The sequence below is a fragment of the Camelina sativa genome, chromosome 12 (genome assembly GCF_030686135.1).
Source record: "Camelina sativa cultivar CO46 ecotype springtype chromosome 12, ASM3068613v1".
Classification (NCBI taxonomy): Eukaryota; Viridiplantae; Streptophyta; class Magnoliopsida; order Brassicales; family Brassicaceae; genus Camelina; species Camelina sativa.
This window is the reverse complement of record NC_141891.1, coordinates 21,866,650-21,981,986: the sequence shown is the minus strand read 5'-3', so window position 1 is coordinate 21,981,986 and position 115,337 is coordinate 21,866,650. Positions and strand designations below refer to the sequence as shown.

The 115,337-nt window shown below is 37.4% G+C and overlaps 8 protein-coding genes, 1 long non-coding RNA gene, 2 other non-coding genes and 3 pseudogenes across 17 annotated transcripts; 6 read left to right on the top strand and 8 right to left on the bottom strand.

Moving 5' to 3' along the window:
- Positions 1-3,016: 3,016 nt before the first annotated feature.
- On the top strand, positions 3,017-5,315 carry LOC104733736 (uncharacterized). Of its 3 annotated transcripts, none has more exons than XR_015574887.1 (6): positions 3,017-3,424; positions 3,543-3,601; positions 4,128-4,207; positions 4,308-4,412; positions 4,537-4,595; positions 5,060-5,315. It is a non-coding gene; the product is annotated as an uncharacterized LOC104733736 (long non-coding RNA). The 3 variants fall into 3 exon arrangements; XR_015574888.1 differs by having other exon boundaries at positions 4,118-4,207; positions 4,343-4,412; XR_015574886.1 differs by having other exon boundaries at positions 4,118-4,207.
- Positions 5,316-34,849: 29,534 nt separating this feature from the next.
- Positions 34,850-36,530, top strand: LOC104732424 (uncharacterized). Its single transcript, XR_015573896.1, has 2 exons — positions 34,850-35,953; positions 36,245-36,530. It is a non-coding gene; the product is annotated as an uncharacterized LOC104732424 (transcript).
- Positions 36,531-44,022: 7,492 nt separating this feature from the next.
- Positions 44,023-46,451, top strand: LOC104732425 (ethylene-responsive transcription factor-like protein At4g13040). 4 transcript variants are annotated; one of them, XM_010451968.3, is made up of 7 exons: positions 44,023-44,416; positions 45,082-45,153; positions 45,240-45,370; positions 45,560-45,668; positions 45,779-45,959; positions 46,025-46,146; positions 46,221-46,451. In XM_010451968.3, the coding sequence occupies exons 2-7, from the start codon at positions 45,111-45,113 to the stop codon at positions 46,313-46,315; spliced, it is 681 nt and encodes a 226-aa protein (XP_010450270.1). In that variant the 5' UTR covers positions 44,023-44,416; positions 45,082-45,110; the 3' UTR covers positions 46,316-46,451. The 4 variants fall into 4 exon arrangements, with proteins under 4 accessions (XP_010450270.1, XP_087335169.1, XP_087335168.1 ...); XM_087479043.1 differs by having other exon boundaries at positions 44,133-44,416; positions 45,779-45,916; XM_087479042.1 differs by having other exon boundaries at positions 44,191-44,416; positions 45,560-45,692; positions 45,779-45,916.
- Positions 46,452-49,202: 2,751 nt separating this feature from the next.
- LOC104789813 (2-phytyl-1,4-beta-naphthoquinone methyltransferase, chloroplastic-like) lies at positions 49,203-50,834 on the top strand (annotated as a pseudogene). Its single transcript, XR_015573694.1, has 9 exons — positions 49,203-49,209; positions 49,277-49,335; positions 49,492-49,593; positions 49,682-49,730; positions 49,836-49,926; positions 50,005-50,093; positions 50,189-50,340; positions 50,433-50,532; positions 50,633-50,834. The product of XR_015573694.1 is annotated as a 2-phytyl-1,4-beta-naphthoquinone methyltransferase, chloroplastic-like (transcript).
- A 5,275-nt stretch (positions 50,835-56,109) lies between these two features.
- LOC147930887 (uncharacterized) lies at positions 56,110-56,765 on the bottom strand. Its single transcript, XM_087479265.1, has 2 exons — positions 56,548-56,765; positions 56,110-56,480 (listed from the first exon to the last, which is right to left on the bottom strand). Exons 1-2 carry the CDS (start codon positions 56,757-56,759, stop codon positions 56,150-56,152), a joined length of 543 nt encoding a protein of 180 aa, XP_087335391.1. The 5' UTR covers positions 56,760-56,765; the 3' UTR covers positions 56,110-56,149.
- A 250-nt stretch (positions 56,766-57,015) lies between these two features.
- LOC109127981 (glutathione S-transferase T3-like) lies at positions 57,016-57,818 on the bottom strand (annotated as a pseudogene).
- Positions 57,819-60,332: 2,514 nt separating this feature from the next.
- LOC104732428 (oleoyl-acyl carrier protein thioesterase 2, chloroplastic) lies at positions 60,333-62,614 on the top strand. Its single transcript, XM_010451971.3, has 6 exons — positions 60,333-60,966; positions 61,167-61,300; positions 61,382-61,495; positions 61,690-61,785; positions 61,854-62,010; positions 62,099-62,614. Exons 1-6 carry the CDS (start codon positions 60,634-60,636, stop codon positions 62,369-62,371), a joined length of 1,107 nt encoding a protein of 368 aa, XP_010450273.1. The 5' UTR covers positions 60,333-60,633; the 3' UTR covers positions 62,372-62,614.
- A 3-nt stretch (positions 62,615-62,617) lies between these two features.
- LOC104732427 (putative CRM domain-containing protein At3g25440, chloroplastic) lies at positions 62,618-64,577 on the bottom strand. Its single transcript, XM_010451970.3, has 4 exons — positions 64,306-64,577; positions 63,783-64,176; positions 63,158-63,562; positions 62,618-63,083 (listed from the first exon to the last, which is right to left on the bottom strand). Exons 1-4 carry the CDS (start codon positions 64,362-64,364, stop codon positions 62,916-62,918), a joined length of 1,026 nt encoding a protein of 341 aa, XP_010450272.1. The 5' UTR covers positions 64,365-64,577; the 3' UTR covers positions 62,618-62,915.
- An 11,101-nt stretch (positions 64,578-75,678) lies between these two features.
- Positions 75,679-76,446, bottom strand: LOC104732429 (putative E3 ubiquitin-protein ligase ARI13). Its single transcript, XM_087478036.1, has one exon. The coding sequence runs from the start codon at positions 76,444-76,446 to the stop codon at positions 75,679-75,681; it is 768 nt and encodes a 255-aa protein (XP_087334162.1).
- Positions 76,447-77,931: 1,485 nt separating this feature from the next.
- LOC109127982 (putative xyloglucan endotransglucosylase/hydrolase protein 1) lies at positions 77,932-81,820 on the bottom strand. Its single transcript, XM_019233633.2, has 5 exons — positions 81,625-81,820; positions 81,448-81,548; positions 81,163-81,356; positions 80,163-80,340; positions 77,932-78,147 (listed from the first exon to the last, which is right to left on the bottom strand). The coding sequence occupies exons 1-5, from the start codon at positions 81,815-81,817 to the stop codon at positions 77,932-77,934; spliced, it is 882 nt and encodes a 293-aa protein (XP_019089178.2). The 5' UTR covers positions 81,818-81,820.
- Positions 81,821-93,990: 12,170 nt separating this feature from the next.
- LOC147930886 (uncharacterized) lies at positions 93,991-97,408 on the top strand (annotated as a pseudogene).
- Positions 97,409-99,869: 2,461 nt separating this feature from the next.
- On the bottom strand, positions 99,870-100,466 carry LOC109127983 (uncharacterized). The gene has a single exon (XM_019233634.1). It carries the CDS (start codon positions 100,464-100,466, stop codon positions 99,870-99,872), a length of 597 nt encoding a protein of 198 aa, XP_019089179.1.
- A 4,897-nt stretch (positions 100,467-105,363) lies between these two features.
- Positions 105,364-108,251, bottom strand: LOC147930885 (uncharacterized). Its single transcript, XM_087477075.1, has 7 exons — positions 107,957-108,251; positions 107,708-107,816; positions 107,559-107,646; positions 106,936-107,054; positions 106,375-106,646; positions 106,082-106,275; positions 105,364-105,678 (listed from the first exon to the last, which is right to left on the bottom strand). The coding sequence occupies exons 1-7, from the start codon at positions 108,249-108,251 to the stop codon at positions 105,364-105,366; spliced, it is 1,392 nt and encodes a 463-aa protein (XP_087333201.1).
- Positions 108,252-114,940: 6,689 nt separating this feature from the next.
- LOC147930884 (small nucleolar RNA R71) lies at positions 114,941-115,047 on the bottom strand. The gene has a single exon (XR_015576711.1). It is a non-coding gene; the product is annotated as a small nucleolar RNA R71 (small nucleolar RNA).
- Positions 115,048-115,337: the final 290 nt, after the last annotated feature.

The window sequence follows — 115,337 nt, the reverse complement described above, 5'->3', positions numbered from 1 at the left end:
ACTGTTCTTTTCTGATGTTTCTGTCCAGTTTTGCTATAAGTCGTTTTTGGTTGTGTGGCTTGTTGTAGGGCGTTTCTGGGCTGTTTCAGACGTTAGGAGGGTCTCAACTGGTTGTATTGGTTGTTATAATCAGTTGATAAGGTAAGTGCATGACCATGGCTTATCTAAGCCTGAGAATCCTTTGTTTGCTTGATTTGTTGTGTTTTGTGGTGTTGTTCTTGCTTTTGGTGGTTGTGTTATGGTTATTATAGGTTCTTGAGGCTTTTGGGAGAGTTTGGGACAGATTGTAGGCGGATTGAAATGGAGGTTCGTTGTTCGGTTTCGTGCAGTTTGCGTCTGCGAAGGGAGTGTCGATCGACACCAGTTAGGTGTCGGTCGACACCATGTTTGGCCAGTGTCGATCGACACCTCTCTGGTGTCGGTCGACACCAAGTTGCTTGTTTCGTGATTTTTCCTTGTTTGTTTGTGTTTGGTTGTCATTTGTTAATCATTGGTTTCTCAGTTGCTTGTGTGTATAGCACAGTAGATGGGAGGATTGACTCACTAAGTATTTGTGATAATACTTACGCATCTCAATTGTTGTTTGTGGTGTGCAGGTTTGTGTTGTGGAATCATGGTGATGAGGAGGAGGATAATGATCAAGGGTCTCGTTTGTGTGTTATTGGATTGTTGGATATGTTGTTGGAACCTTGGATAGAGATATGCTAGGTTGATGGATAGAATGCTTAGGATTGTTATTGTATTGATGTTGTAATGGTTTTGTATGGTTGGTATGTTTCCGCTGTGTGTACTGGTTGTTATTGGTTTAATCAGGAGTTGTGGTTTGAGTTGGTTTAATTTAGTAGTATAGGCTGCATAATTGTTTACATTGTATTTAATTGTTATAAAAAAAAAAGATCGGGTTGTTTCAATCATCTTCATTAGCTGGAAAATATACAATTCTTTTTGTAATCTATCAATAATAATCAAAAACAGCCCGTGTTTGTTGAAAATGTTAAAGTAATGTTGTTACGGGATGTTAAATCTCGTTCTGTCTCATCCCATCTCGTCTCATCCCGATACATCTGGTTAGAAATTTTATGCCCTTTTAACCATTCTCTTTTAAATAATTACCAATATAATAATATTATTAATAAATTTTGGCTAATAAATTTAGACAAAATACATGTATTCTCTATTTGAATGTTTAATTTATATAGTTAGTAGAAGTTATAATTCTCAAAAAACTCTCAAAATATTTTTAAAAATACCCAAAATTCTCAAAATACCCGGCTCAAGTTAGTTCTTTATATGTCATATAGTCAATCTTTTTTTGAAAATCGTTTAAGTAAAATGTTTTCTATTATACGAATAACCCATTTATGTCTCATGTCCACTACTTCTCATCGCAATACCATAAACATATGGACTTTTAATCATAATTTAATTTACATTTTATGATATGAAATTATGTGCATAAACATTAATATAATTCTCATTATATTAAGAGTATATTTAAAAAATCTTATAATTAAAGATTTTCAGTCCGTCTTTTGATTCGATTTTGGTAGAAATTTATGTTTTAATTTTGAATGTTTAGGTACGTCTAAGTAAAGAATATGCCATAGAATAAAACTTAAGTATAGGAAGTGTTGTGATTTTTTTCGATTATTTGCCTTATTTTAAATATTTAGACCATGTAATGAATCAATTATGTATTTTCCAAATTAGTTTCTATGCGATTTTGGTAACTATTTTTAAGGGATTTATTAGTTGATAGTTGTTTTGTTCCTTCTTTTTGTATGCAGAAATTTTGGATTTTGATAACTAATTTTAAGGAATGGTTTCGTTAATATAGTCGCTGATGGTGGTAAAATTTATTATTGAATCAAACACATTTAATTTCTTTTTATGTATTGCTAAACTTGTGGAGAAATATTTGAATATAATAAATTATATTATTAAAGTTAATAATTTGGATTTGCTAAAGATCAGCTTTATATATTAACTAAATAAGGCCTGCGTTATTACACGGGTAAAATTATAAAAAAGTTATTGAAAATAATTAAGTAGTAATATACATGTTTTAGATTTTATCTTGTAACATTTTAATATTGAATATGAACCCTTCATATTTTATTTTAATACCCTCTCAGTTCCATTATATAAGAGTTTTAAGGTTTTTATAATATTTTCTCAAATTTCTATGTACAATATTTATTAATATAAAAATTTATGACTATTTGAACTATGCACTATATTTTCCTATTGGTTGAAGTGTTATAAATGATGTAATATTTATTGTTTATTAATTTTTGTGTTTTTATCCAAAAACTCTTATAGGACAGAGAATACCATTTATATGTTTATACCATCATAATAAACCATATTTAAAGTTTAATTTATATTTAATCTTAATGCATAGAACTAAATATTTTATATCAAACACAATTAATACATCATATCAAATCTATATCTTAGTAAGAATTGAAAATACAAATAAAAATTAACAAAATATAATTCGCAAAAAACTGAATCAACATTATCTAAGATATATTTGTTATGTTGTTATCTCATAAGTACTAATTTTACCTCATGTCATAATCAATTTTAAATGAGTGAAATTTATAAAATAAAAACATATATAAAGTTCTAGAGACATTTTCATCAAATAACTAAAGATTCATTCCTATAAATTATAATTTATTTTGAATTATCTTATGTTTTAATATATGCATTACAAAAATACATATGTTGAAATTATAAAATCAAACATAAAAAATAGTACTAATATTCTTAAATGAATATTTTTAAAATGATACATATTAATATTTGAAATATTTTTAATCTAAAATAAATTTCATCGTTAGACATTCAGTTTAGTAATCACATTTAACTATATATCTATATATACATTTTCAGAAACATTTATGAAAAAAATCCTGGAGTTCCAACTTATTTACAGAGAATGCCACTGGGGTTTCGGGAGAAAAAATGTCGGATCGGGTAAAAAAAACACGCGGACCTTTTACGGGTCGTGTAAACCTAATAATTTTTTTTCCTTCTTCTGCCGTCATCGTTGTCGAAACCATTTGCAGAGATTTTGTTCTTCTTTGTGATTGTTTTCTAGAGATTTACTTCTACCGTCACCATGAGAGCGTATCATTGTCGCAAAAAAATTATTCTACGAGAGCGTCATCAAATGTATTTATACGAAGGAGAGAACTGGATATATCTTCAAGGAGAGAATTGGTTTAGTCGATGAATTGGGGGAGAAAGGTGAGGACGTGATATGCGATTCGAAATCAGAAGAGGAAATTAGGTATTCAGACACGAAGGAAGCTGTAAAGAAACGACCAGTTCTGGAGGCAAGAGGAAATATAAAAAGAGAATAAGAAGAGGAACAAGAAGAGTGATGATTTCGATGAGCTGCCAATTTCTTTTGGTTTCATACTAAATCCAAATAGCTCATCAATCACTTTGGTTTATTTCATTTCATATTTGCTCTGTGATTTGCTAACAATTTGTGTTTGTTCTGTATATGCTGGCTCGGTTTGCAACAGGAACTTATTTTACCCGGATGGCAGATACATCAACGAGAGACGAACAAAATCTTGCAACAGTGAGTTCTTCTTTTTACTTTTTGACCTCTGATATCCATATTATCAAGGGCCAGTATGTTGTATTGTTAGCAAGGGCTCTCATCTATTGCCATGACAAGTATGTGATTCGATATAAAACCAGAAAATTTGTTAATTGGTGCTCATGTTTAAGCTTTACCCACCCTAATGTTTTTTTTTTCATTTACATCTATAATATTCTTGGATTAGAAGCGAGTAATTGGAATGCCGAGAAACCCTTCTCACCTAATTAAGATTACCTTTGATATTTTAATTCTCATATTAGCTTTTTTGGTTTCTGTGTGTTAAAACTAATGACTGCAAGTGTTAGAGTTGCGGACTCAAAATGAGTCTGGCAAGATAATAACAGACTAACAGTGAGTTTTCAGCTTTTAAAAATTCAGTTTTGTGTTTTTTTTTTGTGACCCATTCAATGACTTTTAAATAATAATCTTAGTTAGATCTATTATGTTTATAAGTATATCGATCTACTATTTTCTGATTCTCTATGTCGCTAGCTTTATACAGAAGCTCTTGGTGCAGTAGCTAAAGATGTTCTTAAGAATATTCACATGTCTGCTTCTAATTTCTAAACCTCAGACAAAAAGGTTTATTGTTTACTTGGATATTTCTTTTAAACTATTTTGTTGGAGAGGTCGGCGGTTGGAATGATTTTTTTTTATTGTTTTTTTTTCTGTGTATAAATAGATAGGATTCTGTTTAACCTCTTGGTTTCTGATAAGGTCATGCTCGATGCTTCAAAACAAACAAGATGCTTGCAGATCTTTCATTCTCTTCAAAGTTGGAACCAAGGTTTGTCAATGTCATTAGTATTTATCTCAGACCACTTACATGAGCATTGTGTCCAAGAGAATCGATTTGTGGTATCTATGTAAAGATAATGTCCTGTTGCTAATTTGCTAATCGTTTGTTGCAGGTTCTCACAACGTTTTCCACCATATAACACACTGTAGCCCAGAAAATTCATGCTTTCAGGTTAAGACACAAACCTATTACTCGCCATGTTTCTGTTAAAAGTGGAACCTATGAGGAACTAGATGGCACATAAATTGCTACGTTGTCGAATGTTTCATACTTAATATTGAATATTTCTTTCGTGTCCAGTTATATATTTTCATTATCCTCTGAGAAACTCAAGACGAAGCTAACAAAATTGTTCTGCATACCATAAAATTGTTTTTTCGGTGTAGCTTTTTCTGATTTTTTCCGTGCATATCTTCAGGTTGGAGCATTAATTTTTATGCTTTTCTAATTTACTATTTTCATATTGGTGAGAGAAGCCAACCTTAATTAGCTTGATCCTTCAAGATATTAGGCCAGATTTGTAAAATACGTAGATAAGATATGCTCTCATATGTTTTGATAATGGTGCTTGTGTGATTGTTTCCATTTTCATTGTGTCCTTTCTCTCAGATTCATTTCTACTTATGTGTGTGCAGATTTTATAGGAAGTGATTCAAGAAGAGAGTGAAAAGATTTACGCTATGCTCGATGGAATAATGCAGAGCCTAACCTACAATGTGAAGATTTCTATGTGTCCTGACAAAAGAAGTTGTTTCACTTATAGTAAGTTTTGATGTTATTGGTTACTACTACTAAATAACTTAACCACATGTATCAATAATAGACCCAAGTGTATACCATTCATAGAGACATAATGTTATCATAAGTATATGAAAAGAGATTAACCTATCATTTGTGTTTGTTCAGTTTTTCATATTTGCTTTTCAGTTCATCTTAATAAAATGAGACGAAAGGAAGAAAGATAATATGGAAATCTAAGTTTTGCCTTAACAATACATTAAGTATTATTAAATTAGGGATTCAAAAGTAAAAGTTTGTATTCAGTTTAATTTAGATTTTAGTCGTTTTATACTGGATATATATTATTATATTATTTTACCTTCATTTTTTCTTAATATATAATGAATTATATATATTAATAAAAAATATCACTTATCACTTAATACATAACAAAATGATATGGTTGGAAAAGTTTCTGTCAATATTAATACAAATTTAAATTATCATTAAATTGGTGTTACACACGTAATTCATTATTTTGCTAACATTATAAATATCAAGATATTAGATATATTTAATTAAGTTGATTAAATTACAATCATGTAAAAAACAAATTATTTTGTGGTAAACTCAATAGTTTAAATCCTATAAATAACAATCGAATACAATTATATAATAATATACTCAATAAAACAAGGAAATACAATTTTAAATTTTAAAATTTTTAGTTTAAATAAATAGTCCTGCGGTGTACCGCGGGTCAAAATCTAGTTTCATCTTAAAACCATAATTCACTTCTTCATGGATTACAGTTAAAATTTTAATTCAAAAAAGAATATGAGCATCATTTGAGATAATATGTATATTGGTTAGTATTTTAAATTTAACAATAAAAATAATCAGTAAAACAATCAGTTAACATCCACAAAAATTTTGCAAATCCAAAAATATCCTAAATATTATTCTTCTATATGTCATAATTTCATAAGTAATAATTTTGTCAATTTTCATCAATTAACAAAAATTCATTCGTACAAACTCATTTTTTCAATATTTTTTTCAGGTTTCTCATATTACTACATGCATTAAAATCTTTAAAATAAAACATGTAAAACTATACTAATATACATCATGAATTGGAATTTTTTCTTTTTAAGTTCATTATTATTTCAAAGTTTTGTGTACTTAATTACAATAAAAATTTATATTACAACGATAAATACAATTTATATCCGACTAAAATTATGTTAAATATATTTATTGATTAATATACATGCTTAATAAATTAAGGTTTTACTTACACATGTTAAATTTTATTGAGAATACACTTATAATATAATTAGCATACAATGGTAAATCTATTGATTTTGTTAGTTTTCCTTTTTGATTTAGAAAAATAATTTTTAAAAAATATAACATGAAAAATTCTGTAAATATAATTAGATGTCCTATTACGTTTATAAAAAAAGAAACTTTTTGACACGTGTCAACATCTAATCAATATATTTGACACTTGTCACGATCTTGGTAAATCTATTGATTTTGTTAGTTTTCCTTTTTGATTTAGAAAAATAAAATTTTTTAAAATATTAACATGGAAAATTATGTAAATATAATTAGATGTCCTACTACTTTATAAAAAAGAAATTTTTTGACACTTGTCAACATCTAATCAATGTATTTGACATGTGTCACGATCTTGTTAATTAGTAATTTTGTCATCAAAGTTTATATAATAAGATTATCAGTATATATTCAAAGATTTTTGATTATCAGATTAGTACAAATAAAAAATCAAATTCAAAAATTTAAATTTGATTAAAAAGTAAGATTGATGATAAAAAGGAATATATTAGTATTAATATTAAAATATCCTTGATTTTTAAAAATGTTTGTTACCAAATTTTTAAAAATTAATCCAATATAATTTAAATTTTCGAGAATTATGGAAACCGCAAGATTATGATTTTTGAAATTTAGTAGGGTAAGTAATTAAGAAATAATATATTTTAAATATTAGTAAGTATCAATCTAGTAAGTAAGGGTAAGTATTATTTTAGTATATTTTTAATAGAACAAAATTTAGTAATTTATACTTCCAATAATATAGTAAATTTATTCCTCCTGTAATATATATTTTAAATGAGTCAAAATATCACATTTGTTTTAATACTTGGTAACCAAGTTTGTTTGTTATTTGATAAATCTCATAATTATATGATAGAATTTTATACCAACTAACACCATAATTATAGGACATGCAATCAAATAATTTGCGTTAAAAATCCAGCTTAAAATTTGGTATAATCTAATATAATATAAAGATTTATATTACAGTTTGCATTTTTCGTTGTTTTTCCAAAAAAAAGAGAAATAATAGAAAAACATTAAATTAATGTATAATATCTTTTTTAATATTACCGTAATTTATAGCAGAATAGTAAAAGGGAAAAAAAATTTGACGTCATAGTGGCTTGAACTTGAGACATCACAACATTTTTTATCTTGAAAATCCCTTGAAAAGAAAAGACAAACAGTTCATCTTAAAAGTGTCACAAACAAATCTAACTTAGCTTTTCAAAATTATAGAAAACCGATGAGAATTGTTTTTCCATGTAAAGATAAATTATTAAAAGAAATCAACTTCCATATATTTGGTCGAATGAAACGTTACCTAAAACTGAAAACAGAGTTGGTTGTAAAAAGAAGAAACACATATAACATTTTTTAGTTTTATATTGAACTAAAACAAATCAGAAGAAATTTAGGACTATATGGATTAAGAAAAAGAAGAGAAAACAACCATCAGAATTCAGAACAGAAAAAAAGTATGAAATAATCGGATGTATATAGTATTATATTTATAGGGAATATTGTGTTATCTAAATTCGGTTTTGGGAGTTAAAGAGTTTGTTATTGTTTCCTAAAATTTCTAAAATATTAGAAAATATTAAATTAATTACGGTTTCTGAAAAGGAAAACAGATATATGCACAATATTCACATTAATATAATATGAGGAAAGGTCGTAATATTATTTGGCACAATATATTAGGAAACAATATATAAAGTCGTTTCCTCATATTTGGCATAAAAAAATAATTTTGTCATAACTCCAATGGCATTTGGACGTAATTCTTTACAAAACTAAGGTTAGTTTTATAAAAAACTTTTCTTTTAATAGTAGAGACTAGATTCAGACCCGCACATACGTGCGGGATTGATTTCAAAGACTAAGATTGTTTTCAAAAATTAAGTTTGCTATTAGATTTATAATATATTACATATGTGTGGAGTTATGTTTGTAGACATATTTTTTACTCTAAAGAAAGAAAAAAAAAATTGGTTTAGAGTAAAATGTTTAGAGTAAATAGATATATCGTTTATAATTTGGTTTAGAGTAAAAAAGTTAACAGTTTTGTCTTTGTTATCTGTAAAGATAACTACATTAAAAAAAATAGTAAGAGAAAAACGATATATCTATTTCAAGACAGAAAAATAGTGAAACAAAAGTGGTATGTCCCATCTCAGATATGAATTTTCATCTCATAACCGTGGTTTTAATAATAATAAACACATTTCATATTATACATTTTAGTTGATCAGATAAGGAAATAAGTAAGTGCGGATCCTCACGTATGTGTGGGTTTTATTTGTAGATATATTTAGTTGTATAGGATCTATAACATAAAATAGTTTGCTATGAAAGTGTGAGAATGAAATAATAATCCTTTCACTATAGAATTTATTAGAACGTAGCAGTTATGATATTAATCCATTAAAAATGTTCTTAAATGTAATTTTTTTTTTTCACTTACAAACCAAAATTTCAACATAGTATATATTTTGAATTAATATTTTGGAAACCGATTTATATTTGAATTTTTTGAGATAATGATGAATCTAAAATCCAAAATTTATATACAGAAAATACTACTTTTCGAAATAGTAAATCATGTTTAGATTATATATTACAAACATAATAACTGTTTTCATAATTGGAAAAAATCATTTTTTTGGTTTTAATCTATTTATTATAATCAGAATTATTTATTATTTTTGTTAAAAAAAAATAATGATTTTTTATTGGATATATTCAATTAGATGGTTGTTTTTGGAAATAACAAATAATATACCATCAAATTAAATAAGTTTACATTTATAAAAAATGTGAATTTACAATTTCTTTGTAAAATATATTAATATACACTTTATATTTTATACCACATATATATATATATCTTATACTAAACGTGTGGATGGATGCACAAATATTCTATACAACATGTTGTTTGCCTGTTTAAAAGTCTAAACATAGTAAAAACAATCGCAAGTGAAGTATATTCTTCACGTCATAATTAAAGTCTCTTGATTTTACTAATCCATGTTTCAACCTACATGCTTTCTTCTTCACACTACTACTCACAAAAAATATAGACATCTTTATGTGCGTAATTGGAAATTTTAAAATGGTTTTCATACATAATTTTCAGGTTTATTACTCATTTATTCTCTATATGAACATAAAGATTTATTAACATAAAATTAAAAACAATTTCGTTTTAAACAAAGAAGAAGACAGTTTCATAGGTTTCTCGACTATGTTAACCTTTAACCATGTATAAACACACCCAAATTATTAGCTATTTTTTTTTAAAAAAGCCATTAAATATTAACAACAATAAGAATCTTAATGTTTATGTGTATTACATACCTATGAGTTTGATTCCCATGTCCAAATTATTGAACTAAAGTTTGCCATCTACAAAAACAAAGCACACAAATTAATAATACACAAAAATCACCTTAAAACTCAATACAAACCACAAAATTACATCATTATTTAACAAAAATAATTACAGCTCTATGAGTTACTTTGAGGATACATGTTCTATGAACAGCTCTTCCTGCTCTTCTCAATATCCTGATAACTTTTTTTGATGTTTTAATATATTAGTTTATAAACTCTTTCAATAAGAGAGTGTGTCATGCAAAATAAAGATCAAACTTAACATAATATAAAATCCACCAAATCAACAAACTAAGTAAAATTCAAAAATAAATAGATCAAAGTACCATAGTTTCAAAGAGATACTAACACATAAGGAGGGGAAACGACTATCTCCATGCTCCATTCGAACGCTGAAATCAAGAATTAAAAAAACTCAAAATTAGATTCTACTTCGATTAGCAAATAGAACAAAACAAATATGTGCTATGCAAATTGAAAAACAAAAAAGGATATCTAGGCTTTAAACAAAAATATTTCGTTATATATATAGGAAAATGGTATGACATAAGTTAAATATCTGTTTGTGATTTTTCATTTATTGTTAAGATATTTTTTGCCCAAAACATTGCATAAATTTCCTAATTGTTCATCTACAATTTTGCCACTATAAATTTGTCCACATTTTGTTTTAATAAAAGAGTTTAAACAAATCTTCTTATAGTTTTCAGAATATCGAAAATTCAATATCAGTTACTAATAACTTAAATTATCTTCAATTAATTTCAAACCATAATCGATGAAAATTTATTATAGATTTCAATTTATACTATTCATCATTTATTTTAATTAAACATAATATTTTATTGTAAAATTAGAATTTTCACAAAATTAGGATTTAGTAGATATTTCATAAATTTTAAAATTATAATTTATTTTTATCTATAATTTGAATAGATTTTTGAAATACTTTCTTCTTAATCATTTTGAAATCAATAGAAAAGAACAATATTCCTTTACATACAAAACATGATACGGAGAGGTACGCGCTTGGCGTGCCAGAGAGTCCGCACTTACATTTGCGTTTCTAGAAATAAAAGATAGGGAGAAAGTCGAGAATTCTGTCCTGTCTACCTTGATGTCTTGTTATTCCTTTTATAGATAGTTTTCATTGGTTATTGTGGTCTTGTTTGGAATTGAAACGACTGACCTTCTGTTTTAAAAAAATAAAAATAAATAATAAATATAATATAATATAATAAAATAAACTACAACTAGTGGTCCCATACCCACTAGCCACCTAACCACAAACACATTCAACAGCGGAAATAACCAACCAATATTTAATAATAATCCAATAATAAAATATAACCATATTCCAACATAATCAATATCCAAAATAACAGGAATTATAGAACCAGCAACCTAGCAATGTTCTAATGACCCAACTCTAGCAACCTAGCAATGCCAGACAACATAAAACCGAGTCCCTAGAACATCCTCCTCTTCATTGCCTTGATTCCACGATCACACTTTGCCTTTACCTGCACCACAAACACATATTGCAATGCATGAGTATTTTATAAACACTCAGTAAGGCAATCCTCCCATTTACTGGGCTATACACACAAGCAATAGAGACATCTCTAACCATCAAACAACATTCAACAATCAACAATAACAAACCAGGACTCTGCATCGACCGATACCAACATGCATCGACCGACACCAGGTGGAGGTTGCATCGACCGACGCAAGATCTGCGTCGACCGATGCAAGGTTAACTTGCATCGACCGATGCAATGCCGAGCATCATTTACCTCCGAAGCTTCTCGCCGGATCTTCGTTCCTGCAACCACGAAACACGATCCCAAGCCAAAAGAAAGCTTCCCAACGTCCCAAATAACAATCTAACCAGCCTAACAACACATAACAAGCAAATCAGAGAGATCTCTAGCTTAGATAAGCCATGGTCATGCACTTACCTTTGCCACAGAAAAATTTGAACCTTAAACAAACAAGAACAAGCCTCTAGGAAGCTCCTACAACGATCCCAGCTACAGATCTCTACAGGAACGCCACCAATCTCCCAGAATTCTCAAGAACACTCAGGAACAACTTTTCTCTCTTTCTCTTTTCTAAAAAACGGCCACATAACCACGAATGAGACAAAAACTCGCATCTACGGGTTTTCCTTAACCCAAAACGCAGCGTTTGACTTAAGTCAAAACGCAGCGTTTGACTTAAGTCAAAATGCACAGAATTGAACATGCATCGACCGATGCACCATCTGCATCGACCGATGCAACTCCTAAACCGGGATTCCGGTTCACGGATATTACAATTCTCCCCCACCAAACTAGATTCGTCCTCGAATCTCGAACAACCATCAGCCAAAGACTCCCTTGCAACCGTCTCCACGGCCAGCACTCCTCCAACTGATCCATAGAAGGTCACCTCTAGGCGATAGACTCACGCTCCAGGCGTCATTTGCTCTCGACTTTTGGACTTTCCTTTACTCATAGGCCTAAACCTTGAGTTTTTATTGGCTCCTCATCAGAACTAAGTCTGCATGCCATAATGTTGGCTCCTCATCGGGCCTAGACCCGCATGCCATAATATATAAGGAAAATCCAACTCGTCTCTCGGGTTGCCACCCTACAGCGCGCCCCCGGATCGTCATCCGAAGTCGATATACCAGCCATATTCCCAAGTCACAAAGTCTCTGAATATGGCAGTACTAGGAGAACCTAAGTCCCCCAAGAGTCGCGAGCAAACGATTCTGAACACGTCTGAGTCCTATCCCTATCCAGGTTTCCTTCCCGTGGCTCGCATAAAACATCTCAATGTCCTACCAACCACATATCCCCTTACTGGAATACCACATGACCACACAAGGATCATATACATGCCACAAGAGCCGCCACAAAAGCCAGACAAATGTCCTAAAGAGGACCGCCACCAAGGCCAAACAAATGCCCTAAAGAGGACCGCCACCAAGGCCAAACAAATGTCCTAAAGAGGACCGCCACCAATCAATTGTTGGCCTTTGTGGCGGGCTGTTTTAGCCAGAGTGTCTCTGTGATGGTCCTTCGGGACGGATGGTCTTTGCGACGGTCCTTCGGGACGGATGGTCTTTGTGACGGTCCTTCGAGACATATGGTCTTTGTGACGGTCCTTCGGGACAGATGGTCTTTGTGACGATCCTTCGGGACGAGTGGCCTTGGTGGCAGTCCTCTTTAGGACATTTGTTTGGCCTTGGTGGCGGTCCTCGTTAGGAAATTTTGTTGGCCTTTGTGGCGGCCCTTGTGGCGTGTATATGATGCTTGTGTGGTCATGGGGTATCCCGGAGAGGGGGAGATATGGTTGGTAGGACATTGAGATGTTTTTGCGCGAGCCACGGGAAGGAAACCTGGATAGGGATAGGACTCAGACGTGTTCAGAATCGTTTGCTCGCGACTCTTAGGGGACTTAGGTTCTCCTAGTACTGCCATATTCAGAGACTTTGTGGCTCGGGAGTATGGTTGGTATATCGACCTCGGATGACGATCCGGGGTCGCGCTGTAAGGTGGCAACCCGAGAGACGAGTTTGGACTTTTCCTTATATATTTTGGCATGCAGACTTAGGTCTGATGAAGAGCCAATAGAACTCAAGGTTTAGGCCTATGAGTAAAGGAAAGTCCAAAAAGTCAAGAGCAAATGACGCCTGAAGCATAAGTCTATCGCCTAGAGGTGACCTTCTGTAGATCGGTCGGAGGAGTGCGGGCCGTGGAGATGGTTGCACAGGAGTCCTTGGCTGACGGTTGTTCGAGATTCGAGGACGAATCTAGATTGGTGGGGGAGAATTGTAACATCCGCGAACCAGAATATGCGTTTTTGGTTGGGGTGTCGATCGATACCCTTGTAGCATCGATCGACACCACTAATTCTGGGTTCGTCGGGTTTGTTTTAATCGTCGATTTGGTTCGGTTTGGTTTAAGGAAACCATTGAACCGGGTCTTAAAAGGAAGAAAATGACCTAGGTCGTGTTTGAGTTGTTGTGTGTCGCCGTTGTGAGTTTTTTGAGGAAAAAGAGAGAAAACCTTGTTCTTGAGCTTTTGAGAGAGATTGGTGAGATTCCTTGCTGTTCTTGGGAGATCTAAGGCTGGGAAGGAGCTAGAAGCTTGCTAGGAGTGAGGGAATTCGTTCTTGTTGGTCAGAATCTTCTTGCAGAGAGGTGAGTGCATGACCATGGCTTATCTAAGCTAAGATCTCTAGATTTTATGTGATTTGGTGCTTATGTGGATGTTTCTTTGAGTTCTCTATTGTATTTTGTCGCTGTTTTGGCTAGGTTTGGCTTCTGGGAGTGCAAGGAGCGGATTGGAGAAGATTGGAGGCGAGATTCGGAGTTTTTGATCAAAGGAAATCGCTGCTCGGCAACGGTGTCGGTCGACACCAGTTGGGGTGTCGGTCAACACCAACGCGAGGACGGCTCGAGACTTTGGCGAGTGTCGATCGATGCCATGTGGAGGTGTCGGTCGACACAAACTAGGGTTTTCGGGAGTGTCGGGCAGGATGACGGTCGACACCAGTATGGTGTCGGTCGACACCAGATTGTCAGTGTCGACCGACACCTTCTGGTGTCGGTCGACACCCTTCTTTCAGCTACGACGCATTGTTGTATGCTTGGTATATTGCCTGGTTTGTTTATTTGATTGTTTATTGTGGCTTGTAGAGATCTTATTGCTTGTGTGTATAGCCCAGTAGATGGGAGGATTGCCTCACTAAGTATTTGTGATAATACTTACGCATCTCAATTGTTGTTTGTGGTGTGCAGGTAAAGACAAAGTGTGATCGTGGAATCAAAGGCAATGAAGAGGAGGATGTTCTAGGGACTCGATTGATTGTTTACCTGGCATTGTTAGGTTGCTAGAGTTGAGTCTTAGAGCATTGTTAGGATTGCTGGTTATTTGATTTATGCTGTTGGAAACAATACTGGATATTATTATATTGGTTATTGGTTTATTGAATACTTATTGATATATTGTTCCGCTGTTGGTTGTGAATGTGGTTAGGTGGCTAGTGGGTATGGGACCACTAGTTGTAGTTATTTATTATATTATATTTATTATTTATTATTAAAAAAAAAGGATCGGTTGTTTCAAAAACTCGCATCTAAGGATTTTTCTTTAACCCAAAACGCAGCGTTTGACTTAAGTCAAAACGCACAGAATTGAACATGCATCGACCGATGCACCATCTGCATCGACCGATGCAACTCCCAAACCAGGATTCCGGTTTACGGATGTTACAGTAATTATTGTTTTATTTCACAAAAGTATTATTTTAGTTTTTTTTGAACAAATTTAGAAAACTAACGTTCTCTATTTCCATTTTTGATAATCCAATATTTGTTTCCTTAACCACGTTATTTATGATAACAAATTAATTTGGACTACTTTTTACCCATTTAAATAGTTATCATTATATTATAATTAAATAGTTGTTTTCAGAAATATCTCAAAATTTTTTATGGAAATTAAATATATTTACATATATGTAATTTCGAATTTAAGAGTCTGATTTCTATGGCAACAAACTTAAATAATTTTCATAAATATTAGGTAATCATTATTATTTTTAATTCAATTTTCATAAACATTAGATAATTATTATCTTGTTGATTGCGCTATTATAGTATAATAATTTCAACTAAATATATTTACATATATGTAATTTCGAATTTAAGAGTCCGATTTTTATGGCAACAAACTTAAATAATTTCCATAAATATTAGGTAATTATTATTATTTTAAAATTAATTTCCATAAACATTAGATAATTTTTATCCTGTTGAGTGTGTAATTTCCATAAATATAGGTAATTACGTGGAAAGATTTATTTAGCTTTTAGAAAAATATACACTTTAATATGTGTCACCATGTTTGGCTACAATTTTTATTTGTTTAGCTTAAATGACATATATAATTAAATACTAAATAATATCTGTTTGGCTCCGATTTTTTGCTAATCCTAACTCATTTAGGGTCTGTTTGGCTTGATGATTAAGTCTAATTTGAGTGGCATTTCATGTAATAATTTCTTAATCTATGTCTACTTCTTAAAAATGCTTCCCTTTTAATAGTATAGATTCAGTTTTTTTTTCTAAAACCACCACTTTTAGTTTTTTATCCAAAAATACAACTAAATTGTATTTTTTCCCCCAAAAATACCACAAAATGGAACTAAAAGTTTTAATACTAAAAGTAAAACTAATTCCTAAATCTTAATAACTAAACTCTACCTCCTAAAAACTGTACACTAAATCTATAATTGTCAACCCAAACCTAAAAAAAAATTTATCCTCTTAAAAATCAATTTTTTTGTGTTTGTGGTATTTTTGGAAAATAAAACTTCTGTGGTATTTTTGGAAAAAAAAACTTAAATGTGGTATTTTTTGAAAAAAAATTAAAATCTGGTTGAAACAACCCGACCTTTTTTTTTTCCTTTTTAATAATTAAATACAATATATAATTAAGTATCCCATACTACTTAATTAAACAAACCAACCCACACACAGTAACCAACCAATAATAAACCAACATCCAATTACATGCACAGCGGAAACATATCAATAATACAAAACCAATACAATAACATTTCTATCCATTCTATCTAGCAACCTAACATATCTCTATCCAAGGTTCCATCCTAAACAATATAACAAAGACCAACAACATACAAACGAGACCCTAGTTCATCCTCCTCCTCATCGCCATGATTCCACGTCACATACCTGCACACCACAAACAACAATTGAGATGCGTAAGTATTATCATAAATACTTAGTGAGGCCGTCCTCCCATCTACTGGGTTATACACACAAGCATATGAGACCCTCAAGTTTAAACAAAACAAACAACACACAACAATACATCAAACCAGGAAATCAAGTCTCGACTGAGACCAGTGTCGACCGATGCCTCACGGTGTCGATCGATGCTACAAACAATGGTGTCGACCGATGCTAAACAGTGTCGACCGATGCCACTCCAAATGGTGTCGACCGATGCTTCCTAGTGTCGATCGATGCCTCCTCTGCAGACACGATCTGCGCGAAACCGAACATCGAACTCTCCTTCCCAATCATCTCGAATCCGTCTCAAACTCACCCAATTACCTCAGAAATCACTGGGAATCACAAAAGCAACGAACCCAAGCAACAAAACAACACAAACAGCAAAGAAAACACACAAACAAGAGAGATCTCATGCTTAGATCAACCATGGTCAAGCACTCACCTCAAGAACAGGAAGATTGGATTGAGAAACGTGGAAAACAACACCTCCAGAAGCTCCCCCTTCGTTTCCAGCAACAACTAACCCTCCTACAGCCTCAGATCTCTCCAAAATCTCCAAGAACAAGCCCAGAAAAACTCAAGAACGTTTCTCTCTCTTTTCTCTCTTTCTTTCACTAAGCGGCGACCAAATAACTCCCCCAAAAACCCTTAAACTCGTCCTTAGACGCTTATAACACGATTTAGGGATTTAATTGAACCAAACCGAACCAATTTGGCAATTAATCAAACCGGCCGAACCCAGAAATTAGTGGTGTCGATCGATGCCACTAGGGTGTCGATCGACACTCCTTTCAAAATCACAAAATCCGGTTCGCGGATGTTACAATTCTCCCCCACCAATATGGATTCGTCCTCGAATCCCGCAAAACCGTCCAACTGTCAAGGACCTCCGTGCCACCGTCAACACGGCCCGCACGTCCCTGACCGGACTAAATACCGTCAGCCAAGGTTTCCCGTGCACTGTCGCAACAGCCCGCACACCTCCGACTGAACCACGAGGTCTCCCTCTAGTCAATATACTCACATCAAAGACACTATTTGCTCACAACTCAGTGCTTCCCCCGTCCGTGGTCGCAACCAACGAATCATGCCGGCTCGCTATCAGGCCAACCGCCTTAAGCTACGGCATCCAGGAAGTCACTCACACACACACTCCCCCCGCTCTCAGGTCGCAACCTTCGAGTCATACCGGCTCACTGCCAGGCCACATCCTACAGCTACGGTATCCAGGGAGTCTCACACGCCCACTCCCCCCGCTCTCGGGTCGCAACCCTCGAGACATACCGGCTCACTGCCGAGCCACGGCTCACAGCTACGGTATCCAGGGAGTCTCAAAATCCCGCTCTAAGGTCGTCACCCTAAAGCGCGCTCACGGATCGTCATCCGAAGCAAACATACCACTCCCACTCTCTGGCCACAAAGTCCATTGAGCTATCGGTATCACATGAGTTGGGCCCACACAATCCTGAACAAATAAGTCCGATGTCAACGAGTATCTTCCGACTAGATCTACCTCAACACTTTCCATTTCTGGAAACTTCTATTTTTAGAAACTTTCCATTTATAGCAACCTTCTATTTATGGAAACTTTCCATTTATAGCAACCTTCTATTTATGGAAACTTTCCATTTATAGACTCCCGTGCTATTTCCTTTCCAGTGATTTTTCACAAATCCCAAAACCAAAGAACTCCAACTTTTATTAGAACCTCAAATGCAATAATCGTTTACAACTCCAAATGAAAATACATAATGAAAGAAAGAATACATAAGCTAAAACTAAGCGCCGGAATGGACACCCGGTCCTCCCTTCGGCTGCGCCACAACCTCCATCATCTGCCTCCTCTTAGGATAGAAAGGCCTGATATGCCCTTCCTCCCCGCAATGATAACACACTCGATGGTACTCCTGCGAATCACCTCCCCTGGCCCCGCTTGCCGACACGTGATCCATGCTCCCGCTCCCATAACCTCTCTGGCCACCTTGGTTCGCCACTGTCGTCTCTTCCCGCTTCCTTTTACGCCTTTGCTCCAACTGCCTATCCTTGTTTGGAATGCTTTGCTCCAATGTCTCCTCTGAACGAACCACTGGACTGACCACCACTAACTGTGACCTCAAGTCATCCTCTATCCCAGCTGTAACCTCAACCAGCTCCGCCCTCGTGGCATAGCTTCTCACTCTGCACCGAGTCCTCAGATCATCTCGCAAAGCCAGCAAGAACCTCCGCACCTGAGCCGACTCTGGCTCCCAAGCCCGGCCTGCATACCCCACAAGCCGACTGAACTCTGCATCCAGTTCCCGCACTGTACGGTCCCCCTGAGTCAAACCCAAGAACTGTGCCTCCATACGATCAAGAGCCTCCTGAGGAAAATACTTGGAGTTAAACTCCCCCACAAAATCTCCCCAAGACATACCCCGCTGCACCCTTCGTGCTGTCACCGACCTCCACCACACACGAGCATATCCTGACAAGTAAAACACTGCCAGATCCACCCTGTACCGGTCGGGACACCTAAGCGAAAGGAAAATATCCTCCATCCGCTCTCTCCACTCAACCGCTACACTCGGATCGGTACTTCCTGAGAAATACCCGGCTCCTACATGCCGCAGCTGCTCCATCATCCGCACATACTGTGCATCCACTACCTCGGCCCCTGGCTGCACACCTGCCTGCAAACCCGCCACAGGCTGCACCGCTGGACCCTGCCCACCACCCACTGGCGGCACTACTGGACCCTGCCCACCAACCACTGGCGGCACTACTGGATCCTGCCCACCAGCCACTGGCGGCACAACTGCTGGAAGTCGCTGCAAAACCTGAGCTAGCAAGTCCATCAAGACATCCTCCCTGCCTGGAGCACCTCCCGCTGGAACCCCCACACCCGGGGCAACACCGTGACCGACACCGGGCCCATCCGCCCTGCCATCACCCAAACCAGCCTGGTCTCCAGACACACTAGGATGAACCTGTGACTCCGCCACCTCCTCATTAGCCATGCTCTCGGCTACACTCACACTGGCCTCAGGAACCTGACCTCGTCCCCGACCACGACCACGACCACGCCCACGACCACGACCACGACCACGACCGCGACCAACAACACCCTCTCTAGCCATCTGCACTACCCAGAACAGAAGGCTAAGCACACAATTCAAAAACCGCACATAGAGTACACATCTTACCGTGGAATCTCATTGAAGGCTCGAAGAGGATGATACTAGGACTCCATACCGCAAACAAATTGACTAACTACTCATAATCAATTCCATCACACAACATCATGCATCAAGCAAAAGGAAAATAATTCACCCAATTAAATTCCTAACCGCTCTAACCATCCATTTAACCATCCTAGAACCGTAAAGGCTCTGATACCAAAATGAAACAACCCGACCTTTTTTTTTTTTTCCTTTTTAATAATTAAATACAATATATAATTAAGTATCCCATACTACTTAATTAAACAAACCAACCCACACACAGTAACCAACCAATAATAAACCAACATCCAATTACATGCACAGCGGAAACATATCAATAATACAAAACCAATACAATAACATTTCTATCCATTCTATCCAGCAACCTAACATATCTCTATCCAAGGTTCCATCCTAAACAATATAACAAAGACCAACAACACACAAACGAGACCCTAGTTCATCCTCCTCCTCATCGCCATGATTCCACGTCACATACCTGCACACCACAAACAACAATTGAGATGCGTAAGTATTATCATAAATACTTAGTGAGGCCATCCTCCCATCTACTGGGTTATACACACAAGCATATGAGACCCTCAAGTTTAAGCAAAACAAACAACACACAACAATACATCAAACCAGGATATCAAGTCTCGACTGAGACCAGTGTCGACTGATGCCTCACGGTGTCGATCGATGCTACAAACAATGGTGTCGACCGATGCTAAACAGTGTCGACCGATGCCACTCCAAATAGTGTCTTTGATGTGAGTATATTGACTAGAGGGAGACCTCGTGGTTCAGTCGGAGGTGTACGGGCTGTTGCGACAGTGCACGGGAAACCTTGGCTGACGGTATTTAGTCCGGTCGGGGACGTGCGGGCCGTGTTGACGGTGGCACGGAGGTCCTTGACAGTTGGACGGTTTTGCGGGATTCGAGGACGAATCCATATTGGTGGGGGAGAATTGTAACATCCGCGAACCGGATTTTGTGATTTTGAAAGGAGTGTCGATCGACACCCTAGTGGCATCGATCGACACCACTAATTCTGGGTTCGGCCGGTTTGATTAATTGCCAAATTGATTCGGTTTGGTTCAATTAAATCCCTAAATCGTGTTATAAGCGTCTAAGGATGAGTTTAAGGGTTTTTGGGGGAGTTATTTGGTCGCCGCTTAGTGAAAGAAAGAGAGAAAAGAGAGAGAAACGTTTTTGAGTTTTTCTGGGCTTGTTCTTGGAGATTTTCGGAGAGATCTGAGGCTGTAGGAGGGTTAGTTGTTGCTGGAAACGAAGGGGGAGCTTCTGGAGGTGTTGTTTTCCACGTTTCTCAATCCAATCTTCCTGTTCTTGAGGTGAGTGCTTGACCATGGTTGATCTAAGCATGAGATCTCTCTTGTTTGTGTGTTTTCTTTGCTGTTTGTGTTGTTTTGTTGCTTGGGTTCGTTGCTTTTGTGATTCCCAGTGATTTCTGAGGTAATTGGGTGAGTTTGAGACGGATTCGAGATGATTGGGAAGGAGAGTTCGATGTTCGGTTTCACGCAGATCGTGTCTGCAGAGGAGGCATCGATCGACACTAGGAAGCATCGGTCGACACCATTTGGAGTGGCATCGGTCCACACTGTTTAGCATCGGTCGACACCATTGTTTGTAGCATCGATCGACACCGTGAGGCATCGGTCGACACTGGTCTCAGTCGAGACTTGATTTCCTGGTTTGATGTATTGTTGTGTGTTGTTTGTTTTGCTTAAACTTGAGGGTCTTATATGCTTGTGTGTATAACCCAGTAGATGGGAGGACGGCCTCACTAAGTATTTATGATAATACTTACGCATCTCAATTGTTGTTTGTGGTGTGCAGGTATGTGACGTGGAATCATGGCGATGAGGAGGAGGATGAACTAGGGTCTTGTTTGTGTGTTGTTGGTCTTTGTTATATTGTTTAGGATAGAACCTTGGATAGAGATATGTTAGGTTGCTGGATAGAATGGATAGAAATGTTATTGTATTGGTTTTTTATTATTGATATGTTTCCGCTGTGCATGTAATTGGATGTTGGTTTATTATTGATTGGTTACTGTGTGTGGGTTGGTTTGTATCCTAACCAATTAAGGACCACAGCCTACCACTAGTAAATCGATGCATCCACTAGTAAATTAAGCTGTCAATGGTATTTTGAGGAATTCCTCTAATAATAATTCTACACATAATCAATAATGGATTCTACTAATGTAAAAGGCATAATCAATAAGTTTCTGTTTCTACTATGTCAAAAGCTTAAAGAGTAAGAACAAAGTATGTCCTTCTTATTATTCAGTTAATCAAAATAATGTTTTATTATTTGTTTTTATCATGCTACATGAAAACGTACATCTAACTTAACATTGTTGGAGTACATTTTGTGTCATCCTGTCTTATCTTTGTATCCAAACAAGTATCAAATTATTCTCTACAATACTTACAAACAATGTTTTCAAAACCGGACCGGACCGACGGTCGAACCACGTTAACCCGCGAACCGGCATCATGTCCGGATTGGGTTAATATCAAAACCCAAAAGAAATTGAACCGGTAAAAACTCATATCAACCCGCCAAAAAACCAAAAACCGGTGAACCATTAAACCGGATAAAACTGGGTTCTACTTTTTTTTTTGTAAATTTGAGTACAATTAATTTAATTAATTATCTTTTCTAGTTTTCTTCTTAGCAAATCAGCAATAGTAGGGTTTCTTAGAGAATGAAGATTGCATGTTCTACACTCTTATTATCTTATTGCTTTTAGATTTGAATTTCTAAAATATTTTAGTAATGGTTATACTTTGAGTTTGTTACAGTTTGAGTTTATTACTTTTTAATGTTTTTTAAAAACATTATGATTATTGAATTATTTTATTTGGTATATCCAATTATATCATAGTTATAATCATTGAAAAAAAATAGAAGACATATCCATACCTATTATTTATAAAAATATCATCAAAATCAATTGAACCCGGTTGACCCCAGTCGAACCATATTGACTCATGACCCAGAAACTTTCCCGGTTCAGTTACCGGTCCGGTTTTAAAAACATTGCTTACAAGTAAACATCTATCACTTATTCGGATCCTACTTAATATGCTGAATATTTTGGGACGATTTATTATTAATTACATACCTATAATATAGCAACCAATCAATGCTCATTGTAACTTAGTATCTATATTAACATTTTTACAGTAATTTTGATAAAGTAGGCTTGGAGTTGAAACATATTTACAAGTAATGCCATTATCATTAATTATATTAGATTTATAATTTGCGGTTAATTAATGTAAGGTTTCCGGATTTTGTTAACAATTACTTCCCCTAATCGTGACTTTCCAAAACAATCGGACCAAGTTGTGTTCATTCCAACAATAATTTGTACCAAATCTAGAGAATATGCCTGATGATTTTTATAATTTATTTATGCAATAAATATTGAATATTAACATTTATTTCAAATTGTTATATTTTCTAAATTTAAAGTTTGCTCACATTAGCGTATAATTTGATTAGCTGGTGAAGTGAAGGGATTTCTCAATTTATAATTCGATTGAGGTTAGTTTGATTCATTTCTCTACGCTACCTACTGATGATTTCTCTAGACAACATGAATTATGTATGTATGTGTAATTTTTTGTGCTAAAAATTGTAGGGTATAGACGTATGCGTGTGTATCCACTGTTATTTTGTGAGTTTTTTTTTATTTTTTATGAAGCTCTGTGTTGGTATCGCAACAAATTATAGTTAGAAATTTTTTTTTTATTTTTCTCTCGATATGGTGAATCGAGATAAGGATTTGTGCCAAGATCAACCAAGTTGTTGGGATTTGGGATCGAGAGTGGGTAAACCAAGTGTATGTAAGTTTGAGATTTTTGGCTATATAGAATACTTCTTTTTTTCTTGGCATACAGAGTGGAGTTGGAATCAAGTGCAAAGGGGGGATTGTAATGGTTTGATGCTTCCTCTTTTATCACCTTTAATTGTTTTTTAATTTTTATCTTACTTTGTGAATGATAGATCATCCAACACCCTTTTAAAGGATACCTGGATTCTGGAAAAGAGAATTCATGATCTAATGAGATTGAAGAAATACGGAATCGAACCACCGCTCATAGAAAAGCTCGACTACATCCTGATTCCTGAGAGTGAAGAAAAAAAGAGGTGAAAAGATCATTGAGCATGAAGCTAAGCAAATAAGAAGGTGAGGTATTGGTAGTTTAACTTTTTTTGGATTAACTAACCTGCAAAATCTTTATAAGTTGTATTCACTGTACTTAGCTCCTTTATATTGGAAAAAGGTCCATCATGTGCATAATACAAAATATGATGAACTGCACCCTACTACTCCTCAATGATTAAATAAAAGCTCGACTTAATGTACAGAAGATAGAACAATTTAATCACCTAGACTTAAAACTGGTTTAAGAATTAAAACTTCAAATATGCAAGAAGGTTTGAAAGTAACGTTTACCTCAAAAGTATCTCGCCCAAGATCACGCAAAAGAGTACCAGGATCTTTGATACTAAATGAAAACATGAAATAAGGAAGTCCATCAAATCTGTGCAATTACGAAAATATAATTAAAAAAATTATTACAAGACGATATCATATGGCGGGTATGGATTTTGGGCAGTAGTAATATAAATTTAAAATCTAAATATTTCTGTGTTACAACACGCGCAAATCATCATTTACTGGAGAATCAAAATTAGCACATTACAAGAAGTTTATTAAGTTGATTAAATTACAATTATGTGAAAATATTTTATTTTGTAATATACTGCGGGTTAAATTTTAAAATTAACAATCAAATCCTACTATATTAATTGAGAAGTACAATTATGAAACTAACCTTCAAATGTGTAAAAAATTACATTCAATTGCCATTAGAAAAAATTAATTAAGCTTAATTAATTAATTTAAATAAATATAATTAAATTAAAAAAACACTCACATATCAAATATTAAAAAATTTTAAAAAATCTAAAAAAATATTTTATCTCTCTAATAAATTATAGACGAAATTACTAATTAATTTTTAAAAAAATATATAAACCAATCAAAATTTTAAAAACTAAGATTTTATATCCAAGTAAACAATACTATTATTTTTAATAACTAAATTCAAAGATTTTGTTAAGATTTCAAATTATGATTCTCCTATCATCTTTATTTTATTTACAAATTGTTTAGAACTTTCATATAATACTTATAATTAATAAAATGTATATCTTTTTCTGCATATGTTGTGATTTGATTTTTTTTTAAATGAAGATTTATTACTCAATGTATGATAATGTGTGTTTTAATTTCTACATTGGCGGGTTGGTAAAACTAAATTTATATTGATGATAAATCAATAATTTTTATTTACTCACAATTATAATATTAAAATTATATTTATATTTCACAAAATATGATGCAAATACAACAAATAAACAATATAAAACTGTAATAATACGTCAAAAATAAAATGCTATAATTTTCTAAAATTATTAGTATTCAAATAGACTAATAGATTTACATAACAATTAAAAATAAATATTATCTCAAACAATACAATTTAAAAAAACCAATAATTTTTATTATTATATTATAAATTTTTTTAAAAATATTTACCCGTGCTTTAAGCACGGGATATATCCTAGTACAATTATACATTTTTTAAACAAACATATAAATATAACTTTTTCTTGTGCAAAGGACATAAATATAACTTAAAATTTATTTTTTTAATTAGAAAAATCATCCTGCGGTGTACCGCGGGTTAAAATCTAATTTAGCTGAACAATTGAAGCAAGATCCGATTTATGCAATCGGTTTCTAATTTTGCAATTAAAACCGACCCGACACAAATATAGGATGGCACAAATTTGTACTTCAAAAATGTTAAGATGGATATACTTAAAATTTGATCTATTTGTTATGATATATTTGAATTTATAATGAAATATTTGAATTAATTTCTTCAGAATGTATGGGATTATTGATTTATACAACAAACAAAAAAATAAAAAAATGAACCCATGGTGTACCACGGAGTAAATCTTAGTATAAGTTATAACACATAAAATCAGCAACATTAAAAAAGGAAGATTCTCAAAAATAGCACCAAAATAAGTTTTTTTTCGAACTTAGCACAACATCTCTAAAATTTCAAAAATAGCACAAATTAATCTTTCAAAATTAAATTCTAAACCTTACCTCTCAAAACTATACCTTAAATATGAAATTGAGAACCCAAACAAAATACTTCTAAAAATTAAGTTTAAATAGTTTAATGTGTTAAATAGTGCTATTTTTTGAAATTTATGGAATACATGCTATAGTTGTCCATAAAAAAAATTTTAGTGCTATTTTAGGGTATTATTCTTTAAAAGAAAAACAGAAATACTATGAAATAACATTTAAAACTGACTATTGAAAGAGAAAAAAAGAAAAAGAAAAAAGGGAGCTAATTATTGAAATTAGTCGTCGTAATTGTAATGTCTCAACGAATCTTGAAAATTATGTTAACTAGACAATCATTTATTAGAGGATTGACGACTGCAACTTTCCGTAGCTTTTTTCTTTTTTCTTAATTAAGTTTACCTTTCTCTTATCTTATACACTGCATTGGAAAATTATGTTTTTTTTACCCAAATGTATATATTTCTTCTAAGAACTTCTTGTCGTCTTCCCAATATGACTTCATTGTTAGTGCATATACTAAAATATATAGACAAAGGATAGACAAGATATTAAATTCTACCGACTATTTGAAATGTCTTTAGCTTTTTCTTCCCAGTTTGATTTACTTTCTCCTTGCATGCATTGAAATTTTAAATTATTTGTTTACCAGATGATCTTGGTTTTTTTTTAGGGGTTTCATACATATGGTCATAATTAAGTATTAGAAAAATATCTTGTCCACCTGTAAAGAATGAAAATTAGATTAACATTGATATCTCTCTTGGTCATTTCTCCGTGAAAAAAAAGGAATAACATTGTAAGTGAAGGTTGTAGTGTGAGATTGTTAAGTCGATCTTAAGTGTGAGAGTGACTCTAATTCATTTAGATGGCTCTCTTCGATCAGCTGGTTAAGCTAGAGAGGATTCATTGAGGTCCGGTTTAGGTTAATTGATCCGCTAAGAAGTTGCCACGCGTCTTCTTCCTCTCTTGGTTATTTCACACGCTTCACACGTGAGAAGGGTTGTTGCACCTATACGTATCTGAACTCTTCTTCTTCTCTTTTATTGTCATTCATTGTATATAGTAGAGATAGAGAGAGTTTTGTAGAGAGAGAGAGGAGATCAGTGTGATCTTGTAACAGTCATGGTGAGCTCAAGTTCGAGCTGAGTTAGTGGATTCCGGAGATCAAACTCCAGTGAGACGTAGGTTAACCACATTGGTTAACCAAACTCGTTAAATCGCTTGTGTGTTATTTCTTGCTTTACTTGTTTTCTCATCTCAATCTCAAATCGGATCTAAAAAGATTCTGATCGGCGAATTCGATTACAACAAATTGGTATCAAAGCAAGGTATGGTATCCGATTGTCAGATCTAATAAGGAGGATGACGAATACGAAACTCAAGGTGGCAGTGTTTGATGGATCCGGTGACTTCTCTCTTTGGAAGACACAGATGTTGGCTCAACTGAGGATTCTAGGTCTCAAGGGAGTCTTAACGGAGCAAGAACCTTTTGTTCCTTTGACGGAGGCGGAATAAGCATATCCGGAAAAGAAAAAGAAGTGGATCGAAGATGAAAAGTCAAAAAGATATATGTGTGAGAAGGCATTAGATATTATCTTTCTAAACGTCAGTGACAAGGTTCTATGGAAGATCGATCAATGTACGACGGCGGCTGAAGCGTGGTCAATGCTCGAACATCTGATCTGGTAAAGTGTTTGCCAAATCGAGTGTATCTACAGCTCAAGGTTTACAACTATAGGATGCAGGAGTCAAAGATGCTGGATGATAACGTAGACGAGTTTTTGAAGATGATATCGAACCTGAATAATCTTCAGATTCAAGTTCTAGACGAGGTTCAAGCAATCTTGATCTTGACTTCTCTACCAGAGAAGTATGATATGCTGAAACAAACATTGAAGTATGGACGAGATGGGATCAAGATGGAGGATGTCATCAGTGCTGCGAAGTCCAAAGAGTTGGAGCTTCGTGATGAATCTGGGGTTTCTAATTAGATTGGTAAGGCTTGTACGTTTGAGGGAAAGGATTTACAAGGAGTTCAACATATCAAACAGATCAAGGTACCAGTATGGGTGGATCGAGGTTCGAATCCAGAGAAGGAAAGAAAGTTTGTTGGATCTGCGGAAAAGAGGGGCACTTTAAGAAACAGTGCTACAAATGGATTGAGAGAAACAAGACCAAAGGCCAGCCTAATGATCCTGGTGAAGCAGCAATGGTTAAAGATGATGCTAAGGATCTTGTCGGTCTGGTGGCGTCTGAGGTCAATCTGATTATGGGAGAAATCACTGAAGATGAATGGATTATGGATACTGCCTGTTCTTTCCATATGACATCTAGAAGGAATGTGTTCATCGAGTTAAGAGAAGTTTCCTATGGTAAGATTCGAATGGCCAATAATACTTACTGTGAGGTAAAGGGAATTGGTTCGGTTACGTTTCAAAACTCCGATAGAACTACTTTTCTGCTTCATGAGGTCAAATTACTCAAATATATGCCTGACATTTCAAGGAATTTGATCTCGGTTGGCACACTCGAAGCTAAAGGATGCGAGTTCAGAGGTGGTAATGGAGTCATGAAGGTTGTGAAGGGTGATACTGTTTTTATGAAAGGAGTGAGGCGTCAGTCTCTCTATATTTTTCAAGGCAATGCCAAAGTTTCAGAAGCTTGTGCTGTCGAGTCAAGGAAGGTTGCAGAGAAGGTCAAGGGAGATGACAAGGCCATGTTGTGGCACAGTAGACTCGGACACATCGGTCAGACGGGTCTTCAAGTTCTGGATAAGAAGGGTTGTCTGGATGGTTGTGTGTCTACAGTGATAGGTTTCTGCGAGGACTGTGTTATTGGAAAACACACACAAGGCCAGCTTCGGTTCAGCTCAACATGTTACGAAGGAGAAATTGGACTACATTCATTCAGACCTTTGGGGCTCTCCCAATGTCCCTATGAGCTTAGGGAAGTGTCAATACTTCATATCTTTTACAGATGATTTTTTACGGAAGGTGTGGATATCTTTTCTGCGTTTTAAGGATGAGACTTTCAAGAGTTTTGTCAACTGGAAGAAAATGTTTGAGATTCAATCAGAGAGAAAGGTAAAAAGACTTCGAACAGATAATGATCTGGAATTCTGTAATCATCAGTTCGACAACTTCTGCAAGGATGAGGGTATAGTGAGGCATAGGACATGCACATATACTTCACAGCAAAATGGGGTTGCTGAAAGGCTTAATCGAACAATTATGAATAAAGTGAGAAGTATGTTGAGCGAGAGTGGTCTTGGCCAGAGGTTTTGGACTGAAGCAGCCTCTACAGCGGTTTATCTAATAAATAGGTCTCCTTCATCTGCCATTGACTTCAAGGTTCCTGAGGAAGTGTGGACTTCAGCACTGCCATCCTTAAGTGGTCTGAGGAGGTTTGGTTGTTTGGCATATGTTCATTCCAGTGAGGGAAAACTTGAGCCTCGAGCGAAGAAGGGAATTTTTACTGGTTATCCAGAAGGAGTTAAAGGTTTTAAGGTTTGGCTTCTGGATGACAAGAAGTGTGTCATCAGTAGGAATGTGGTGTTCAGAGAGAATGTCATGTACAAAGAAATCAAATGCGGACAACAGTCAGGTAATGAACAAATTTTCTTAAGTACTGAAGATGTTTCTAGTTTTGATTTTGCAGGTACGGACAAAGATACACAGGTTACTGTTCAAGGTGGAGATATGACAGAGGCTTCCACACAAAACCAATAGTCACCCAGTCCTCAACAGATTCAGGAAACTGGGATTCAAGGGAATCCTTCTGAAGGTCTCCGTAATTATCAACTAGTTATGGATAGATCCAGGAGGCAGATCAATCCTCCGGTCAGGTTTCAGGATTATGATGTAGGAACAGAGGAAAAGGATCTTACTGCCTATGTCTGTTGTATAGCAGAAGATGGAAAAGGCTCAGAACCTTCCAGTTTTAAGGAAGCTATGAATAGTCCGGACAGCGACAAATGGTTGGGAGCTGCGAATGAGAAAATGGATTCACAGATGAAAAATAGCACCTGGGATCTGGTTGACAAACCTGCAGGGCAGAGTTTCATCAATTGTAAATGAATTTTCAAAAGTAAAGTTGGGATTCCTGGTGTTGAGAATCCACGTTTTAAGGCCAGGCTAGTGGCAAGAGGCTTTTCCAAGAAGGAGGGCATAGACTATCAGGAGATTTTTGCCCCAGTTGTGAAACATCTATCGATAAGATACATTCTTTCTGCAGTAGTCCGCTTCAACATGGAGTTACATCAGTTGGACGTGAAGACTGCTTTTCTTCACGGTTATCTGGATGAACATATTCTGATGGACCAGCCTGAAGGTTTTATTGATCAGAAGCATACAGAAAAGGTTTGTCTACTCAAAAAATCGTTATATGGTTTGAAGCAGGCTCCAAGGCAGTGGAACAGGAGATTTGATGAGTTTATGGTTCAAAAGGGCTTCATCAGGAGCGAGTATGACTACTGCGTGTATTTTAAAAGGTTTCCAGGTGATATTTTTGTGTATCTCTTGCTGTATGTGGATGACATATTGGTAGCTTCTACTGACTTGAGTCAGATCGTTGCTCTTAAGGCGGTATTGAGTTCAAAATTTGAGATGAAAGACCTTGGAGAAGCAAAGAAGATTTTGGGTATGGAGATAATCAGAGATATATCTAGTGGAAGCTTAAAAGTTTCTCAAGAGGGCTATTTTATGAAGGTTATGAGCAATATTCGAATGGATCAAGCTAAGCCTGTGGATACACCCATGGGAGCTCATTTCAATCTGAAGTCGGCTACAGAAGACGAGTTAAAGAAGGAGGCCGATTTCATGAAGAAGATGCTGTATCAAAGTGCAGTGGGAAGTGTCATGTATGCTATGCTCGGTACCAGGTCAAACTTGGCATATTCGGTAGGTTTGATTAGCAGATTTATGAGCAATCCAATCAAGGATCACTGGCTGGCAGTTAAATGGGTTCTTCGATATATACGTGGTTCAGTTAAGAAATGTTTGGATTTTAGAAGAAGAGGAGACTTTGTCGTCACTGGTTACTGCGATTTGGACTATGCAGCAGACCTTGATCATAGGAGATCGACTTCTGGGATGGTCTTTACTGTAGGACGCAATGCTGTAAGTTGGAGGTCCTCGCTGCAAAAGGTTGTGGCTCAGTCTTCAATGGAGGCAGAGTATGTTGCTTTGTCAAGAGCGGTAAAGGAAGTCGTTTGGTTGAAAGGTTTAGCAGAGGAACTTGGTTTCCCGCAGAAGACGGTGGAGGTTCACTGTGATTCTCAGAGTGCAATAGCACTTGCTAAAAATGCTGTGTTCCATGAGCGAACTATACACATTTCGGTGAAGTATCATTTTATCAGGGATTTTACCAATAAAGGAGAGATCACAGTTGTGAAGATTCCCACCAAATACAATCCTGCAGACATTCTTAACAAGGTATTGCCTATTGCCAAGTTTCAGGAAGCATTACAGATGCTTCGGGTTACCAGGAACTAAAGTCGTCCTGCTGGACGTTAAACAGGTATCCGAGTCTTGGATACAAGGGAGTTTCACCAAGTGAGTGATCTCAGACTAAGGTGGAGATTTGAAGGTTGTAGTCTGAGATTGTTAAGTCGATTCTGACTTAAGTGTGAGAGTGACTCTAATTCATTTAGATGGTTCTCTTCGATCAGCTGGTTAAGCTGGATAACCGAGGATCCATTGAGGTCCGGTTTAGGTTATTTGATCCGCTAAGAAGTTGCCACGCGTCCTCTTCCTCTCTTGGTTATTTCATACGCTTCACACGTGAGAAGGGTTGTTGCACCTATACGTATCTGAACTCTTCTTCTTCTCTTCTGTTGTCATTCATTGTATATAGTAGAGATAGAGAGAGTTTTGTAGAGAGAGAGAGAGAGAGAGAGAGAGAGGAGATCAGTGTGATCTTGTAATAGTCGTGGTGAGCTCAAATTCGAGCTGAGATAGTAGATTCCAGAGATCAAACTCCGGCGAGACGTAGGTTAACCATATCGGTTAACCGAACTCGTTAAATCACGTATGTGTTCTTTCTTGCTTTACTTTTTTTTTCATCTCAATCTCAAATCAGATCTAGAAAGATTCTGATCGGCAAATTCGATTGCAACAATAAGAGACCATGGAAGAATAATAACAAAGAAATATATATAATAGACCCATCAAGTTGCTAAACAAAGTCCAATAGATATCGCACATCCCTTATATATTAAAAGAGAAGCATTCTTGAAGAAAAGCTGATGTGTCATCGCCAAAGAACTTTGTGCCCAATTTATTATTTGCCCTTAATATTCTATAATATTACATAAAACTGTCATTGCTATTCAATTTATTTATATACACAATATTTTGTTCCTATAAATTCTAAAATTGGTAAATATTATTCAAATATTAAGAAATATTATCCTCTACATGTTTTCAAAATTATTTTCAAAACCTATGTATTATAATATAATAAAAATTATAACATGAGATGTAAAAATATATATTTAAATCATATTTTCAAAAATATAAATAATACTATTATTTCTAATTGTTTAAAATTTTTTGACCAAAAAAAACTTGAAATTAATTTTGAATAATAGATATTGGAAAATCTTTAAAAACAATTTGATGGCATCTTAAATTTATTTTAAATTATAAAATATTTAAACTTATGCAAATCCTAATTTTCATTTTTCCATATAGAAAATTTCTGATATATAAGACTAACGTAAACTAAAGATTCCTTAATTTCAAAATTAACATATTAAAAATATAAAATCTTATATATATATATATTAATATTATTTTTTAAAGATTTCGAGGGACGGATTTTTATAGATAAACAAATATTATATCCCTTATGGAGTAAGGCTACCAGGACGGGTTTGACCCGCGTAAGGATTTAGGTCATTCGTTTCGAGAAGTTTTAATCTTTTTGATGGTTTTTATTCGTTTCATAATTTACAAGTTTTATACAATTCCGATTAATCACTAATTCGGTAAACGTTAGATTCAAGTATGTTGTTTTGTCAATCATAATTTTATGCTGAAACCTTTATTATTTCAAAAGTCACAAACTGGATGAAACAAAACTAATATAAATTTGAACGGTAAATAATTTAACAAATAATTATATCTATAAATGTTATTCTATGTGTACATAATACATTACAAACCTTATAGTAAACATAGTTTTTGAAATCAATCACGTACGTACGTGCGGGTACGTACCTAGTGGCTTATTAGTTACCCACAGCAATAGTGGACTATATATATATATTAATTGTCCTTTTTGTTAGAACTTAGAAGGTGAAAACTTTCATCGCCATTTCATTTAATTTGTCTTAAGTTCAATTAATTAAATTCACTTATAAATAGACTGTGATTAATTATTTTCTTTTGCTGAATTTATTTAAATGAAAATTAGATTAACATTGGGGTAAAGCTAGAGAATACCCCATCTATTTTTTCTTTTTTTATAATACCCCATCTTTGTTTTTTGTCAGCCGAAACTCATTATTTTAAGGATTTTAAAATAATAAAAATGTTGAATAGTGGGTATAACTGTTCTTAAGAAATAGAAAATTAGTCTCCTGTAAGAACTGTTGAATGGTGTGTTCTTAAGTGTAAACTATTATTTAAATATTTAATTTCTCTAAGAACACTACAACTGATGTGGCGTTAAGGATGCCTTTATAAATATCATAAAATTTACATGGGCGAAAATGCAAAAAAAAAAGTCGTTAGAAAGTGTTCGTAGAACAACTTTTAAAACCCGGACTAAAATACAACAACTGGATAGGCTAAGATAATATCAAAGATAAGGGATTAGAGAAATCCAAAGGATAGGGAATGACTTCTGAGAAGAAGAACACTTGATCACAAGTCAAAAAAGACCACTATCTTTTTAAAGTGGACACTCCAAGTCCTAATCAAAGGTTTAGAGTGACCACTACACCCTACTTGCCCCGGAGGTATGAAAGCTTCCAAAACTCCGCGTAGGGAAGGTGTGTAGGACGAGCTAAAAAGCTCGCATACGCGAAAACTCAATCTTCTTTCACAAGGAACATTCGATTTTGACGTTCTTCCAATACTGCCTTTTCTGAAAGATGAGCAAAAGCCATTGACCCATCAGACCAACAATGACAAATGGCTAAAACAAGCTTCACTAACATCCATAACTTCCAAGTATAAGCACACATCATAAATTCCAACATCAAAATGTCTTGGTTACCCATAACTGGAATGTCAATGATAATGACTAAAGGGTCTCGGCTTACATATATAATCCTCCATGAATAACTAGGGAGAGCATGATATTGTAAGACCTGGAATGAATTGAGAAGCATAGACAATGGAGCCGAGCAATCAAGCCATGGCTTTAGGAGAAAAGACGAACCTAGATGTAAAGGTACTTCTAGTCGATGGTACTTACATAGTCTTACCATCCCTTGTCTCCCCCAAATAAAACCTGTCATGTTATGGTGGTGGATGGATCGTAATGGGCCACCGTCATATATCTCTTATCATTAGGCCCATATCTTGTATCTATATGTATAAATACGATACACAACACTTTACGAAATATTTCATGGTATCAGAGCAATTCTGTGACCTACCCTAATTTTTCTTTTTTTTTCTACAAACGCCGCCGTCAAAAGTTTTTTTTGATCACCGGTTTTCTCTACTCTGTTCTACTCTTTTTTTTTTTTCTTGACGAGCTAATGACCTCCTTGGCTATGGCTTCTTCTCCAGTTGTCATATAAATATCCATCTTTTCTTCTCCTTATGCTCTTAACGCATCAGATAATCCCGGTGCTTTGATTTCCTCTGTTGTCTTGAAAGAAAACAATTATTCTGAATGGGCTACAGAACTTATGAATTCTCTCCAAGCTAAACAAAAACTCGGTTTCATTGATGGTTCGATAACAAAGCCACCAATGGAACCTGATTTGTCGGCCTGGAAAGCTGCTAATTCTATGATCATAGGATGGATTAGAACATCTATTGATCCAACTCTTCGATCCAAAGTTTCTTTTGTAGCTGATGCTAAAGACCTTTGGGACAGCCTTCAATAACAATTTTCTACTGGCAATGGTGTTCGCAAACAACTACTCAAGGATGAAATTTCAGCTTGCAAGCAAGATGGACAACCGGTTTTAGCTTACTATGGGGGTTTAACCAAGCTTTGGGAAGAATTACAAAATCAGCAGACCGTGTACTTGCGCTGCAGCTCCCGACATCGCAAAGGAACGTGAAGATGACAAAGTGCATCAATTCTTATTTGGCTTGGATGAACGATTCTGTCCTATTCGTTCAACAATTACTGATCAGGATCCTTTACCTGATCTGAATCATGTTTACTCACGAGTCATCCGTGAAGAGCAAAACCTTAATGCTTCACGGCTTAAGGATGTTGTCAAAACCGATGCTATCGGATTTTACTGTTCAAGCCTCATCACCTCAAGTTGCGGCTGTCTCGGCTCCTCGCTCTCGGGATCGATCATCCTTACTCTGCACTCATTGTCATCGACAAGGACATGAAGTTACTGAGTGTTTCTTAGTTCATGGTTATCCCGATTGGTGGCTTGAACAAAATCGTCACGACGGGTCTACAAACTCTACGGGTCGAGGATCTTCTGGCCGAGGCAGTTCTGGTCGTGGCAATCGTGGTCGAGGAAACTCATCTTCTGGATCTCGTGGTCGAGGACGAGCTAATGCCGTCAGCACTCGTTCCAATACTTCCACCACCAATGACGCACCTGATCCAATTACTCATCTCATCTCCCTCCTACAAGCTCATCGCCCAAATACTTCTTCTGAGAAGTTGTCGGGTAAAACTCAACTTACTGATGTGATCATTGATACAGGTGCTTCGCATCATATGACTGGTGATCTCGGCTTACCGACCGACGTAACCAATATTGTTCCTTCGGATGTTACTAAACCCGACGGGACTGCTTCTCGTGCCACTCAACGCGGGACTCTCGCTTTAAATGACAAATATTCTCTTCCTAATGTGCTTTATGTGCTAGATTTTAATTGCACATTAATTTCTGTTGCCAAATTGTTAAAACACACTGGTTGTATCGGGATATTCACTGATGCTTTATGTTTCTTGCAAGACCGTTTACGAGGACTTTGATTTGTACGGGTGAAGAGCGTGAGGGGGTGTACTATTTTACCGGTGTTCTTGCTGCTCGTGTCAACAAAGCTGTCAAAGAATCTTCTTCTGCAGCCCTGTGGCATCACATACTAGGGCATCCTTCTATCGGTGTTTTGCTTGCTTTACCAGAATTGGATCAGTCTCGTAGTGCTTTGGAGACGATTAAGAATTGTGATATTTGTCTTCGTTCTAAACAAACACGTCAAGTTTTTCTTGAAAGTTTTAATAAAACTACTACTTTTGAACTTGTTCATTGTAATGTTTGGGGTCCTTATCGCACACCGTCTTCTTGTGGTTCAAGTTATTTCTTAACTTTAGTTGATGATTTCTCACGGTCGGTATGGACGTTCCTCGTGGTTGAAATATCTGAAGTTGCTAAGCTAATTCATAATTTTTGTGCTATGACTGAACGACAATTCAATAAACCGGTTAAGACATTTCGGAGCGACAACGGAACTGAATTCATGTGTCTTACATCATTCTTTCAAGAAAAAGGCATTATTCACCAGACTTCTTGTGTCGACACACCACAGCAGAATGGACGTGTTGAACGCAAACACAGACACATTTTAAATGTTGCTCGTGCGTGTCTTTTCCAGAGTCATCTCCCTCGCAAATTTTGGGGTGAAAGCATTCTCACTGCTACTTACTTGATCAATCGCACTCCTACACCGATTTTACATGGTAAATCTCCGTAGGAGGTTTTGTTCGGCACTCGTCCCTCTTATTCTATGCTTCGTACATTTGGTTGTTTATGCTATGCTCATCATCGATCTCGCGATAAGGACAAATTTGGGGAACGAAGTCGGCGATGTGTTTTTGTCGGTTAACCCTATGGCAAGAAAGGATGGAGGCTTTATGATTTGGAGAATTCAAATTTTTTGTTAACCGTGATGTTATTTTCCAAGAAAATGTGTTTCCCTTTGCATCCTTGGATGTTGTTCTCTCCGAAGTCTCTCACCCGATCACACATTCCTCTATTGATATTGTCGATGATGTATTGGTTTCACCATTACATGAAACCCCTCTTCCGCCTTCTACGTCCTTGGTTCCTGCTACAATATCATCCACGGTTCCCGGCTCACCTCCAGTGTCACCTAACTCGGGTTCGTGTACTCCGACTTTACCATCGGTTCCTGTAGAATCTGCTTCCGTTTCTCCGGGTCTACCAGAATTACTTGGCAGAGGTCATCGTCAAAAGTTACCCTCGGTTCTGCTTAAAGACTATGTTGCTCACACAGCTTGTTCTACATCAACTACTACACCCCCTACTGCTTCTCGTGGTCTCACTAATCCTAGTCTCTCTACTACGGTTCCTGGTAAGATACTCGACTTCCTCACTATCTCAATATCTGACAAAGACTTTTCAGAAATACATCGAGTCTTCATGGCAGCCATTACCACGGGAACGGAACCGACAAACTATCACGATGCTTCTAAAATAAAAGAGTGGTGCGATGCCATGGAATTTGAAATCAAAGCTCTTGAGGATAACAATACTTGGGAAATCACTACTTTACCACCTGGAAAGAAAGCTATTGGAAGTAAGTGGGTCTATAAACTAAAGTATAACTCTGATGGCACACTTGAGCGTTACAAGGCTCGCTTGGTCGCTCTTGGCAATCGTCAAGTCGAAGGTTCGGATTTAGATCCTTTATTTTTTTGTTATAATAATGAAAAATCAAAATAGAATCTTAAACACTAAACAAAACAAACTAAATATACCAAACAAATGGTCATGAAATATATTACGAATTAAAATATTAATATAAACATTTAGCCGTACAAACTGCTGGAAAATTTAGATATTTTCTATTTACAAAACATCCAATATTAACAAATAAATACAACATAAAATATAGATAATAACAAAAGTTATATTCACGTGGTGTACTGTGGGTTAAAATCTAGTTGTTTGAAAGAATGTTTTATAAACATATATGGCCACAAAAAAACTATGGTTGTTGACTTGTAGTAACCTTGTAGGATTATAGTTTTGCGATCATCAGCGGAACAAATTCAAAATTAATATTCTATGTACTAGAAAAGAGTTTCGGATGGATTCTAGCTATGATAACTCTCTTTTAATATTATAAGATGTTATTTGGACTTTAACAAAAAATTAAAGAAGATGTTATTTAGTTGGGTATATGTGAATTTGTTCGATGTGGGAAAAATCAAATTAGAAAGTTATAAACCAAACTAAGATGGACTTTTTTAAAGATTAGGATCAAATTCTTCTCCTATCTCATAAAATGTTGTTTTGTGTTATATTGGCATGGTTATGAACAGATTCGTGCCTACACTAACAGAAGTCGAAAGAGGATAAAATTATATATTCCAATTCATATGAACCAAAATGGTTTACGATATTAAACCAAATTTGATAATTAGCTTTTAATTTTATTTTTGTTTGATGAATTGTAAACTAACTAACCTACATACAAGATTATTTTACTTAGAAAAAATTTCAGTAAAAAGTTAACTTGGTGACTGAAACCTTAGAGAGAAACATTAGTCATCTAAACTAATTATTTATTTTGTCTATTATTTTTGTTTGTCTTTAAACTATATTTATTATTTCATGCAGTTTTAGATACATATATATATATATATATATAATTATATATAGGAAACAAAAGACCTTGCAACAATAGGCTTAGAGAGAAACCTTAGAGAGAAACTTTAGTCATCTAAACTAATTATTTATTTTGTCTATTATTTTTGTTTCTTTAAATTATATTTATTATTTCATGTAATTTTAGATACATATATATATATATATAGGAAACAAAAGACCTTGCAAAAATAGGCTTTTAAAAGAAATTGTCCGTGGTGCACAAAAAAATAAATAATAATAAAAATAAAAAATTTGTCCGTAGGCCAATGTTTAGATTTTAATTTTAGTAAAGAAGGTACGATCCTGGTCATGAAGGTTTCCAGGCACAAGCAAATGGGGTTGTTCTCCCAAAAATTCTCAGACTTTCAAGTCGCAAATAATGAAATCAATAGGACTAATTTGAGGAAAAGAGGTTGTTTGGTCAAAACGATATGACACCCGAATTAAAAAATAAAAAATAAAAAAAAATAAATAAAAAAAAAAGATATGACACCCGAATATGCATGCTATTTAGTAGAGGCAAGCCATTTTCGTAGAACTCTTTGGAAGGCTACCATTTGTTTAACCTCTTGGCCTCTTCAACCTTCTTAGTTTTCTCTTAACGTGAGAGGAGTGTTTATAGAGTGTTACTTGATTCGGGTTGGATAGCGGTTTAGTAATGTTGGGTCAGGTCTTTGAGCAATAAATAGTTTGACGTGGGTAAGTGATTGGACTGTTTTGTGCAACAAAATAGTTTGTAATTTTGATATATTTTACTCTGAAAGAGTGTAGGTAGCGTTTGAACGTATATATAGTGGTATACAAGCTTTGTCTATTGTGGAGTGACTCGGACAATAGCCTACGAGCAGGAATTTCCGAAATATGACCAATTATTGACCATGAATTTTTCTAAGCAAACTATTTATTTATTTTCTACTTGACAGCAAGTTATGAGTGTATATACAATTGTTTCGTCATTCAGTTATAAGTAATTTTAAACAAATTAGTTTATCTGCTTTAGTATCTGATAAACAATACTCAATTCATATATCTACGAATTATTAAAATATTATAGGTTGTTCGCAACAATCTACTCCGTACTGACTCTTTCTGGTCTGTTAATGCTACGAGTGTGAGTGGTTTCTGGATGTGGAAAAAAATATTGAAATACTGCAACTTAGCCATGTCTTTTTATAAAGTAGAGGTCATCTCCGGGCGTGACACTTCCTTTTGGTTCGACAATTGGAGCTCCCTCGGGCAATTGTTTGCTCTGTTTGGGTCTCGCAGTTGCATTGACATGGGGATCTCTAAACAGAGTACAGTGGCGGAGGCACTTACTCTGCACCGCAGGCATCGGCATCGTACAGAGCTCTTGATCCAGCTTGAGGATGAGCTTCAGTCCTTACGTCCTTTATTGCAGCCTCTTGGCTGTGATCGCCCTCTTTGGCAACGTCAGAATGCCTCCTACAAATCCACTTTCTCCACATCTGCTACTTGGCACTTGGTTCGACAACAACATCCATCGTGTGCTTGGTCTAGAGGGGTTTGGTTCACTCACTCTACGCCAAAATACTCCTTTATCACTTGGCTCGCTTTTCACAACCGATCGACGGGTGATAAATTAGTTCAGTGGAATGTTGATGCTAATGGTGCGTGTGTGCTCTGCCACGGTCATTAGGAAACCCGAAGCCATCTCTTCTTTGCTTGTTCGTACTCCTCTCAAGTATGGTCCACTCTGACTAGTACTATGCTGGGAACTAAGTACACTGTTGTTTGGGATCAGTTGGCTACTCTGATTCTCGACACCTCCCTCCCTCGGCTTCACTTGTTTGTTCTTCGTTACGTTTTCCAGACTCTGATCCACAGTCTTTGGCGTGAACGCAATGCAAGACGACATGGTGAAGCTCCATCTCCTCCCTCCAGTCTCTATCGAGTCATTGACAAGAGTGTCCGTAACAGGTTGCTCGCTTTGACGATGGTTCCCGGCTATGAGCTTGGTCTCCAGCTCTGGTTTCAAACCCACCCCATCTAATCTATTGTCTCTCACATTTTCTTTTGCTCCTTTGTTTCTAGTTTCAGCTACAATGTTGCATTAAATTGTAAAACAGTCTTTTTTTGGTGAATATAATTTTAACATTCATACAAAAAAAAATATATATATTATAGGTCTCGAAGTCATTAATTTATTTATGGCAATTTTCTCGTAATATTTTGGGGAAATTGATTTAAAATGACATTTTTTCTTCAATTTGTCCCATTATGCCTTCTACGCTAAATTTGCCACTATGCCTAAATTACCCTTTAAAAAAATGAAACTAAATTTTAAACAATTTTAAAATTTCAATCACCTAAAAACAAATTCTAGAAATAAGAAAGAGGTTGCCATAAGGTGTTTTTGATGAAAATTTGGTGTTTTAACATTGAAAAAAAATTATTCTGCAACATTTAGAATACATGTTCTACTAATTGTATATATTCTGAAGATATTAGATTATAAATTCTACATACTGTACATGTTCTGAATAATGTAGATTACAAATTCTTCGCACTCTACTTGTTCTGAAAACTTTAGAATAAATATATCTTCTAAAACTTTTAGAAGTCGGATTTTGTATGTCTTCTACAGAAATTAGAATATATATTCTACACATAACTCTATATTCTACAAATTTTAGAATTTGTTTTCTTCACTTTATACATATTCTACTGATGTCAGAATATGAAATCTACATTTTATCATGTGTCCTGCGAAAATTAGAACACTAATTCTACATTTTCCTCTATGTTCTTCATAATTTAGAAAGTATATTCTACACTATGTTAGACAAGGAAACTGAATCCGAAATTCAAGGAAACAAAATATTTACATAATCCCGAAATTATGCTAATCATATATATTCTTAAGATTACGTTCTAACATGTTTAGAAAACGTGTACTGAAAACATTAAACATTTTTAATCGATTTTGTTCAAGGTTTTTCAACATTTTCCAACCTAAATTTCATTCAAGAGTTCATTTTGCAGTATGTTGCAAATCTATGTAACATGTGGTGTATGGAGATGTATCGGCCAAAATGAATGGAGATTTATTGTTGATGAAGAAAAACGTGGGAGACTTCTTACTTTTCAAGCCAATTCAACTCTTGAAGAGCTAAAGATAATGGTTTTGGAAGACTATGAAATACAACAAAATATGGTTGATGTGGAATTTAGTTATTTACCATTTGATCTTAGTGTTGATTCTCCTCCGGTTGTTATGATGAATGATCGTCAAGTGAAAAATTTTGTTGCTTATTGGAGAATGAAGAATAACATATGGTTGTGTGTGACGTTTAAAGCCACGGTGAATGATAGAAGCAATATTGATCTGAATAAGAAACCAAACGATTCAAGTGAGGGAGGCGTTGATGATCTTTTGTGTGAAAAGCTGCCAAAATTTGTGAGCAAAGCAAAACCGAATGATTCTAACTTCATAACTTCTAAGGACGCTGAAGTTGGTGCTAGATCTATGATGGTTGATTCTATGGTAAAGAAGGGACAATATTTCAAAAGCAAGGAAGCTTTACAGGCAAGTTTAGAAATTTTTGCGATGAAGTATAACTTCGATTACAGAGTTACTAAATCTGGTACAAGATTTGGGTGTATACGCTGTATTGATGATGTTTGCAAATGGCGTATTCGTGCTGAGTGCTTCGAATGGTCTACGTGTTGGAAAATCAACAAGTATGTGGGTAGCCATACTTGTGCTCCTTCAAGGAAAACGAAATTTGGTAGAACACCTTCAGCAAGAACAATCGGGAATCTCATCAAACATAATTATGAAGGTGTCAAGGAGGGACCTAAACCCAATGACATCATTAATATTATGCGTACGGAGAATGGATGTGAGCTAACTTATTCCCAAGCTTGGGAATCTCGTGAGTATGCAGTTAACGAAGTAAGAGGAATCCCAGAGAAAAGTTTTGCTAAGATACCTAACTACTTGCACATGCTAAAAAAGGCGAATCCTGGTACGCATACAAATTATGATATTGATTGTGATGGTAGATTCAAGTATCTATTCATTTCATTTGGTCAATCAATAAGAGGGTTCTACAAGAAAATTCAGAAGGTCATTGTAGTTGACGGAACGTTTTTAAAGAACAAGTACAAAGGAATTCTACTAGTTGCTACAGCCGTAGATGGTAACTCTAATTTGTATCAAATTGCATTTGGGATTGCTGATTCTGAGAATGATGCTTCATGGAAGTGGTTTTTAATGCAGCTTAGGGTTGTTATTGCGGATGACAAAGATTTAGCTTTTGTGTCAGATCGACATATATCTATTGGTAAAATGATTGAAAAAATCTACCCATTGGCTAAACATGGTATTTGCATCCACCACTTGATAGGTAATGTGGTAACAAATTATAAAGGAAGAGGTGTGGCTGGTCGTCTTGCAAAAGCGTCAAAAGCTTATAGAGTTGCTGAGTTTGATAAATATTTTGCAGAAACTTGCAATTATCAGTCCGGCGATTGGAGGTTATCTACATGAGGCTGATGTGAAAAAATGGGCTAGATGTCATTTTCCTGGATATAGATATGACATAAACACCAACAACCCTGCTGAATCAATAAATTCAGCTTTGAGATCACCAAGAGAGTATCCAATAATTCATTTGTTAGATAGCATTAGAGAAATGTTAACCCGCTGGTTTTATGAGCGTAGGGCATTAAGTGAGCAGCAGAACGACCCTTTAACTATTGAGGTGGAGCAGAAGATTTCTAGAAGAATAGAGAAGGGTAAAAAGTTTAAAGCTTATCCTACTTCTCAATTCATATTACAGATTAAAGTATAAAAAATGAGGAAATGGATTAAAAAAAGAAGTATTTTGATTAAATATAGAAAGTATACAAAAAAGAAGAAATACAAAAAAAGGAAAATTTGGTTTTTTCTACAATTAAGGGTATAATAGAGTTATTAAGGGTATAATCGAGTTTTTCTGTATTCTAAAACCTACTCTACCAAACTTAAAAAAAAAAGGTATAATGGGACAAATTGAAGAAAAAATGTCATTTTAAATTAATTTTCCCTAATATTTTTTTATAAGTTATGTGAAGTCCAATATGGAAGGGAAAAAGGCATAAAAGTGGGAATTGAGATGCATAAAATCAACACGTTCCCTTCGTGGATTCAACTTTATCAAAATCTCATGGGCTTTTTATTGTACCATTTATCTTCCAATAATTATTTTGGTCATTAATTTCTGAGCATTTATCTATTCCTACTTATTAATAAATATTCCAATTTTTTTCTTTTTTTTTTTGGTTTTTGTCAAATTATTAAATCTTCTTCCTTCTTGTCTTCTTAGCGTTTACCAACCAAATAAATAAAGATGGCGAAGGTGGTAGATGCATGAGCCTCATACACCACCACAACTCTCCAAACACAATTAAAACTCTTCTTTATCTCTCTCTTCTGTTCAACAAACGAAACAACCAAATCCAGAATTATATAAAACCTTGTTGTGTCACTCACCACCTTCTTAAGAGGTATCTCAATTGTTCCCTTTTTATCTCTCTACAAAATCTCTCCGGTTTAACCCTTGAACCGGTCTTTGTTTTCTTAATTTTTTTTTTGTTTTTGTCCCCTAAAGCTTTGATTTTGATGCAATGGGTTGGTTTCTTGTGAGTTTATGTACAATGGGTGCGTTTAAGTTTGTGTCATGGTTGGTTCTGTTTTTGCGGAGAAGACTACTTCATCCTGATTGTTTTGTCTTCTTGTGTTTGTTGTTCTCTTCTTGATTGGTCAGAGTCGGACTCTGGTTTCTAGATTTAGCTTAGGTTTTTTTTTTCATAAAGGTGGTAGGTTTGGTTTGGTTTGGTTCTTATTTGAGGGGTTGACTTGATTTGGATAAAAAAGTGTTCCTTTTTCAATTGATTAGTTCAAATTTCCCTTTTCATACGAACATAGATTCAATTCAATTCATATCGTCACGTACTTTGATGAGTTTTGTGATGAGCTATTAATTGACTTTTTGAGAAACTAAAGTAGCTCTTCTTGTCGGATCTTCATGTTAACTTTTCCACTTTTGTGGTCTCAAAACACCAGACATATATATGTTTAATGAGGCATTTTTTGTGTATTCTTACTTAATTTAGACATATAGTGTTTCTGTGAGCTGACTGATCAGTGTTTTGTTTTATGGTCTCTATAGGAGAAAAGTAAAACATTCAAAGGTACAATATGGTGAGCTCACGGAGGCGTAGGCTATTGGGTCTCTGTTGTGGTAAACAATGTTTTTGACAAAATCTATATTGTCGTTCAGACATTCGGCATTATTCAAAGTTATCAACTAGTTTTTTGTTTCTCTAGGACCAAATGGTTATGTGACACCGCTTCCTTTTCTAACTGCCGAGGAGATGATCACTGGGATTCCAAATCCTAATGCCAAAGCAGCCTATAGTCTCGGACCAGCAGAAACGGTTAACGAGCCTAAAGAGGAGGTAGGGAAAAATCTTTTTGCTAATTGTTGTACAGAGGTTACTCTTAACTAATGTGTAAGGGCTAAGAGCATTACTTATATAAATTACACATATAACTGTCTGAAAGCTCTTAGTTGGTTCAAAGATTAGAGTACATAAGATTGTATATTCTATTCTAACAGTTGAGCCTTGCTTCTTTTGGTTTGGCAGAAAATGCCTATTGAAGAAGCTGGTCGAAGAACTCGGTCGAAACATATGCATTTCAGTTTTGACTACTCAGATATGTCTCCGGTTGATTCTGATTCCATCTCACCAAAATGTGAGCAGAATATATGTGTTCCAGGTCCTATTTCTCACTTGCTAACTAATCGATTGAGATGAGTAAAGAATTGACCAATTATTTCAATATGATTCATCTCCTATTTACAGACCAGCCGCTGAAACGAAGAAAGCGGCATAAAAGAAAACAAGTACATAACCAAGAACCATGTTTAATGAGAGGAGTCTACTACAAGAACATGAAATGGCAAGCCGCCATTAAAGTCGATAAGAGACAAATCCACTTGGGTACATTCTCTTCTCAAGAAGAGGCTGCTCGTTTATACGATAGGTATAAACTTAATGCTCTTTCAGTACTTTGGTAAATCATTGCCATTAACAATATTACCTCTTTAGGGCTGCTTTCATGTGTGGAAGGGAACCAAACTTTGCGCTATCGGAAGAAGATAAACGAGAACTCAAACAGCAAAGCTGGGAAGAGTTCTTGGCTTGCGCACGCCGAACAATTACTAATAAAAGTAAGGTTTATACTAACAACCAAGTGTTGCGTATTTTGTCTAAACAACTTTTGCTTGGCTCTCTGTATTTGCAGAACCAAAGAGAAGGATAGAACATGAGGATAAGGAGATCAATGTAAGCATGTTACGTTGTCCTCCTGAAGAAGAAGAAGAAAAAGAACAAGAATAACACGATTCAGCATTTGTAAACAAAATGAGACTGTTCCTGCAGATGATACAACAACTAGACTCAAATACAGAAAACATGTTGAATACAAGAAAGCTCAACAGCTATATTAAAGTCGATAGAATTTTTTTTGTAGTTATATTGATTCAGCCATTATAATATGGATAGAAAGAAAAGAAAAAAAAAACTCATGGCAAGGGCATTATAACTTGATAAGTTGATATGTTACAAATTTTTATTAAAATTTTATTAAAAATCATGAATTGAATTTGATAATTTATAAAGGTGCTTAGATTTTCTATTTTTGGGCATTAATAAAAAAAACATATACATAATGTTGAAATTTCCAGAGATAACAACACTAAAATGAGAAGCAATTATTACAAAGCAAAGCCGTTAATGGCAAATTTTTTACCAATTAAATCATAATCATATTCACCAATTCTTCCACACAGTAAGAAATGGTTTTGAAATGGAAACCAAAAATGTTTACATGCATTTTATATTATTTTAGTTTCATTTTTAGATTCAATATAGATTCAAGTTTCGAAAAGCTAGGCACCATTTAAAACTCCCCATATGATGGGTCTAGGCTAGTTGAAAGGACTGACAGCAAGTCAAGCGATTTGAAAATATTGTATTGACTTGGCTTCTACTCTTAAGTTCATATCCAACTCTACTCTATTTTAGAGTCAAAACTCTATTATAAAGTAATATTTGCTCAAGATTGCTTTATATCAATGTTTTCAAAACCGGACCGGACCGGCGGTCGAACTACGTTAATCCACGAATCGGTAACATGTCCGGGTTGGGTTAATATCAAAACCCAAAAGAAATTGAACCGGTAAAAAACCATATCAACCTGCCAAAAACCCAAAAACCGGTGAACCATTAAACCGGATAAAACCGGGTTCTACTTTTTTTTTTGTAAAAATAAGTGCAATTAATTTAATTACTTACCTTTTCTAGTTTCTTCTTAGCAAATTAGTAATAGTAGGGTTTCTTAGATAATGAAGATTGAATGTTATACACTCTTAATTATTCTTTTATTGCTTTTAGATTTGAATTTCTAAACTATTTTACTAGTACTGGTTATACTTTGAGTTTGTTGCATTTTGAAATTATTACTTTTAAAGGTTTTTTTAAAACATTATGATTATTGAAGTATTTTATTTGGTATATCCAATTATATCATAGTTATAATCATTGAAAGAAAATAGAAGACATATCCATACCTATTATTTATAAAAATATCATCAAAATCAATTGAACCCGGTTGACTCCAGTCGAACCATATTGATTCATGACCCATAAGCTTTTCCGGTTCAGTTACCGGTCCGGTTTTAAAAACATTGCTTTATATATAAAGTAACTCTATTTTTATCTCTATTTTTTTACACTAACTATTGCTCTATTATAGAGTTACTTTATTTTTAGAGGAAAAAATAGGGATATACATTGAGATGGTCTAAATATTATGAACTATCATTAAAATTCTTTTTTTTTAATTGAGACAATGAATATTAGTTGAAAAGTATAATATGCAATCATCTATTTTTTTTTCTAAAATTGTTATTTATATTTTTCTTTTGCCAACAACATTTGAAAACTTCTCAATGATTTTGTAGCCTACTATTGAGGGAAAATTTTCACAAATAAAAATATCAAAAATAACATTTTAAAACCTTACTATTACATGAACAATAAATTTTTGATTTTTTCTAGGTTTATGTCCGCCACAATAAATTAAGGATAATTCTTTTGGTTCTCTGCAAAAAAAAAACCTTCACAGTTCACACCATCAATTTTTTTGTAATTTTACCTTTCATCTCCAAAAAATGCATGTCAATCCCACGAAAAAAAATAATACGCAAAAGCTGTTAAAAAAATAATAATAATAATACGCAATATAACCTTTTTATCACTTTGAAATTTGTAATTTTTTTAATAAATAATATATCAAACTTATTCGCAACAAAGAGTTTTAGTCCATTTTTATATTTTTAAAATATACTGCATGTGATTTTTAAAATCTTTTATAAAATACGTATATGCGTTATATTGTTTATTATTTTTTATTTAGTAGAATTAATCTTTATTTTTGGAGATAGAAAGTAAAGTTGAAGGCCTTTTCTGCGAAAATCTCATTGTTCTCTACACTTGATAGTTAAAAAGCCTTTAGCTTTCGATTTCGTTTATTGTACAGTATTAGTGTTTTATGGAAGGGGTTCATTGCACTCTGAATTGGAATGAAAAATATGTAAGATTCTACTAATAAACATTGGGTTGAAGAAGCAAGATTTCTGGTTACAGTAATTTTTTCCTTGACCGCCGATTTGGAGGATTTTAGACAACATAAAGTCTCGTTCAAACTGCAAGTGAAATTGTAAAATTTATTCCCTTATGGCCTTTATATATATGATACTCTCTCTGTTTCAAAATATAAGATGTTTTGAGTAAAACACTTACGTGGGTGTATTCAAACCATGATTTTGAAGAATTTGATAGGATTTAATAAATTTAGAATTTTGATAGATTTTAGAGAAGTTCATATGATTTTCTGTAAAATTCTTTCAAATCCCACCTAAAACCATAAGATTTGGATTTCTGTATTTTTAACTAAACAAATCCTCCAGAATCCTAAAAATTATTAAAATCCTAATCCACAAAACTGTTTTGAATAACAGTGGATTTTAAAGTAGATTTTTAAATCATCAGTTCAATAACAAGGGATTTTAATGGATTTTAAAGTAGATTTTTAAATCATCAGTTCAATAACAGTGGATTTTAATAGATATTTTAAAATTCATGATTGAATAACATAGAATTTGTAAATTTCACACAAATCACTTAAAATGTCAAGTTGAATACACCCCCCTTAGATTAAGAAATGACGAGTACTTTTTAAAAGATCAACCAATCATAAACACAACTGCATAATATAAAGTATTAAACTAATGTAAGGGCATGTACATCGGTGGTCTTATGGACCGTCCTTCGTAATTAAGGGATTTAATTTAAATGTAAATGTTATATTTATGGAAGATACGTTCCTTATTATAGGACGTTGTAAAATCAAATGTTCCAGATCATTTTTTTTCTCGACTTTCTCTCTTCTCTCCCTATCTCTCTCGACGGTGACTTGTTTTGCCGGCGAAAGCATCCGTTAATTTCGTCAGACGAATCGATCTGTTAATTTCCGTTGTCGGCAGAGAACAGTGGTTAAATGCTCGAACGAACGCCGGGTTCTATTCAACCGCATTGCTCCAGTTTACGATAACGTTTGAATCTATCCCTTCCTTTGGTCTTATCTCCTTCTCTCATCTTTAAGCTTTTCAAAATTATAGCGTTCTTAAATGGGTTTTGTAGTTGAATGATCTCTTAAGCTTAGGCCAGCATCGAATTTGGAATGGAGTGGGTGAGATAGTTTTCTATATATCTCTCTTTTTTTTGTGTCTGTGTTCTGTGTTTAATTACTCTTCTCAAATTCCTGATTTTGGGTTGTTTTAATTTGAAAAACTAGAGCAAAATCAGGAGATAACGTTCTTGATTTGTGTTGTGGAAGTGGTAATTTAGCGTTTCTCTTGTATGAGAAAGTTGGTTCAACTGGCAAGGTTTGTGTTTCTTACTTAGTCTGGTTTGTGTTCTTGAAATGTGGATTTGTTTTAAAGACTTGGTAATATTTATTTTAGGTGATGGGTTTGGATTTCTCATGTGAACAACTAGCTGTTGCAGCAACTAAATAGAATCTTAAAGCAAGGTCTTGTTACAAGTGTATAGAGTGAGAACTGGTAAAATCATGCTTGTTGTTTGTGTTCTAACATCTCTTGATGAATGACTCAAAAACTGATATACGTTTTTCAATGTGTTTATTAGGTGGATTGAAGGTGATGCTCTTTGTATATTTGATTTTTTTAGCAAAGGTTTTTGTGCTATGCTTAGTTGTTGCCTCCTGTTGGTTTTCAGGTTCAAGAATTTCCATACTTGATTTCAATAAGAGCAACCAATCCGTTACTACGTTTATGCAGGTGCTTGTTTTTACTATACAGACTGTGATGTGTGATTTTTTGCTAGTTATACTTTGAGGAAATAATTTGGTTTGGTGGTTTGGTTTTGTTAGGATTGGATGATTGACAATGTAGTTGTCCCTGTGGCTACTGTTTATGGTCTTGCAAAGGAGTATGAATATCTGAAATCTTCAATCTACGGGTACCTAACAGGTTCGTTCTCTGTTGATACCATATATGTTTTTTTCATTACACGGCACAGCTGATATTTGTGTTTGTAATCCGCTTTGTGACATTTTCACCTATTGTACAGATCCAAACTTGAAAGGCTTATACTATATAATTATATCTCTTTGTAAATCCGATTCAAAATTGATCTCTTTTGCTCTAATTCAGATTGAAAGATTCTGTTTGTTTCGAACAGCATCCATAGTTCATGATTCTGTTTGAATTGAACTTACCTGTTTTAGATTGTTGGAACTTGGAAGCAGACATTGTTTGTTGTTGTTTTGCTCCTTCTCTTGACTTTTATGAGTGTTGTTGTCATTACTTAAGATTTTAACATTATTAATTTAAATAATTAATTTTTTTAATTTAAAATACTATTATTTTTTCTAAAGGACCAATTGTTGAGGGACACTAATACTACTATCAAACTTAAGAAACTCTAAAAATAAGATTAATATAATTGAAGGACAAAAATTTGTCCCACACCGCTGCACATGCCCTAAGACCATGGGTATTAGTTGTCCTTCGTTTTTGGTCCCCCAATTATAATAGTATTATTTTGAAAGATTCTTATTTTTAGTATGAGCATTAGTGTCTATTTGTATTTGGTCCTCTGAATAAAATAATAATATTTTTAAAATTTAAAACATTAATTATTTAAAGTTGAAAAACAAAAACATATAATTAAGACATTAAAAATAGAAAACATAAAACATTAAACATCAATAGAAAAACAAACATTTTATTCAACTCATAGAAATTTTAAAATTAATCTTCATTATCTGGAAGATGTCCAAAGTTACTCCAAATATGCTCAATCAAATCATGTTTTAGTTGGTCATGGGCTTGTTTATCCCGAAGTCTTGTTTGACGAGTAATCGTAGTGCTGATATTTGAACCCACACCGGCAGCACCAACGGTACATGTTTGATCCACATGTTCTCCGTGTTGAAATTCAGAAACAATGTTTCTGTAACTGTATGTATGTCGTTCATCTTCGACAATCATATTATGGAGTATTATGCATGATCTTATAACATTTGCCATTTTGTATTTATCATATAAGCGAGACGGATTTTTAATAACGGCGAATCTAGCTTGCAAGACTCCAAAGGCACGCTCAACATCTTTCTGCACAGCTTCTTGTTTTTTAGAAAAGAGAGAATTTTTCATATCTTATGGAAGTCGGATAGATTGAATAAAAGTGGCCCAATTTGGATAAATACCATCGGTGAGATAATATGCCAAATTGTACTCCCTTACGTTGACAACGTAGTTGACTTCGGGAGCTTTACCGGTTATTATGTCATCAAAAACATTAGATCAATCAAGAATATTAAGATCGTTCATAGTACCTGGAGCTCCAAAAAAAGACATGCCATATCCAGAGGTCATACAAAACTACCGCTTCCAACACAATTGTAGGTTTTCCGGTTGATCATGAATACATTTCTTTCCAAGCCGTGGGACAATGCTTCCACCCCCAATGCATACAGTCAATGCTACCAATCATCCCGGGAAATCCACGTTGTTCATTCTGATAGAGTAGTCTTTCTAGATCCTCCAGTGTAGGACGTCTTAGATACTCATCTCCAAACACTTGGATGATGCCGGCGGTAAACTCGTGCAAATATTTCCGAGCTGTCGAAACACCAATTCGTACATACTCGTCAACACTGTTAGACGAACTACCATATGCCAATTGACGAATTGCTGCAGTACATTTTTGTATAGGTGAAAGACCAGCCCATCCGGTTGCATCCTGGGTTTGGCGGAAATATTCGATTTCGGTAGAGAGACGTTGCACAATTCGCATGAACAATGGCTTGTGCATGCGAAACCGTCGCCGGAATAAATATTCTGGAAATGTTGGAGTGTCACTAAAATAATCATTCCAAAGATTATTGTGGCCTTCTTCCCGGTTTCGCTCGATAAAAATCCGTTCGTTTGGCTGGTTTGGTTACGGAATAATATTCTAAACATCATAAATGTTTTCTAAATAGGCATCAAAATTATCACCATCATCTGCTTGGTAGTGATAATGATCATCATCGGCTTGGTAGTGATAATGGTTTGAAGATAATCCCATTTCAAGAGAAAAGAAAAGAAAGGAAGAAATCTCTATTATAGTAAAAGAGAAGTACAACTTACCGTTCAGACAAAAATGCCCCTACGCCAACAACATAAAAACAAGTAGAACAAGGCAAAATTAAACAATTAACCCGAAATACATCAGTCGGATAATTGGAAAACCATCAGTGGGTTTTTAATGGGTTTTGGGTATTCACAATATGAATTGAACTGGGTATTGACAATTTGAATATCCTACAACATCAGTGGGAAGTTAAAGATACCCGAAATTTAACTCCTTATCACGCAAACTAAGCCGATAATTATGCTATTCAATCTCATCAATTAATTTAGCATATATCAATCCCCTAAGAAAATAAAAGGGGGTTATTGGTTTAGGATTTAGAAAGAATTTGAATGATTTTAAAAGTTATGTAAAATATGTTGTTATTCAATCAAGACTTTTTAAAACTCTTTAAAAATTTGGTGTTATTGGTTGTGGATTTGTAAAAAGTTATCTAAAATCTTGATAAATCTAGTGTTATTGGATTAAGAGTCTTATAGAGTCATTAAAAGTTTTATGTTATTCAATTAAAACAAAAGAATCATGGATTGTTAATGAATTCAAATTTTGTGTTATTGGTTTAGGATTTTATAACATTTCCTTCATAACAAAAGTCATGAAAACTCTTTCATCAAATAGAAAGATTTTGAAAGATTTTATGAAATATTTTACAAGATTAGGAAACACAAATCAGCAAGATTTAAAATAACTTCCTAAACAATCTCTTATAGAATCCTTCATTTTTACTTTCTAATTTTCTATGATTTAAAAAATCAGCAAGATTTTTAAAAACACAAAGTCATTAAAACTCTTTCTAAATCCTAAACCAATACCTCCCCCTAAGAAAAGCAAGTTAACAGTTTTTTATATTATTTAATACGACTCATTAACTACGAATCCTAAATTTTTTGGTATATTACTTAAAATTAATTAATAATTCTGAGATTTCGCATATATTCAAATCATAAATATCGGATACTAATTCCCGAAGTGATTTAGTTGTTTTAGTATGGAAAAACTATTCCATATACATACTAATTTCCGAAGCTTTTAACTAGCCCTATATTTTTGGAAACTTATTTAGAAAACTATAAAACATATTCCAATTTAGATGCTAAATTAATTGCATATAAAATTTTAATTCCATAACAACCTGAAGAAAAAAAAGATATTCTCAAATTTTAAAATCTAGCATGATCACAAACCTATTGCCAAATTTTCTATCCACCTAACCCCAAGAGACTATGACCTCTATAAATAAGTTTTTCAATACCAAAAAATTAGCACATCAACACTGAATTTACCTTTTAACACGATAAGAGAGCATTTCCAGAAATCAATGGCCCTTCATTCTCTTATATCAGAGAGTAACAACCTTACAAAGTCGCATGGTGCGTCCAAGTTAAAATCCTGCATAAATGGATAATATAATGTCAGATATATCCAGACAAAATAAGAATGATGGATCTGATGAGATAGTAAGTTTTCATGCGTAGAAAACTTAACTCTAATTTTTTTTATTAATTAACCTGATCTGTTTTCTGTCTTACAGAGCAAAGGTAACTCTTTCACTTTCAAGCTTCACCTCATCCTATGAGCTTTGTTGGAAAGACTCCAATGGTATGTGTTAGAATTTAAAACGTGTAACGTTACACTTATATACTAAATATTTTGCAGTTCTCATTCTAATTTTTTTTCCTAGGTTTCACTACTACTGATATTTCAGAAAACTCATAAACTACTACGGATATTCTATCTATACTTTCATCTAAGCGTAAAGAAGAGGATATTGTTCTTTTCAGGACAATCTAAGCACTCTTTCACAAGCAAGAAGCAACGGCATAAAACAATTACACAAATCCTTTGATAAGCTTCACATTACAAGGTGACAAAATTATGTGTTAATGATGTTTGGTTATGTTCTTATTTTGTTATTTTTTGTTATGAATAGAAAATCAATCTAGACGATCTGTGTTTACAATAAAATTTTATCAAATATGATCTATATATTAACATTTGTTTTCAGGACATCTATACTAAAGCATATGTTCATATGTTCTAATCAGGTATGTACAAAATTTCAATCAATATATATGACCTATCCATGTTGTTTTTTTATTTGTGTACCTTTGCTTTCTCATCCGGAGATAAGTATATATCGATGTGAATAGACGAGCCCGGAATCCATATTAGCTAGATATAGCTGTCTTTCATGAATAGAAGCAGGATCTGATCTGACGGAAATGGTAGCTCGAAACTAACCAAAAGATAAGCCATTGATCTTCAACAGTTGAAGAGTGAGAGAAATTTAGAAAGTGATTTCACTTAGATTTTTGTCTATTTCGGAAACTTTGTGTACAAAAAGAGAATGAATAAAAATAGCTTACCTTTGCAAAACTATCAGATCAATAACGAAAAAAAATTATTGTTGTACCGATATCTTTGATGATTGAGAAATTTGCAGATCAGTATGGTGAATTTTTCACCTCGGTCGCTGATCTTGGTCGGTCACTTTCCCTTTCTACCTTTTTTTTAATTGACAAGTGTTAATTGTAGTAAAATTGTTTGGGCTTTATGGACCTTTACAAAATTGCCTGAATTTTATTTATGGTTATTGGGTTCTCATACGTGTTTTATAATTGATATGGACTAATGGAAACTGTTGAGGTTAACTTTTATTAACCCACTACCATCGTTTATTTATTTACATATTCCTCTTTAATTTTGTGATGGTATATATATCTCTAAATATATTTTTGATAGTATTTAGTAGTATTTATAATCAAATGCCAATCAAAGGAAACCTTACAATATTAATTCGGAAGCATTTGATGGTAAAAAACTTTTTTCAAAGGAAACCTTATATGAAATGTTATTTTAATAAGTGTTTTCAACCATAAAACATAAAAAAATATTCTTATTAGTTATAAATTATAGTAACCGTGAATATTCCTCCGTGCTGTAGCGCGGATCCGGTCCTAGTAACTTGTATTAAAGAGAAAGGAAGAGAAAGGAAGAGAAAGGAAGAGAAAGGAAAAGAAAGGAAGAAATAACTTGTGAATATTTTGTTGCTTTGATATTGTTTGGTGTGAATGTTTTGTTGCTTTGATATTGCTTGGTGTGAATGTTTTGTTGCTTTGATATAGTTTGGTGTGAATGAAGAGTTAGCATATATATAATGCGGTGTTCCAAGACTAGTGCCCGTGATATTAAAAATCGGTGTTCCATTATGGTGTAACCCGTGAGCCTCAACAAAACAAAACAACATACAAAGCAAAACAAAACAACAAGTATCCGTGGGATAGCAAAACAATAAAACGTACATAGCAAAACAAAACATCAAGTACCTGTGAGATAGCAAAACAAAACAACAAGTACCCGTGAGCCTCAAACCGTAGCAACAAGTACATATCAAAGAGAAAGTCATTACAAACATCCAAGTAATTACATTAATGTCTACAATCTGATTTAAGTAGACATGAACAAGATACCTAGAAGACCTGCGAAAATAGCCATTACACCAACAACCAGCAAATCAGTTAAATTTCTAAACCTATTTTCCTTACGTATCTCAGAAACTACATTCTCTAACATAACCATCTTCTGTTCAGTTGCGTAACTCTGATCTCTAACCTGATTGATGTCTGATTCATATTCATTGAACAAGGTTAAGTAATCTACCTTCTCAGCCATCACTTCATATCGTCTATCACTGTCTCTCAACTCCTCCATTATAGCCACATCCCACCACTTGTGAATATGCATCTCTCCATCATCGACATTTGGACATGTGAAGAACCTGCAATAGGTAAAAGTGTTAGCATATATAGCGAAACTTATACTTCAATAAAATTAAAATCACATACCTTCTGTTGTAGCAGTTGGATAGAATAGGTTGCGCACCACAGTAGCATTCCTTCGGGAATCCATGCTCCACCTCAGGTTGAGGTGGGTATTGCCTCGACTCTGCTTCATCCATACGAATCAAAGCCTCTAGTTCTCTCTCCGCAGTGTCCTCTGAGTACTTATCAGCCAGATCGGATGATTCAGGCTGAGAGTAGCTATAGTCTTGGCCCATTTCAGAGTTAACCTGAAGATAAACAAGAAGAAGCAGATTAGACTTAGTAGAACAAATGTTTTAAAGAAATCACGATCTGATTAAGTGAGTTAATACAATAGCCGAGTTACTAGAACATGAAATAGACTTATATTGATTTAGTTTAAAACATGGAATACAAATCAAACAAACAGGAAATACAAATCAAACAGGAAATACAGAAGCCGAGTTACTAGAAATTAAGCAAGAAAAACAAACAACAAACACATAGTTAATATCAGAAATACTGGGACACTATCTTGTTCATGATAACTTCTTCACTCGCATTCAAGGGTTCTTTTTTGGCTAAGAGAGTGTCTAGGATGGCCAGCTTCTGTATTTTCTCCTTTTCAGCCAATTCCTCTTTCTTGACATGCCACATGCTCTTATACTCAGCAAGAGTCTTCACGTATGTGGACTGAGCATTGTTCCTCTTCACCTTCACAGCCTTGATCCCTTCTGGTCTTTTCTCATACTCCTCAACATTGCAGCTTGATGATTGTGAACCTTCTGCAGCTGGTTTCCTCTTTGTTGCAGGCTGAGATAGGGGCGTGTTAATAGTGTTAAGGCTGAGCCATTTCTGCTCATACCTTAATAGACACCAGCAATGTTCAAGGTTAAATCTCTTCTTATGGTCAGCAAGTAGATATCATGTGCATTCTTTAAGATATCATTTTCAGAATGACCAGAGTTGTTCAGTATCTCTGCAGCTGCAAATGCCGCACAGAACTTGTTAGTTTGGTCATTTATCATGTGCCAACGCTGCTTGCAATGTGTCACCAGCATCTGTTCACCGCCATTTCTAGCATGAGGAGTGTCAGCATAGTATTTTCTAATCCTTTGCCAGAAGCTACCTCTCTTTTGTTGATTTGCAACAATGGCATCCTTTGAAGTGTTGAGCCATGCGGAGATCAAGACTTCATCATCAGCAGGTGTCCATGTCTTTCTCTCCTTGCTCTCCAATGGTGTTTCTTGAGAAAGAGTTGGCGCCTCAGAAGGTTGGGAGCTGTGAGGAGAAGGTTGGGAGCTGTGAGGAGGCATTTGTGAGCTGCTCTGTCGAGAAGGTGGATAACTTTCCCAACGAAATTTTTCATTTAAACCACCTTCTTCTTGACTGTTAAGCATGTTTAAGTAAGAAGAAGACTGATAGAAGGGATTCGTAGAATCCATATGAAGAAGCGAGTAGAGAAGAGAAGGAATAAGATTAAAGATAAGAGAAGCAAGTATAGAAGAGAAGGGATAAGATTAAAGAAGCGAGTAGAACTGAGAAGGGGTTACTAAATGAAAGAGATTTATGATGGAAATAGGAAGAAGATGGTTGGGGTTTAATAGGTTAAAAGGTAACTTCCAATAAGTAACAAAACATAAAGACCTAACAACCAATGTCTAATCACAATTTATGACAAGTACACATTACAACTACAAAATTAAACAAGAAACTATGAACAAACCAGACCAAAATGTCACCAACCAGGACCTAGTATACATTTCACACCTAGTTCGTATACATGTCAAAGCAACCATATCAATTACACAACAATCACAATTTATGAGAAGTACACATTACAACTACCAAATTAAAAACTATAATCCTTTATCAATTAAGACAAAAAAACAAAAGTTTTAGCAAAATCAATGTAAAAAACATTTTAGCAACCATACGAGTACTTATCACACCTAGTTCGTATACATGTCGAAGCAACCATATCAATTACACAACAATCACAATTTATGAGAAGTACACATTACAACTACCAAATTAAAAACCTATAATAGAGTTTGTATATACCTATAATCCTTTAACAATTAAGACAAATAAACAAAAGTTTTAGCAAAATCAATGTAAAAAACATTTTAGCAACCATACGATTTAGTAAACTGTCAATAGCAAACAACAGAGACACAGAGACGTTGATAAGATGAACTTTGACATACTTATACAAAAACAAATCGACCTTTACACAGAGACAAAACGATCTTTACACAGAGACAAATCGATCTTTACACATGAATAAACAGAATGATTGAAACTATCTATACAAAGACACTAATCGACCTTTACACAGAGAAAAATCGATCATCCTTAAGCAAATCAGCAAAATAAGACAAATCTTTTTATTTCGATAACCCTAATTCGATAATCAGCGATAATGAGGGAAATCTCAAAGTGGGGGAAGAAGACAAACCTTATTTAGCACGATTGAACCGCCGGACAAGCTTAGGGAGACAGAGAAGATCGCTTTTGGCTTGAAATCGCCAATGGTTTGATGAGAGACACGGAAGATCGGCTTCGAGAATTCGTCGAGACAAATCGGGAGAGAAGATCAGACCGGCTTCGGCAGAACAGAAGATCGGCTTCGGTAATTCGTCAAGAACTTCTGGTGAGAAGAACGGATCGGCTTCGTGAAATTGTCGAGGATCGGTATCGGTTTGTTGTCGTCGTCGAGAGAAAAGAAAGAAGTCAAAAATTTTCTCTCTCGAAATTGTTTTGTTTTAACCCTAGACAAATTCTACTACAAATCACAATAAACCATGTGTCGAAGTCGACAGACGAAAAGCGTCCCAAAATAAGAATCGTTTCTTCGATATTGGGCCTTTTTTGATTTATTTAAAATCACAAAAAATCGAAGGACGGCCCAAGTGCACGTTGTTGCACATGCTCTAAAAGTTACATAAAAACTTGAAAACATCTTACAGTAAAACCTCTATAAATTAATAAGGTCGGGACCATGAAATTTTATTAATTTATAGAGGTTTTAATTTATCGATAAATTAATAATTATTATCGATAAATTAATATTTTATTAATTTATGAAGAGATTTTTAATTTTCATAATTTAAAAGAATTATATTATAAAATAAGATATTTTGTTATCATTCATAATATTAAAGAATTTTCTTAATTTATAATCTTGGCTATTGTAATTGTTAAGTTTAGAGTTTAGGTAAAAATTTATGATAAATGTTAGAAGTTTAGAGTTAAGAAGAAATTGCTACTATAATTCATGGTAGTGATGAAGTCAAAGAAGATATTACGGTAATTTTAGAACCAATTACATGTAAAAATAGAAATTATTGCATTAAGGATACTCCATAATTTTTGGATGCGATTTGAGAAGACGCAATGAAAAAGATTAGAGATGAACTCCAATAAAAATGGAAATTCAAGAATATACAAGCAACAATAGAGTCATATTTCACTAGATTTTCTTATATATATATATATATTAATATTACCTTGATTATTAATTTATGATATTGATGGGACCATATTCTTACACAGGATTTCTGAAAAAAATATTATATTATTAATATATTGAAATATGTCATTTTTTACACCGGCCCAACTCGGGACCAGAAGAATTGATTAATTTATAGCGAGTATTAATTTATAGAGATTTTACTGTATATTATAAAACAAAAAATTTCTCTAAAATATTTTATATTTTGAAACAGAGGGAAGTAGAAGTTTGAATCGATTGTGGCCGTTTTATCGTATTTGTCGTGTAGAGTTCGTATAAAGTATATATAGTTAATGTGTAATATACATGGAGAGAAGCGAGCGGTGAGCAGGGAGAGGTCGGTCACGTGAGAAACCAAAACAGAGAGCCTCCTTTCTTATTCACCACACATGTCTCCTTTTTACTCTTTTGCCAAATTGGCCAACAACTATCAAAATATCAATGGCAATCTCGTAAATCTCTCAGCTTTCAATTTCCACTGTCCTCCTCCTCGGTCTCATCGTCGTCGACAAAATTACAAACACCAAATCCTTGATTCTCTCCTATAACACACAAAAACCCTTTTAATCATATTCCCTAAAATAAACAAAACCCATCTCTCAGTTTACCCAGAAATGTTGAAGCTTTCGTGTAATGTAACTGACCACTTACACGGCTTTTTTTTCTCCGATTCTCGCCGGCTTTTTGCTCCGGTGCATCGCCGTACCGGACCCGTCTCTTGTTTTCAGCTAAAGAAGGAACCTTTTCGGGCAATTTTCTCAGCCGATCAAGGAAACAGCAGCCTCCGTGTTGCCGATTCTGTTTCCGATGCTCCTCCGGCGGATCGTCTCCGATTTGGTCGGCTGATGGAAGATGGGTTTTCGTATAAGGAGAAGTTCATTGTTAGAAGCTATGAAGTTGGGATTAACAAAACTGCCACCGTTGAGACAATTGCTAATCTCTTGCAGGTTTTGCAACTTTTGCTTCTTTTTGGGGTTTGTTTGTGTGTACTCAATATACTAAACGCGATTCTTGTGTGTTGCAATGTTTGTTTTAACTTTCTAATGTGATCATTGTTCAGTGTTATGGTCTCTTGGTTATGCCTTCTTTTTTTTCTGGTCATGTGATTGATTTGTAACTTACAAATTGTAAGTATGAATTTGTGTAGGAAGTGGCATGTAATCATGTTCAGAAAGTTGGATTTTCGACTGATGGGTTTGCTACAACACTTACTATGAGGAAATTGCATCTCATTTGGGTTACTGCAAGAATGCATATTGAGATTTACAAGTATCCAGCTTGGTAAGGGTGTTTTTTGTTTTTGCCTCTTATGATTTGAGTGGTTGGAATTGAAAGTTTTCAGCTTTCTTGTTTTGGTTATAGGAGTGATGTGGTTGAGATTGAGACTTGGTGTCAGAGTGAAGGAAGGATTGGAACTAGACGTGATTGGATTTTAAAGGACTGTGCTACCGGTGAAGTTATTGGCCGTGCTACAAGGTTTTTGCTTTTTCAACTTGTCAGACTCTTATCACTTTTTTTTGGATGCATATGGTTTCTCTTTTTTCAATGAATTGGTTTGTGTGTATCTGATGCAACATCATTGACATTGGTAGCATATAAGTGCCAATTTAGTTATATGGGGATTTCATGCATATTTTACTCAAATGTTGGTTGTTTCACAAATGTTACAGCAAGTGGGTGATGATGAACCAAGACACAAGACGGCTTCAAAGAGTTACAGATGAAGTTCGGGACGAGTACTTGGTTTTTTGTCCTCGAGAACCCAGGTGAAGAATACTTGGTTTCCACCATATTTTCTTTCGACATGAAATTCTGAACTAGGTTGTCTCTGTAGACTAGCGTTTCCAGAGGAGAACAATAGCAGCTTAAAGAAAATCCCAAAACTGGAAGATCCAGCTCAGTATTCTATGCTTGGGCTTAAGCCTAGACGAGCTGATCTAGACATGAACCAGCATGTAAATAATGTCACCTACATTGGGTGGGTCCTTGAGGTGAGTAACTAAGTTTATGCCACGAAACCTTAGGTTATCTATTCATGGGCCTACTCGTAAATTTGACCTTGGTCCTTGGTAATTGCAGAGCATACCTCAAGAAATTATAGACACGCACGAGCTTCAAGTGATTACTCTAGATTACAGAAGAGAATGCCAGCAAGATGATATTGTAGATTCACTGACCACATCTGAGGCTCCCAACGAGGCGGTCTCAAAGCTTTCGGGGACCAACGGATCTACCACGTCAAGCAAACTAGAACACAATGAGAGCCAGTTCTTGCATATCTTGAGGTTGTCAGAAAATGGTCAGGAGATCAATCGTGGGAGAACCCAGTGGAGAAACAAGTCCTCAAGATGAGTTCTTTTCACTTCTCTTGTCTCAGTGAAGTTAATTTGCTTCACATTTGTAGTTGTATTGTATCCTCTGATCAGATCTCTTTTGGGGTTAGAAGAAATTGGATTACTGGTGTAGTGAAGTATTGTTTGCAAGTCTATTTTGTGTCCAAATTTTGGGCTTTACGCCAAAACATTTATTAGGTCTGAATCTTTCTCTGCTTGTATCTTGTCTTAAACTCTGGAAATAAACGATTTGGTTATCCAATAATTTATGTAAGTGAAGTTTCTTTGATTAAAGTGGCTACAAAAAGAGAGAAAACAGAACTAAACTGAACAGGTGATGACAAATAGAGATAGAGATAGTATTGAGTTATGTGTCAGAGCTCGTAAATACATTCTTCAGCTGACTTTCTGAAAGCATTCTCTCTAACTAAACTGCCCCAAGCCTCAGTTTCCCAAACACACCAACGAGAATCATTTTCCCGGGTCGTTGAGGTACGCAAGCACAGAGCATCGGTTTAGCGTTTACGATTATCCAACGTTGCTCAGGTCTCAAATCGACTTCTCTATTCTGCTTTGTTCTTCGGATTTGCTTTGTTCTTTTCTGCTTCTTCATCTTTCTTCTGCTTGTGCCGAGTAACATACTTCTGGTACTCCTCAAGCTCTTTCTCCAGCTTCTCTATAAACTCACTCGTATGTTCAAGCGATTGCTCGTACCTATATTTCTCCAAAGCCTGCCATTTTCATTTACTTTTTGTCAAACCAAGAAACGCACAGCCAACATAAAGTATCTGGATTTATCAAATACCTTATCTTTAGAGAGGGTATCAATGGGAGACATCACTTCTGGTCTCACATAGTTTTTCCCACGGTACAATACTATGGAATTGTTAGGTTTGACATCAATCACAATGCCCTTGCTCAACCGAGCAAGCTCTGCTGCATACTCATGAACCTGCCCGGGTTTGTTGCAGGGCTTGCAAATAACTTTAACAGTCTCATGCTTTTTCCAGTGTAAGTGCAGATTCAGAACCACGCCTCCAAACACTCCTCGTCTCCCGACAAGTACAAAGTTCTTTCTCTTCTCACCTGTACGTTTTAGGTAATGCTGCTCTTCCTCTGTCAAAATTTCTGGATCATAGGGCTCCGCTGGTGATTTCGGGACATCGTATTTCCTCAGTTTCTCAATCAACCATTCTTCTTTCCTCTTCGCCTGCACAATCAACCATACCAACAGATCCTGAATAATCTTTTAGAGCTACTAACATGTTACATTGACTAATACAGATGAACACATCATTATAAGACTAACAGTCATACATGCATATAAAGGTCTACCCTTTCCAAGTTCGCAAGAAAACCCAATTACAATGCAGTTGAGCAACACTAGTATAGGTACAATAATATGAAACTGCATCAATACTGATTAGAACCTTTTCAAGCTTGTAACGAATTCTAACTTCAGGGTTTGGAGAATTCATCTTCTTTTTCGCCTTAAGACGATAAAACCTCAACTCATTCACTTTAGCCTTTCTTGACAACTTAGCCCTTTTCCATTTCTTTTCTTTCCTTGTAGGCACAACATTGTTGTTACCAGTGGCATTGTTGAAAGCAAACCTCACAACATTATCATCTGTTCTTAGCTCTATAGTTGAATTACTCATGTAACGTCTGTTAAACAAACCATCATACGCAAGCAGAGTCTGCTTCTGGGATCGTAAAAGGTCAAAAGAAGCTGATTCATATGGAACTTGTAGAAAAGGTCTTGACTTTACATAAATGGAGTAACTAGAGAACTGATTGTGAAGCAAGACGAGTCCACAGTTCCTGCCAAACAAACCAAAAAAAAACCCACAAGTCTATAAGAAGACACACAAGGAAAAGCTAAACACTTTATGGTTTCTACAGCAAAAAGGCACAAAATTGCAGACAAATTGATTAGGAAAGGGTGAATACCATTTGGGATTTCTGAGAAATCGATGAACGATTCCTTTGGCATAGTCTAAAACTAACATAACATCCTTTTCCGGAGATAAACTGTTGTCGGAAAACCAAGAATTCACGGCGTCGGAGAACTCACGCACGGTGACGAAGGGAGGAAGGCGACTTGTTTGTTCAGGGTTTTAAGCCTTCAGGATTATATGGCAAAGAACAATTTGGAAGAACCGGTTGGTTTAATCTGAAAATGTCGGTTCAATTATTTTGTTTGGTTTGTTTTGCTGCATTTCAATTCTCAAACCAGATTGTTGATCTATTTCTTCTTTTTATTATTATTATTTTTTTTTCCTTTTTTTTTTCCTCTTATCGATCTCTCTCTAATAAAGTCCTAAAATGTAGGACGTATCCGGAAGATTGTCCGGATAAGGTTTAGTTTACGGGTTTGAATAGTGGCAACGGTAAGGGTGAACAAATTTATAAACAGACGGACATTTGGTCATCATTCAAACCCTACTTTTTTTTTTGGTTGGCTAATTTACATATTTTCAGTAATATCTTATATGAATGGAAGAATTTAAAAACAAATAACATATTTTATTGTACTTCATTAATTTTCTTTTGTCAATTTTCAAAATTACTTCAAATACATGTTTATAAAATTTTATCCAGATCTTTATAAAACATACTGTAAGATAGTTTAAAATATTTTCATTATTATATTTTTTGTTCTAGTTGCGACTATATATTTTTTTAAAAACTTAAGAAAAAAATTGAAACTATTGATATATCTAGACATTATGTAAATCTATTAATCCGAAAGTACCACAAAAGATTTAAAGATATTGTTAAATTATTAGAATTTCGTGTTTTTTAAAAATTCATTAGTAGGTAGTGTTTTACAAAGTTTTCACATCATTGGTATTAGTGTTTTAACACCAAAATCATCCTCTATATATTAAAAGATAAACATTCTCACAGAAAAAGCTGATGTGTCGTATTTACAGAGCTCTGGACACTATTTCCTTTAATTGTCAATAGTTTTTAATATTATTTACATTTATATACTATTGTATTTTTCTAAAAATACAATTAACACCCAAAATTAAATTCTTATATTTTCTTTCTAACTTAATTATCCCCTATATATTAATACAGAAGCACTCTCACAAAAAAAACTGATGTGTCGGCCTTACAGAACTCCTATATTTTTTTTAATAAATAATGCCCCTTAAATATTTTGAGCCAGTATTTTTTTCTATTATTTTTTTAAAATGAAATATTTAATCAACTATTAAATACGAAAATGTATTTAATTATCATTTTCATAGTCTATTAACTTATTAAAAGTAAATTACATTCCACAAACAAGAAATAAAAATTATTCATTTGTTTATAATTTTATCATTTTTCTCATTGCATTTTTAAACTTAGGATTAGTTTAAATTAAATCAATTAGTTTAAAATTAAAATTCTGTTTTATCTATTTAATAGTATAGTCATATAAATAATAATGTGAAACATAAAATATGTGAATTTGATTTTTAGAAGACATCAAAATTTTCTACGCCACCTTAAAATTCTTTTCCAAGTTCAAATATTTCACGGGTGAAACATATTTTATAGAAAATAAACGCAAATTTGACTAAATGAGAAAACTTTAATTACACATTTTATTTTATACAAATGAATCTTAAATCTCAAATAATAATTTTACTCATAATATTTTATTTAAATCGATTTATTCCGCACATAGTGCGGGTTGGTACCTAGTTAAGGGTATAAAAGTACAGTAGTAAACACAAAATCACTTTATTTAAATTAAAAAAATATTAAAATTTTTTGAAAAACTTTTAAAATAATTATTAGTTTTCAAAAATTAATTTCACTATCTATCTCTCATGTTTTATGGAGAAAAAAATTAAAATTATTATTTTTAATTGTTTAACCATCAAAACCAAAAGATAATATTAGATATCTAATTATTTTATGGTTAGTGAAACGACCGACATTTTAAAAAAAAAAAAATAAATAATAAATATAAAATAATAAAATAAACTACAACTAGTGGTTCCATACCCACTAGCCACCTAACCACAAACACATTCAACAGCGGAAATAACCAACCAATATTCAATAATAATCCAATAATAAAATATAACCATATTCCAACATAATCAATATCCAAAACAACATGAATCATAGAACCAGCAACCTAGCGATGTTCTAATGACCCAACTCTAGCAACCTATCAATGCCAGACAACATAAACCGAGTCCCTAGAACATCCTCCTCTTCATTGCCTTGATTCCACGATTAGAGCCGTCGCAGAGAATTACGAGGCCACAAGCCCAAAAATATTTTTAGGTCTGTTAAAAATTTTTTTTAATGAAAACACAAATAAATAAGAGTTTTAAGGGTCGAACCCATGACATCTAAGATGTTTTGAAACTGCTTATACCACTAAGCTAAAGGAGCTTTCTGTGAAATAGGGCCGATTATAGACCTATATATTTTGCGGCCGCAAGCTGATGCTTTATCAGCTTGGGTCTTGGGCCGCTCTGTCCACGATCACACTTTGCCTTTACCTGCACCACAAACACATATTGCAATGCATGAGTATTTTATAAACACTCAGTAAGGCAATCCTCCCATCTACTGGGCTATACACACAAACAATAGAGTATCTTTAACCATCAAACAACAAGCAACAAAGATCGACAAACTAGGACAGTGCATCGACCGACGCAAACATGCATCGATCGACACACCAAGGGATTGCATCGACCGACACATAAGCTGCATCGACCGATGCAAGTGTAACTTGCATCGACCGATACCCAATCTGCATCGACCGACGCATGCTTGACATCACACGAAGACCCTAGAGTTTTACGCGCCGTCCTCGCACTTGCATCGACCGACGCAAGCTATGCATCGACCGATGCAATGTCGAGCATCGTGTTTTCCCCAAAGCTTCTCGCCGGATCTTCGTTCCTGTAAACACAAAACTCGATCCCAAGCCACAAGAAAGCTTCCTAACGTCCATAACAACAATCTATCACGTCTAACAACACAAAACAAGCAGATTAAAGAGTTCTCTAGCTTAGATCAGCCATGGTCCTGCACTTACCTTTGCCAAGACGAATCTGAACCTAACACAAGGAAGAAAACGCTTCTAGGAAGCTCCTACAATGATCCCAGCTACAGATCTCTCCAGGAACAGCCTCAAATCTCCAGAATCACCAAGAACAGTCAAGAACTCTTTCTCTCTTTCGTTTTATCCCAAAAACTGCCAAACAACACGAATGAGACTAAAAATCGTGTTAAGGGTTTTCCTTTACCCAAAACGCAGCGTTTGACTTAAGTCAAAACGCACAAAATTGAACCTGCATCTACCGATGCACAACTTGCATCGACCGATGCAACTTCCAAACCGGGATTTTGGTTCACGGATGTTACAATTCTCCCCCACCAAACTAGATTCGTCCTCGAATCTCGAACAACCATCAGCCAAGGACTTCCGTGCAACCGTCTCCACGGCCCGCACTCCTCCGACTGATCTACAGAAGGTCACCTCTAGGCGATAGACTCACGCTCCAGACGTCATTTGCTCTCGACTTTTGGACTTTCCTTTACTCATAGGCCTAAACCTTGAGTTTTTATTGGCTCCTCATCAGACCTAAGTCTGCATGCCATAATGTTGGCTCCTCATTGGGCCTAGACCCACATGCCATAATATATAAGGAAAATCCAACTCGTCTCTCGGGTTGCCACCCTACAGTGCGCCCCTGGATCGTCATCCGAAGTCGATATACCAACCATATTCCAAAGTCACAAAGTTTCTGAATATGGCAGTACTAGGAGAACCTAAGTCCCCCAAGAGTCGCGAGCAAACGATTCTGAACACGTCTGAGTCCTATCCCTATCGAGGTTTCTTTCCCGTGGCTCGCGTAAAACATCTCAATGTCCTACCAACCACATATCCCCTCACTGGAATACCACATGACCACACAAGGATCATATACATGCCACAAGGGCCGCCACAAAGGCCAAACAAATGTCCTAAAGAGGACCGCCACCAAGGCCAAACAAATGTCCTAAAGAGGACCGCCACCAAGGCCAAACAAATGTCCTAAAGAGGACCGCCACCAAGGCCAAACAAATGTCCTAAAGAGGACCGTCACAAAGACACTCTGGCTACAAAGCCCGTCACAAAGACCATCTGTCCCGAATGACCGTCACAAAGACCATCTGTCCCGAAGGACCGTCACAGAGACCATCTGTCCCGAAGGACCGTCACAAAGTCACTCTGGCTAAACAGCCCGCCACAAAGGCCAAACAAATGTCATAAAGAGGACCGCCACCAAGGCCAAACAAATGTCCTAAAGAGGACCGTCACAAAGATACTCTGGCTAAAAAGCCCGTCATAAAGACCACACAATGTCTAAAAGACTGCCACACACGGGCACACTGACTCAAAAGTCTGCCACTAAGGCCACACACAAGCCCCTCCAAGGCTCTCCACCGCTAAAATGGACAAATTCTAACTCCCGTAAAACTTTCCATATTTAGCACTTTCCATTTTTGGAAACTTTCCACTTTTGGAAACTTCTATTTCAGGAAACTTTTCTCCAAAACCCCGCCTCACGGAAACTTTGTACCCCGAACACCACCTCATCTTATTACTGAGTCGCACAACCAACCATCCCAAGCGACCGAGTAACAAGAGAGATGGGCTGGAATACTCTATTCCCGCTCCAGCCACGGATTACAGATGGGACCAAGCTAGACAAGTTCAAGTTACGGCTTGCTTCTCAAACCACTTCTTAAAACTTGCCTTCATCTTTGCCTCAGGCTCCCAAGTCTGCTCCTCAACACCATCACAGTCCCACATGACTCTCATCAAAGGAATCTTCTTCTTCCGAAGTTCCTTGATCCTCCTCTCGAGAACCCTCACTGGTCTCGCCTCCAACGTCATGTTAGGCTGAAGATCCCCAGGAATCTTAGCCAACACTCTCTCACCCTCACAGAGACACTTCCGCAACATAGACACATGGAAAACCTTATGGAATGCACGCATAACCTCAGGTAACTCCAATCTATATGCCACTGGTCCAACCCGCTCAATCACTCTGAATGGACCCATATACCTCGGACTCAACTTAGTTTCTGACAATGACCTATTCGGACCCAGCAACATGGCCATCTTGAGGTACACTCTGTCTCCTACCTGAAACTCAAGATCTCTCCTCCTCCTATCAGCATAACTCCTCTGTCTATCCTGAGCCTCCTTCATGTTCAGCTTGAAAACCCGAATCTTCTCTGAGGTCTCCTGAACAAAACTAGCACCAAACATGCTCCTCTCCTCCACCTGAGTCCAGCATAATGGTGTACGACATGGTCTCCCATACAAAGCCTCATAAGGAGCCATCTTAATACTCGCCTGATAACTGTTGTTGTAAGCAAACTCTACCAGGTTCAGGTGATCTGGCCAATGGCCACTCCAATCCAACACAAACATCCTCAGCAAATCCTCCAGCGTCTGGATCGTCCTCTAACATTGTCCATCTGTCTGGGGATGATAGGCTGTACTCATATGCACCTTAGTGCCCATCTCTGCCTGAAATGCCTTCCAGAACACCGAAGTGAACTTAGAATCTCTGTCAGATACAATGCTCGCTGGCACCCCATGCAATCTGACTATCTCCCTCACATACTTCTTAGCCAAGACTGCTGCTCCATCAGTCTTCTTAATGGCCAGAAAATGTGCTGACTTAGTCAACCGGTCCACAATGACCCAAATAGCATCAAAGGTCCGTGACACTCGCAATCCTACCACAAAATCCATGGTGATCATATCCCACTTCCACTCAGGAATGGGTAAACTCTTCAATAACCCGCCAGGAACCTGATGCTCAGCTTTCACTAGCTGACACACATCACACCTCGAAACCCAACTAGCCACATCCTTCTTCATCCTGACCCAATGATAGTACCTCTTGAGGTCACGGTACATCTTAGTCGCTCCTGGATGAATGGACAACTTGCTCGCATGAGCCTCTCTCAGAATCTCCTGCCTCAACTCCTCATCCTTGGGCACACAAACCCGACCGTGCACCAAGATAGTACCATTATCTGAGACCTGATACTCTGAATCCACATCCTTAGAGGCATTCACCTGCCCCAAATCCTTCTCCTGAGCCAACCGCACCCTACTCAGTAGATCTGCTCTATCTACTGCTTCCAAACCCAACGGTTCCTGTGAAACAGCACACAAGCTCAAAGCACTGATCTCTCCTACCAGAGACTCCATCTCCTGCTCCTGAACCGAAGCTACCCTCTTCCGACTCAGAGCATCTGCAACCGTGTTAGCCTTACCATGATGATAGGCTATCTCCAAATCATAATCCGCCACAAGCTCCATCCACCGCCTCTGTCTCAAATTCAGCTCAGGCTGAGTGAATATATACTTCAGGCTCTTATGATCTGTAAACACCTGTACCTTTGCACCATAAAGATAAGATCTCCAAATCTTCAGGGCAAAAACTTCAGCACCCATCTCCAAATCATGAGTAGGATAGTTGCCCTCATGCACCCGCAACTGCCGCGAAGCATAGGCAATCACCTTCCCATGCTGCATCAGAACACACCCCAACCCAACTCTAGATGCATCTGTATAAACCACATAGGGTTCTCCCTGCTTAGGCAAAGCCAACACTGGCGTAGTAGTCAACATCTCCTTCAGGCTTGCAAAGCCTTCCTCACACTCTTCTGACCAGACAAAAGGAACATCCTTCCCTGTCAACTTAGTCATAGGACGTGCTCTGCTTGCAAACCCCTGCACGAATCTCCTGTAGTAACCTGCCAATCCAAGAAAACTCCTGATCTCTGTGGCATTCTGCGGTCTAGGCCAATCCCTGATAGCCTGAATCTTCTCTGGATCTACTGAAACCCCTTCAGCAGAAACAATGTGACCCAGAAAGCCCATCTCACGCTGCCAAAAAACTGCACTTGCTCAACTTAGCAAACAACTTCTGCTCCCGCAGCTTCTCCATAACTGCCCTCAAATGCACTGCATGCTCTTCAGGACTCTTAGAATAAACCAGGATATCGTCGATGAAAATGACGACAAACACATCCAGAAACTCCTGAAACACACATTTCATCAATCTCATAAATGCTGCTGGCGCGTTAGTCAACCCAAAAGGCATCACCACAAACTCATAGTGATCATACCTCGTCCTGAAAGCAGTCTTCCTCACATCTGCCTCATCTATCGGTATCTGATGATAACCTGACGCCAGATCTACCTTAGAGAACCAAGTAGCACCCCTCAACTGATCCAACAACTCATCGATCCTAGGAAGAGGATACTTGTTCTTCACAGTGACCCGGTTCAAACCCTGATAGTCAATACACAACCTGAAACTCCCATCCTTCTTCTTCACAAACAACACCGTCGCTCTCCACGGTGATACACTAGGACGGATGAATCCCTTACTCAATAAATCCTCTAGCTGCTTCTTCAGCTCTGCCATCTCTGCTGGAGCCATCCTGTAAGGAGCCTTGGATAACGCCATCGTCCCTGGTTCCAGTTCAATGGTAAAAGGATCCGACCGAGATGGTGGTAATCCCTGCAAAGACTGAAACACATCCTCAAACTCCTCCACTACTGGGATACCGCTCACCGTAGACTTCCCCACTGACTGTGGCGTAGATATAGTAACCAAATAAGCCTCACGGCCCTTATCGATCATCTTCCCAGCCTGAATGGCTGAGATCACGAGACTCCCCGAAGTCGGTCTAATACCCTGAAAAACCAACTTCCCTCCTGAACGCTCAAACTCCACTCTACCCTGATGGCAATCCAAATGCACCCTATGCCGATGCAACCAATCCATCCCGAGAATAACATCATAAAGCTCCACTGGACTGATAAGCAAATCCGCTGGCCACGACTCCCCCGCGATCTGAATATCAATTCCTCTAGCTCATCCAATCACTCTCAGGAACTCACCTCCCACAACCCTGACAACTCCTGCACGCTCTCCAGGATCCCCGCTAATCCCCGCACACTCTGCACACTCCGGAGTAATGAAGCTATGAGAAGCTCCAGAATCAAACATAACATGGGACTTAAACCCGCCCACCAACAAGGTCCCTACACAAACCTCATGTGTTGAGAACCTAACACTTTATCACAGGAAAACATAAAATCTGGCCCTACTAAATTCACAAAGATTAAGTACCAGAAATTATACCTGTGATCGCCCCGGCACTGGTTCCACCAGTCTCTACTGTCGTGTAAGCACGTGGCGTCTGCTCAATCCGTGCCACCTGCTGACCTCCAGGCTGCACCTGCTGCAACGCTGCCACTGCTGCCGGCTGCAACTTGGGACAAAAAGGCCTGATGTGCCCTGTCTCCCTACAATGATAACATACCTGAGGTCCTGTCGTCGGAACACTCCTCTTGGGACAACTAGCAACCCTGTGATCCTTGCTCCCACAACCGAAGCAACCCGCACCACTCGGCTTCTGCGTAGCCTCCCACTTCCTCTTGGCTCCCTGAGCATGCATACCGCCCCTGCTAGAACCACCCTGCTGCTGAGCCTTACTAGGCTGAACTGCTGGAGCTACCGCCACTGACTGTGCCCGGATATCCTTCTCAATCTTTGCTGCAGTCTCAACAAGCTCTGCACGCGTAGCATAACTCCGCCCTCTACAGTGAACTCTCAACTCATCACATAGAACCCTCAAAGACCTCCTGATCTGAGCCTCCTCAGACTCCAAAGACCGACCCCCATAACAAAGAAGTCGACTGAACTCCAAGTCCAGCTCCCGCACTGACCGTGTCCCCTGAGACAACTGAAGGAACTGCACCTCCAACCGATCCAATGCCTCTCTAGGAAAATACTTGCGGTTGAACTCCAAGACGAAGTCAGCCCAAGTCATCTCCCGCTGCACTCTCCAAGCAGCCACTGATCTCCACCACAACTAAGCATCACCACTCAAATACTAGACCCCTATGTCCACCCAAAACTGCTCAGGACATCTCAGAATATGGAAGTTACGTTCCACACTCGTCCTCCACGCATCCGCAACAGTAGGATCTGTACCACCCAAAAACCTCTCAGTGAACAGATCCTTCATCTCCTTGAGCATAGACAAATAACGTCTATGTGCTCCCACATCCGCAACCACTGGCTGCCACTCCTCCGCCACCACTGGTGGCACTACCTGAGCCTGAGCCGGTACCACTGGTGGTAACCGCTCTAACACCTGTGCTAGCATAGCCGCAAAGTCAGTACCAGGGACTCCACCCGCTGGGACTCTCACACCCGGAACCTGAGCATCACCGGCCACTGGAGCATCAACACCGCCCCCTCCTGCCACACTCACGGAATCCCCCGGAACACCCTGCGACTCGCCAACACCCTCAGCTGTCACACTCTGGTCCTCGGTCTCACTAACCACTGGGACTCTGCCCCTACTACGACCACGTCCACGTCCACGACCACGTCCGCGTCCACGACCTCGACCAGCCACAGCATCCTCTCTAACCATCTGCACTACCATGAACAGAAGGCTAAGCAAACAATTTCTATTATAACACAGAAACATAAACTCACCATGGAATCACACAGTCGGCTCGAAGAGGATGTTCTAGGACTCCATTCCACACACAATTGACTAACTCACATAATCAATCAAGACATGCAATCCCAAACATCTACAACAGAAACCTAGTGAACCCAAACCTAGAACCGTAAGGGCTCTGATACCAAAATGAAACGACCGACCTTTTTTAAAAAAAATAAAAAATAATAAATATAATATAATAAAATAAACTACAACTAGTGGTCCCATATCCACTAGCCACCTAACCACAAACACATTCAACAGCGGAAATAACCAACCAATATTCAATAATAATCCAATAATAAAATATAACCATATTCCAACATAATCAATATCCAAAACAACAGGAATCATAGAACCAGCAACCTAGCGATGTTCTAATGACCCAACTTTAGCAACCTATCAATGCCAGACAACATAAAACCGAGTCCCTAGAACATCCTCCTCTTCATTGCCTTGATTCCACGATCACACTTTGCCTTTACCTGCACCACAAACACATATTGCAATGCATGAGTATTTTATAAACACTCAGTAAGGCAATCCTCTCATCTACTGGGCTATACACACAAGCAATAGAGTATCTTTAACCATCAAACAACAAGCAATAAACAACGATCGACAAACCAGGACAGTGCATCGACCGACGCAAACATGCATCGATCGACACACCAAGGGATTGCATCGACCGACATAGAAGCTGCATCGACCGATGCAAGTGTAACTTGCATCGACCGATACCCAATCTGCATCGACCGATGCATGCTCGACATCACACGAAAACTCTAGAGTTTTACGCGCCGTCCTCGCACTTGCATCGACCGACGCAAGCTATGCATCGACCGATGCAATGTCGAGCATCGTGTTTTCCCCGAAGCTTCTCGCCGGATCTTCGTTCCTGTAAACACAAAACTCGATCCCAAGCCACAAGAAAGCTTCCTAACGTCCATAACAACAATCTATCACGTCTAACAACACAAAACAAGCAGATTAAAGAGTTCTCTAGCTTAGATAAGCCATGGTCCTGCACTTATCTTTGCCAAGACGAATCTGAACCTAACACAAGGAAGAAAACGCTTCTAGGAAGCTCCTACAACGATCCCAGCTACAGATCTCTCCATGAACAGCCTCAAATCTCCAGAATCACCAAGAACACTCAAGAACTCTTTCTCTCATTCGTTTTCTCCCAAAAACGGCCAAACAACACGAATGAGACTAAAAATCGTGTTAAGGGTTTTCCTTTACCCAAAACGCACAAAAGTGAACCTGCATCGACTGATGCACAACCTGCATCGACCGATGCAACTCCCAAACCGGGATTTTGGTTCACGGATGTTACAGTTGAAAACTTATCAAAATACTAAATGACCAAATTTATAGGGGGAGTGTTTTTTTTTTTTACAATTCCAATCATGATACAAATTTTAGTACGATTTAAGTATTTGGCGCGAATTTAGTTTTTGTATACTTGAAAATTATTTTGTACTATTGAATCTATGGAAAGTAAAAGGAGCCAAATTATGGTAAATAATTTATTAAGGTATTAAGAGAAAATAATAAGAATCTTATTATACGATTTAAATCATGATATCTAATTGTAAATTTATATAACGGCAAGAACATAATTTTTCATAAGTTTTGAAGATTAGCTTACACTTCAGCTCGAAATCCTTGAATATTAAAAAACTAAAAAAATACATTTATATAAAAAAAAACTTTTATTTTTCAATAAATTTAAATATGGTCAATAGCCTAATTGCAATCCGGTGCAGAAAGATGTTTGATCTCAAGGTAAGATCTCAGAAGATAAGTCTCGTACATTTCTTCATCATGTACTCCTAGTTTCTCAATTGTCTTGTGTCCAACCGCAACTCCACAATCTTGATCAGGACATGAGATTAGAGTTAGGTTTCTTTCCAAAGAGTAGAAATGCTTTTTAAGATACTCTCTCCAACAAGTTTTGCAAAACTTGTGGGAACAAAAGGGTGTGGAGATGAGACAATCATCTTCTTCATCATCATTAGCATCATCATCATCTTCCTCATCATCTTCATCCTCATCTTCCTCATCTTCAACCTCATCACCATCACTATCACCATCACCATCACCATCACCATCACCATCACCATCACCATCACCATCACCATGGTAATCACCATCACCATGGTAATCACCATCACCATGGTAATCACCATCACCATGGTCATCACCATCATCACCATCATTATCATGATCAAACTCAATAAATTCTTCAATCCTAGAGCAAATACCGCAGGATGAGTTAGACAGATCTAGATTTGAATCAATTACAATTGATTGTAGACCTAATTCTGCCAATAACTCTTCCCTTTTTCCACCAAAGTGCTTAGCAACAAGAAGCGAGTCCCATTTGAGATGCATGAGAAGTATGGTTGCATCAGATGTTTGTAAGTCGAAGGTTCTGGAGATCTTATAGATTTGTTCTTCCATATCTTTCTTAATTTCATTTCTCAAGTAGGGTATTTCTTCATCGTGCTCCATTGTTGCTTATAAATGGAAAAAAAGAAAGATAAACTTGTAAACAATCGGGTGAAGGCTTACTAGAAGCTTTAGCCTCAAACAACAAAATTGAATTAAAAGTGAAGAGAGATTTATAAATGTTGGGCTATTATTTATAGTTTTATAATCCATTTTTTAGTTAAGATTAATGTCTCCTTTGTTGATGATGGAATCAATCACAATTAGTGTATTTAGTTCGGTCAAAGGAGGGTCGAAGTTCTCTTATATTATATTGGTGTCGAGACACAAAAGACGGGCTTTAACACGATTTAGACGAGTTACAAAAGTAGGTGAGGATAATAGACGAGCTGTTGTCTCGCCGATTCTCCGAGCGATTGGTTCCAAAACCGTTGACTTCTGCTTGGACGAGCTGAAGTTCTTGTACTTGCTGTATTACTTTTCTTCCTTTTTCTCTGACCTCCTTTTACGCAGGCCGTACGCCTGTATTTATAGAGAGTCGTGTCGGTTCGTCTATGTAAAAGACCATAACACCCTTCCTTCCCTTGGGGGTTTATTATGGGCTTTTCCTGAGCTGGGCCTTTTGTTTGGGGTGTGGATCCACCCCCAACATCCTTGAACCTTAATCTTTCTACAAAATAGTGATTTATATTAATTACAATATCCAATAAATTTAAGGTCTATGTTGATTTTTTTTTTCTCTTTAGGGACAATCTATAAATGGTGTGAATGAAGTTAGATAAAAGACATTATTTGTCCAAAATGATTCAATAATATGAAGAAAGTTAATCTCAAAATTAGATATTAGAAAAAATTTAAAATAATTAACTGATAATGATATTTGTAATAAATTCTAAAATCTTTGAAGAAAAGAGTTATAAATCTTATGTTACAAGTTTCCTGTCACCTAATTTTTTTTCACTTGATTTTTTGAAATAGCTTTTTTCTTTTATAAACAAATCCCCTACTTTTTTAATTTTTTGATTTAATAATCTAAAATCTAATTTTTTTGTTCAAATACTTCAAACTAATTTGATTTTTGTTGTTATTGAATCAAAATTTTAATATATTAGTTGGATGATAATCTTTCATGTGTGAGCGCTAAATAGAGTCATTTGTAAATTAAATAAATAAATTTATCTTGAGATAAAAATATTATGGATATTTTTTTTTTGGTAAGGATATTATGGATATTTTTATATTTGATCTAATTTTATTATATCAAGGTTCATTTTGGCGATAATATTAATATGATTGCGACAGGTGTCAAGTGTTAATCAGATGTTAACACATGTTATAAAATAAAACAAACCTAAAAATACACAAACTAGTTTCCATGTTTCCTATCTAAAACGTTTAGCGATTTTTTTATTTAAGTCTTAACCAAGAGGGAAAAAAACAAACAAATAGTTATATATATGCTAAATTTATATGTGTCAGTCAATTATATTTTGACATCACCGGTCATTACCTGGTGAATAAGATATTGAATAAAATGTCACATTGTCACTAATTCCACTGACATTCATCAGGAAGAACAGAAAATCTAGTATGATCCGAACAATAGTCATAATTCATATACTTGGCTTTTGCATTTTCGTAAGCCTTCTGCTCGGAAACGCGTAGTCCAACATATTTTCCGGTGTTCCACCAGTATGTTGATGATCCACAAACATTGAGACCATCCACGTGACAACCAGACTCAGAAAAGCCTTGAAAATGGGCCTTAGAGCATGTGCATCGGCGTTATTTTCAACCGTCCCCCGATTTTTGTTTTTAAAAAAAAAAGAAAAAAAAGCCAAATATCCAAAAAACGATTCTTAAAACGCGACGTTTTTCTATCGTGTACTTGGAGACGTGGAAGGTTGTGATTGGCGTTGGTCTATTGGTAGGGTTAACAATCGACAAAATCCAGAGAGATTAATTTTCGAGTTCTCTCTTGTTTCTCGACGGCGACGGAATTCCCTCGTGGATGTCTTCCTCTGTTCCACCGATTTCACCGATTTCAAGCCTATCTCCACCTTCTGTGTCTTCTGTAGCTTGTCCGTCGTCTTTGGGTAGGGTTAACACGGGACGAAATCTCGAGAAGGCTTTTCAAATTCTCCCTTCCATCTCGACGGCGACGGCGACGAAATTCTCTCGTGGATTTCTTCCTCTTTTCCACCGATTTCACGCCTATCTCCAAATTTTGTGTCCTCCGTAGCTTGTCTGGCGTCTTTGGGTAGGGTCAATTGTGCGAAATTTAAGGTATGTCTTCTTCCTCCAATTTGAGATATATATGATTTGCTTCAGGGTTAGTCTTTGTGTATAGCTTGTTCATAGCTTTTTGTGTAGGATTATCGATTTAGCTAAAGTTTATTCTCCGGTAGTAACTTAACAAAAGTAGTTGTAACTCATAAAAGTTGAATCCCTTTACCTCAGATTAAGATATGGTAGTAACTCATACAAACTAGCTGTGTAATGTTTAGGGCAAGAGACTAGTAATCTGTAGTTAGATAGTCTAGTTAATTGGTATGCTTGATTCTTGATTATGATTTCTTGTTGGGTGACATTTTTGTGTGGTTTGTTCATTGTTCATGCGTATTAGTTACATAAATTGAATTGTGACTAAGGATGTACTATGTACTTGTAAGTAAAGACACCAACCGTGTAGATAGTAATACCAACTTTATATCTGTTTTTGCCATCTTTAAATTGAATGAGCCATTAACGAGTACTTCATAGCTGTTTTTGAATTGTACTTGTCATAAATTGTGATTAGACTGTGGTTGTTAGCTCATTATGTGTTGTAACTTATTGCAAGTTACCTTTTTACTTATTAAACCCCAACCAACTTCTTTCTATTTCCATTATAAATCTCTCTCATTCTCTAATTATATTCGTATGACCTCTAGATATGGCATGCCTTTTTTGGAGCTCCAGGTACTATGAACGATCTTAATATTCTTGATCAATCTAATGTTTTTGATGACATAATAACCGGTCAAGCACCGGAAGTCAACTACGTTGTCAACGGAAGGGAGTACAATTTGGCGTACTATCTCACTAATATTCAATCTATCCGACTTCCAATTGGGCCACTTTTATTCAATCTATCCGACTTCCACAAGGTATGAAAAAATCTCTCTTTTCTAAAAAACAAGAAGCTGTGCAGAAAGATGTTGAGCATGCATTTGGAGTCTTGCAAGCTAGATTCGCCGTTATTAAAAATCCATCTCGTTTATGGGATAAATACAAAATGGCAAATGTTATAAGATCATGCATAATACTCCATAATATGATTGTCGAAGATGAACGCCATGCATACAGTTACCGAAACATTGTTTCTGAATTTCAACAAGGAGAATATGTGGATCAAACATATACCGTTGGTGCCGCCGGTGTGGGTTCAAATATCAGCACTACGATTACTCGTCAAACAAGACTTGGGATAAACAAGCCCATGACCAACTAAAACATGATTTGATTGAGCATATATGGACTAAATTTGGATATCTTCAAGATAATGAAGATTAATTTTAAAAATTTCTATGACTTGAATAAAATGTTTGTTTTTCTTTTTATGTTTTATGTTTTATGTTTTATGTTTTTGTTTTTTAAGTTGAATAAAATTTCTAAATTTTAAAAATATTATTAATTTATTCGGGGGACCAAATACAAATAGATACCAATGCTCGTATCAAAAATAAGAAACTCTCATAATAATATTATTAAACTTGGGGGACCAAAACCAAGTATACACCAATGCCCAAGCTCTTTTTAAGAGCATAAGACCAATTGATCTTAGCCTTTCCACCTTCGGTTGCCCATGCCTCGCCGTTCCATAAGCTGCTCACCACTTGCATGGGTTTTGATGGGTAGCTTATGCCTTTCGTGTTGTTTTTGAACACTCTTATTGGAATATTGTCTATGTAAAACCTATAACCAATTCATCGTTTACAAAAAAAAAAAGAAGTTATAAGTATTAATATATTATATATGAGCATTTTTTTCAATAATATGCAATATACAACTATTAGATATTACATGTGTTATTTTTACTAAAATGTTATTATTCACAAAGTCATCATTAATTATGTCTTAATAAGTGATCTTAAAAATGGATAATTAGCAGAGACCCAATTAAGTGATCCAAACTTTGTAAATATTCATTTATCAAAGGGATTCTTATAGTTTTTTGCCATTTTCTAACTCAAATATTATCAATGTGCCATTTTCACTCAAATTTTATGGATATACCATTTTTCAGTTTTTAAAATTGTGTGTTTTGTTTTTTTTTTCTCTAACATACATACTTCATAAATCATAACAAACACTAAACCCTAAAAAAAATGGAACCAAGAAAACCCAAACATAATGTGTAAAAATGTGTTTTTGATCAATCTTAAAAATGGCAAATCTAAAATATTTAAAACAAAATGGCAAAAACTATAAATGCCATTGAAAAAGTCCTTATCTAGTAATTAACTCTTTATCAAACATATATCATAATGGCATCTAATATGTATATACCGAAAAAAAGAAAGAAAAAAAGTTCTATACACAACATATTATATTCATTATCATTTTTCATCTTTTTGTTATATTCATTTTTTTTGGTTACCCTATAAATTATACCAACATATATTTGATTGAAAACCCATTAATCTAAATATTTTGTATCCAATCTATTTATATACCAATTTCAATTAATTGTTTTTGTAAAAATGCATGAGGAGAACATGAAGAAAGGGAACATACACAATATGGTATGGGTTCCAAAGAATTCCATAGGCATGAAAATCTTCAGTGGGATCAAACCAAAGAACAAATCTTTGTTCTCTATTTCCTTGACCTTTGGTGAACACATTGGTCTGTATTGTTATTGGTTTCCCTTCTCTGTTCCCCAAGAACTCAAAGTCAACTTCATCTTGGATGTTTCCCTTTGAAGTAAGCTATATTACAAATATGGGAAGTTGAGTTATTCTTTATAAAGCTAAAAGTCAATGTAAATGAAAAAGAATATATATATAAAAAAACACGAACATAGAAAGCGATTACGATGCCGGCAGAATTTTTTTGCGGCAATTTGATTCTCATTTGAAAGAATCCTGACCCGTAGTGGTTTTTGGATTCAAAACCAGAACCTTTAGGTGTCAGAAACACAAAACCAATTCACATTTTAGTCTTAAGAATGACACTATTTTGTTATATAGAATAGACCTGAATTGTGATCCATGGAGAGCTGAACTTCTTTGTTTTGGTTGAGTTTCGAGACATGATCTTGTCCCCATGTAACGACATAGTTCTCATCGAAACTTGCTTCTTGGTTTACGTCAATGTTAATACCTCCTTGAACCCTAATGACCAAGGGCAACAGTATAAGAAAACCAAATATCGACATATATTCCTCCATATTATTCAGTTAAATTTATTAGTTAGTTGAGCTTTTTAAATGGAGCAATGATCTTTCCTATTTATATTCATGTATAGTGATGGGCTGATTTTGTAATCTAATAGGTTTTGCGTAGATGAAGTGGAAAAAAGGGTTTTACATACCCCAACTAATATCATATGTTAAATTCATACATGATCTATCGCACTGTGCCAAATCATACTTTTATTATACAAAAAATAAAATTCACTACATTAACTTATGATTTTGTGCGAAACCATACCTGAGACATAACAATGTTAAATCACCGTTAAAGCGTGATGACATGGCTGCCACGTTTCAGAGCAAAATTCAGAATCAAAATCTTCATCCAAAGCAATGTCTTTACTAGAGTTGAGATGACATCATTTTATAATAAATCAAATCTAACATCGTTCCATTCTTCTTCTTCTTCAAACTCTCGACGAAGAAACACAACTTTTCAATAGTTAGTGAAATCCAGGATTCCTGTAAGCAATGATTTCAGATTTGTTATCTCAATGTCTTCATAAGCTATTTAAGATAAATAATTTTGTATGTTCTTTAATTATGCCACTCATCAATTTCACCCATTCACCACTACATCCACATCTGATTAATCAATTCCTTGTCGGTTCTCTAAGCAATTTTACAACAAATCGATCAAAACTCAAAATCTCTAAAGTTGATATGGCTTTGTTAGCTATCATCATATTTCCGGCGTTTAACCGCCATGAAACGCTCCAACGTTGGACTGGACGTAGTGTCCAGACATCGAGATTAGTTAGATTGATTGTGTTTGTGTTTCTCTTAATCTCAAGAATTTTCTTATTCAATCACTTTTCAGATTCTTCTCTCATTCATCTCTTTTCGTTTTGCTACTCACATAAGCTATTCAAACGGGAAGTTACGGTGGTGCTACCATCTCCTCCACCGTCTCCGCATCTTAAGATTTCTCCTTCTAACTTCTAAGCTTCCACCGAGAGTGAACCGGAATCGAATCGTTGACGGAATGGTGCTATGCCGATATTGGATTTGTTTGAAATCGGTGAATTTGATCCAAAATTCGATTTGGATTCTGCATACGAGCTTAGGTCAGCAAAAGTTCATTGGATGAAGAGAATAATCGTCGAAAGATAATTCATAAGCAGATTTCTTCTCTTCTCTACTATCAGACACACATCAGAATCGATACTCATTACTAATTGAATCAATTGAAATACGGATGTAGAGAAGAGAAGAAATCCCTAAATTGAGAACTGAACAAAGAAGTCGGGAAAGAAGGAGGAAGAACTCAAAAAAGAAATAAGAAAAGTAACAAGAAACGACGTCGTCTTAACAAAAAATGTTTTTTCTTTTCTTTCTCAAAACAACGAGGTTTCATACGTGGCGTCCACATAAGCAGTCGTTAACTGTTTCTCAACACCGTTACAGATTATGTATGTATTTACCAAATTTTATGAGTTGGGGCTGTTAATTTAAAATTTATTTAACATAATGTATAGATTTGCACAGTATTAAACATGATGTAGGAATTGAACATACCCCCTAAGTTGGGGTATGAAATTACCGATTTTCCTAGATAAAGTGCTATCTTTATAAAAATATATAGAGTATGAATTATACTTATTCACAATATACGTATATACGATATATATATATATATATATATATATATATTGAAGAATTTCCACCTAAAAATGCATATTAGTGACAAGCAAATCACTTTATAAAGAGATTTCGAAACTTTTTTTTTTTTTGAACAACCAGAGATTTCGAAACTTAAAGATCGTTTTTCATATAAAAAAAACAAGTACCAGCTCTTTGTTTGTTTTAGTACATCTAAATGTATGTAACTATGCAATGATGTTTGTTTTGGTGCAGTCAATTATATAATTTAATTGGACTAGTTGGATATATATATATATATATATATATATATATATATAACTCATCCAAGAAATTTATAATTATTATAGAAAAAAACTTCTACTAAATCCATAATAGTGGTCAAGAAAGATGGTTTATATAACTTGTACCACATGACAAACTATGGCTGCAAATGGTTGCATTTTTCAACTTGTTAGATTTACTTTTCAACTATGTTCAACGAGCCATGTAAATTAGAGCCAAAATCTGTGGGCTCAGTCCGGTTTTGAAAAACATGGACTTGGGCTTCAACATATATGTCTAGAAAATATCGAGTCTTTCGGGCTCAGCTCATTCTGGCTATAGAGTTTTTTGGGCTTAGCCCAATCAGACTCAGACCGATCCAAAAAGCTCTTAACCAAGTATATTTGTATTTTTTTTGTTCTTCTTTTTGTTTGCTTGCAATATTTGATTAATGATTTATTGTAAATAAAGTTTAAAACTATACTCCTAGTTTTCATATTCACGTATTAACCTTACTTAATATTTTTAAAATATTTATGTGTAATATTTAATATGAATTATATATTGTTTTATTTGGTTAAAGTATAAAATTATATTTGGTTTTTAAACTTGATCTTTTAAATTAAGTTGGTTTTATTGAATATAGATGAGTTATTTAAATTTTAGTTGATTTGTTTTATAATGCACCTATAAACATTTCTTTTTAAGACATGTTATAAATTTATACGTTTGAATTTTTGATCCGTAAGATAAGCCCGAAAAAGTTCAAAAAGCTCTGTAGCCATGTTAGGGCAGACCCGGACTTTGAAATATAAGCTTGTAAATATTTCGGATCGGATCTGGCTGAACTCAAACATATGCTAGTTTTATGGATTTCATGCCGGATCGGACTAGCCCGATTAACACCCCTATTTTCAACCATAAAGTCAACATTGTTATGGTTAAGTATACCAGAAAAACATTACCTCTCGTGCATTGTTTTTTCTTTTTTTTTTTTTTTTTTAAAGGGGATATCAATATATTGAAATTAGAAAGTGAGTACAATACAGAGCTTAAAGACAGCACGAGCAAGATCTAACAGTTGACCACAAACAAAAAGAGATTTAAATAGACTGGAAATTTGCGAACCAGAGGTAGAGAAAGTGTTCTTCAGTGGGAGTGTTTTAGCTTGCAGACTTGTCGAGGGCAATCAACTTTCTCCTAAGAAGTAGCTGGATTTCTTTTTTCAGCCTATCTGTTGATCGAAAGTCGGTAGAATGAATTCTTGCGTTCCTCTCTGACCAGATGACCAGATGGAACAAAAGCTTGCATATCACATTGAGTCTCCCATTCGCTGTAGGTCTCTTTATCCAAGAGAGGAAGCCATTGTAAGAGTTTGGCAGTTGAGTGAGAAGGTGCGCAAAGAAATCAAACCATAAGACCTTGGAGTAAGAGCATTGGAAGTATAAGTGATCCCTTGATTCTGTCCCAGCAAGACAGAGGAGACAAGAATCCGGAACTTGCATATTCCAGCTTCTCATTCTGTCTCTTGTTGTAAGTCTGTTTAGAGTTGTTCATGAAGGCCATTTTTGGTATGCGCTCCTTGAACCAAACCTGAGAGTGCCACTGAACTTGAGGACCAACAGGGTGGAGATGATTCCATGTTCTCCTGGAGGAAAAAAGACCATGTGATTGATCCGATGTTAGCTTCCAAGCAAATACATCATTTCCAAGAGATGAGCTAGGAGTTGGTTTGTCTTGTAAACAGGATCTGAGCAGTTGTAGTTGAGAATTCCTTCCACGAGAAATGGTCCATTCACCATTCCTTGAAGCTCCAGCAACTGTTGAGAGAAAACCAATACCAGATACACGAGGACCATTCTCTCCAATAATGTCAATCAACGGTCCTAACTGATATGACCCGCGGACGCGGCTATGGATCGATGGAGGAGTGTGTCTTCGGTCAAGTCAGAATCGGTGGGACTTTCCTCGGCCAAGCATCAAGGGTTCAAATCCAGAGAGGATTCAAACGACAGAAACGAGAGTTGAGGAGGTTCCAACGAACGGTTTGTGAAAACGGTCGTGAAGCCTTCTCGGAACGTACGGACGCGGCTGAGTGGATACGGCTAATGGCAGGACTCGGTGGGAAACGGAGGTGGAAACGACGCGAGATGGTACTGGGAAGTCTCGAGGACTGATGGTAAAGAACTCGAGGCTGGCGAAGTGGAATCGATGATAGACTCGAGAGCTGGCGGAAGAGAACTCGAGGTTGGGACGGTGGGACGAAAGAGATGGGCGATGGAATAGAGGTGGTTTGATGCGACGACACAAGAGGGTTGGCTCTCCTCTTGATACGGTCAACTAAGGGATTACAAACCCGGTTTGTGAATCTCTTAGGGTTTCTCAAGAGCCAAGTCCCGGACTTAGGCTAAGGAGAGAGGTGAGACTAGAACAAAGAATCTCTCTTTGTGAAAATTTCTATTTCTTTCAAGTCTCCTTTTTACAATGAGGGTTGATGCCTTTATATAGTGAGGCTTACATAAGGAGACTCTAAAACCCTAGAGACGTGGCCATGATCTAAACCATACACATGGCCAAAAAGCAAAAGCAAAGATAAAGCAAAGCAAAGACCAATCTAACGGTCATAGAGGGATCTAGAAGAAATTCAAAAGAAAAGAAGGGAAGGGGATAGGGTGGCCACGTCATTGGCTGGGACATGGTGAAATAATCTTCACTTCCTTGGCTCCTAAGTCTCTCTTTAAATGTTTCAAGATCACGAGCCAAGTGGGAACGAAGTGGAGATGCACTAGGGTCGCTGCCTCGTTAAAACCTCTTTGGTAAACCCATTGGGACAAACCCAAAGTAGGAAAAAGAGTACAGCTACTTCTAATGGCTTAGGGGTGTCTTCACACTAGTGTGATGGTGAAGACACGCGAATCAAGCTTCCCAAAGCTGGTCAAGACTCAAGGCTCTTCATTGGTGATGCTAGCCATGAGCCATTGGGGGGGGGGTGAGGTTGGGTTGAAATGTCCATTGGTGACTCGTCTTGCTCCGCCTTGATGATCCTGGGGGGGGGGGGTGAGTGATGCCTCGTTGGTCGCCTATGCTAGCTCCTGGTCACCAGTGCAGGTTGTCTGAGAGTTTGAGAGGCGTCTGAGTGGTGGCCGGGTAGCGTCCGAGGGCTGTGAGTGTTCTTGGCCGAAGGACCGATCCCGTGATCACATCATTCCCTCCCTCTTGAAGAAGTTTTGTCCTCAAAACTGTGCTCATTACCTGGATCAACAAGGAAAAACCCAAAAATCAGCAGCATCAAAAGTTCAACGGCGGTTAATTTACCGGGATCAAAAGGAAACAGTAAGGCCTTGAGGGAAAAGGATAAGACTTCCCCGGTAAAGCCAGTGGCATTGAGCGCTGCGATCCCTTCATGAACCGTGGTTGCTTGCTGAGACTCTCCTGGATGCCAAACAAAGGTTTGATCCGTACCAAAGTTGAATGGACACGTCGCCATAGGACCATATGCGGTAACGGCCTTGGCGCTAAGAGTGGAGAAGGATGGCTCGGTATAGGCGACTCCTAGCTGGAGCTTACTACTTGGAGTAGTCATGAACAATACCGAGTGAAAAGATCCATCAAGGGCCATCTCCGGTGGCCTAGCTTGCTTGAAACTCCCCATTACCGAGCAAACTCCGGATAAGAAGTTGGTCGCGTGGGAAGACTCTTCATTGACTTCGCCTAATGCCTTGGTACGCGTATCGGGTGAGGACTCGCGCACAGTGAGATGATCCGAGCATTGCGTCTGAGTGTCGGCTCGGTTTTGATCAGGAACGGTAAGGAACTGATCGTGAACCGCCTGAGACGTCGAACTTGTACCTCCGAGTGTATGAACTTGTTGGTCTGGAGGCTCGCCTGGCTTCTCTATGATCCCTCCCGGACCAATGACTTCCTTAGCACCGATTTGTTGATCGAGTTCCAGTCCTAAACTCAGCTCTCGGTAGACTTGCGCCGTTGGTGCAGCGTCCTCGGTCAAGTCGGTGTTCAGCCTGCTCCGCGTCAAAGCATCTGGTTCTGGCCGGTATGGAACTCGTGGGTCCAGCGTTGGTGAAGGCACAAGGGCCGAGTGTTGGTGCCGCAATGACTCTCCTTGCGTGTAAGATGACTCGACTTGGTCCAACAATTCTCCAAGGTGTCGGAGTTGAGCTTGAATACCGGTCAACTCGTCCGTGAAACTTGGTGCTCCGGGAGATTGCTTTGGCTTCCTTGAGGCTTGCTCCCTCAACTTAGTCCGTGATTCCACATTGCTCGCCTTGGCTTTGTCTTGACCGCGGCTTGACTTTTGGCCCGGTGTTGCGCGTGGTGTCCAGCTCGGAAGACTTTGGTTCCAAGTGCGGTAGGCGCTTGTCTTGCTCGTCGATGCGTACGGTGACCAGGTGGGCAACCCATGGATGCGACTCGGGTATTTCTCCGGCTGCTCTCGATGATGCCGGGGTGGTGCGTAGTAACTTCCCAAGTCTTCACTGTCGGAATCATCGTAGCGGTTCGACCTTGGCTCGCTATGGCGCACAGCTCGGGACATTGATGGCCAATAGTAGTCCGATGATCCTCGATCATGTTCCATTTGGTCAGGCCCTTCTTCGTAGTCCTCTGCGTACCATGATGCATTCTCGGTAGCCACTGGCTCCGGATCGGCTCCATAATGTTCGTCGCACCATGGCTCGTCCTCGGTGGCCTTTTGCTCCGGGTCTAAGTCATGATCTTCATCATACCATGATCCCAACTCGGAATCGTTTCCATCAAAGTCCATGCTTGATCAGTGTGGAATCGAGTGTCGCATACTGATCGCGGTCTTGGGACGAAGTATCGTCGATGGTACGGACGGCTGTCGGAGATTGTCGATGGTACAGACGACTGACGGATTTTGTCGACGTTACGGACGACAATCGGTGTTCGGCGTCGGTACGGACGACAATATAGATGGCTGGTACGGATGGTTCGTACGGACGGCCAACGATGGTCGGACGTCGGCACGGACGACTGAGACGGACGGCTGGTACGGCAGCTGACGATGTTTGGATGAAGGTACGGATAGCCGGCGCGATCGGCTGATACGGATGGCCGATGATGTACGGTCGGCCGACGGGGGTCGGTCGATGATACAGTTGGCTGGTGCGGCAATGGTACGGATGGCCAACGGTTATCGGACGTCGGTACGGATAGCCGGTGTGATCGGCTGATACGGAAGGCCGATGATGTACGGCGGCCGACGGGGGCCGGTCGATGATACAGTCGGCTGGTGCGGCAATGGTACGGACAGTCAACGGTTATCGGACGTCGGTACGGTTGCCGGTGTGATCGGCTGATACGGACAGCTGGATCGATGACTCGTCCGGTGGCTCGAAAGTGATCAGACGATGATACACAATACGCGATAAGGGCTTGGACGATGATACGCGGGTGATGATACGTGCTCTGGACGTTGATACGCGGATTGCTCGATCGGTGGCTCGGTCGTGACGTGGCGATGGTACCTCGTCAAAGCAAAACGAATATTCGTGAGCAAAAACGCGTCCAAAAGATGATGGATAAGATATTTATCTAGGCAGTCAATGATTGAGGACAGCAACACAAGATGACAAACTATGACTAAGCAAAAAGAAACCTACACGCGCCTAAAAGCAAACTCACGCACAAAAAGCAAAACTTTTTGGGACCACAACACAAACCCAAAAGCAAACGCGCTACTTTATGGATCTAAGGAGTCCTAGACAAGAACAACGACGAACAAAAAGAAGAACAGGAAGAACACGAAGCAACCTAAGCACACGTCTAACAACACAACACAAACACCAAATTAAAACTAAAGACTAACTCAGCAAGCGGAAACAAGATTAAGCGATCTAGACTAAGACAAAGGCTAAAGATCGAAGCTTTAAACAAAAGAAAGAGTTTCTGGGTTAGAAAGACACAACCTTTGAGTCAGGAGCTTTTAGAGCTCTGATACCAGCTGATGTGACCCGCGGACGCGGCTATGGATCGATGGAGGAGTGTGTCTTCGGTCAAGTCAGAATCGGTGGGACTTTCCTCGGCCAAGCATCAAGGGTTCGAATCCAGAGAGGATTCAAACGACAGAAACGAGAGTTGAGGAGGTTCCAACGAACGGTTTGTGAAAACGGTCGTGAAGCCTTCTCGGAACGTACGGACGCGGCTGAGCGGATACGGCTAATGGCAGGACTCGGTGGGAAACGGAGGTAGAAACGACGCGAGATGGTACTGGGAAGTCTCGAGGACTGATGGTAAAGAACTCGAGGCTGGCGAAGTGGAATCGATGATAGACTCGAGAGCTGGCGGAAGAGAGCTCGAGGTTGGGACGGTGGGACGAAAGAGATGGGCGATGGAATAGAGGTGGTTTGATGCGACGACACAAGAGGGTTGGCTCTCCTCTTGATACGGTCAACTAAGGGATTACAAACCCGGTTTGTGAATCTCTTAGGGTTTCTCAAGAGCCAAGTCCCGGACTTAGGCTAAGGAGAGAGGTGAGACAAGAACAGAGAATCTCTCTTTGTGAAAATTTCTATTTCTTTCAAGTCTCCTTTTTACAATGAGGGTTGATGCCTTTATATAGTGAGGCTTACATAAGGAGACTCTAAAACCCTAGAGACGTGGCCATGATCTAAACCATACACATGGCCAAAAAGCAAAAGCAAAGATAAAGCAAAGCAAAGACCAATCTAACGGTCATAGAGGGATCTAGAAGAAATTCAAAAGAAAAGAAGGGAAGGGGATAGGGTGGCCACGTCATTGGCTGGGACATGGTGAAATAATCTTCACTTCCTTGGCTCCTAAGTCTCTCTTTAAATGTTTCAAGATCACGAGCCAAGTGGGAACGAAGTGGAGATGCACTAGGGTCGCTGCCTCGTTAAAACCTCTTTGGTAAACCCATTGGGACAAACCCAAAGTAGGAAAAAGAGTACAGCTACTTCTAATGGCTTAGGGGTGTCTTCACACTAGTGTGATGGTGAAGACACGCGAATCAAGCTTCCCAAAGCTGGTCAAGACTCAAGGCTCTTCATTGGTGATGCTAGCCATGAGCCATTGGGGGGGGGGTGAGCTTGAGTTGAAATGTCCATTGGTGACTCGTCTTGCTCCACCTTGATGATCCTGGGGGGGGGGGGTGAGTGATGCCTCGTTGGTCGCCTATGCTAGCTCCTGGTCACCAGTGCAGGTTGTCTGAGAGTTTGAGAGGCGTCCGAGTGGTGGCCGGGTAGCGTCCGAGGGCTGTGAGTGTTCTTGGCCGAAGGACCGATCCCGTGATCACATCACTAACCCTGTCCAGTTATCATGCCAGAAGAGAGTATTGATACCCGACTCTATGTGCGAGTGGATAAAGGGTCTTGCAAGAGCCCTTAGTTTCACCAATCTCCTCCAAATCCAGCTTCCAACTGTCCTAAAGTCAGCAGACCAGAAGCATCTACCTCTTATAAGATGCTTCTTAACCCAAGAAACCCAAGCGATCCAGCTTGAGAAAAGATTAGCCAGATTAGCTTCAATCCGAAAACCTTATTCCAGTCTGCCAACCTCTTCAGACCAAGACCCCCTGTCGATTTAGGCGAACAGACACCTCCCAGGAGATCTTAGCTCCTCTAGCACTGTCTGCTACACCCTTCCATAAAAAAGCAGAGCAGATTCTCTCCAACTTGATGAGGTCATCGACCTAAGCTTATCCGAGACCGAAGAGGAGATCAACATACCTACAATGAGGAATACACCACGAACAAGGTCAGGGACGAGGAGCGTAAGAGAGGAGTTTAATAAGTCCATAGAGAGCTTAATCACTCACATAGAGCATGAAGATCTCAAAGGAAAGCTACTCACCAAGGAGATCACCCGGGAAACCCCATTCGGACCAGAAAGAGAGTCAAGTGTTTCAAAGACTCAAGAAGTGGAGATTGACCATGAAGAAACCAGAATCATCAAAGAGAATCAAGGAGACGCTTACTTGCAGCTCAAGACTCAAACTACGTCCTTTTTGCCAGTTTTGCAAGGAACGAAGGAATCAACTTTGTTCACCATTACCAAAACGTTTCCGTACGAGCCGGGGCTTACACACACCTAGGAGCAACTCAAATGTGCTTCACGTGCCAATGGAATCAAGGTAAGCATTTGAGTTTAATTTTATTAATAAGTCTCCCTTTTATGTTTTATTTGCAGGAATTTCCACTAGTTTAAGTTCTTTATTTTAGTCCTTAATAAGACTTGTAATTTGTGAGTTTAGCACTTTCCTTTTCTGTAATAAAGACCCTCGAAGGTCACAGCTGAAGAGCATATTAATAAGGCTCCCCTGCAGCTTTTGTAACACACGTTTTTGCTTATGAAATAAAAACCTAGCTTTCTTACAAAGAGAACTCGCAGCCGCCCTAGAACCTTGTGTGAGATTCCTTGTGTTCTCGAGCATCCAGACTTATCACAGCTCAATCCATCAGCTGTGTGGCGTCTAACGATCCCTTGTTATCTTTGTTCATCGACCATCGCGCCCGAATCCCCAAAGAGTGCCGTACGGCCAGTTGGTGATTCTCCATCAATCCACCTTTGTAGGATCCACTAATCTTGATCCTATATCATCTGGTATCAGAGCTAAAAGGTCGTGTATCTACCCTTGTTATTTCTATTCATATTGCATTCTTGTTCATCGTTGTTTCAGCTTTAAAAAAAAAAATATATTGTTCATCATTGTCTTTGCTTTACTCTGTTCTTGCTTGTTTCCGTTTCAATTTAAAAAAAAAAAAAAATTACTTTTGTTGTTCATCATTGAGTTACATTGCTGATTTATTTTTGTTTTATTTACAAAAAAAAAATATATATATATTATTCATTGTTGTCGAGGTTGTGCTTCGTTCGCTTCGTACTTGACGTGTCCTCTCTGTTTGCACTCGTTTGTGTCAGTTCATTTATAAGTTAATTCCTTTCACTTGTTTCTGTTTCGTTTCAGCACTACTGAGTTGAACTTGCTTCTGTTTCGTTTCAGCCAATAGTTTCGTTTTCTTTGTTACGTGTACTTGTTTGTGTTTTTGGTTGCAGGTTCGGTTCGAGCATTTGGTCAGGGTCTACTTCTCTGCCTTGACTATCTCAACACGTTCCTCCTTACAAATAAATCATTCAGTACTTGTTTCAGTTCTATTTAAAAAATAAAAAAAGGTTATTAGTTAAATATATAATTTAGTTTGTTTGCTAGCCAATTTCCCGTTGCACTTGATCTGTTTTTGTTTGTGTGAGAGACAGGAGAGAATACGACCATGGGAGAGCAAGAAGAGTTCAACATGGCTAAGCTACTAGTTAACATTCAAGCTCAGCTCCAAACTTTAGGAGAACGAATGGCAAGGATCGAACAACCTCAGCCCGCACCTGTAGCACCTGTCCGCGGAGCCATCGTACGACGGGAAAATCATGAGGACGTCGACACGTACGACTCAGAGGATGATCCACCAGATACCCAGCGCCAGAAACAGAGGAGACAACACCATCGTGATAGAGGTCGTGATGAAGGTAACACGAGAGAGGGAGGCAGAGACGTAAAGCTCATTGCCCCAACCTTTGCCGGAAAGATGAACCCAGATGCATATCTTGATTGGGAGAGGCGTATGGAGTATATTTTTGAGTACTATAAGTATTCGGACCAGAGGAAGGTGTCTCTAGCTGCTGCCCAGCTCACCGACAATGCACTAGCTTGGTGGGATAGGGATGTTTCCGAAAGAAAACGGCATAGACATATACCACTCAACACATGGGAAGACATGAGGTTCCAGCTGCGGAAAAGATATGTACCAGTGTACTATCACCGAGACCTGCAGAAGAAGTTTCGTAGGCTAACCCAAGGAGGCAGGTCCGTGGAAGAATACTTTGAGGAATTTGAATCTCTTAAGAACTGATTGGAGGTTGAAGAATCCGAAGAGAACTTAATGGCACAGTTCATCGATGGGCTTAGTGACCGGATTGCTAGGAAGGTTGAGAGACAAACCTACCATGACCTTGCTGAGTTACTACATTTAGCGGTTCAGGCCGAGCAGCACATCAAGGGAAAGACTATGTCCACAATTCGCAACAAGGCTTCATGGACACCGCAACTGCAGAAATCTTTAGACAAAGGGAAGTCTATCGAAGTGGACCAAAGATTCAAAAGGAATCCACCCGAAACATCTAAAGGCACCAAACCTGACCAAGGTAAGTCTTCTAGTCAACGAGCTCGTGACATTACTTGTTTTAAATGTCAGGGAAAAGGACATTACGCAAGAGAATGCCCAAACAAGCGAGTAATGATCATTAAATCCAATGGAGAATACGAGTCACAAGACGAAGCTGAGGAAGAGAAAGTAGAATCCGAGGAGGACATAGTGGACTATCCAGACACCGGAGAGTTGTTAGTGATAAGAAGAGCACTCAGCGTCCTCTTTGAGCCGGAGACAATGCAGAGGGAAAACTTTTTTCATTCTCGATGCACGATTGATTCCAAGGTATGTAGTTTAATAATAGACGGTGGTTCTTGCACTAATGTGGCCAGCAAGTATTTGGTTGAGAAATTAGGTCTACCAAGGACAAAGCACCCTCGACCTTACCGTCTCTAGTGGTTAAATGACGAAACGGAGCTCAAAATTGCTGAGCAAGTCACCATACCTTTTAGCATTGGAAAGTATGCGGATCAAGTAGTTTGTGATGTGGTGCCTATGCAAGTCGGACATCTTCTCCTTGGGCGGCCATGGCAATTTGACAAAGAGACGTTACACAACGGTCGTACAAACTACTACAGCTTCGTACACAACAACAAGAAGCACAACTTAGCACCCCTCACTCCACAAGAAGTACATGAGATGCACAAAACGATGTCCAAAGGGACCAAGGTAAGTAAGACTAACCTTTACATAACTCCAACTACTGTTGCTAAATCTTTAGAGTCAAAAGAAGCGGTGCTACTAATGATCTACAAGGAAGGTTTAGTTTCAGGTGCAGAACACCCTCATTTTCTAACCGAAATTAAGGATCTAATGGAGAAGTTCGCCGACGTGATCCCCGAAGAGATACCAGCCGGTCTACCACCTGTACGGGGAATAGAACATCAGATTGATTTGGTTCCTGGAGCACCTTTACCAAACCGAGCTGCATATAGAGTCAATCCCGAGGAAGCTAAGGAGTTAGAAAAGCAAGTGCAAGACTTAATGTCCAAAGGCTACATCCGAGAGAGTTTGAGTCTCTGTGCTGTACCAGTGCTTCTAGTGCCTAAGAAAGATGGAACATGGAGGATGTGCGTAGACTGTCGAGCAATCAACAATATTACCATCAAATACAGACACCCTATCCTCAGACTTGATGACATGCTAGATGAGCTTAGCGGAGCGACAAATTTCTCAAAAATAGATCTAAGGAGTGGATATCATCAAGTAAGAATGAAGGAAGGGGACGAATGGAAGACCGCATTTAAGACTAAGCAAGGCCTATACGAATGGCTAGTCATGCCATTTGGGCTCACAAATGCACCCAGCACCTTCATGAGGCTTATGAATCAAGTTCTATGGCCTTACATCTGTATGTTCGTAGTAGTATATTTTGACGATATACTAATTTATAGCACTTGTCTAGATGATCATCTTAAGCACCTGAAACAGGTTTTGGAGACCCTAAGGCGAGAGCACTTATATGCTAATCTTAAGAAATGTTCCTTTTGCACTGATCAAGTTGTGTTTTTAGGATTTGTTGTAAGTTCTCAGGGGTTAAAGGTTGATGAAGAAAAGATCAAAGCAATTCAAGACTGGCCGATGCCAACGACAATCGGACGTGTTCGGAGTTTCCATGGCCTCGCTAGCTTCTATCAAAAATTTGTGAGAGATTTCAGCACCATAGCCGCACCATTGACTTCGGTGATTAAGAAAGACGTGGCATTTAGATGGGAACAAGTACAAGAAGATGCATTCAACAAGCTCAAAGACAGCTTGATCCATGCACCCGTTTTGGTACTCCCAAACTTTGAGAAAACATTTGAAATGGAATGTGACGCCTCTGGTATAGGTATAGGTGCAGTTTTAACTCAAGGAGGAAAGCCGGTGGCCTATTTCAGTGAGAAACTTAGTGGAGCCACACTTAACTATCCTACCTATGACAAAGAACTCTACGCATTGGTAAGATCTCTAGAGACTTGGCAACATTATTTATTGTCAAAAGAGTTTGTTATTCATACAAATCATGAGACACTTAAGCACCTAAGAGGCCAGACTACGCTCAAGAGGAGACATGCAAAATGGCTTGAGTTCGTTGAGACTTTCCCATATATTATCAAGTACAAGAAGGGAAAAGAAAATATTGTGGCTGATGCCTTGTCATGGAGGCACACTTTGATCAGTGTGATGGACGCTAAGGTGATGGGATTCGAGCACATAAAAGAAACATATCAGGCTGATCCAGATTTCCATGAAACTTATAAGGAGACGAGCAAAGCCGCATATGGAGCGTACTATCAACATGATGGGTATCTATTCAAGGATAAGAGACTTTGCATTCCCCAAGGATCAATGAGAGAATTGCTAATAAGAGAAGCGCATGGAGGCAGACTCATGGGACATTTTGGAAGAGACAAAACTTTGGGTGTACTTATGGATCACTTCTATTGGCCACATTTGAAGAGAGACGTGGAAAGGTTCTGCTCAAAGTGCGTTACTTGTTTGAAAGCGAAATCCAGGTCACATCACCACGGTTTATATATGCCTTTGCCTATTCCTAACCTACCATGGGTAGATATTTCTATGTATTTTGTTCTAGGGTTGCCCAAGATCAATCATAAAGACTCTATATTCGTCGTAGTGGACCGGTTCTCAAAGATGGCTCATTTCATTCCATGCAATAAGACGAATGATGCGACTCAGACAGCCGATCTTTTCTTTAAGGAAGTTGTACGTCTACATGGAGTTCCTAGGATGATTGTATCAGATCAAGATACAAAGTTCTTGAGTCATTTCTGGAAAACCTTGTGGAGAAAGCTAGGGACTAAGCTACTTTTCTCCATCAATTGTCACCCACAGACCGATGGTCAAACAGAGGTAGTTAACCGTACTCTCTCCACCCTATTGAGAGCTAAGGTGGGTAAGAATCTCCGAAACTAGTTATCTTGTTTACCGTACATCGAATTTGCTTATAATCATGCTAAGCATTCTTCTACTAAATTTTCTCCTTTTGAGGTCATTTACGGTTTTAACCCCGAGACACCAATGAACCTTTCACCGTTGCCACAAGCTGTTTATTCTAGTACAGAAGGAGAGACAAGAGCCGAGTTCATCAAGAAACTTCACCAAAGGGTCAAAGACAACCTCGAGAAGAAAAATGAAAAGAATAAACAACGTGCTGACAAGAAGCACAAGGAAATTACGTTTGAACCTGGAGATTGGGTCTGGTTACACATGAGAAATCGAAGCTCTCCCCGAGGGGAGATGGACCATTCCGAGTTCTAGAGAAAATCAATGACAACACCTACAAGCTGGAGCTTCCAGGTGAGTTAACTATCTCTCCTACCTTTAATGTTTCTGATTTATCTCCTTTCACTGCAGATAATCCCGTTCTGGGGTCAGAACTTTCTCAAGAGGGAGGGAATGATGAGGTCATCGACCTAAGCTTATCCGAGACCGAAGAGGAGATCAACATACCTACAATGAGGAATACACCACGAACAAGGTCAGGGACGAGGAGCGTAAGAGAGGAGTTTAATAAGTCCATAGAAAGCTTAATCACTCTCATAGAGGATAAAGATCTCAAAGGAAAGCTACTCACCAAGGATATCACCCAGGAAACCCCATTCGGACCAAAAAGCGAGTCAAGTGTTTCAAAGACTCAAGAAGTGGAGATTAATCATGAAGAAACCGGAATCATCAAAGAGAATCAAGGAGACGCTTACTTGCAGCTCAAGACTCAAACTACGTCCTTTTTGCCAGTTTTGCAAGGAACGAAGGAATCAACTTTGTTCACCATTACCAAAACGTTTCCGTACGAGCCGGGGCTTACACACACCTAGGAGCAACTCAAATGTGCTTCACGTGCCAATGGAATCAAGGTAAGCATTTGATTTTAATTTTATTAATATCTCCCTTTTATGTTTTATTTGCAGGAATTTCCACTAGTTTAAGTTCTTTATTTTAGTCCTTAATAAGACTTGTAATTTGTGAGTTTAGCACTTTCCTTTTCTGTAATAAAGACCCTCGAAGGTCACAGCTGAAGAGCATATTAATAAGGCTCCCCAGCAGCTTTTGTAACACACGTTTTTGCTTATGAAATAAAAACCTAGTTTTATTACAAAGAGAACTCGCAGCCGCCCTAGAACCTTGTGTGAGATTCCTTGTGTTCTCGAGCATCGAGACTTATCACAGCTCAATCCATCAGCTGTGTGGCGTCTAACGATCCCTTGTTATCTTTGTTCATCGACCATCGCGCCCGAATCCCCAAAGAGTGCCGTACAGCCAGTTGGTGATTCTCCATCAATCCACCTTTGTAGGATCCACTAATCTTGATCCTATATCACAACTCCTCCAGGCACTTTGATGGAAGTAATAAAACTGAAGACCAAAAATTGATAGTGCTATTGATCACCGATTGTAGTAGTTGAAGCCGTCCAGCAAAAGATAGATGTCGATGAGTCCAGCCAGAGATTCTTGATTTTACTCTGTCAATTAAAGACTGATAATCCAAGGCAGAGAGCTTTTTTGTAATGAGAGGAACCCCAAGATATCGAACAGGCAGAGAACCATGAGTTAGGTTTAGTCTTGAGGATAAAGACTGGATGACATTCCTATTATCACCATCAAGAAAGAGACAAGATTTAGCCAGATTGATTCCCAGACCCGAGGCTAGCTTGAACTGATCCAAAGTTCCCAAAATTCCAACCAATGATGATTCAGACTTATCAAAGAAGACTAAGAGATCAACCGCAAAGCTCAAATGAGTGATCAGAGGATCTATACACAGGGGGTGAGGTTTAATATTTTCCTGAGCTACAGCCATGTCCAATTGCTTCGATAAGATATCCATGACCAAGGTAAACAGAGGCGCATATATGGAGTCTCAGGCCTTTTTTGCCGGGGAAATTGCCTATTAGTTCACCATTGAGTGCTACGGAGAAGGAGGGAGGAGTGTAGCATGTTACCAACCAATTGATGAAGGTAGAGGGCAGTTCAAAGGCTTTTAGGATGTTGGTGAGGAAATCCCAATCCACATTATCGAAAGCCTTAGATATGTCCATTTGTAGACATCCTCGAGTTATAGGCCCTGGTTTGTGAAAGTCATTGACTAACTCTGAAGCCAAAAGGACATTTTCACAAAGCAATCTTCCTTTTATGAACGCTACCTGATTCCTTTGCACCGCCTGGTCTGTAAACAATTCTAATCTCCTTGCCAGAATCCTTGAAATAATCTTGTAGATGGTGTTGCAACAGAAGACAGGTCTGAAGTCCCCTAGCTTTTCAGCAACTGTAGCCTTTGGAATGAGAGCAATTATCGTTGCATTTACTTGCTTTATGAGCTTCCCAGTAATAAAAAACTCCTTGACTGCTTCCAACACAATCGGTCCAACAGTTCCCCAATCGTTTATGAAGAATTCTGCAGTGAAGCCATCAGGCCTGGGAGCCTTGTTTCTCGGGAGAGAGAAGAGACTTGAAGTTATCTCCTCAGGTGAAGGAATCAGTTGAAGAGAAGCTGCCAGCTCCATACTACACCTGAACTGGGTTAAACTCTGAATGTCTGCGATTGTCAATGGTTGCACTGAGGTGTTCCTGGTTCCAAGAAGCTTCTGGTAATAGCCAATTATTAGATCTTTAAGCTGATCCATCTGAGAGATTCTATCCCCCTGATCATTGAGAAGATTAGTAATCTTGTTCCTCATCTGATGAGCTTTGACAGAGTTGTGGAAGAATTTGGTATTAGAGTCGCCTTCAGTATACCATCTTATCCTTCACTTCTGCTTAAGAAACGATTCCTCAGCTGAGGATAAGAATAACCACTGCTGCTTCATAAGCTTCTCCTCATGAAATAGAGTATGAGATGGGTTGGTAAGTATTTGAGAATGGATTCTCGATAGTGCTTCTTGAGCTTCTGCTGTACGGGCTTGAATGTTGCTGAAAGATGCTCTGTTAAGGGCTTTGCAGCCCAACTTAACCTCCTTAAGCTTCTAACAGAGCCTAGACATTGCGGAACCAATATCATCTTGACCATTCCATGCGTTCTGAATAAGAGAAGGATAATCCGGGTGACTTGTGAATAAGTTGTAGAACTTTAAAGGTACTTTCCTCCTCTGCCTATCGTTCGAATGAGAGACCAACATAGGAGAATGATCAGAACCACAAGGAGCATCGTAAAATACATTGGAGTGGGGATACAAATTTAACCAAGCTTCATTTATAAGACACCTATCCAGCTTCCTAGTTATGGGATTGTCCTCTTGGTTGTTGTACCAAGTATGATTTGTACCTGATCCAGCCAACTCCAGAAGGTCGCAGCTCTCTATGCATTCTTGGAATTCTGCCATTCCAACCAAGGGTAGAGGATAAGGATGGAGAGAATAATGATCCTGTGCTCTAAGTATCTGGTTAAAGTCACCAAGAATCAACCAAGGGTGGTTTCGCTGAGCACCATACTGATAAATCTCTTCCAAGTCAGACCAAAGCTCGCGTCTAGCTACCATACAGTTTCTCGCATAAACGAAAGAAACAGTGTAGGAAAGGTTCATAGATGGATCAAAAACTCCGCAAGTAATGACCTGATCCATCGTTTTGAAAATGATAACATTCAGTGAGGATTGCCAAATGACCCAAATCCTACCATTAGGAGCAGTAGAAGAGTAGTTGTTGACAGACCTCCAACCTGGAAAAGTGTGTGCCAAAATATGGTCCGCATTCTGTTCCTGGACCGAGTTTCCAAAATACCTCCTATAAGAGGTCTATGCGACAAAACCCAACTCTTAAGTTGATGCTGTCTTGAGGATGAGTTGAAACCCCTTGTATTATAGCAAAAAATCTTCATCATCATAGAAGGTGGACAAAAGGCTGTGAAATCAGAGCTTTCAAGCATGATGATGGGGACGACCCTTGGTAGAGTGCCGTCCACTTATAGAGCTACCTACATTCTTCCCCGACTTCACTTGCTTAGAGAAACCTTTCCGAGTTTTTGCATCCACTGGAAAAGCATTCCCAGCCAAAACAGGTTGAGTCCGTGAGGACGAAGCTTTACCTCCACATCCTCTCCGGAATTTGCCTCTGATCCAGTAATCAAAATCATGACTTCTGGCCTCTTCGAATCCAGTTGGACCACCCCTTTACTCATCTTACTTGACACAACAACATTTTGACGAGTTTCCGATAAAGGAGAGCTATCCTTCTCTCCAGATTTAACATCTCCCATCTTATTTGGAGAACGAGAACGGCGAGTAAACACTGTCCATTCACTCCTAGGATCAGTGGCTGGAGAGTCCATGTAGCGATGAGTGGCCTTGGGAGCTGTTTGAGTAGGTGGAACTGAAGAAGTGGATGAAACTCCTCCCTTCGGTGTTGTTTCTTTCAAGAGTTGAGATGGTTTGATTGAAGGTTCAGCTGAAGTGGATGTTGATTTGTTGGAGGAGATGGGTAGAGCTACAAGACAACGATGAGAAAGGTGGCCAAACTCACTACAGAAGTCGCATTTTGGTGGGAGCCGAGGGTATTCAACCTAAATTCGGACCTCATTCCCCGCATCATCCTCAACCAACACAGATTGGGGGAGCACCTTCTTGAGTAGTATTTCTACCTTAATCCTGGTATCAGAAGCTAGAGGGGGTAATTGGTGTTTCCCTGTATGTAGTGGTTCTCCTATGCCAGATGCAATCGTACTTAACCCCGACAAAGAGTACAGTTGGGGAGGTACATCCTTGAGTATAACCCAAATCGGTAACGACACGAGCTTCACCGGGTTAAGAGTTGCTGTTGGAGACCAAGCTGTCACTGTGAAGAGACAGTTACCAGCTTGCCAACACCCAACCTCAAGAACCCATTTACGAGTAGCTTCAGATGGTATGTATATAAGAACCATACTGTTTGGCAGGCAACGAATACTAATGCGACCATCCTTCCCCCATATAGGGTTCAGATCGACAAATATATTTCCAGCCGGTGGAGGATTTCCATGAAAATGAGCTACAATATGCTCCTTCCATGTGCCAGACGCTTTGAGTATGACAGAAGCTGGAGCACGTACACGCGGTGTACCATCTTCGGTAAAAGTAGGTTGAGTGGCTTTGTTTAGGTTCCTAAGCGAGGGATCAAAACGCTGGGCCCATTGGAGTTGAGTGTGGATTATCGGAGGCGAAATTGCCTCTACTTGTGAATCAATTGTTGGAGCGGAGTTTATCTGAACAGCTGCTTCATTCCCTGCTTGAGGTAGAGCAGAATCAGTTCGACTCTCTTGAGGTGGAGCAACAACAGTTTCAGAATTTTGTGACGAGGGTGGAAGAGGAACACTCGTTTCGTTGGGCTAGATCTGGAGAAGGAATTGTAGGTTCCTCATGACCTGAAGCTGAATTTGGCAGGTTGACAACTTTAGATCCTAGATTTGGGTCGGGGGGATTTGGATTCACCATCGGAACATGGAATTTGGAAGAAAGGAAGAGGAGGGAGGAAGAGGAAATTCTCTCCGGAGACGTGAGGTCACCCGACGGTTAGGACAATTTGAAATCGCATTTTATCGCCCTTTTAATCGCACTTTATCGCCTACTTTTCTCTTTCTCGCCTATTTAGCACCGGTTCAATTGGTTCGTCTCCATTTGCATCGGTTACATAAAATATCTCATGCATTGTTTTTTTTGCTATGGTTAAGTATACTAGAGAAATATTACATCATACATTTATTTATAGTAGAAAATAAGCTAGTCTGCATGTAGTCTTCTAGATGGGAGACTTGTACTCTAGGAACACTATTATTATTAAGAAAAATGGGAACAGCGAAACTGAATAACGATAGTGGATTCTTTAATGCATGGGTGTGTTTGCAAATTAATACCTTATTGTTGATGAATACAAGCAAGTTTATTTACTTTGCAATCCACTACAAAACTCTTGTATACACGATATAACGAATAGGAGTTCTGCTAATTCACGAGAGGAGAGTATCTAATTAAGTCCTAATTTTGTTTGAAGAATTGAAGAGAAATACCAAATTCAACCAAATAAAAGGGATTTTTTCTTGACAAAAGAAAAAAATACTGAACAAGAAAATTTATATTTAAACTTGGGTGATTTTGCCTACTAACCAATTTGGAAAACATAATAAAGAAAATAGCACTATAATAACAAAAATAAAGTGAGTCACACTATATTGTATACCCTAACCCAAAAACTAAAATTTTAAAGTTGGAAACATATAAAACAAAGATATTTAATTAAATATGTGAATACAACATAAAAAACTCAAACTATCGAGTTAAATGCATGTTAAAATTAGATTACATAATAATTAAATTAAATAGAATATAATGATATGAAATAGTATAGAATGAGGTATGGTGGTGGTGGTTATGGCTGAAGTGGTAGCGATAATAGCGAAGGTGATGGTAAAAACGATAGAAATGACTATAGTAATAGCGGTTGCGGCGGTGATGACAATGGTCGTGGTGGTTGATAGCGAAAATGGCGGTAATGGTGATGATGGCAATAACAATAATAGTTGTGATGGCAGTGATGATGGCATGGTGGTAGGAGCAATAATGCCATAACTAGGTATCAACCCGCACTATGTGCGGGATAAATCGATTTAAATAAAATATTATGAGTAAAATTATTATTTGAGATTTAAGATTTATTTTGTGTAAAACAGAATATGTAAGTAAAGTTTTTTTGTTTATTCAAATTTTGCATTTACTTTCGGTAAAATACGTTTTACCCGTGAAATATTTGAACTTGGAAAATAATTTTAAGGTGGTGTAGTGTGTTTCTAAAAATCAAATTCACATATTTTATGTTTAACATTATCATCTACATCACTATACCATTAAATAGATAAAAAAATACTTTTTAGACTAATCGATTTAATTTAAACTAAGCATAAGTTTAAAAAATGCAATGAGAAAAATGTATAAAAATGGTAAATAAATGAATAATTTTTTTATTGTTTGTGAAATGTAATTTATTTATAATAATTAAATATGTTATAAAATTGATAATTAAATACATTTCTGGAATTTAATTGTTGATTAAACTTTTCATTTTAAAAAAATTATAGAAAAGAACATTGTCTTATATATGTCAATGATATATTTATGTAAATAATAATGAGGTGAGAGGAGAAGATTATAGATTTGTTTTTTTTTATAATAAATACAATGGCAGGAAATTGTAAATAAGTAGATGTTTTGAGGGTTATTTGATAAAAAGTGTCATGAGCTCTGTAACACCGGCACATCAGCTTTTTCTCATGTGTGCTTCTCTATTGATATATAGGAGATGGTATGTACAATTTATTTATTAACTAAAAGTAACATTATGTTAACGAGAGAGTGAAGAAGTAAAAAGAAGTTGTGTAACTGTAAATCATGCAATAGGGGAAAAAAAGTCATGCAATAGGGACAAATATGTCAATATTATAGTTAATATAGAGTATATAAGGGTTAGATGGCTAGAGTTGTTACTTATTTAATTTACGTTATTTTAGGTTAGTTTTGTCAAATTCTCTTCATTATAAACACTATTTATCATATAAATTTTTCAACATCCGATTTTAAAAATTTCAATTATCTCGAATGCACAAAAGAAAATTTTTAAGATAAATTTCAAATTTTCAGTTAGTTTTATTGAAAATGTATATGACAATAAAATATAAAGGAGTAAAAGATATGAAGTTCATAAACTGGTCCTCGAATATGGATGGGCTCACGGGTCTAGTGACAGCACGTGAGGTCCATTAAGCAAGGTGGTCCATGGACTGAGAGTAGATATGGGGCCCAATGAGAGGTGGTGGTCGAGCTGTTACACTCTGATACATTTGTATTTGTATGAGAGGTAACCTCACTATTAAGAGTAACTGTAGTCCCTTCCTCCTAGATGGTTTGAGCAAGAAACCAATCCTCAACATCCTGTCTGATTTTTTTGACTGATTCTAGAGGGGAAAAGCTTTCTTTTAAAGAATGACAGGTTTCTGTTTTTCCAGATCCTCCAAATAATCCAAGAAAAGCTTTTCCTTTACTCCCTAGGCATGTGAGATTATCCTTGTTAATAAGAAAATGATGGATAATAGAGAACATGGATCCCTCTTCAAACCCTTCTTCTGGCATAGGATAATTTTATGACGCCCAATTTTTTCTTGACAAAGTGCAGTTAAATAAAGCATGGTCTATGGATTCGCCTTCCAAGCCGCATGATTGAAATCTACTATCCACTTTTATCCCTTTAGGAGATAATAGATCTGCTAATGGTAGAGCACCACTCAGCATTTTCTAGAGAAACACTTTGATCTTTGGATCTGTCGTAAGATTCCAATCCTGCTCCTTTAGGGGATTTGCTGAGGGCTGAATCGAAGCTTCGTGGGTTAGAGACCTGTTATTTGTTTCTACTGCAAGCCAATAAGCGGATTTTACTGGGAGTCTCCACTTTTATTGAATTTCCAAACCCATAAATCCTCAAGAAAACCACTGGCCTCACTGCTCAGATTTTTGTCACATCCTCTAGAAAGAAAAGATCCCTAAGCTTTTCAATATCCCAATCACGGTGTGGATAATCAATCAAATCTTGAATTCTTAGCCCTGGATCAATGAAGTCATTTTTTATCGAGGGAGCTCTACACCCTTCAACCTCATTTTCCACCCAACTATCGATCCAGACTCTATTACCCACTATTTTCTTTAACCCTTTTGTTAAGAGATCTCTGCCAAATAGTACATTTCTCCAGCCAAAAGATGGCCTCTGTCCCAAACAAGCATCCAGGAAATGGCAGTCTGGATAATATCTGCTCTTCATCACCTGAGAGAAAAAGCAGTTCAGGAATTGCAGAAGCCGCCATGCCTTTTTAGCTAAGAGAGCTTGATTGTACAATTGAATGTCCTTGAACCCTAACCACCATTTTATTTTGGAAAACAAATTTTTTCCCAGCTTTGTGTATTTTTCTATTATGTTCAAAAGAGCTCCACCAGTAATGTGCCATTGCGCTTGAGAGATTTGAGCAAGTGACCTTCGGAAGCCTGAAACAAGACATGGCGAAGACGGGCATAGCCATTGCTACCGATTTCAAACATAATTTATTTACCTCCTTGGGACCAAAAGCGAGTATACCAGCCCGAGAATTTTGATTTTAATCTGTTCTTGATATACCCTAGCATTTCGACCATTGAGCCAATGAATCATTTAGGAAGTCCCAAATAAGAACCTGCTCCCCCTTCATTTTGAATCCCAAGAATGGCTTTATATCCCATTTCTGAATATCTGGAACTTTTGATCCAAAAGTAAGGGAAGATTTGTTGAAATTTATCCTTTGTCCCATTCCATATCCATAAACGTTTAGAATGTCCAACAACACCCTACTTTGATCTTTATTTGCCTCGGAAACGAACAGGTATTCGTCTGCAAATAACAGATGATTAACAATGGGACATTCCTCTTTGAACTAGATGCCATTGATAAGGCTCTTTGCTTGAGCTGAGTTTAAAAGATGTGATAAACCTTCAGTGCATAAAACGAATAAGAAGGGAGAAAGGGGATCTTCCCGCCTAAGACCTCTTTGGAGAATTACCATACCATATGGCTGATCATTAATTAGAACAGAGTACGTTAGTGAAGACACGCAGAACATAACCCAATTAATCCATCTTTCGTGGAACCCCAAAGCACTGAGAAGTGATCTCAGATAGCTCCACTTGACTCTATAAAATGCCTTGGACATATCAGACTTGACTACCATAAAATCTCCTGAGATAGCTGGTTTAACATTCAGACTGTGCACCAATTCATGTGCCGTCAATATATTATCTGATATAAGTCTCTTAGAAACAAAGGCCGATTGAGAAACAGACACCAACTGAGGAATTTTTAGATATCTTGTACAAGACTGAGCACAAGCTTATAGGTCAGAGATTCGCCATTTCTGTTGGATGTGGAATTTTTAGAATCAGACAAAGATGTGTGTAGTTCCACTATGTGGTAAAACTACCTACTTCAAAGAAATTTTTTACCTCTGAATTCACCTGAGGACCAACTATTTTCTAGTAATGCTGAAAGAAGTACCTTGACATACCGTCAACACCAGGAGCTTTGGATGGATTTATCACGAAGACTGCATTCTTTATCTCGTCATCAGATACTAGATCCAATAAAGCCTGGTTCATTGCTTGAATAACTTTTGACTGGAAACCAGTGAACCAATTATCAAAGCTAGATGAGTTAAGACAAGTGAAGAGAGACTAGAAATATCCACATGCTACCTCTCCTTTTGCGGGCTCCGATTTCTGAGCATTTTTATTTATATCTATCAATTTTTCTATCATTGTTTTTTATTTGTTTCCTTTCACAGAAGCATAGAAGAATTTTGAATTTATGTCCCTACATGTCATCCATTTGTCTCGACTTCTTTGATTTCAGTATTTTTCTTTATCTCTATATGCTCTAGCCAATTCTTTTTTGAGGAAAAGAACCTGACCCGGAACAGGGTATAAGTTTGATTGCTCATTTCCTTAGCATTTGCATTGTTTCTTTTCTTCCAAAAGCTAAGAGCTTCGTGCAAAGTCTTAACCTATCCGCTGATGGCAATCTCATGGTTTGATTTGTAAGATTCTAGGCTAAAGAAACAGCCTCTTCTACCTCTGGATAAAATAGAAAGTTTTTATCAAAACGAAATTTCCTCTATATACTTCTTGGGATGACAGGAGTTTCATTACAACTTGTTTGTGATCTGAGCCTCTAAGATCCAGGAAAGCTTGATTAGAAGCTGGAAACTGCCTGAACCAATTTTTGTTTCCAAAAAACTCTGTCTAACAAACTCTGAATCCACAAATCATACCTTCTTCCCGCCCAAGTGAATCGATTACCTTGACCAGAGAGTTCCTCCATATCGCATACATTTAACATATCAGAGAATGACTTGAAACAAGAATCACTTCTCCTAGGACCTGCAATTTGTTCTGAATTGTTTAGAATGTCGTTGAAGTCTCCCAACATGCACCAGCTTTCTCTTCTACTAACTCCAATTCTACTGATTCTTTCCCACACAACCTTCTTTTAAAAAAAAAATATTCGGATCACCATATACACAAGACACAAAAAGAAGCCGCTCCAAACTGAACTTGCAGATCCAAAAGATTCTTATCCACATATTTAACATTTATCTGTACACTACTCTTCCAAAAGACCGCTAAACCACCACACTTCCCCACTGGATCAACTGTATACACCCTATTGTACCCCAACCATTCTTGTAAATCGACCAAAGTATCTTTATCGTGCATGCTTTCCATCATGAACAACATCTCAGGAAAGTATTTTTTACGCAAATCCCTAAGACAAGGAATTGCCAAGTCCTTGACATTCCAGCTGAATATGCTCATTGGGCGTTAGGCAATCTCCCCTTTGGGATCACCTCTCTGGGATTAAGCTTTGTTATCTTTGCAGCGCTTGTTCCCTCTGCTACTGCTTTCCTCTTATCCTTCCTTCCTACCACTAAGCCATAATTTAATACCTGAATTTCCCCACCTACAGGAGGTATGAATAGCCTTGCCTTTCTATTACTTTTCGTAGGTCTTTATCTTGGCTTTCACTTTTTGGAGCTAAACCCAGACAAACCAACTTCAGAGAAACCGGTCCTAAAAACCATAGATTTACTATGAAAGGATTTGTGAAGCCCAATAAAATCTCTTCTTTCTTCCAAGAGTTGTTGTGAGGTGAAATCCACTAGCTAAGAGCGGTCCTCAAGTTTCGGAGACTCTGTAGGCATGAAATTTAGACACAGACCAGCAGACAGCCCCTCTTGCAAAGGATTGGATTCAGTTTCGTAGCTGAAGACCAAGCCTTTCTCTTTGTTTAGATCATGGTGAACTATATGAGAAGGTTCTACTCTTGAAATCGACTTCTTTGCCAAGTGTCCTTGTAACGCCCCCGAACCGTCCTATGACCACGCAGGCCAACAGACAGCCACGAGACACCACTATGGGAATTGCACCAAGGTGGTCCAGTCGAGGGACGGAAGCTGCAGACTTCCCGACCGGTCCTCCTAGCATAATTCCAGCCGCAACCGAGACTACTTAGGCTTTGCAACCCTCGCGGCCTGGTGCGTTGTGTTGGCACGGACAAGGCTGGAACTATTTGAAAATAATACAACTCAAATAAAAATGACTTTCAACTTTATTTACCTCATAAAATAAGTTCATAAAATATTAATACGAAAATGGCGCAAGGCATAAGGCCAAAATACGATAAATTAAGTTATTACAAAAAAACGACTTGCAAAGGCAATGCAATTCTACACCGGCTGGCCTAACGTCCTGTGCTCCCCTCTAAGGCTTTTTCCCGCTAAGGTTACCTGCAATACAAATTATGGAGTCTTGAGTGCTAAACACTCAGTGAGTTCGGAAACCTAACAAGAAATCAAACCCAACCCCAACCCCAGCGAGCAACACACATCATGCAAGCAAAGCAAATATGAAAGCCTAAGCTAACAACATGCAATGCTAAGCTATCAATATGCAAGACAAAACTATCAACATGCAAGCCTAAGCACAACAATCAAGTCTAAGCAATCAATATGCAAGACTAAGCTATCAACATGCAAGACGAAGCTATCAACATGTAGGCCTAAACACAACAACTACATGCAGCACTCAAATGCAACATGCAAGAAAAACAAGCAAGATAATATGCAAGTTAGTCAAGCAATCTCCTAGTATACTATCAAAGTATACGCATGCGGAAGCTGACAACTTCTTCTTCAATTCCAAGGGCCCTTCACTTCTTCACTCCACCACTTCATCACTTCCTCCCTTCGCTACTTCCCCATACCCGTGAACACCTATACTCTCACAGCCACAAAGGCACGTGAGCATAGAACATCACATGCGAGTTCCTCTCAACAGGTGCTCTCGCCTACACCGTCGTGTAATACTCGGCCCTAGGCAGCAACCCGGTCTCTCCGAGTCTTCGTAATCCACACTGATTACGGCGTTGGGGAAGTCTTCTCCTGCACAACCTCAACACACAACCAAACAAACCTGCAAAGCACACAAGCTACATGCAAGCTACAAACAACAACATGCAATGCACACAAGCAAACATGCAACCACAAACAAGCAACAAAGAAACTAGAATGAAAATTCTAGAGACTAAGAGTTAAAATCTTACATGCAATGCACACAAACAATCATGCACAACACACAAACAACAAAGAAACTAGAATGAAAATTCTAGAGACTAAGAGCTAAAATCTAACATGCAATGCACACAAGCAATCACTAAGAGCTAAAATCTACATGCAATGCACACAAGCAATCATGCACAACACACAAGCAACAAAAAAACTAGAATGAAAATTCTAGAGACTAAGAGCTAAAATCTAACATGCAATGCACACAAGCAATCATGCACAACACACAAGCAACAAAGAAACTAGAATGAAAATTCTAGAGACTAAGAGCTAAAATCTAACATGCAATGCACACAAGCAATCATGCACAACACACAAGCAACAAAGAAACTAAAATGACAATTCTAGAGACTAAGAGCTAAAATCTAACATGCAATTCACACAAGCAAACATGCAACCACAAACAAGCAACAAAGAAACTAGAATGAAAATCTAGAGACTAAGTGCTAGACACAACCTCACACCCACATGCAAGGAAAAAAAGAAAACGAGACTTATCTATCTAGAACTCAATCTAGAAGAAAAGAATCGAATCTACCCCAACACCCACGAAAATGCCTAGATTTAACACAAAAATCCTTTTGGCCTTCTTCTAAAAGAATAATATTTTTGCCTTCCACTACTTGCATGCATTTTGATTGGCTAATTATAATAAAACAAAAATTCCTTAATTTCCGGCATTTTTGTCGGATCGGCCGGCGTCCCTCGGTCGGTCGTCGGTCATCTCTCGGCAACACTCGGACATCCTTCGGCAACAATCAGCACTCCTTCGGACATCCTCGGCAACACTCGGATATCCTTCGGCAACACTCGGACATTCTTTGGCAACACTCAGCACTCCTTCAGACATCATCGGCAACACTCGGACATCCCTCGGATGTCTCGGCAACTCTCAGACCGTACCGTCCTTCTCAGCATTTCTCGGTCCTTCCCGCATACGCAGTTTCCGAGTAAAACACAAACTCCCGATCGGTCTTAGGGTCTCGATCGCACGCCCGGGCACTTCGGTCTTGGCTCGACCATCTTCCGACTCGCGAATGTTTCCTCGGTCTTCCTTCGGTCCTTCTTCTTTATTTTTCTTCCCCTTCCTTTCTAAGTATTTTCCGGGACATTTCTTCGCAATTTTATTTTGGGATTTTTGCCCCTAGTGAGGGTCACTACATTCTCCCCCCCCCTTATAAGAATTCGTCCTTGAATTCTAAGGTCTTCTCCTTCTTTTCTTGTGATGCCGACGCTTCTTGACATTGCGTCTTCATCTTGCTATCACTGTGATCACCATCACATTAATACCTCCGTTGTAATACTCCTGGAAGACTGAATTTCCTCTACTTGCCTTGGTCATTACAAGTCTTCTTGACTTGTTTTATCTTTGGACCGTTACTTGACGCTTCTTCCTACACTCCTTGGCTCTCTTGTTGACAAGGTCTACTTCATTAAACACTTGATCCATTCACGCCAATGGCTGGCGCTATCGGAAAGCTTCTTCATCTCCAACATCCGCTTAGTTCTCCATAATTCACGGGTACTGAGGTTGGTACCCCTTTGTACCATAGCTCGACCACCTCCTTAAATATTTGTCTTGACTCTTTTGTTTCTTCAGCTTTTTCTTGTGTCCTTGTCCTCGTCGTGTAACCTGGTTCACTCCAACTTCTTTGCTTTGTGCGTTCATCACAGAGTTTGCGTTCTCCGATTCATCGGCTTCATACTCCAATTTCTTGATATGCTCATCATACGATTTCTCATTCTCCATTGGTTGGATTTCTAGTCAACAGAATTTTGTTCTCCGGCTCCTTTAACCTTGCATTCCTTAAATTTATCCGATTCCTTTATCTTCACGCTCCTTAGGATTTTAACTTCTTCGGCTCCTTTAGCTTCACATCTCGCATAACTTCTCCTCCGGTCTTTCTTGATTTCCGTCTTCTTATCTCATAACCTCCATGTCTTTGATTGATTTAATCATTAGACTTGATCAAATGATCTTGGTAGAAGCTAACGACTTCTCCACCTTCATTGGTTGTCTCCATCTACGAACTACTTGGTCGTCTCCCACACTTCATTTAACTCCTTCGCTTATGAGGTTTTGTTGGATAAACCTCACTCATCTCGCCACTTAGCACAATAATGCTTTATCTCCTTCGCCATCCATGTCCTCCACACTTTGCCACCTTCTTTGCTCATTCACCAATTTTTGGTTTGATAGAACCTTACTAGTTTCGCCATAGAGCATAAAATTTGCTTCAACTTCTTCGCCATTCATTATCTTCTTGCACCCTGATGTTCATATATTTTACCTTGTTTTCCTCTATTATATTCACATCTTTTGCATCTTTTGCTATCCATTTTAACCATTATTGCATAAGCTTTAGGCCAAATCATGCATTAGAGTTTAGTTGCATTGCATTTGCATCTTTTCATGCATAAACATGTGATTTTGGAGCTTAAGGGGCATGAATGCAATGCTGAGGAGATGTGAAGCAATCATGAGGAGGAAACAAGGGAGTTAAGGCTGAAGAACCAAGGTCCATAGTCCAACTCGACCGCACACTCGACCAGACACTCAACCGTGTGCTGAGGAGGACTCGGCCGAGTGGAGTGTGCACGAGAGAAGCCAGCTCGAACATGGACTCGACCGAGCACTAGTCGAGTTGACCGAGCTGTTGACTACTTTGACTTTTTCTATTTTTAGGGCTTCCACCTCCTCACCTATATAAGGCCTTGAACCTGCAGCCACCAAAGAGTCCAGCTTTTTAGATATTACCTAAACCTAGTTTTTACCTTTTTTAGCTTTATTCCTTTTGCATTTTTATTTTTAAGATCTTGTACTTCCTTAAGAAAGAAGACTAGATTCTTGTATTTTGTTGGTTCTATAACTTTCAAGATATTGAGAATTTGAGTTTCATCCTTTCATCAATATTGAAGATCTTTGTTTAATATTTCTAATAATGCAAGTTTCAATATTTTCTGGGTTTTTGACTTTGTTCATCATGTATTGTTGTGAGTAGTTTGCTTAGGATCTTGAGGATGGGTTAGGATGGATTGATCTTGTGGTTTGTGTGATTTGGTCAAGCTTGATTGTTGTAGATCTCTTCTAGGGTAGATGATCTTAATGCTGGTTCTATATCTGAGAGGGTAGAGTCTGATTTCAAGATTCTTAGCATCACACCAATGTTTAAGAAGCCTATATAAGGCTAGATCTAGAGCTTACCATTAGGCTTGCTAAGAGATTAGAGGTCTTGTTTGGTTTGAGATGTATTGCTTAATGCCTGCTTGTGTAGATTCTTTACTGTGTGAGAACAAGTCTAGAAGATGCATAGGTTTGATTGTTTCTTGACCATGAGAGTGGGAGAAACTTGTCTTAGATTTATATGTCTAGAGGTTAGCTCAAAGTTTGCTTGAGATTTGTTGACCAAGTTAGACAACCACAATGGTTAGTTCATCCCATGAATCCATCCTCAGGACCCTCTTTGTTTATTGAATTTACAGTCTTAATCCTGTTGCCTCCTTGTAGTTTGATTTAGTTTAGCATTACTATGTTTTTATTGCATTGCTCTGTTTTTCCGACTTTGTCTAGCTCGACCACTCACTCGACCTACACTCGGTCGAGTGCTGCTCGAGTTCATTCCCCAGAACTTTGTGTTTCATGATTTGTGATTGCCTTGTTTCATTCCTGTTTCATTCTAGTTGCATTTCTGTTGCATTTACTTAGTGTCCTGTTCATTACTAGTCTTTCATTAGTTCATTAGTAGAAGTTTCTATTTCTGTTCTTGCATCATTACTGTTATAATCATCCTGTTTCATTTGCATTTAGTTCTTAGTTCTTGTAGTTTATTTTCTGCATTTTACATTTTCATCTTAGGATTGTTAGTGACAAACAATCTTTACATTTGTCTTAACTTAGATTCATATGCATATCTTAACTGTTCACAAACACTCATTTAGGATTGATACCTCTTGTACTGCAATAGCATAAGGGGAATTGAAACACCCATCCATCATTCCATTCATATCTCACCATTGCATACAGATCATCATCCACCTTTCATCCCACAAATAAACTTGTTTCAATTTGGCGCCGTTGCCCATTTGAGTGTGTTTTGTGACATTTAGGATCCATATTAGTCTAAGATTAAGTTCGTTTATACACTTGTGAGGTTGCTGTGCTTGAATCTTCTGTTTCTGGGTTGAAGTTCCATTTCAGGTACCACTCGACCTGTCACTCGACCACCACTCGACCGAGTCGTGATCGAGCACTTGCTCGAGCCAGAAGCCGGATCTCTATAACCATCATTTTCCAGTTGACTTGACCTCCTACTTGAGCCTGTGCTCAGTCGCTTGCCTAGCAAAAATTGTTTGTGTCTGTTAATGCACACAAGGTCTAAAGGAAAGGACAATCTTCTTAGGCCTATTGACAACATCAACATAAAGACCAAGAGTTTAGGAGCTAAGCAAAGGAGAGTTGTTCAGCACCAACAAGAGGTTATAGTAGCTATGGATCAACAGGATCAGGTTCAGAGACAAAGGAACATTGGTGCTGGAGATGCACCCAACACTCACAACCAAAGAGCTGGCATTGTGCCACCAACTGTTGCCAACAACAACTTTGAGATCAAGAGTGGATTGATCTCAATGATTCAGGCCAATAAATTCCATGGATTGCCTATGGAGGATCCACTAGATCATCTTGATGAGTTTGATAGAATATGTGGTCTTACCAAGATTAATGGAGTAAGTGAAGATGATTTCAAGCTGAGGTTGTTCCCTTTCTCACTTGGGGACAAGGCTCATTTATGGGAAAAGACTCTCCCTACTGGTGCAATCACTACTTGGGATGCATGCAAGAAGGCTTTCTTGGCCAAGTTTTTCTCCAATGCTAGGACAGCAAGACTAAGGAATGAGATCTCTGGATTTGCTCAAAGGAGTAATGAAAGCTTTTGTGAAGCTTGGGAGAGGTTTAAAGGGTACCAAACTCAGTGTCCTCACCATGGTTTCAGTGTGGAGTCTTTGTTGAGCACATTGTATAGAGGAGTGCTTCCCAAGTTCAGAATGCTTCTTGACACAGCCTCCAATGGAAACTTCCTCAATAAGAATGTGGAAGAAGGCTGGGAGTTAGTAGAGAACCTGGCACAGTCTGATGGGAACTACAATGAGGACTATGACAGAACCATAAGGTTATCATCAACTGATCAAGAAGACAAGTACAAGAAGGATCTGAAAATGGTGAATGAAAAGCTTGATAGGATCTTGCTAAGTCAGCAAAAGTCTATTCACTTTGTTAGTG

Coding starts and splice junctions, on each gene's coding strand:
- LOC104732425 (XM_010451967.2), top strand. CDS start 45,111: ATGGTGAGCTCACGGAGGCGTAGGCTATTGGGTCTCTGTTGTG. Junction 45,371..45,559: donor TTAACGAGCCTAAAGAGGAG/GTAGGGAAAAAT, acceptor TTGGTTTGGCAG/AAAATGCCTATTGAAGAAGC. Junction 45,960..46,024: donor GCTGCTCGTTTATACGATAG/GTATAAACTTAA, acceptor TTACCTCTTTAG/GGCTGCTTTCATGTGTGGAA.
- LOC104732429 (XM_087478036.1), bottom strand. CDS start 76,446: ATGGAGCACGATGAAGAAATACCCTACTTGAGAAATGAAATTAAGAAA.
- LOC104732427 (XM_010451970.3), bottom strand. CDS start 64,364: ATGTTAGTTTTAGACTATGCCAAAGGAATCGTTCATCGATTTCTCAGA. Junction 64,177..64,305: donor TTTCTCAGAAATCCCAAATG/GTATTCACCCTT, acceptor TTTGTTTGGCAG/GAACTGTGGACTCGTCTTGC. Junction 63,084..63,157: donor ATACCCTCTCTAAAGATAAG/GTATTTGATAAA, acceptor TGAAAATGGCAG/GCTTTGGAGAAATATAGGTA.
- LOC147930885 (XM_087477075.1), bottom strand. CDS start 108,251: ATGAGCATATTCAGCTGGAATGTCAAGGACTTGGCAATTCCTTGTCTT. Junction 107,647..107,707: donor TTCACTTGGGCGGGAAGAAG/GTATGATTTGTG, acceptor AAATTGGTTCAG/GCAGTTTCCAGCTTCTAATC. Junction 106,647..106,935: donor GGTGTTGACGGTATGTCAAG/GTACTTCTTTCA, acceptor ATTGGTGCACAG/TCTGAATGTTAAACCAGCTA.
- LOC147930887 (XM_087479265.1), bottom strand. CDS start 56,759: ATGGGCCAAGACTATAGCTACTCTCAGCCTGAATCATCCGATCTGGCT. Junction 56,481..56,547: donor TCCAACTGCTACAACAGAAG/GTATGTGATTTT, acceptor TACCTATTGCAG/GTTCTTCACATGTCCAAATG.
- LOC104732428 (XM_010451971.3), top strand. CDS start 60,634: ATGTTGAAGCTTTCGTGTAATGTAACTGACCACTTACACGGCTTTTTT. Junction 61,496..61,689: donor GTTATTGGCCGTGCTACAAG/GTTTTTGCTTTT, acceptor CAAATGTTACAG/CAAGTGGGTGATGATGAACC. Junction 62,011..62,098: donor ACATTGGGTGGGTCCTTGAG/GTGAGTAACTAA, acceptor TGGTAATTGCAG/AGCATACCTCAAGAAATTAT.
- LOC109127982 (XM_019233633.2), bottom strand. CDS start 81,817: ATGGAGGAATATATGTCGATATTTGGTTTTCTTATACTGTTGCCCTTG. Junction 81,549..81,624: donor CTCCATGGATCACAATTCAG/GTCTATTCTATA, acceptor TGACACCTAAAG/GTTCTGGTTTTGAATCCAAA. Junction 80,341..81,162: donor TGGAACCCATACCATATTGT/GTATGTTCCCTT, acceptor AATTGGTTATAG/GTTTTACATAGACAATATTC.
- LOC109127983 (XM_019233634.1), bottom strand. CDS start 100,466: ATGGATCAGGTCATTACTTGCGGAGTTTTTGATCCATCTATGAACCTT.